At 44.4% G+C, this 115509-nt stretch overlaps 2 protein-coding genes across 5 annotated transcripts; both read left to right on the top strand.

Annotated features, from left to right (window-relative positions):
- Positions 1-3368: 3368 nt before the first annotated feature.
- Positions 3369-13893, top strand: LOC115148361 (transcription factor 4). The gene is made up of 5 exons (XM_029690271.1): positions 3369-3393; positions 3845-4007; positions 7970-8199; positions 9642-9777; positions 13716-13893. Exons 1-5 carry the CDS (start codon positions 3369-3371, stop codon positions 13762-13764), a joined length of 603 nt encoding a protein of 200 aa, XP_029546131.1. The 3' UTR covers positions 13765-13893.
- A 32850-nt stretch (positions 13894-46743) lies between these two features.
- Positions 46744-115296, top strand: LOC115149555 (cingulin-like protein 1). Of its 4 annotated transcripts, none has more exons than XM_029692512.1 (20): positions 46744-46939; positions 78253-78360; positions 78777-78888; positions 86881-87639; positions 88587-88874; positions 90495-90596; positions 91248-91397; positions 91523-91630; positions 92186-92308; positions 92535-92618; positions 94892-94996; positions 104060-104212; positions 104971-105138; positions 105773-105946; positions 107423-107512; positions 107833-107916; positions 113331-113449; positions 113527-113635; positions 114074-114237; positions 114907-115296. In XM_029692512.1, exons 3-20 carry the CDS (start codon positions 78847-78849, stop codon positions 115016-115018), a joined length of 2934 nt encoding a protein of 977 aa, XP_029548372.1. In that variant the 5' UTR covers positions 46744-46939; positions 78253-78360; positions 78777-78846; the 3' UTR covers positions 115019-115296. The 4 variants fall into 4 exon arrangements, with proteins under 4 accessions (XP_029548372.1, XP_029548370.1, XP_029548373.1 ...); XM_029692510.1 differs by having other exon boundaries at positions 46745-46939; positions 78673-78888; XM_029692511.1 differs by lacking the exon at positions 46744-46939 and adding an exon at positions 56877-56934 and having other exon boundaries at positions 78673-78888.
- Positions 115297-115509: the final 213 nt, after the last annotated feature.

Below are 115509 nucleotides of genomic sequence, written 5' to 3'. Positions count from 1 at the left end.
TTCTCAGTCACCACTGGTCTCCTTCCCTCTAGTTTCTCAGTCACCACTGGTCTCCTTCCCCTAGTTTCTCAGTCACCACTGGTCTCCTTCCCTCTAGTTTCTCAGTCACCACTGGTCTCCTTCCCTCTAGTTTCTCATCACCACTGGTCTCCTTCCTCTATTTCTCAGTCACCATGGTCTCTTCCCTCTAGTTTCTCTCAGTCACCACTGGTCTCCTTCCCTCTAGTTTCTCAGTCACCACTGGTCTCCTTCCCTCTAGTTTCTCAGTCACCACTGGTCTCCTTCCCTCTAGTTTCTCAGTCACCACTGGTCTCCTTCCTCTAGTTTCTCAGTCACCACTGGTCTCCTTCCCTCTAGTTTCTCAGTCACCACTGGTCTCCTTCCCTAGTTTCTCAGTCACCACTGGTCTCCTTCCCTCAGTTTCTCAGTCACCACTGGTCTCCTTCCCTCTAGTTTCTCAGTCACCACTGGTCTCCTTCCCTCTAGTTCTCAGTCCCACTGGTCTCCTTCCCTCTAGTTTCCCTCATCCCCTGGTCTCCTTCCCTCTATTTCTCAGTCACCACTGTCCCTTCCTCTAGTTTCTCAGTCACCACTGGTCTCCTTCCATCTAGTTTCTCAGTCACCACTGGTCTCCTTCCCTCTAGTTTCTCAGTCACCACTGGTCTCCTTCCCTCTAGTTTCTCAGTCACCACTGGCCTCCTTCCCTCTAGTTTCTCAGTCACCACTGGTCTCCTTCCCTCTAGTTTCTCAGTCACCACTGGTCTCCTTCCCTCTAGTTTCTCAGTCACCACTGGTCTCCTTCCCTCTAGTTTCTCAGTCACCACTGGTCTCCTTCCCTCTAGTGTCTCAGTCACCCTGGTCCTCCTTCCCTCTAGTTTCTCAGTCACCACTGGCTCCTTCCCTCTAGTTTTCTAGTCACCACTGGTCTCCTTCCCTCTAGTGTCTCAGTCACCACTGTCTCTGCCTCCTTCCCTCTAGTTTCTCAGTCACCACTGGTCTCCTTCCCTCTAGTTTCTCAGTCACCACTGGTCTCCTTCCCTCTAGTTTCTCAGTCACCACTGGTCTCCTTCCTCTAGTTTCTCAGTCACACACTGGTCTCCTTCCCTCTAGTTTTCTCAGTCACCACTGGTCTCCCTTCCCTCTAGTTTCTCAGTCACCACTGGTCTCCTTCCCTCTAGTTTCTCAGTCACCACTGGTCTCCTTCCCTCTAGTTTCTCAGTCACCACTGGTCTCCTTCCCTCTAGTTTCTCAGTCACCACTGGTCTCCTTCCCTCTAGTTTCTCAGTCACCACTGGTCACCTTCTCCGCCCTCTAGTTTCTCAGTCACCACTGGTCTCCTTCCCTCTAGTTTCTCAGTCACCACTGGTCTCCTTCCCTCTAGTTTCTCAGTCACCACTGGTCTCCTTCCCTCTAGTTTCTCAGTCACCACTGGTCTCCTTCCCTCTAGTTTCTCAGTCACCACTGGTCTCCTTCCCTCTAGTTTCTCAGTCACCACTGGTCGCCTTCACTCTAGTTTCTCAGTCACCACTGGTCTCCTTCCCTCTAGTTTCTCAGTCACCACTGGTCTCCTTCCCTCTAGTTTCTCAGTCACCACTGGTCTCCTTCCCTCTAGTTTCTCAGTCACCACTGGTCTCCTTCCCTCTAGTTTCTCAGTCACCACTGGTCTCCTTCCCTCTAGTTTCTCAGTCACCACTGGTCCTCCTTCCCTCTAGTTTTCTCAGTCACCACTGGTCTCCTTCCCTCTAGTTTCTCAGTCACCACTGGTCTCCTTCCCTCTAGTTTCTCAGTCACCCACTGGGTCTCCTTCCCTCTAGTTTCTCAGTCACCATGGGTCTCCTTCCCTCTAGTGTCTCAGTCACCATGGGTCTCCTTCCCTCTAGTTTCTCAGTCACCATGGGTCTCCTTCCCTCTGGTTCTCAAGCTCACCACTGGTCTCCTTCCCTCTAGTTTCTCAGTTCAACCACTGGTCTCCTTCCCTCTAGTTTCTCAGTCACCACTGGTCTCCTTCCCTCTAGTTTCTCAGTCACCACTGGTCTCCTTCCCTCTAGTTTCTCAGTCACACTGGTCTCCTTCCCCTCTAGTTTCTCAGTCACCACTGGTCTCCTTTCCCTCTAGTTTCTTCATCACCACTGGTCTCCTTCCCTCTAGTTTCTCAGTCACCATGGGTCTCCTTCCCTCTAGTTTCTCAGTCACCATGGGTCTCCTTCCCTCTAGTGTCTCAGTCACCATGGGTCTCCTTCCCTCTAGTTTCTCAGTCACCATGGGTCTCCTTCCTGCCCCAATAGAAGCTGGCAGCAGCCAGGTTTGAGATACAGCCCCACCAATAAAAGCTGGCAGCAGCCAGGTTTGAGATACAGCCCCACCAATAGAAGCTGGCAGCAGCCAGGTTTGAGATACAGCCCCACCAATAAAAGCTGGCAGCAGCCAGGCCACCATTTTGTTTTTCTTCTTCTCTGTGATCGAGACATTGAGGGCATTTTGAGGGAGGCTGTGTCTGTGCAAGAGAGAGAGAGAGAGAGAGAGAGAGAGAGTGTGTGTGTGTGTGTGTGTGTGTGTGTGTGTGTGTGTGTGTGTGTGTGTGTGTGTGTGTGTGTGTGTGTGTGTGTGTGTGTGTGTGTGTGTGTGTGAGACAGTGTGGGAACAGTGTTTTTATGTTGACAGGAATTTTGGCACCGGCCCACAGAATGACATCAAACAAAGAGACAGCTGTATTCTCCAGCTGGATAGTGAGAGGGGTTCAGACCCCTTTTGTATCCGCAGAGTAGACACTCCCTCTGTCTCCCCCATCTCCGCCTCCCTCCCTCTGTCTCCCCCATCTCCCTCTGTCTCCCCCATCTCCGCCTCCCTCCCTCTGTCTCCCCCCTCTCCCTCTGTCTCCCCCATCTCCGCCTCCCTCCCTCTGTCTCCCCCCTTCCTCCACCTCCCTCTGTCACCCCCTCTCCCTCTGTCTCCCCCCCTTCCTCCCCCCTCCCTCTGTCTCCCCCCTCTCCCTCTGTCTCCCCCCTTCCTCCACCTCCCTCTGTCTCCCCCCCTCTTCCTCTGTCTCCCCCCTTCCTCCCCCTCCCTCTGTCTCCCCCCTCTCCCTCTGTCTCCCCCCTTCCTCCACCTCCCTCTGTCTCCCCCCTCCTCCCCCTCCCCTCTGTCTCCCCACCTCCTTCTGTCTTTTCCCCCCTCACTCTGTCTTCTCCCCCTCCCTCTGTCTCCTCCCCCTCCCTCTGTCTCCTCACCTCCCTCTGTCTTCTCCCCCTCACTCTGTCTCCCCCCTCACTCTGTCTCCCCTCTCCCTCCCTCCCTCCCTCCCTCTGTCTCCTCCCCCCTCCCTTTGTTTCCCCCCTCCCTCTGTCTCCCCCTCCTCCCCCCTAATGCGGATGAAACAGAGGATGATTGTGCCTGGTAGACACTCTTTACACAGAGGCAGGCATGCCAAACACACACAGACACACACACAGACAAACTCACAGACACACACACATTTTGCACACACATTGTTTTTAATTTCCACTCAGGAAAGATAAAAGTAGTGTCTGTCTGTCTGTCTGTCTGTCTGTGTCTGTCTGTCTGGCACCACTAGTATAAACTGTCTGTCTGTCTGTCTGTCTGTCTGTCTGTCTGTCTGTCTGTCTGTCTGTCTGTCTGTCTGTCTGTCTGTCTGTCTGGCACCACTAGAATAAACATAATGTCTCAAATGTACAAAAGAACAAACTGAATGGCTGGTCTATTGTTTAGCTGAAAAATGGTTTGTGGCTTTAATATATATATTCCTCATCTCTCCTCCTTCCCTTCTCCTCCCCTCTCCCTTCCCCTCTCCTCCACCCCCCCTTCTCCTCCCCTCTCCCTTCCCCAGCTCTCTCCAGTGGTCTCCAGGGCCAGAGCGCCTCGTCCATCTCGTCAGAGATCAAGTCGGAGGATGAAGGGGACGAGAACCTACAGGATGCCAGATCTATGGAGGCCAAGAAGGAGGAGCCCGACAACAAGGACCTCAAGTCTATTGATAGGTCAAGATCTAGGTAACCGTGTCGGCAACGCTCGCTTCATTTAAATTCCACTAACAACGGATTTTGATGAAGTGAACAGGTGTGATTTGGGGGACAGCTAAATAAACAAATGAAAAACAACAGCAAAGAGACTGATAATCTACAGAGTGAAAAACACTGAAATATACTCACTTACATAGCAAACTATGACATTCTATGGCCTGTCTAGTCAGTAGGCTACATACATATTATGACAGTTATTTAAAGCCATACAATTACAGCTGTATGGCAGTTTGTCAAGAATCACATAAACCGGCATACTATACATTATACACACACACACAGTATATGTACACTACGTAGAAGGTTGGTAAGCGCCTTAATTGGGGAGGACGGGCTCGTGGTAAAGGCTGGAGCGGAATCCGTGGAATGGTATCGAATACGTCAAACACGTGGTTTTGCTCCGTTCCAGACATTATTACGAGCAGTCCTTACCCTCTACAGCCTCCACTGGTACACTAACACATTGATTGCTCCAAATGTAGTCCTCCTTTGAGTGTATCTGAAGCCAGGCGGTCCAGTCCCGTCCACGGTCTTGAGCCGTGTTTTAGCTGTTTCTCACACACCAGAGTAGAATCCCCACTTCCTCATTCCCAAAATGCACTTGGGGCTCCAGCCCATGCCAGGATAAACTCTGTGACATCACAACGTTTATAGACCTTCCACCTGGAATGATCTAATCAGACTAATTTGGACCCAACCCCAGATTATCGTGATGAAACGATTGAAAAAAAAATGTCTCCTCCCTCCTTCCTTCCCTCCTTCCCTCCTTCCCTCCTTCCCTCCTTCCCTCCCTCCCTCCCTCCCTCCCTCTCTCTCTCTCTCCCTCCCTCCCTCCCTCCCTCCCTCCCTCCCTCCTTCCCTCCCTCTGTCTAAATGCATTGAAACCAATTGAAAATATATGCTCTGAACGATTGAAAAGAGATAAATTAAACAATTGAAAATAGATGTATTGAACGACTGAAAATAGATGCATTGAACGATTTGAAAATAGATGCATTGAAAAATTGAACATTTCAACGATTGAAAATAGATGCATTAAACGATTTAGTATTTTAACGATAGAAAATAGATGCATTGAACAACTGAAATTAGATGCATTGAATAGAATGGAAATTAATTGTTTCAGGTTCCAACACCATCTACTATATATGCAGTGCCATCAGAAATGATTCAATTTTTTTAATTTTATTTTACATTTTGTTGTATTACAGCCTGATTTCTAAATGGTTTAAAGATATTTTTTTCTCACCCATCTACACATAATACTCCATCATGACGAAGTGAAATTGTGTTTTTAGAAATGTTTTCCACATTTATTGAAAATGAAATAGAGAAATATTTCATTTACAATAAGTATTCATACCCCTGAGTCAATACTTTACCTTTGACAGTGATTACAGCTGTGAGGCTTTCTGGGTAATTCTCAAAGAGTTTTCCACACCTGGATTGTGCAACATTTGCCCATTATTATTTTCAAAATTCTTCAAGCTTTGTCAAATTGGTTGTTGATCGTTGGTAGAAAACCATTTTCAGGTCTTGCCATAGATTTTCAAGTAGATTTAAGTCAAAGTTGTAACATTCAGGAACATTCACTGTTTTCTTGGTAAGCAACTCCAGTGTGGATTTGTCTTTGTGTTTTAGGTTATTTTCCTGCTGAAGGGTGAATTCATCTCCCAGTGTCTGGTGGAAAGCAGACTGAACCATGTTTTCCTCTGGGATTTTGCCTGTGCATTCCTTTTATTTTTTATCCTGAAAAACTCCCTAGTCCTTAACGATTACAAGCATACCCATAACATGATGCAATCACCACAATGCTTGAAAATATGGAGAGTGGTACTCAGTAATGTGTTGTATTGAATTTGCCCCAAACATAACACTTTGTATTCAGGGAAAAAAGTGAATTTCTTTGCCTCATCTTTTGCAGTATTACTTTAGTGCCTTGTTGCAAACAAGATGCATGTTTTTAGAATATTTGTATTCTGTACAGGCTTCCTTCTTTTCACTCTGTCAATTAGGTTAGTATTGTAGAGTAACCACACTGTTGTTGATCCATCCTCAGTTTTCTCCTATCACAGCCATTAACCTCTCTAGGGGGTGTGGGACGGTAGTGTCCCACCTGACCAACATCCGGTGAAATTGCAGAGCACCAAATTCAAATTAAATTACTATAAATATTTAACTTTCATGAAATCACAAGTGTAATACATCAAAATAAAGCTTAACTTGTTGTTAATCCAGCCGCCATGTCAGATTTCAAAAAGGCTTTACGGCGAAAGCAAACCATGCGATTATCTGAGCTCAGCACACAAAACATTACATTCAGTTACCAGCCAAGTAGACTAGTCACAAAAGTCAGAAATAGCAATAAAATTAATCACTTACCTTTGATGATCTTCGTATGGTTGCACTCACAATACTCCCAGTTACACAATAAATGTTCGTTTTGTTCGATAAAGTCCCTCTTTATATCCAAAAACCTCCATTTTGTTGGCGCGTTTTGTTCAGTAATCCAATGGCTCAATTGGCCGAAAATTCCAAATAGTATCCGTAAAGTTCGTAGAAACATGTCAAACGATGTTTATAATCAATCCTCAGGTTGTTTTTAGCCTAAATAATCGATAATATTTCAACCGGACAAAAGCTTCGTCAATATAAAAGAAAAACAAGAAAGGCACGCTCTCGGTCGCGCGCAGAAAACATCTCTGGGGACAACCCACTATCCACTCACTCAAAGTTGTCATTCTCCCTCATTTTTCAGAATAAAAGCCTGAAACAATGTCTAAAGACTGTTCACAACCAGTGGAAGCCATAGGGAACGGAATCTGGGTCCTATCCCTTTAAATGGTGGATAGGCTTTCATTGGAAAAACAGCCATTTCAAAATAATGGCACTTCCTGGATGGATTTTCCTCAGTTCTGTTATACTCACAGACATTATTTTAACAGTTTTAGAAACTTTGGAGTGTTTTCTATCCAAATGTACTAATTATCTGCATATCCTAGCTTCTGGGCCTGAGTAGCAGGCAGTTTACTTTGGGCACGCTTTTCATTCGGAGGTGAAAATAGTGCCCCCTACCCTAGTGAGGTTAAACTCTGTAACTGTTTTAAAGTCACCATCGGTCTCATGGTGAAATCACGGAGCGGTTTCCTTCCTCTCCGGCAACTGAGTTAGGAAGGACACCTGTATCTTTGTAGTGACTGAGTGTATTGATACACCATCCAACGTGTAATGAATAACTTCACCATGCTCAAAGGGATATTCAATGTCAGCTTTTTTTTTTTACCTATCTACCAATAGGTGCCCTTCTTTGCGAGGCATTGAAAAACCTCCCTGGTCTTTGTGAATGAATCTGTGTTTGAAATACACTGCTCGACTGAGGGACTGAGGGACTTTGTATGTGTGGTGTACAGAGATGAGGTAGTCATTCCAAAATCATGTTAAACACTATTATTGCACACAGAGTGAGTCCATGTAACTTATTTTGTGATTTGTTCAGCAAATGTTTACTCCTCAATGTATTTAGCCATCGCCATGACAAAGGGATTGAATGGTTATTGACTCAAGACATTTCAGCTTTTAATTTTCAATACATTTGTACAAAATTCAAAAAAACATAATTCCACTTTGAAATGATGAGGTATTGTGTGTAGACCAGTGACAAAGATTCTCAATTTAATACATTTTAAATTCAGGCTGTAACAACAACAAAATGTGGAAAAAAGTAATGAAGGGTGAATACTTTCTGAATGAACTGTGTCTACAGTGCAGTCAGTCGCACAGGTAAACGGATAGGCATCACACATCCTTTTAAACAGAGATTCAGACTGTACCCGGCTTCATCCAATGTGCTGGCATTTCAAAATGGCTAAGCGTGGGTAAGTGTTGGTTTAGCTGGTAGCTGGTGCTGATCAGTCCCCCTATCGGTCCCACAGCAACGCGGATGACGAGGACTTGTCTCCGGAGCAGAAGATCGAACGTGAGAAGGAACGCAGGATGGCCAACAACGCCCGAGAGCGTCTGCGTGTCCGAGACATCAACGAGGCTTTCAAGGAGCTGGGGCGCATGGTGCAGCTGCACCTGAAGAGTGACAAGCCACAGACCAAACTGCTCATACTGCATCAGGCCGTGGCCGTCATACTGAGTCTGGAGCAGCAAGTCAGAGGCAAGGGATCTGACACACATATATACATACATATAGGGACCTGACACACATATATACATACATATAGGTATCTGACACACATATATACATACATATAGGGATTTGACACACATATATATAGGGACCTGACACACACACATATATACATACATATAGGGATCTGACACACACATATACATACATATAGGGATCTGACACACATATATATATATATATATATACACATATAGGGACCTGACACACACACATATATACATATAGGGACCTGACACACACACACATATATACATATAGGGACCTGACACACATATATGCATACATATAGGGATCTGACACACACACATATATACATATATATATATATATATATATATATATATATATATATATATATATATATATATATATATATATATATACACACACCTATACTGTACGCATACATATATAGTCACACACAGACAAACACATAGACAGACACACACATAGACAGACAGACACAAGTCAGACAGACAGACATAGACAGACACACACGTCAGACAGACACACACACAGACAGACACACACACAAGTCAGACAGACACACACACACACACAGACAGACGCACACATAGACAGACATATAGACACTTACACAGTACATACAAGATTTCCCTTGCTGCTCCTGGCTCAGTATGTGGCTCAGTATGTGTGGGTGTGTGTGTGTGTGTGTAGTAGTAGTGGTAGTGGTAGTAGTAGTGGCATTAGTAGTAGTAGCAGTAGTAGTAGTAGTAGTAGTATTAGTAGTAGTAGCAGTAGCAGTAATAGTATAGTAGTAGTAGTGGCAGTAGTATTAGTAGTAGTAGCAGTAGTAGTAGTAGTATAGTAGTAGTAGTAGCAGTAGTAGTAGCAGTAGCAGTAGTAGAAGTAGCAGTAGTAGTAGTAGTAGTAGTAGTAGTAGTAGCAGTAGTAGTAGTAGTAGTAGTAACAGTAGTAGTACTTTATAAATCAATTTCTAGTACTAGTACTGTTACTACTTCTACTACACACACATACACACACACACACCTACTGAGCCTGGAGCAGCAAATCAGAGGTCAGAGATAATACAGACACACACACACACACATACACACACACACACAAGGGTGCATTATTCTTTAGGCCTGGCTGTGGCTGAATCTTAACTTCCCCTTTAAGTCGAATTTTCACTTAGTTTCCTATTGATGTCAATGCATTAATTAGTGTAAATCTGATTTAAGTGGAAGTTAGGATTGGCTCCATAATTTAACAGCAGATGTAGAGCAATATCTTCTCAGATCCACACGGTGGAGCTGCGTCAGTTCTTAAACACTTACTTGTGTCTATGTTTCTTGTGCGCGCGTGTGTGTGTTTGTGCGTGCACGTGCGTTTGTGTGTACGTGGGTCCGTGGGTGCGTGCCTGTCCATGTTCGTGTCTCTAGAGAGGAATCTGAACCCTAAGGCAGCGTGTCTGAAGAGACGTGAGGAGGAGAAAGGCTCGTCGGACGGCGGAGCGACCCTCTCCCTGGCCGGGCCGCACCATGCCATGGGGGATGCCTCCAACCCAATGGGACAAATGTAAAAACCCCCTAAATGGTCAGAAGATATATTCACTTTAAACTAATCTGCTGTGAAAACACATGTACCATAACTTACCATTAACCCCCAAAAACAACCTAAGAAAATTGAATTGGTGTTTATAATGTTTAACATTCTGGCTCCATTTGCTAAGAAATCAATACAAAATGCAATAATACAGGCTTTTAACACAGAACACATATTTGTTATCAGTCTTCCACAGTGACTTGGCCTACACGCTCTGCATTGTGTAAATGGATAGCATTGTTGTTTTGTCTACACTCGCATCCCATATAAATTATACACTTTATAGCAGAATTACAGTACAAATAGGGGGGGGGGGGAATTAGGACGATTTCTCCCTTGTACACTTGAGTCCAAATGGATTGAAATTGAACAAGCGGAGTTGTATGGTCTTCTGGGGGTGACATTGCTGGTAGTTAACAATGGGGCTGGCTGACATCACAAACCCTCAAATCTATTGATACAAAACGCTGGGTACATTTGAACAGCAGATTGGCAGTAAGTGTGCTTTTTAGTGTGTGTGTGTGTGTGCTCATTGTGTGTTCCGCTGTGTGTGTGTAGGTGACTTGCTTTAGCTTCATCAAGTGAAACTCAGTGAAAACCATCTTGTGGTTTTGATTGTGTGTGATGTGATGTATTGTGTTGATTGTTTCACTGTCTATAGTTGAATGTCGTGCAGAAACTATGAGACAGAATCAAGGTTTGACAGTAGTATAACGTACAGTACCAGTCAAAAGTGGTGCAGACATCAAAACTATGAAATAACACGTATGGAATCATGTAGTAACCAAAAAAGTGTTAAACAAATCAAAATATATTTTAGATTTTAGATTCTTCAAAGTAGCCACCCTTCAGGCTCCTGAGTGGCGCAGCGGTCTAAGGCACTGCATCACAGTGCTAGAGGCATCACTGCAAACCCTGGTTCAATCTGGGCTGTATCACAACCGGCTGTGATCGGGAGTCCCATAGGGCGGCGCACAATTGGCCCAGCGTCGTCCTGGTTAGGGTTTGGCCGGTGTAGGCCATCATTGTAAATAAGAAATTGGTCTTAACTGACTTGCCTAGTTAAATGAGAAGATGCTTGGCATTCTCTCAACCAGCTTCACCTAGAATGCTTTTCCAATAGTCTTGAAGGAATTCCCACATATGCTCAGCACTTGTTGGCTGCTTTTCCTTCACTCTGTGGTCCATCCCAAACCATCTCAATTGGGTTGAGGCCAGGTCATCTGATGCAGCACTCCATCAACTCTCCTTCTTGGTCAAATAGCCCTTACACAGCCTGGAGGTGTGTTTTGGGTCATTGTCCTGTTGAAAAACAAATGATAGTCCCACTAAGCTCAAAACAGATGGGATGGCGTATCACTGCAGAATGCTGTGGTAGCCATGCTGGTTAAGCTGTGGTAGCCATGCTGGTTAAGCTGTTGTAGCCATGCTGGTCCTCCTCCTCCTCCATGCTTCACGGTGGGAACCACACATGTGGAGATCATCCGTTCACCTACTCTGCGTCTCACAAAGACACGGCGGTTAGAACCAAAATTCTGAAATTTGGACTCATCAGACGAAAGGACAGATTTCCACCGTTCTAATGTCCACTGCTCGTGTTTCTTGGCCCAAGCAAGTCTCTTCTTATTATTGGTGTCCTTTAGTAGTGGTTTCTTTGCAGCAATTCAACCATGAAGGCCTGATTCACACAGTCTCCTCTGACCAGTTGATGTTGAGATGTGTCTGCTACTTGAACTCTGTGAAGCATTTATTTGGGCTGCAATTTCTGAGGCTGGCAACTCTAATGAACTTATCCTCTGCAGCAGAGGTAACTCTGGGTCTTCCTTTCCTGTGGCGGTCCTCATGAGAGCCAGTTTCATCATAGTGCTTGATGTTTTTTTGCGACTGCACTTGAAGAAACTTTCAAAGTTCTTGAAATGTTCGTGATTGACTGACCTTCATATCTTAAAGTAATAATAGATTGTTGTTTCTCTTTGCTTATTTGAGCTGTTCTTGCCATAATATGGACTTGGTCTTTTACTAAATAGGGCTATCTTCTGTATACCACCCATTACCTTATCACAACACAACTGATTGACTCAAATGCATTAAGAGGGAAAGGTTGGTGGTATGTCCTCCATTTGCAGAGTACGATCCTGCCTTACACAGGAAGCGACGCTGGTCCTAATCCAGGCACTTGTCATCTCCCGTCTGGATTACTGCGACTCGCTCTTGGCGGGGCTCCCTGCCTGTGCCATTAAACCCCTACAACTCATCCAGAACGCCGCAGCCCGTCTGGTGTTCAACCTTCCCAAGTTCTCTCACGTCACCCCGCTCCTCCACTCTCTCCACTGGCTTCCAGTTGAAGCTCGCATCTGCTACATGACCATGGTGCTTGCCTACGGAGCTGTGAGGGGAACGGCACCTCCGTACCTTCAGGCTCTGATCAGGCCCTACACCCAAACAAGGGCACTGCGTTCATCCACCTCTGGCCTGCTGGCCCCCCTACCTCTACGGAAGCACAGTTCCCGCTCAGCCCAGTCAAAACTGTTCGCTGCTCTGGCACCCCAATGGTGGAACAAGCTCCCTCACGACGCCAGGACAGCGGAGTCAATCACCACCTTCCGGGGAGACACCTGAAACCCCACCTCTTTAAGGAATACCTGGGATAGGATAAAGTAATCCTTCTAACCCCCCCACCCCAAAAAAAAGATATAGATGTACTATTGTAAAGTGGTTGTTCCACTGGATATCATAAGGTGAATGCACCAATTTGTAAGTCGCTCTGGATAAGAGCGTCTGCTAAATGACGTAAATGTAAATGTAAATGAAAGAAATTTCACAGATTTGAACAAGGCACACCTGTTAATTGAAATGCATTCCAGGTGACTACCTCATGAAGCTGGTTGAAAGAATGCAAAGAATGTGCAAAGCTGACTTCAAGGCAAAGGGTGGCTACGTTGAAGAATCTCAAATCTAAAATATATTTTCACTTGTTTAACACTTTTTTTGGTTACTACATGATTCCATATGTTATTTCATAGTTTTGATGTCTTCACTATTATTTATACGTTGTAGAAAATAGTAAAAATAAAGAAAAACCCTTGAAAGAGTGGGTAGAGACATGTGGCTTGTAGTGAAGAACCAAAGGTTGGTGGTATCTTCTCCATAAAGTTCAGGAGTGTAAAGAGAAGGATCTGAAATCCAGAACACAGGTACAGAAGCTAATCAGACAGTGGAACACAGGTACAGAAGCTAATCAGACAGTGGTACACAGGTACACAGGTACAGAAGCTAATCAGACAGTGGTACACAGGTACAGAAGCTAATCAGACAGTGGAACACAGGTGCAGAAGCTAATCAGACAGTGGTACACAGGTACACAGGTACACAGGTACAGAAGCTAATCAGATAGTGGAACACAGGTACACAGGTACAGAAGCTAATCAGACAGTGGAACACAGGTACAGAAGCTAATCAGACAGTGGAACACAGGTACAGAAGCTAATCAGATAGTGGAACACAGGTACACAGGTACAGAAGCTAATCAGACAGTGGAACACAGGTACAGAGGTACATTATCACAACAAAATCATTTCTACAGACCATAGAAATAGAATGACCCATGAGTGAACTGTCAATTTGCCATGTTCTGAAGCACTTTCCACTTCTAGTCATAACTGTTTCTAAAATCACGGAGGCCTTTCATACCTTGATCTTAATTTCCGGGTATGTAGAAAGATGATTAGGACCGAGAACGAGAGCGTCTGTCCTGAACTTTTCCTTTTTGTTTCTTCTCATTTGTTTATGTGTGTGTGTGTGTGTGTGTGTGTGTGTGTGTGTGTGTGTGTGTGTGTGTGTGTGTGTGTCGTGTCGTGTTTGTTGGTTTGTCCAGGTAACAGCTGTGTCTAACCCCTTCTGTCCTCCTATAGGTCCAAGCTCCCGGAATTCATCAAGATGATGAGTGACCACTTCCTTTGACAACATTCTTCTATTTCCTGAACCAATCAATCAACCGATCATGTCAATCAACGATCGATCGATCTGACCAATGTCTTGCCCTGACCACCTGTCTTTTGTCTTCTGTAGAAATAAATTAACCCAAATGTATATTGGCTATGGAACAACATAACAGATACTACAGTACTACAGATACTACAATACTACAGAAACTACAGTACTACAGATACTACAGTGCTATAGATACTACAATACTACAGAAACTACAGTACTGCAGATATTACAGTACTACAGATACTACAATACTTCAGAAACTACAGTACTACAGATATTACAGTACTACAGATACTACAGTACTACAAATACTACAGTACTATAGATACTACAGTACTATAGATACTATAGATAATACAGATACTACAGTACTATAGAGACTACAGATACTATAGATACTATAGATAATACAGATACTACAGTACTATAGATACTACAGATACTATAGATACTACAGTACTATAGATACTACAGATACTACAGTACTATAGATACTACAGATACTACAGTACTATAGATAATACAGATACTACAGTACTACAGATAATACAGATACTACAGTACTACAGATACCACAGTACTACATATACTACAGTACTACAGTACTACAGATTCTACAGTACTACAGTACTACAGATAATACATATACTACAGTACTACAGATAATACAGATAATAGATATACTACAGTACTACAGTACAATACATTTGTTCTTCTTTCTTTCTGTTATTATATATATCTTAAAGATTTTTTAAAAATGAACAAAAAAAATATATAATAATTGATGCAACTACTCGATGTTGGGGGACTATTTCAAACATATCATTATGTTTTTTAACAATGTTTAACAATGTTGCAGACTGAGCTGTTAGTGAACACAGCCCTCTCAACTGAATGGTAATCTTCTCAATCTTCTCCACACTGTGGAAACTCTTGCAGTAGTGCCTGAAATCCTCCTTGACATTTCAAGTTAGCTAGATATATATGAAAACTCAATCAGTCGGTCTAGACGGGAGAAGGTATTAATAGAATATGAAAAGTAGACATTATGTAGAATTTCAAGATATTGTAAAAACATGCAATAATGACAAAAAAAAGTGTACTTCTAATCTAAAACAGAACAGATTCATTTTAAAATAACACTTTTGTTTTTGGGCTCTAAGTTGGCTAGAATTGGCTGTATACTAGAGTGGATAGAGGCAAAAAATTGCTGCCCCTTATACTTCTAGCCACTCGAAACCAGCAAACATCCTGATTCAGATTTGAAATGTGTTTTCATTGGTCATTCCTTTGCGTGGGCGGAGCAGATGAGCAAATGGACCCTTGTGATTGGAGGGCAGGCCGTTGGTAGTGTTACTGTTCGTTAGTCCATGTTACTAGGCAGATGAAGGATGGGTGAAGGAGATTGTCTCCTTGCTGTGTCCGTCACACAGACAGATCCAGAACAAAGTCTCTCTCCCAGTGATGATGTCACTTCCCTGGTTGGTGATGTCACTTCCCTGGTTGGTGATGACGCTGCGTTGGAAAGGCACAGCCAGAGGGGGATGTATATCCCAGAGGCCGAGCAGTCCGTCATCTTGTATGATTTGTCTGATTTATAAACCCCGGTCTAGCACTTCACACCCCCCTCTGTCCCACTCCCCAGTTCTCCCTTCCTGCCCCCTTACCCTCAACCAAGCCCTAACCCCAGACCCTGCAAGGCCCCAGAGATGCAATTTTAACATTCACTTCTACCAATGTGCCTTTTAGAGTTCATATCATTCAAATGCGATGAGGAGGAGACGGACGTTATCTGAACTTTTTAGGATTCAAGCTTAGGGAACTGTTAGTTATTAGGTCTATGCAGTCAGGTTTTTTCCGACCTGGGAATTAAAAAAAAAAAAAAAAAGAGTCAAAAGAGAAAAAAAAAGTATTTTTGGGATAAACTGTATTTAATTGTACTGTATGCTTATATGTAATTAGAAGGCGTGTCCCTGAACAGACCTTGTTTTAGTCAGTTGAGCCCCCTGGCGGCCCCAGCACCCCGAGTTTCAGACCCCTTCCTGTATTATTACAAGTTTCAGCCTGTTTCCATAGTGAACTACACGTCTGTTATTGAGCGTTGTATTATAGCTATCAGCTTTTTATCAATATCGGCTTTTCCGTGAGCCACCGTAGTCTTCAGTACCAGTGTGTGGTTGTATGTGTAAAACAGAGTTTTTCCTCTTTTTTAAAATCTTTCTCTTATTCTTTGTCTGTTCTGGTTTCTCTGTTGATGAAAAAAGTACTAAACCACGACTTGCTGCCATATGGAGATTCGTCAGCAGCTGTTTTTAAATGTGGTTTTACGTTATCCAATCAACGCAAGGCACTGAAACTGGAAAATAATCTATTTGAAAATCACTATATATACATGTAAAAATATATACAATATATAAATAAGGATGGTGCCAGTTTTCAAAGGAGAGGTTGTTTTGTTGGTGATTAATTATTTTCTCAGAGATGGGTAGAAGGTTTGAAGAGGCATCTCAGTGTTACTTTAAAGAGACAAGACGCGTTCTTCTTCTCTGCCGTGCCGTGCCGTGCCGTGACATCACAATGACTGACTATGGTGTCCCTGACTGGACAAAAGGGACCGAAGTTACAACATGTTCCACTCACTGCTATTCAGCTGTCAAAAGGAAACGCAGACATTTGTCAATTGTATGCAACAAATGCAAACTGACCATTATTTTGAAATTGTGTATGTAAAAGTTATATTTTTACATGTAGGCTGTTGTTATTTTGTGTTTAGATAATACGTTGTATTAGTTTTTTTTTTGTTAAAAGATGAAAAAGTACAATTCGGTGTTAAAAACATGTCACATTGAAAATGTAGTGAGGTCAAAAGTTTCAATATCATTGTTTTGTTTTTTTCCTTCAGCATTTTGTTTGTTTATATCAAGAAGGTATATAATATTATTTTCATGCTCCATGCTCATTGCCATTTTTCATTGTATTTTTTTTGAAGAAAATGTGTAAATAAGTCATAATACACGGGGTTCATGACCTTTTGGTGGGGTGCTGGTGGTGAATAGCTGAAAGTGGGAGAGAATTGAGTTGATTTGATCAGTTGTATTCTGCTTGTAATTGTCTGGTTATTCTAGCCAGGTGCCAATATTAATTAAAAAAAATCAATGGCACGTAACTGAATGTGTGTCATGGCTTAGCTCTCTACTCACTGTTCTTTATGTGCTGTCTCAGTGTTGTACCACGATGACCCGTTGACAGACAGTACGACTCTCGTCTGCAGGGAAATGCTCTATATTCTGACTGTTTTCAAGTGGTGCTAAACAAGTACTGGTCAGAGTTACAGTTTCCCACATAGATTGATTCAGTCTAAATACCTTGGCAAGAAATCCTAATTTGTCAGGTTAAACGTTTGATTGTCTTAAAATGTGCCCCTAGCATCTGAAATTAACATTAATATATTATTAGTAAAGATTGAAAAATGTTGCAATCTTTTAGCTATTTCCCCCCAAAATATATTATTTGACTGTTTTTTCCAGCTAATCCCTGATTATTCCAGCTAATTCCTGATTATTCCACCTAATTCCTGATTATTCCAGCTAATTCCTGATTATTCCAGCTAATCCCTGATTATTCCAGCTAATTCCTGATTATTCCAGCTAATCCCTGATTATTCCAGCTAATCCCTGATTATTCCAGCTAATTCCTGATTATTCCAGCTAATTCCTGATTATTCCACCTAATTCCTGATTATTCCAGCTAATTCCTGATTATTCCAGCTAATCCCTGATTATTCTAGCTAATTCCTGATTATTCCAGCTAATCCCTGATTATTCCAGCTAATCCCTGATTATTCCAGCTAATTCCTGATTATTCCAGCTAATTCCTGATTATTCCAGCTAATCCCTGATTATTCCAGCTAATCCCTGATTATTCCACCTAATTCCTGATTATTCCAGCTAATCCCTCATTATTCCAGCTAATTCCTGATTATTCCAGCTAATTCCTGATTATTACAGCTAATCCCTGATTATTCCAGCTAATTCCTGATTATTCCAGCTAATCCCTGATTATTCCACCTAATTCCTGATTATTCCAGCTAATCCCTCATTATTCCAGCTAATCCCTGATTATTCCACCTAATTCCTGATTATTCCAGCTAATCCCTGATTATTCCAGCTAATTCCTGATTATTCCAGCTAATCCCTGATTATTCCACCTAATTCCTGATTATTCCAGCTAATCCCTGATTATTCCAGCTAATCCCTGATTATTCCACCTAATTCCTGATTATTCCAGCTAATCCCTCATTATTCCAGCTAATTCCTGATTATTCCAGCTAATTCCTGATTATTCCAGCTAATCCCTGATTATTCCAGCTAATTCCTGATTATTCCAGCTAATCCCTGATTATTCCACCTAATTCCTGATTATTCCAGCTAATCCCTCATTATTCCAGCTAATTCCTGATTATTCCACCTAATTCCTGATTATTCCAACTAATTCCTGATCATTCTTAATCATTCTAATTCCTGCTGTTTGAATCGGACCTAGTCTAAACAATTTTTTATTAGATTGATTCTAAGATTCTAAGTGCTAATATTTAGATTTTGCAAGATTTAATGTTGAGTGAAAATTCTCAAGGATTGCAATATCTCAGTCGTTGTGTTTATAGCAACAGGCAAAAAAGTAATTTTCTTTTCTTTTCCTGATTCTACGTGTCATCTCACCTCTCTCGTTTTCAGTGATTCAACCATGTGCTGTTATAGCTGTGCTTTATCTTCTACGGTGGTGTGTAGGGAGGAAAACACACACAGCGTTGAATACATAGGGGAATGTTCTAGAATCTTGTTTCGTTATGAAAAATGTTGCCCTTGAAAGCAAATTATTGAGCTACATTGTTCACCGAGAACAAAACAAACGAAAGTAAAGGGCCAATGCTCTTGGCAAACTTTATTTTTTTATTTTCTGGTGATCATTGTAATTCAATAAAGAAATAATGTAATTCAATACTTTTAGTCATTTAACCGTTTGTATTAGGCCTTTCCTCTATGGATTTGATGTTACATTCTCTGTTTGAGTTTTACACATCTGAAGCAGACACTGGTTAACGATAGACTGAAAACAAGGCTACGACAAACTGGATTTCATGTTGTACTTCAGACAATGAGCACCGGTGAACACAAGCAACACAAACAACACTGATATTTGGTCATTTATCAAGGTATTTTCCGTTGTGCAAAAGAATGAGAAAGAAACTGAATTTTATACAAATGGTTACCATGGGTGTTTATGTGACACTAATTTTGCAGGAAAACTTCCTAATGTTTTTTGTAAAATGTAAAAAATAATGAAAAAGAATAAAGTTAACAATAAAAGGAACCTCTTTGCTTGATAACGATGGCTGCCGTTAAAAAAACAAAACAAGGATCAATTATTTAACATCTATTGCGAGGAAAAAAAAAATGCCTATTGCCAAGTAATATCGATTTCATTTCTGATACAATACAAAAAGCACAAAGTTAAACAGATTTAAGTCTTGATCAAAAGTTTAACTTGACTAGATAATCATTATACTGAGAAAGAAAACTCCCTTTTAAGCAACGTTAATAAGATCACACTTTAAAAGGTATTGTACACTTGAAGTTTGAAAGGTTTGTTTATGAGTTTCCTTTTGTCTTCAGTCTAGCTTCTAGCCACCATGTACAGTGACACCTGTCAATCAAGTTATGTCTGCAATTTGTACATATCCAGTCTTCAATATGGTTTAATTACTCTCTTCTATTTTTGATCTCACATTGCATCACAGCAAAGTTAGACTACAGAGATACTAACTAGCACAGAAGTTAGACTACAGAGATACTAACTAGCACAGAAGTTAGACTACAGAGATACTAACACAGGAGTTAGACTACAGAGATACTAACACAGACGTTAGACTACAGAGATACTAACACAGAAGTTAGACTACAGAGATACTAACACAGGAGTTAGACTACAGAGATACTAACACAGACGTTAGACTACAGAGATACTAACACAGAAGTTAGACTACAGAGATACTAACACAGAAGTTAGACTACAGAGATACTAACACAGACGTTAGACTACAGAGATACTAACACAGAAGTTAGACTACAGAGATTCTAAGACAGAAGTTAGACAGCAGAGATACTAACACAGAAGTTAGACAGCAGAGATACTAACACAGAAGTTAGACAGCAGAGATACTAACACAGAAGTTAGACTACAGAGATACTAACTAACACAGATAAATATAAGACTATTATTTTGGCTACCATGGCTGTGCCACCATAGGATGACAATGCCCCCATCCACAGGGCACGAGTGGTCACTGAATGGTTTGATGAGCATGAAAACGATGTAAACCATATGCCATGGCCGTCTCAGTCGACAGATCTCAACTCAATTGAACACTTATGGGAGATTCTGGAGCGGCGCCTGAGACAGCGTTTTCCATCACCGTCAATAAAACACCAAATGATGGAGTTTCTCATGGAAGAATGGTATCACATCCCTCCAATAGAGTTCCAGACACCTGTAGAATCTATGCCGAGGTGCATTGAAGCTGTTATTTCGGCAGTTACCTGTATATGTAAGTATCACTGATTCTAATAAAGATACACCAGGTGGCACCATGGCTTCTTCTTTTATCTGGCTAGTCATTGTTTTACTTCTTCTTCTTCTGTATCATTTAAGTCGTCCTTGTGCCGTGGTTGGTTGGTTGGTTGGTTGGTTGGTTGGTTGGTTGGTTAAAACATATTCATTTCAGAGTATTATAGACTCCATATGTAATGGTGAAAACACATGAACTGTGACCTTTTTCGTTCTTCTTGTTACTTGTGATGCAATTAAAGTGACAAACAGTGAGAGGAGAATGACCATGGATCAGTGGCTGGCGTCTAGACCAGGGCACCCTATCATAGTAGAGAACTAGACCAGGGCACCCTATCATAGTAGAGAACTAGACCAGGGCACCCTATCATAGTAGAGAACTAGACCAGGGCACCCTATCATAGTAGAGAACTAGACCAGGGCACCCTATCATAGTAGAGAACTAGACCAGGGCACCCTATCATAGTAGAGAACTAGACCAGGGCACCATAGTAGAGAACTAGACCAGGGCACCATAGTAGAGAACTAGACCAGGGCACCCTATCATAGTAGAGAACTAGACCAGGGCACCCTATCATAGTAGAGAACTAGACCTGGGCACCCTATCATAGTAGAGAACTAGACCAGGGCACCCTATCATAGTAGAGAACTAGACTAGGGCACCATAGTAGAGAACTAGACCAGGGCACCCTATCATAGTAGAGAACTAGACCAGGGCACCCTATCATAGTAAAGAACTAGACCAGGGCACCCTATCATAGTAGAGAACTAGACCAGGGCACCCTATCATAGTAGAGAACCAGACCAGGGCACCCTATCATAGTAGAGAACTAGACTAGGGCACCCTATCATAGTAGAGAACTAGACCAGGGCACCATAGTAGAGAACTAGACCAGGGCACCCTATCATAGTAGAGAACTAGACCAGGGCACCCTATCATAGTAGAGAACTAGACCAGGGCACCCTATCATAGTAGAGAATTAGACTAGGGCACCCTATCATAGTAGAGAACTAGACCAGGGCACCCTATCATAGTAGAGAACTAGACCAGGGCATCATAGTAGAGAACTAGACCAGGGCACCCTATCATAGTAGAGAACTAGACCAGGGCACCCTATCATAGTAGAGAACTAGACCAGGGCACCCTATCATAGTAGAGAACTAGACCAGGGCACCCTATCATAGTAGAGAACTAGACCAGGGCACCCTATCATAGTAGAGAACTAGACCAGGGCACCCTATCATAGTAGAGAACTAGACCAGGGCACCCTATCATAGTAGAGAACTAGACCAGGGCACCCTATCATAGTAGAGAACTAGACCAGGGCATCATAGTAGAGAACTAGACCAGGGCACCCTATCATAGTAGAGAACTAGACCAGGGCACCCTATCATAGTAGAGAACTAGACCAGGGCACCCTATTATAGTAGAGAACTAGACCAGGGCACCATAGTAGAGAACTAGACCAGGGCACCCTATCATAGTAGAGAACTAGACCAGGGCATCATAGTAGAGAACTAGACCAGGGCACCCTATCATAGTAGAGAACTAGACTAGGGCACCATAGTAGAGAACTAGACCTGGGCACCCTATCATAGTAGAGCACTAGACCAGGACACCCTATCATAGTAGAGAACTAGACCAGGGCACCCTATCATAGTAGAGAACTAGACCAGGGCACCCTATCATAGTAGAGAACTAGACCAGGGCACCCTATCATAGTAGAGAACTAGACCAGGGCACCCTATCATAGTAGAGAACTAGACTAGGGCACCCTATCATAGTAGAGAACTAGACCAGGGCACCCTATCATAGTAGAGAACTAGACCAGGACACCCTATCATAGTAGAGAACTAGACCAGGGCACCCTATCATAGTAGAGAACTAGACCAGGGCACCCTATCATAGTAGAGAACTAGACCAGGACACCCTACCATAGTAGAGAACTAGACCAGGGCACCCTATCATAGTAGAGAACTAGACCAGGACACCCTATCATAGTAGAGAACTAGACCAGGGCACCCTATCATAGTAGAGAACTAGACCAGGGCACCCTATCATACTAGAGAACTAGACCAGGGCACCCTATCATAGTAGAGAACTAGACCAGGGCACCCTATCATAGTAGAGAACTAGACCAGGGCACCCTATCATAGTAGAGAACTAGACCAGGGCACCTTATCATAGTAGAGAACTAGACCAGGGCACCCTATCATAGTAGAGAACTAGACCAGGGCACCCTATCATAGTAGAGAACTAGACCAGGGCACCCTATCATAGTAGAGAACTAGACCAGGGCACCCTATCATAGTAGAGAACTAGACCAGGGCATCATAGTAGAGAACTAGACCAGGGCACCCTATCATAGTAGAGAACTAGACCAGGGCACCCTATCATAGTAGAGAACTAGACCAGGGCATCATAGTAGAGAACTAGACCAGGGCACCCTATCATAGTAGAGAACTAGACCAGGGCACCCTATCATAGTAGAGAACTAGACCAGGGCACCCTATCATAGTAGAGAACTAGACCAGGGCACCCTATCATAGTAGAGAACTAGACCAGGGCACCCTATCATAGTAGAGAACTAGACCAGGGCACCCTATCATAGTAGAGAACTAGACCAGGGCACCCTATCATAGTAGACAACTAGACCAGGGCACCCTATCATAGTAGAGATCTAGACCAGGGCACCCTATCATAGTAGAGAACTAGACCAGGGCACCCTATCATAGTAGAGAACTAGACCAGGGCACCCTATCATAGTAGAGAACTAGACCAGGGCACCCTATCATAGTAGAGAACTAGACCAGGGCACCCTATCATAGTAGAGAACTAGACCAGGGCACCCTATCATAGTAGAGAACTAGACCAGGGCACCCTATCATAGTAGAGAACTAGACCAGGGCACCCTATCATAGTAGAGAACTAGACCAGGGCACCCTATCATAGTAGAGAACTAGACCAGGGCATCATAGTAGAGAACTAGACCAGGGCACCCTATCATAGTAGAGAACTAGACCAGGGCACCCTATCATAGTAGAGAACTAGACCAGGGCACCCTATCATAGTAGAGAACTAGACCAGGGCACCCTATTATAGTAGAGAACTAGACCAGGGCACCATAGTAGAGAACTAGACCAGGGCACCCTATCATAGTAGAGAACTAGACCAGGGCATCATAGTAGAGAACTAGACCAGGGCACCCTATCATAGTAGAGAACTAGACTAGGGCACCATAGTAGAGAACTAGACCTGGGCACCCTATCATAGTAGAGCACTAGACCAGGACACCCTATCATAGTAGAGAACTAGACCAGGGCACCCTATCATAGTAGAGAACTAGACCAGGGCACCCTATCATAGTAGAGAACTAGACCAGGGCACCCTATCATAGTAGAGAACTAGACCAGGGCACCCTATCATAGTAGAGAACTAGACTAGGGCACCCTATCATAGTAGAGAACTAGACCAGGGCACCCTATCATAGTAGAGAACTAGACCAGGGACACCCTATCATAGTAGAGAACTAGACCAGGGCACCCTATCATAGTAGAGAACTAGACCAGGGCACCCTATCATAGTAGAGAACTAGACCAGGACACCCTACATAGTAGAGAACTAGACCAGGGCACCCTATCATAGTAGAGAACTAGACCAGGACACCCTATCATAGTAGAGAACTAGACCAGGGCACCCTATCATAGTAGAGAACTAGACCAGGGCACCCTATCATACTAGAGAACTAGACCAGGGCACCCTATCATAGTAGAGAACTAGACCAGGGCACCCTATCATAGTAGAGAACTAGACCAGGGCACCCTATCATAGTAGAGAACTAGACCAGGGCACCTTATCATAGTAGAGAACTAGACCAGGGCACCCTATCATAGTAGAGAACTAGACCAGGGCACCCTATCATAGTAGAGAACTAGACCAGGGCACCCTATCATAGTAGAGAACTAGACCAGGGCACCCTATCATAGTAGAGAACTAGACCAGGGCATCATAGTAGAGAACTAGACCAGGGCACCCTATCATAGTAGAGAACTAGACCAGGGCACCCTATCATAGTAGAGAACTAGACCAGGGCATCATAGTAGAGAACTAGACCAGGGCACCCTATCATAGTAGAGAACTAGACCAGGGCACCCTATCATAGTAGAGAACTAGACCAGGGCACCCTATCATAGTAGAGAACTAGACCAGGGCACCCTATCATAGTAGAGAACTAGACCAGGGCACCCTATCATAGTAGAGAACTAGACCAGGGCACCCTATCATAGTAGAGAACTAGACCAGGGCACCCTATCATAGTAGACAACTAGACCAGGGCACCCTATCATAGTAGAGATCTAGACCAGGGCACCCTATCATAGTAGAGAACTAGACCAGGGCACCCTATCATAGTAGAGAACTAGACCAGGGCACCCTATCATAGTAGAGAACTAGACCAGGGCACCCTATCATAGTAGAGAACTAGACCAGGGCACCCTATCATAGTAGAGAACTAGACCAGGGCACCCTATCATAGTAGAGAACTAGACCAGGGCACCCTATCATAGTAGAGAACTAGACCAGGGCACCCTATCATAGTAGAGAACTAGACTAGGGCACCCTATCATAGTAGAGAACTAGACTAGGGCACCCTATCATAGTAGAGAACTAGACCAGGGCACCCTATCATAGTAGAGAACTAGACCAGGGCACCCTATCATAGTAGAGAACTAGACCAGGGCATCATAGTAGAGAACTAGACCAGGGCACCCTATCATAGTAGAGAACTAGACCAGGGCACCATAGTAGAGAACTAGACCAGGGCACCCTATCATAGTAGAGAACTAGACTAGGGCACCATAGTAGAGAACTAGACTAGGGCACCCTATCATAGTAGAGAACTAGACTAGGGCACCCTATCATAGTAGAGAACTAGACCAGGGCACCCTATCATAGTAGAGAACTAGACTAGGGCACCCTATCATAGTAGAGAACTAGACCAGGGCATCATAGTAGAGAACTAGACCAGGGCACCCTATCATAGTAGAGAACTAGACCAGGGCACCCTATCATAGTAGAGAACTAGACCAGGGCATCATAGTAGAGAACTAGACCAGGGCACCTTATCATAGTAGAGAACTAGACCAGGGCACCCTATCATAGTAGAGAACTAGACCAGGGCACCCTATCATAGTAGAGAACTAGACCAGGGCACCCTATCATAGTAGAGAACTAGACCAGGGCACCCTATCATAGTAGAGAACTAGACCAGGGCACCCTATCATAGTAGAGAACTAGACCAGGGCACCCTATCATAGTAGAGAACTAGACCAGGGCACCCTATCATAGTAGAGAACTAGACCAGGGCATCATAGTATAGAACTAGACCAGGGCACCCTATCATAGTAGAGAACTAGACCAGGGCACCCTATCATAGTAGAGAACTAGACCAGGGCACCCTATCATAGTAGAGAACTAGACCAGGGCACCCTATTATAGTAGAGAACTAGACCAGGGCACCATAGTAGAGAACTAGACCAGGGCACCCTATCATAGTAGAGAACTAGACCAGGGCATCATAGTAGAGAACTAGACCAGGGCACCCTATCATAGTAGAGAACTAGACTAGGGCACCATAGTAGAGAACTAGACCTGGGCACCCTATCATAGTAGAGCACTAGACCAGGACACCCTATCATAGTAGAGAACTAGACCAGGGCACCCTATCATAGTAGAGAACTAGACCAGGGCACCCTATCATAGTAGAGAACTAGACCAGGGCACCCTATCATAGTAGAGAACTAGACCAGGGCACCGCACCCTATCATAGTAGAGAACTAGACCAGGGCACCCTATCATAGTAGAGAACTAGACCAGGGCACCCTATCATAGTAGAGAACTAGACCAGGGCACCCTATCATAGTAGAGAACTAGACCAGGGCACCCTATCATAGTAGAGAACTAGACCAGGGCACCCTATCATAGTAGAGAACTAGACCAGGGCACCCTATCATAGTAGAGAACTAGACCAGGGCACCCTATCATAGTAGAGAACTAGACCAGGGCACCCTATCATAGTAGAGAACTAGACCAGGGCACCCTATCATAGTAGAGAATCTAGACCAGGGCACCCTATCATAGTAGAGAACTAGACCAGGGCACCTATAGTAGAGAACTAGACCAGGGCACCCTATCATAGTAGAGAACTAGACCAGGGCACCCTATAGTAGACAACTAGACCAGGGCACCCTATCATAGTAGAGAACTAGACCAGGGCACCCTATCATAGTAGAGAACTAGACCAGGGCACCCTATCATAGTAGAGAACTAGACCAGGGCACCCTATCATAGTAGAGAACTAGACCAGGGCACCCTATCATAGTAGAGAACTAGACCAGGGCACCCTATCATAGTAGAGAACTAGACCAGGGCACCCTATCATAGTAGAGAACTAGACCAGGGCACCCTATCATAGTAGAGAACTAGACCAGGGCACCCTATCATAGTAGAGAACTAGACCAGGGCACCCTATCATAGTAGAGAACTAGACCAGGGCACCCTATCATAGTAGAGAACTAGACCAGGGCACCCTATCATAGTAGAGAACTAGACCAGGGCACCCTATCATAGTAGAGATCTAGACCAGGGCACCCTATCATAGTAGAGAACTAGACCAGGGCACCCTATCATAGTAGAGAACTAGACCAGGGCACCCTATCATAGTAGAGAACTAGACCAGGGCACCCTATCATAGTAGAGAACTAGACCAGGGCACCCTATCATAGTAGAGAACTAGACCAGGGCACCCTATCATAGTAGAGAACTAGACCAGGGCACCCTATCATAGTAGAGAACTAGACCAGGGCACCCTATCATAGTAGAGAACTAGACCAGGGCACCCTATCATAGTAGAGAACTAGACCAGGGCACCCTATCATAGTAGAGAACTAGACCAGGGCACCCTATCATAGTAGAGAACTAGACCAGGGCACCCTATCATAGTAGAGAACTAGACCAGGGCACCCTATCATAGTAGAGAACTAGACCAGGGCACCCTATCATAGTAGAGAACTAGACCAGGGCACCCTATCATAGTAGAGAACTAGACCAGGGCACCCTATCATAGTAGAGAACTAGACCAGGGCACCCTATCATAGTAGAGAACTAGACCAGGGCACCCTATCATAGTAGAGAACTAGACCAGGGCACCCTATCATAGTAGAGAACTAGACCAGGGCACCCTATCATAGTAGAGAACTAGACCAGGGCACCCTATCATAGTAGAGAACTAGACTAGGGCACCCTATCATAGTAGAGAACTAGACTAGGGCACCCTATCATAGTAGAGAACTAGACCAGGGCACCCTATCATAGTAGAGAACTAGACCAGGGCACCCTATCATAGTAGAGAACTAGACCAGGGCACCCTATCATAGTAGAGAACTAAACCAGGGCACCCTATCATAGTAGAGAACTAGACCAGGGCACCCTATCATAGTAGAGAACTAGACCAGGGCACCCTATCATAGTAGAGAAGAAGAAAAAGGAAAGAACTACATTTAAAACAAGACAATATATTTGACTTATTTCATTGCAGGGTCAATGAAAATGGAAGAAATACGATAATATACAGTATATATTGTAATTATTTCACTTTGTAGATTTTTTGGAATCATTGAAAGTGAAAGGTTGTTATTTGATTTGATTATTTAAGATGTTATTTTACTGTGTAACTGAGACAAAACTATATGTTGTTTTCTGTGATGGACTATATGTAACCGATGTGAAATGGCTAGTTAGTTAGCGGTGGTGCGCGCTAATAGCGTTTCAATCGGGTGACGTGAACTACTTGAAGTAGTTGTTCCCCTTTGCGTTGCAAGGGCCGCGGCTTTTGTGGCGCGATGGGTAACGATGCTTCGGTGGGTGTCAGTTGTTGATGCGTGCAAGGGTCCCTGGTTCGAGCCCGGGTTGGGGCGAAGAGAGGGACGGAACCTACACTGTTACATATAGTCAGACAGAGAGGGAGGGTCCCTTCTGAACCTGCAGTAGTGATTCTACAGGAAATTTAAGGAAGCAGCTGTACATTATTTCCAATGTGTGTGGCTGAGTACCTCAAGGCTTTTTATTTCAGGTATTTTGGTGTGTGTGTTACGTTTCTGTTACTTTTTATTTTTATTATGATGTTTTTGGTTTCTGTTGTATTTTTTAGTTGTATGTTATTATAATTATTCTTATTCTTGTTGTTTATTATTACTTTCATTAGTAGATGTGTCTGAACAGGTCTGAACAGGTCTGAACAGGTATGAACAGGTATGAGCAGATCTGCACAGGTCTGAACAGGTCTGAATAGGTCTGAACAGGTCTGAACAGGTCTGAATAGGTCTGAACAGTTCTGAACAGGTCTGAACAGATCTGAACAGGTCTGAACAGATCTGAACAGTTCTGAACAGGTCTGAACCGATCTGAACAGGTCTGAACAGGTCTGAACCAGGTCTGAACAGATCTGAACAAATCTGAACAGGTCTGAACCAGGTCTGAACGGGTCTGAACAGATCTGCACAGATCTGAACAGGTCTGAACGGGTCTGAACAGATCTGAACAGGTCTGAACAGATCTGAACAGTTCTGAACAGGTCTGAACAGATCTGAACAGGTCTGAACCAGGTCTGAACAGGTTTGAACAGATCTGAACAGGTCTGAACAGGTCTGAACCAGGTCTGAACAGATCTGAACAGGTTGTGTTGGAGTTGGCTCATTGCCTGCTGTTTTTTCCATCTTGTTCTTATTCGGTGAGGTCATGACTGTTCTGGAGCAATAAACCGTTTTTAGATCCTAGCGCTGTCATGGTCTTGCTTGTTATTCTTCACTAAATGTTATTAAGCAATCGACACATGTACTGTAGGACACTTCATAAGTTGTTATTCAAGTACTGTTTCGATTGTTGTAATATACTGCATGTTACACACACACACACACACACACACACACACACACACACACGCGCGCGCGCGCACGCGCACGCACACACACACACACGCGCTCTCATTTACTGCCTACAAAAGTTTAGATGGCCTAGATTGCACTTTACACTACAGATCAGCTCAGGCCAATTATATATATGCGTGTACCTTATATATTCCTTATCCCTTACTTATCACTTAACATTTTCATAGAAAATAGATGTTTATATGCCAGTAAAATACAATCTGTATGAAGTGAAGGTTCACCTCACACAGTTTAAAGTTACCAATACCTCCCCTATAAGAGTTAGCTATAGAGAATAATAAAAGTCAAAGCCAGGCACAGTGGGCACTTCAGTCTAAACCAATTAGCTAGAGATTATTTATTTTATTTTTATTTATTTCACCTTTATTTAACCAGGTAGGCAAGTTGAGAACAAGTTCTCATTAACAACTGCGACCTGGCCAAGATAAAGCAAAGCAGTTCGACACATACAACAACACAGAGTTACACATGTAGTAAAACAAACATACAGTCAATAATACAGTAGAAAAATAAGTCTATACGTAACAGTGCAGGTTCCGTCCCTCTCTTCGCCCCAACCCGGGCTCGAACCAGGGACCTTTGCACACATCAACAACTGACACCCACGAAGCATCATTACCCATCGCGCCACAAGAGCCACGGCCCTTGCAACGCAAGGGGAAACCCTACTTCAAGTCTCAGAGCGAGTGACGTCACCGACTGAAACGCTATTAGTGCGCACCACCACTAACTAACTAGCCATTTCACATCGGTTACATATATACAAATAGCTACGTCGACATCTAGAAAAGTTGTGTAGAAAATAGACTCGACGATTTGCCTGCTGCCGTGCCGTTCCATTGAGCTGTCTTGTGTCGATAAAAACCCCCCAAAAGTGTTTATTTTATCCATTTAGGTGACTTTTGCACATTAATAAATTGGCCACAGCCTTTTTGCCCTCCCACCTATCTGGTTCATGTCTCAGGTAGCCTGTAAATGCCAGTATGGATAGAATGCAAGCATTGACTAATATTTTCCGTATTCTAATAATTCTCATATGTTAACGTATTGCCGCAGTCCGTGCAGTGACCGTACATATGAACGGATAAAGCCATCATCACGTGATACCATTCATTCCTATAGGAAGACTCAATAGCGAAATCGAAGCCAAATGAAGTCGGTGAAGATGGCGTCTCATGTTGACAACAAAAGTGTTATCACGTGCTCCACTAAGGCAGTTATTTATCTCATAACTTGTCCTTGTGGTAAAAAATAAAATACAAAATAATAATGTGGGTAAAAACAGAAACGTGAATTAAAAGTAAGAATCTTTGAGCATCATAGCACGATTAGGTGTAAAAACTCGACGGACCCAGTTGCGGCCCTCTTTTGGGACGCGATCCACTCTATTCCGGCATCGAACACGTCACCCTCCCTAAGAGACGGAGGTGACCTGGACAGTTTATTGTTAAAACGAGAGACCGAATGGATCTTTCATTTCATTTCGGTCTCAACATTCGACTTTGATATGAAGACATTCTTGTGATTTTGCTATTTCATTGTAAATGTTTGTTGGCCTATGTAGCCACTTCGTATCTATGATCGTATGTTATCCATTCATACTTTTTATTTTTTTCTGTAAATCAACCAATGAAATCCAGCCACACCCGGCCATGATTACAGACACGCGTGTGACCGACGGTACTGCGGGCTCCCCGCTAGCAACTCGATTATTATGTGTTTGATTTTATAATAATCGGTTTCAAGGACATACTGTACATCTGGTGTATTAGAAGCAATTATTGGTACCATGATTGTCTTACAAAAAAAAATAGTTTTAATTACACGAAGAGATTGACCACGAAGAGTTCCATTTTTCCATTCACTATAATGGGGGGATCCTGTTTTCTGTTCACAATGTCTGCAGTACCGCGGTCGGTCTTAGACTACCGTGTCTTCAATGAGAAGGGGCAGTTGTTCTCGCCTTGGTCCGTGCCACGATCCGAGCCACTGTTCACATCATAAACAAATACAACGGCCACCGTGGGGGAAAACAACAATGTACTTCGCCACCTGCACCCTTTCAATTTAGCCTAGATTTACAGAGTTATTACTTCTAAAGAACAACAACAAAAACACTTTTAAGTGTTCTCATACCTTACGATATTGTTTTGATTATTGCTTGAACAGTCACTAAGATTATATTTGGTTGTGATCGTTGAAAAATACATATTTTACATCTCATTAATTTATCAGAGGACACTCTTATCCAGAGTGACTTATAGTAGTGAGCGCATACATTTTCCCCCATGGGAGTCAAACATTTTAGTCATTTAGCAGACACTCTTATCCACAGCGACTTACAGTAGTGAATGCATACATTTCATACATTTTTTTTTCACCGTGGGAAACGAACCCACAACCTTGGCATTGCAAACACCATTGCAAATGCCACACTCTACCAACTGAGCCATGCAGCAGTTGTTAGCTATAATGCTAACACTCATTGCCATAAACTGTAGCAAAGCTAGCCAAAGTTGAAGTCAAAGTGTTTTTTTAAAGTATTATGCGGTTTATTTGCGACAATGACACGTATTAAGATATTAAGCAGGACATTCGTATGAGCCTTACAATCCAAATATAATCCAAAAGCAGTGTGAAATGCACTACTAAGCAACAAGTAAATGTTTATTTTTTGGGGGGGGCTGGCAGTCTATGAAAACTCCCCTGTGTTTCCCCTAATGTGGGGAAATTGTGAATACCAGCCCATAGCATGTTGAAACTTGCATTCCTGTAGCCTAGATCTGAAATAAGTGGATGTTGAAACCTGCATCCAGCCAACCAGAAAAGGGAGGTGAAGCAATTCAGGCATTCTTGAAAGTCAAGACAATCCTTGCCCTGCAAAGAAACATTATTTTCATAGTTGAAAAATGGATTTAGCAAGTAGTAGGGATGTAATACTCCCGAGTGGTGCAGCGGTCTAAGGCACTGCATCTCAGTGCAAGAGGCGTCACTACAGTCCCTGGTTCAAATTTAGGCTATATCACATCTGGCCGTGATTTGGAGACCCATAGGGAGGCGCACAATTGGCTGGGGTAGGCCTTTATTGTAAAATAAGAATTTGTTCTCAAATCAAAGTTCATTTGTCACGTGCGCCGAATACAACAGGTGTAGACCTTACAGTGAAATGCTTACTTACAGACTCTAACCAATAGTGCAATAGTGTTAAGTGAACAATAGGTAAGAAATAAAACAACAGTAAAAAGACAGGCTATATACAGTAGAGAGGCTATATACAGTAGTGAGGCTACATACAGACACCGGTTAGTCAGGCTGATTGAGGTAGTATGTACATGTAGATATGGTTAAAGTGACTATGCATATATGATGAACAGAGAGTAGCAGCAGCATTGAAAGAGGGGTTGGGCGGGCACACAATGCAAATAGTCCGGGTAGCCATTTGATTACCTGTTTAGGAGTTATGGCTTGGGGGTAAAAACTGTTGAGAAGCCTTTTTGTCCTAGACTTGGCACTCCGGTACTGCTTGCCATGTGGTAGTAGAGAGAACAGTCTATGACTGGGGTGGCTGGGGTCTTTGACCATTTTTTGGGCCTTCCTCTGACACCGCCTGATGTAGAGGTCCTGGATGGCAGGCAGCTTTGCCCCAGTGATGTACTGGGCCGTGCGCACTACCCTCTGAAGTGCCTTGCGGTCGGAGGCCGAGCAATTGCCATACCAGGCAGTGATGCAACCAGTCAGGATGCTCTCGATGTTGCAGCTGTAGAACCTTTTGAGGATCTCAGGACCCATGCCAAATCTTTTTAGTTTCCTGAGGGGGAATAGGCTTTGCCGTGCCCTCTTCACAACTGTCTTGGTGTGTTTGGACTATTCTAGTTTGTTGTTGATGTGGACACCAAGGAATTTGAAGCTCTCAACCTGCTCCACTACAGCCCCGTTGATGAGAATGGGGATGTGATCGGTCCTCCTTTTCCTGTAGTCCACATTCATCTCCTTAGTCTTGGTTATGTTGAGAGAGAGGTTGTTATTCTAGCACCACCCGGCCAGGTCTCTGACCTCCTCCCTATAGGTTGTCTCGTCGTTGTCGGTGATCAGGCCTACCACTGTTGTGTCGTCTGCAAACTTAATGATGGTGTTGGACTCGTGCCTGGCCATGCAATCGTGGGTGAACAGGGAGTACAGGAGGGGACTGAGCAGGCACCCCTGGGGAGCTCCAGTGTTGAGGATCAGCGTGGCAGATGTGTTGCTACCTACCCTCACCACCTGGGGGCGGCCCATCAGGAAGTCCAGGATCCAGTTGCAGAGGGAGGTGTTTAGTCCCAGGTTCCTTAGCTTAGTGATGAGCTTTGAGGGTACTATGGTGTTGAACGCTGAGCTGTAGTCAATTAATAGCATTCTCACGTAGGTGTTCCTTTTGGTCAGATGGGAAAGGCCAGTGTGGAGTGCAATAGAGATTGCATCATCTGTGGATCTGTTTGGGCGGTATGCAAATTGGAGTGGGTCTAGGGTTTCTGGGATAATGGTGTTGATGTGAGCCATGACTAGCCTTTTGAAGCACTTCATGGCTACAGATGTGAGTGCAACGGGTCGGTAGTCATTTAGGCAGGTTACCTTAGTGTTCTTGGGCACAGGGACTATGGTGGTCTGCTTGAAACATGTTGGTATTACAGACTCAATCAGGGACATGTTGAAAATGTCAGTGAAGACACCTGCCAGTTGGTCAGCACATGCCCGGAGCACACGTCCTGGTTATCCGTCTGACCCCGCAGCCTTGTGAATGTTGACCTGTTTAAAGGTCTTACTGATGTCGGCTACGGAGAGCGTGATCACACAGTCGTCCGGAGCAGCTGATGCTCTCATGCATGCCTCAGTATTATTTGCCTCGAAGCGAGCATAGAAGTGATTTAGCTTGTCTGGTAGGCTCGTGTCACTAGGCAGCTCGCGGCTGTGCTTCCCTTTGTAGTTTGTAATAGTTTCCGGTGTAGTATGATTCAATCTTAGCCCTGTATTGACGCTTTGCCTGTTTGATGGTTCGTTGCAAGCCATAGCAGGATTTCTTGTAAGCTTCTGGGTTAGAGTCCCGCACCTTGAAAGCGGCAGCTCTACCCTTTAGCTCAGTGCAAATGTTGCCTGTAATCCATGGCTTCTGGTTGGGGTATGTACGTACAGTCACTGTGGGGACGACGTCCTCGATGCACTTATGGATAAAGCCAGTGACTGATGTGGTGTACTCCTCAATGCCATCGGAAGAATCCCGGAACATATTCCAGTCTGTGATAGCAAAACAGTCATGTAGTTTAGCATCTGCTTCATCTGACCACTTTTTTATAGACCGAGTCACTGGTGCTTCCTGCTTTCATTTTTGCTTGTAAGCAGGAATCTGGAGGATTGGGTTGTGGTCGGATTTACCAAATGGAGGGCGAGAGAGAGCTTTGTACGCGTCTCTGTGTGTGGAGTACAGGTGATCTAGAATTTGTTTCCCTCTGGTTGCACATTTAACATGTTGATAGAGATTTGGTAGAACTGATTTAAGTTTCCCTGCATTAAAGTCTCCGGCCACTAGGAGCGCCGCCTCTGGGTGAGTGGTTTCCTGTTTGCTTATTTCCTTATACAGCTGACTTACCTAGTTAAATAAAGGTAAAATAATTAAATCAAATAATTAAATGTGTCGTGGAACTTTATAGTTATTTGACGACGTCACGTGCCCAGCGTACCTTCAGAATTATTCGGCAATCGTCATTTATTCGAAAAACTGTTTCCATTATAATTTTTCGTAATAAAGAAAGTTTGACAGAAGAATCGAACAAATATTTTTTTTTCCAATCTTTGGAACATTTTCTCCTATAGCTGTTATTTCCGTTCCAATGTTTTTTTTTTTGTTGCGACATTACATTTGTAGAATAAACCTGAGTCAATGGAAACCTACCTACTTCCATTGTCTCATACATTTTTCAGCTAGTTCCCATGCAGGTACCCACATGACAAAATACTACAGTATACTATGGTATAAATACTGTAGTTTTCACTGTAGTTTTCACTGTAAAAATCCACAAAATAATGTAGTATTTACTGTAATATACTGTAGTATTTACAGTTAACTGTAGTATAAATACTGTACTTAAAGAAAACTGTAGTATAAACTATAGTAATTAATGTAGTATTTTTGCAGATTCTAGTATACTGTAGTATTTACTGTAGTGTTTTTGCGGACTGTAATATACTGTAGTTAATTTGCTGTAGTATTTACTGTAGTATTTTTGCGGACTGTAATATACTGTAGTTCATTTCTGTAGTATTTACTGTATTGTTTTGAGGACTGTAATATACTGTAGTTAATTTCCTGTAGTATTTTATTAACTTTGAAAGTGGAGGCTTTCTCCTTGAGTAAACCTACTGGAGAAATACTAACAGAACACATTCTCCATAAACTATAGGTAGATAGATAGATAGATAGATAGATAGATAGATAGGTAGGTAGGTAGGTAGGTAGGTAGTTAGATAGATAGATAGATAGATAGATAGATAGATAGATAGATAGATAGATAGGTAGGTAGGTAGGTAGGTAGGTAGGTAGGTAGGACAAGGATTCTGATAGTTTAGCGCTTCTGTTCTCTTCTATAACATGTATGGAACACGGTATGGTCTATACTTGGCGTGTAAGTTCCTCACTTATGGGTGGCACAAATTGCGGGAGGGGAATGGGCAGGGTATATGCAAATTAAATAGTGTAGTATTTACCGTGCTATAGTTTTAAAAAAGTGTTGTGTTTTTGCGAACTGTAGTGTTTTTACGGACATTACTGTAGTATGTACAATAGTATTCTACAGTATACTACAACATTTTATAGTAAATACTACACATGATTGGGGGATACTACAGTGTGTAGTACAGTATTTCACAATATACTACAGTTTTATACTACAGTTTAATCCAGAATTATATAGTAAGTACTCTAGTATTCTATACTAAACTGTAGTATTTATTAATGTGGGTACATAGGGGATGACATCATCTCTAGTTCCCATGCAGGTACATAGGGGATGACATCATCTCTAGTTACCATGCAGGTACATAGGGGTAACATCATCTCTAGTTCCCATGCAGGTACATAGGGGTAACATCCTCTCTATTTCCCATGCAGGTACATGGGGGATGACATCATCTCTAGTTCCCATGCAGGTACATGGGGGTAACATCCTCTCTAGTTCCCATGCAGGTACATTCGGGATGACATCATCTCTAGTTCCCATGCAGGTACATGGGGGTAACATCCTCTCTATTTCCCATGCAGGTACATGGGGGTAACATCATCTCTATTTCCCATGCAGGTACATGGGGGTGACATCCTCTCTAGTTCCCATGCAGGTACATTCGGGATGACATCATCTCTCTGGTTGGAGTTGAGTCATCTGTTGACTAGTACACTTTCACATGATCACTCTTGTCTGAACCATCTCTCTATTAACGGTCTGTACAATGGGGAATGAATGAGTCATCATAAGATGTTCTACCGCTAACATAACGATGCTAGTCTATCAGTCACTGAAGTGATTCCACAGGAAAAAAGTGAGTAAGTAATTTTTCATCTTACGTTGTCATCATCCTGAATGTACCATTTTATGATGGGGAGTGAATATGTCACGTCCTGACCAGTAGAGGGTGTAGTTGGGTCAGGACGTGGCAGAAGAGTCTGTGTGTTTGTTGTTTCATTTATTTTGGCCGTGTGACTTCCAATCAGGCACAGCTGTAGAGGGTTGTGGCTGATTGGGAGTCACACATAAGTGGCCTACTTTGCCTTTTGGGGTTGTGGGGAATTGTTGTGTGCACTGCGTTTGTTTGAGCCTGCCACACTGTTGCGGTTGTGAGTATTGTTTGTTGTTTTGTATGTTTCAAGTGGATGCTCTACTCCTTTTTTTTTAACATTAAAAATATGAGTATCCACACTTCCGCTGCGCCTTGGTCCTCCTTCCACGACAATCGTGAACAAAATATTTAATAAATAACTGACATGAAACAAAACAAGAACAGCGTCTGGACAGGGGGAACAAAACTACATTAATGCTGACATGGGGATCAAACTGAGGAACATACAGATATAGAGGAGGCAATCAATAAAGTGATGGAGTCCAGGTGATTCCAATGAAGCGCTGATGCGCGTAACGATGGTGACAGGTGTGCGTAATGATGGGCAGCCTGGCGCCATCGAGCACCAGAGAGGGGGAGCAGGCGTGACACTCCAATTTTAAATCAACTTTTAAATCAACTTTTAAATCATACTGTATAATAATTTATTTGAATATTGAACAAGGGTTGCCTATATGTTTCTGCCTATGTTGTTATATACCAGCTTTAAGAATTTGTGACCAAATATTTAACTTTTTTTGACAAGACAAATAGAGTGTAACTAGTCTAATGAGTTCAGAGTAGGAAGCTTTAGTTTCTGCTAAAATATTTCACAATCACCAGAGGTTTATGCCACTTCACTTCTGGTGGGTAGGAGCTTTGGCCCAGTAACCCGAAAGGTTGCTGGATCAAATCCTCGAGCTGACAATGTAAAAAATCTGTCGTTCTGCCCTTGAGCCAGGCACTTAACCCATTGTTCCCCGGGTGCCGGAGACCTGGATGTCGATTAAGGCAGCCATCCACACCTCTCTGATTCAGAAGGGTGTTGGGTTAAATGCGGAAGGTACCACTGACTAGGTTTCCCCCTTTCCCTTTCCCAACAGTAGGTTGACGAAAGGTTTAATCAGGTGGCACTCCTATCTCTGGCATGCTTTTATACATATACACACGCACATTCACACCTCCTCAGCGAGATGCCATAACAGTGTAATAATGCTGCTTGGCCACCCAGGCCCCTCCCTCTCCTCAACCTTAAGCCCGGAATAGGAACCTTAGTGTAGTGGATGATAAAGAGACAGCCCAGATCTCCTTGGCTACATGCTCCAGCCTGTCTTCTAGATTTATGTTTAGCCAGATGAGACATACCTTATCTGAATCATGTCTAGGTGGCTCAACCACTGAGTCATAGCTACAACACTGACTAGAATGACCAATAGCTGTTGTCTACAGGGAGATCTGTAGTAGAAGGACCAATAGCTGCTGTCTACAGGGAGTTCTGTAGTAGAAGGACCAATAGCTGCTGTCTACCGGGAGATCTGTAGTAGAAGGACCAATAGCTGCTGTCTACAGGGAGATCTGTAGTAGAAGGACCAATAGCTGCTGTCTACAGGGAGATCTGTAGTAGAAGGACCAATAGCTGCTGTCTACAGGGAGATCTGTAGTAGAAGTACCAATAGCTGTTGTCTACAGGGAGTTCTGTAGTAGAAGGACCAATAGCTGCTGTCTACAGGGAGATCTGTAGTAGAAGGACCAATAGCTGCTGTCTACAGGGAGATCTGTAGTAGAAGGACCAATAGCTGTTATCTACAGGGAGATCTGTAGTAGAAGGACAAATAGCTGCTGTCTACAGGGAGTTCTGTAGTAGAAGGACCAATAGCTGTTATCTACAGGGAGATCTGTAGTAGAAGGACCAATAGCTGCTGTCTACAGGGAGATCTGTAGTAGAAGGACCAATAGCTGTTGTCTACAGGGAGATCTGTAGTAGAAGGACCAATAGCTGCTGTCTACGGGGAGATCTGTAGTAGAAAGACCAATAGCTGCTGTCTACAGGGAGATCTGTAGTAGAAGGACCAATAGCTGCTGTCTACGGGGAGATCTGTAGTAGAAGGACCAATAGCTGCTGTCTACAGGGAGATCTGTAGTAGAAGGACCAATAGCTGCTGTCTACAGGGAGTTCTGTAGTAGAAGGACCAATAGCTGCTGTCTACAGGGAGATCTGTAGTAGAAAGACCAATAGCTGTTATCTACAGGGAGATCTGTAGTAGAAGGACAAATAGCTGCTGTCTACAGGGAGTTCTGTAGTAGAAGGACCAATAGCTGTTATCTACAGGGAGATCTGTAGTAGAAGGACCAATAGCTGCTGTCTACAGGGAGATCTGTAGTAGAAGGACCAATAGCTGCTGTCTACAGGGAGATCTGTAGTAGAAGGACCAATAGCTGTTGTCTACAGGGAGTTCTGTAGTAGAAGGACCAATAGCTGCTGTCTACAGGGAGATCTGTAGTAGAAGTACCAATAGCTGTTGTCTACAGGGAGTTCTGTAGTAGAAGGACCAATAGCTGCTGTCTACAGGGAGATCTGTAGTAGAAGGACCAATAGCTGCTGTCTACAGGGAGATCTGTAGTAGAAGGACCAATAGCTGTTATCTACAGGGAGATCTGTAGTAGAAGGACAAATAGCTGCTGTCTACAGGGAGTTCTGTAGTAGAAGGACAAATAGCTGTTATCTACAGGGAGATCTGTAGTAGAAGGACCAATAGCTGCTGTCTGCAGGGAGATCTGTAGTAGAAGGACCAATAGCTGTTGTCTACAGGGAGATCTGTAGTAGAAGGACCAATAGCTGCTGTCTACGGGGAGATCTGTAGTAGAAGGACCAATAGCTGCTGTCTACAGGGAGATCTGTAGTAGAAGGACCAATAGCTGCTGTCTACAGGGAGATCTGTAGTAGAAGGACCAATAGCTGCTGTCTACAGGGAGTTCTGTAGTAGAAGGACCAATAGCTGCTGTCTACCGGGAGATCTGTAGTAGAAGGACCAATAGCTGTTATCTACAGGGAGATCTGTAGTAGAAGGACAAATAGCTGCTGTCTACAGGGAGTTCTGTAGTAGAAGGACCAATAGCTGTTATCTACAGGGAGATCTGTAGTAGAAGGACCAATAGCTGCTGTCTACAGGGAGATCTGTAGTAGAAGGACCAATAGCTGCTGTCTACAGGGAGATCTGTAGTAGAAGGACCAATAGCTGTTGTCTACAGGGAGTTCTGTAGTAGAAGGACCAATAGCTGCTGTCTACAGGGAGATCTGTAGTAGAAGTACCAATAGCTGTTGTCTACAGGGAGTTCTGTAGTAGAAGGACCAATAGCTGCTGTCTACAGGGAGATCTGTAGTAGAAGGACCAATAGCTGCTGTCTACAGGGAGATCTGTAGTAGAAGGACCAATAGCTGTTATCTACAGGGAGATCTGTAGTAGAAGGACAAATAGCTGCTGTCTACAGGGAGTTCTGTAGTAGAAGGACCAATAGCTGTTATCTACAGGGAGATCTGTAGTAGAAGGACCAATAGCTGCTGTCTACAGGGAGATCTGTAGTAGAAGGACCAATAGCTGTTGTCTACAGGGAGATCTGTAGTAGAAGGACCAATAGCTGCTGTCTACGGGGAGATCTGTAGTAGAAGGACCAATAGCTGCTGTCTACAGGGAGATCTGTAGTAGAAGGACCAATAGCTGCTGTCTACGGGGAGATCTGTAGTAGAAGGACCAATAGCTGCTGTCTACAGGGAGATCTGTAGTAGAAGGACCAATAGCTGCTGTCTACAGGGAGTTCTGTAGTAGAAGGACCAATAGCTGTTATCTACAGGGAGATCTGTAGTAGAAGGACCAATAGCTGCTGTCTGCGGGGAGATCTGTAGTAGAAGGACCAATAGCTGTTGTCTACAGGGAGATCTGTAGTAGAAGTACCAATAGCTGTTGTCTACAGGGAGTTCTGTAGTAGAAGGACCAATAGCTGCTGTCTACAGGGAGATCTGTAGTAGAAGGACCAATAGCTGCTGTCTACAGGGAGATCTGTAGTAGAAGGACCAATAGCTGTTATCTACAGGGAGATCTGTAGTAGAAGGACAAATAGCTGCTGTCTACAGGGAGTTCTGTAGTAGAAGGACCAATAGCTGTTATCTACAGGGAGATCTGTAGTAGAAGGACCAATAGCTGCTGTCTACAGGGAGATCTGTAGTAGAAGGACCAATAGCTGTTGTCTACGGGGAGATCTGTAGTAGAAGGACCAATAGCTGCTGTCTACGGGGAGATCTGTAGTAGAAGGACCAATAGCTGCTGTCTACAGGGAGATCTGTAGTAGAAGGACCAATAGCTGCTGTCTACGGGGAGATCTGTAGTAGAAGGACCAATAGCTGCTGTCTACAGGGAGATCTGTAGTAGAAGGACCAATAGTTGCTGTCTACAGGGAGTTCTGTAGTAGAAGGACCAATAGCTGCTGTCTACAGGGAGATCTGTAGTAGAAGGACCAATAGCTGTTATCTACAGGGAGATCTGTAGTAGAAGGACCAATAGCTGCTGTCTACAGGGAGATCTGTAGTAGAAGGACCAATAGCTGCTGTCTACAGGGAGATCTGTAGTAGAAGGACCAATAGCTGTTGTCTACAGGGAGTTCTGTAGTAGAAGGACCAATAGCTGCTGTCTACAGGGAGATCTGTAGTAGAAGTACCAATAGCTGTTGTCTACAGGGAGTTCTGTAGTAGAAGGACCAATAGCTGCTGTCTACAGGGAGATCTGTAGTAGAAGGACCAATAGCTGCTGTCTACAGGGAGATCTGTAGTAGAAGGACCAATAGCTGTTATCTACAGGGAGATCTGTAGTAGAAGGACAAATAGCTGCTGTCTACAGGGAGTTCTGTAGTAGAAGGACCAATAGCTGTTATCTACAGGGAGATCTGTAGTAGAAGGACCAATAGCTACTGTCTGCGGGGAGATCTGTAGTAGAAGGACCAATAGCTGTTGTCTACAGGGAGATCTGTAGTAGAAGGACCAATAGCTGCTGTCTACGGGGAGATCTGTAGTAGAAGGACCAATAGCTGCTGTCTACAGGGAGATCTGTAGTAGAAGGACCAATAGCTGCTGTCTACGGGGAGATCTGTAGTAGAAGGACCAATAGCTGCTGTCTACAGGGAGATCTGTAGTAGAAGGACCAATAGCTGCTGTCTACAGGGAGTTCTGTAGTAGAAGGACCAATAGCTGCTGTCTACAGGGAGATCTGTAGTAGAAGGACCAATAGCTGTTATCTACAGGGAGATCTGTAGTAGAAGGACAAATAGCTGCTGTCTACAGGGAGTTCTGTAGTAGAAGGACCAATAGCTGTTATCTACAGGGAGATCTGTAGTAGAAGGACCAATAGCTGCTGTCTACAGGGAGATCTGTAGTAGAAGGACCAATAGCTGCTGTCTACAGGGAGATCTGTAGTAGAAGGACCAATAGCTGTTGTCTACAGGGAGTTCTGTAGTAGAAGGACCAATAGCTGCTGTCTACAGGGAGATCTGTAGTAGAAGTACCAATAGCTGTTGTCTACAGGGAGTTCTGTAGTAGAAGGACCAATAGCTGCTGTCTACAGGGAGATCTGTAGTAGAAGGACCAATAGCTGCTGTCTACAGGGAGATCTGTAGTAGAAGGACCAATAGCTGTTATCTACAGGGAGATCTGTAGTAGAAGCACAAATAGCTGCTGTCTACAGGGAGTTCTGTAGTAGAAGGACCAATAGCTGTTATCTACAGGGAGATCTGTAGTAGAAGGACCAATAGCTGCTGTCTACAGGGAGATCTGTAGTAGAAGGACCAATAGCTGTTGTCTACAGGGAGATCTGTAGTAGAAGGACCAATAGCTGCTGTCTACGGGGAGATCTGTAGTAGAAGGACCAATAGCTGCTGTCTACGGGGAGATCTGTAGTAGAAGGACCAATAGCTGCTGTCTACGGGGAGATCTGTAGTAGAAGGACCAATAGCTGCTGTCTACGGGGAGATCTGTAGTAGAAGGACCAATAGCTGCTGTCTACAGGGAGTTCTGTAGTAGAAGGACCAATAGCTGCTGTCTACAGGGAGATCTGTAGTAGAAGGACCAATAGCTGTTATCTACAGGGAGATCTGTAGTAGAAGGACAAATAGCTGCTGTCTACAGGGAGTTCTGTAGTAGAAGGACCAATAGCTGTTATCTACAGGGAGATCTGTAGTAGAAGGACCAATAGCTGCTGTCTACAGGGAGATCTGTAGTAGAAGGACCAATAGCTGTTTTCTACAGGGAGATCTGTAGTAGAAGGACCAATAGTTGCTGTCTACAGGGAGATCTGTAGTAGAAGGACCAATAGCTGCTGTCTACAGGGAGATCTGTAGTAGAAGGACAAATAGCTGTTGTCTACAGGGAGATCTGTAGTAGAAGGACCAATAACTGTTATCTACAGGGAGATCTGTAGTAGAAGGACCAATAGCTGTTATCTACAGGGAGATCTGTAGTAGAAAGACCAATAGCTGTTATCTACAGGGAGATCTGTAGTAGAAGGACCAATAGCTGCTGTCTACAGGGAGATCTGTAGTAGAAGGACCAATAGCTGCTGTCTACAGGGAGATCTGTAGTAGAAGGACCAATAGCTGCTGTCTACAGGGAGATCTGTAGTAGAAGGACCAATAGCTGCTGTCTACAGGGAGATCTGTAGTAGAAGGACCAATAGCTGTTATCTACAGGGAGATCTGTAGTAGAAGGACCAATAGCTGTTATCTACAGGGAGATCTGTAGTAGAAGGACCAATAGCTGTTATCTACAGGGAGATCTGTAGTAGAAGGACCAATAACTGTTATCTACAGGGAGATCTGTAGTAGAAGGACCAATAGCTGTTATCTACAGGGAGATCTGTAGTAGAAGGACCAATAGCTGTTATCTACAGGGAGATCTGTAGTAGAAGGACCAATAGCTGTTGTCTACAGGGAGATCTGTAGTAGAAGGACCAATAGCTGCTGTCTACAGGGAGATCTGTAGTAGAAGGACCAATAGCTGCTGTCTACAGGGAGATCTGTAGTAGAAGGACCAATAGCTGCTGTCTACAGGGAGATCTGTAGTAGAAGGACCAATAGCTGCTGTCTACAGGGAGATCTGTAGTAGAAGGACCAATAGCTGTTATCTACAGGGAGATCTGTAGTAGAAGGACCAATAGCTGTTATCTACAGGGAGATCTGTAGTAGAAGGACCAATAGCTGTTATCTACAGGGAGATCTGTAGTAGAAGGACCAATAGCTGTTATCTACAGGGAGATCTGTAGTAGAAGGACCAATAACTGTTATCTACAGGGAGATCTGTAGTAGAAGGACAAATAGCTGCTGTCTACAGGGAGATCTGTAGTAGAAGGACCAATAGCTGCTGTCTACAGGGAGATCTGTAGTAGAAGGACCAATAGCTGTTATCTACAGGGAGATCTGTAGTAGAAGGACCAATAGCTGCTGTCTACAGGGAGATCTGTAGTAGAAGGACCAATAGCTGTTATCTACAGGGAGATCTGTAGTAGAAGGACCAATAGCTGCTGTCTACAGGGAGATCTGTAGGCTTACCTAGTAAAGACTGGGTGTCACTGTTACATTGTCTATTGTAATCTAATTTGATGAATTAAGTGCCAGAGACAAATGGAAACCAGCAAGCACTGTAATGCAGAGAAAGAGGATGTTAAAATAACATATGTACAGTAGTGGAAAAAGTAGCCAGTTGTCATACTTGAGTAAAAGTAAAGATAAGTTTATCTAAAATGACTCAAGTAAAAGTGAAAGTCACCCTGTAAAATACTGGTAAAATAAGTCATAGTAAAAGTCTACAAGTATTTGGTTTGAAATATACTTAAGAATCAAAAGTAAATCTAATTGCTATAATATACTTAAATATGACAACTAAAAGTAAACGTATAAATGGTTTCAAATTCCTTATATTAAACTCATTAAACTTAATTTACGGATAGGCAGCGGCACACTCCAACACTCAGACATAATTTACAAACGAAGCATTTGTATTTCGTGAGTCCACCGGGTAGGGATGACCAGGGATGTTCTCTGTTTAGTGAGTCCACCAGATCAGAGGCAGTAGGGATGACCAGGGATGTTCTCTGTTTAGTGAGTCCTCCAGATCAGAGGCAGTAGGGATGACCAGGGATGTTCTCTGTTTAGTGAGTCCTCCAGATCAGAGGCAGTAGGGACGACCAGGGATGTTCTCTGTTTAGTGAGTCCACCAGATCAGAGACAGTAGAGATGACCAGGGATGTTCTCTGTTTAGTGAGTCCACCAGATCAGAGGCAGTAGGGATGACCAGGGATGTTCTCTGTTTAGTGAGTCCTCCAGATCAGAGGCAGTAGAGATGACCAGGGATGTTCTCTGTTTAGTGAGTCCTCCAGATCAGAGGCAGTAGGGATGACCAGGGATGTTCTCTGTTTAGTGAGTCCACCAGATCAGAGGCAGTAGGGATGACCAGGGATGTTCTCTGTTTAGTGAGTCCACCAGATCAGAGGCAGTAGGGATGACCAGGGATGTTCTCTGTTTAGTGAGTCCTCCAGATCAGAGGCAGTTGGGATGACCAGGGATGTTCTCTGTTTAGTGAGTCCACCAGATCAGAGGCAGTAGGGATGACCAGGGATGTTCTCTGTTTAGTGAGTCCTCCAGATCAGAGGCAGTAGGGATGACCAGGGATGTTCTCTGTTTAGTGAGTCCACCAGATCAGAGGCAGTAGGGATGACCAGGGATGTTCTCTGTTTAGTGAGTCCTCCAGATCAGAGGCAGTGGGGATGACCGGGGATGTTCTCTGTTTAGTGAGTCCTCCAGATCAGAGGCAGTGGGGATGACCGGGGATGTTCTCTGTTTAGTGAGTCCTCCAGATCAGAGGCAGTGGGGATGACCAGGGATGTTCTCTGTTTAGTGAGTCCTCCAGATCAGAGGCAGTAGAGATGACCAGGGATGTTCTCTGTTTAGTGAGTCCTCCAGATCAGAGGCAGTAGGGATGACCAGGGATGTTCTCTGTTTAGTGAGTCCACCAGATCAGAGGCAGTAGGGATGACCAGGGATGTTCTCTGTTTAGTGAGTCTTCCAGATCAGAGGCAGTAGGGATGACCAGGGATGTTCTCTGTTTAGTGAGTCCTCCAGATCAGAGGCAGTAGGGATGACCAGGGATGTTCTCTTGATATAAGTGCGTGAATTGGACAATTTTCCTGTCCTGCTAAGCATAAAACATTTTGTGTCAGGTAAAAGGTATGGAGTAAAAAGTACATACTTTTATTTAGTAATGTAGTGAAGTAAAAGTAAACTATAAATATAAATAGAAGAGATACCACTTAAGTAGTACTATAAAGTATTTTTACTTAATTACTTTACTCCGCTGCATATGTATTCCATATAATGTACTATTGGAGAATCCTGTGAATTTAAATCCCAAAAAAATAACTAAGATCCAAGTCAATCGGAACATCAGTAATACTTGCATTCCTGGAATAGCTCAAGTCCGTGAGACAAGCCAGATTTCCAAACATGGTTTTGAGAAACAACACTTTTTCTGTGGGAGGGAGGCCTTGAGAAGGGCACAGCAACTTCCCCAAATACCTCAAGGGGAATTAATTTGGATGATGAATTATTTTTTTTATGTCGACATGCTTGAGATTAACGTCACCTAGTCTAAACCTACTGTACACACCACATTATGACAAATTCCATATGAAGAATAACAAGTCTATTCTCTCCCGTGTGCGTCAGGTGTGTCAGAGAACGCCTTCGTCCTCTTGCCCCGGTTCTGCCGGTAACACCCACAAGTCAAACTGATCCCGAAGCACCGCGACGATTCCATTTACTTCTCAACTTGAGCGCGCACGCTGTCACCGTAAACGAAAAGGTATGTCACGAACCCATTCTTCTGACCGCAAAATGGTCTATTATTTAAACCGATAAAGAACTTTCCGCTTGTATCAAAAAGTATACTGTCGCACGCAACGTGGTGTTATTACAAATATCAATAAGATTTTACCAGCTTATAACAAGAACTGAAGTTTTGACATTCCAGACATGTGTAATGTATAACAACTTTTACCTTGGCGTCAGCCTCCGACAATAGCGCATTTGTTTAATAAGTATAGCCCTAAGCGTTACATGATGAACTTCAGCCTGTCATGTAGTGTAGTAGGTCTTTGGCTCCTGGGTATTAGTATTGTAGTGAAATAGGCAGGGAGCAGGTCTCGAACCCTCGACCTTCTAGCCCGAAGTCCAGCGCGCTATCGACTGTGCTCCAGAAGTATAAACGAGCTGCGGAGTCGATATCCGCTCTTATAAACCCAGTAGCGTTACCTTATGGTCATGTCATCATGTTTGTTCTTAGATAGCTTGTACTCTGCACTCAGTGATAACACAATGCCTTGACTAATAGACCAGCTAGAATAAAGATCATCTGATGAAAACACATTTAAAGGCACTGCTTAGTTAACACAGTGCTGCTTGGCTAACAGTGCAGCTTGGTTAACACAGTGCTGCTTGGTTAACACAGTGCTGTTTGGTTAACACAGTGCTGCTTGGTTAACACAGTGCTGCTTGGTTAACACAGTGCTGCTTGGCTAACACAGTGCTGCTTGGTTAACACAGTGCTGCTTGGCTAACACAGTGCTACTTGGTTAACACAGTGCTGCTTGGTTAACACAGTGCTGCTTGGCTAACACAGTGCTACTTGGTTAACACAGTGCTGCTTGGTTAACACAGTGCTACTTGGTTAACACAGTGCTGATTAGCTAACACAGTGCTGATTGGCTAACACAGTTCTGATTGGCTAACGCAGTACTGATTGGCTAACGCAGTGCTGATTGGCTAACGCAGTGCTAATTGGTTAACACAGTTCTGATTGGCTAACACAGTTCTGATTGGCTAACACAGTGCTGATTGGCTAACACAGTTCTGATTAGCTAACGCAGTGCTGATTGGCTAACGCAGTTCTGATTGGCTAACGCAGTTCTGATTGGCTAACGCAGTTCTGATTGGCTAACGCAGTTCTGATTGGCTAACACAGTTCTGATTGGCTAACACAGTGCTGATTGGCTAATGCAGTTCTGATTGGCTAACACAGTGCTGATTGGCTAACACAGTTCTGATTGGCTAACACAGTGCTGATTGGCTAACACAGTTCTGATTGGCTAACACAGTTCTGATTGGCTAACACAGTTCTGATTGGCTAACACAGTTCTGATTGGCTAACACAGTTCTGATTAGCTAACACAGTTCTGATTGGCTAACACAGTTCTGATTGGCTAACACAGTTCTGATTGGCTAACACAGTTCTGATTGGCTAACACAGGTAATTCTCTATGTGCAGTATAGCCAGATAGGTCACATGGATACAAAACATCCTTAAATTATTACACATTATATAACATCAAATGTTATTATTACATTTATTTAACTAGTCAAGTCAGTTAAGAACAACTTTTTAATTACAGTGACGGCCTACCAGGGAACAGTGGGTTAACTGCCTTGTTCAGGGGTAGAACGACAGGTTTTTACCTTGTCAGCTCAGAGATTCAATCCAAGCAACTTTTTGGTTACTGGCCCAACGCTCTGACCACTAGGCTACCTTCCTACATGTCATCACTACAGTGTTTCATACATAATACAGTAGTCCTGGAGATGTTACCCTTCAAAGAGAGGTACAGCTCAAAGAGAGACAGTTGTTCATATCGGATACTTCTCGGTATTGTAATAGACATGCAGTAGTGTCTTCTCGGTATTGTAACAGACAGCAGTAGTGTCTTCTCGGTATTGTAACAGACAGCAGTAGTGTCTTCTCGGTATTGTAACAGACAGCAGTAGTGTCTTCTCGGTATTGTAACAGACAGCAGTAGTGTCTTCTCGGTATTGTAACAGACAGTAGTAGTGTCTTCTCGGTATTGTAACAGACAGTAGTAGTGTCTTCTCGGTATTGTAACAGACAGTAGTAGTGTCTTCTCGGTATTGTAACAGACAGCAGTAGTGTCTTCTCGGTATTGTAACAGACAGCAGTAGTGTCTTCTCGGTATTGTAACAGACAGTAGTAGTGTCTTCTCGGTATTGTAACAGACAGCAGTAGTGTCTTCTCGGTATTGTAACAGACATGTAGTAGTGTCTTCTCGGTATTGTAACAGACAGTAGTAGTGTCTTCTCGGTATTGTAACAGACAGTAGTAGTGTCTTCTCGGTATTGTAACAGACAGCAGTAGTGTCTTCTGCCAGTCTACGGGAGGGACAACAGCCTTCTGTCTGTCTGTCTGTCTGTCTGTCTGTCTGTCTGTCTGCCTGCCTGCCTGTCTGTCCTAATGTTTTATTATTGTTGCATTGTTCTTTCGCCCAATGAAGGCAGGAAGTAGACGGACCAGTAGGACTTGAATAGGACTTGTTTCTCAGAGAGCTCCTACTGCTAAACTCGCTCCTCTACCAGTGTGGTGTCCCTCACTCATTTCCTTGAAATGTTGTTAGCATGTTGAAAGGGAGTGGCCCCCTCGGCCATTGTTATTTTAGTTGAGATGTTCATTAATAGTTGTACAATACATACTTTCAGACTGTGTCAGTAAAGGCATGTTGGAGTAGAACAGGCTCCAGACAAGGCTACCGTGGGTCTGTACAGGTCACACGGTAACACCTTGGAGAGGTAGTGGCTGTAACTGTATTTCAGGAGAACCGGTCCCCTGTGGCTCAGTTGGTAGAGCATGTTGTTTGCAACGCCAGGGTTGTGGGTTTGATTCCCACGGGGGACCAGTACGAAAAAAAAAAATGTATGAAATATATGCATTCACTACCGTAAGTTGCTCTGGATAAGAGCGTCTGCTAAATGACTAAAATGTAAATGTAAACCATATGGTAATCCAAAGCTCCGTGCCATTGTTTTCCAAGCTAATGCTGAGATACAGTGTATGGTGAGAATAATTTGTTAAGGCTGTGTTGATTCCTGAAGAAGTGAAGATACTAAACGATGACTCGTTTGTGGTTTTCATAAACCCTGTTAATGAGTAAAACAGATCAGTAGGACCATAATCCTGGTCCATCTATAAACCCTGTTAATGAGTAAAACAGATCAGTACGACCCCTAATCCTGGTCCATCTATAAACCCTGTTAATGAGTAAAACAGATCAGTAGGACCATAATCCTGGTCCATCTATAAACCCTGTTAATGAGTAAAACAGATCAGTAGGACCATAATCCTGGTCTATTCCATTCACACAGCAGCCCACCCTGCCATCTAAACCTGTGTGTTTAGTTTTCATATAGCTAACACTCCCCCCTCCTCCCCATACCTACCTACATTACCATAGATCAGATTTATGTGATCAGATTTATGTGATCAGATTTATGTGATCAGATTTATGTGATTATTCAAGGTTTAGATGATTCAACTCTTCGCACTATGCAAACACAAACAGTCCCACGAGAGAGAGAGAGAGAGAGAAAAGGGGGGAGGAGAAAGAGAGAGAAGGGAGGGAGAGAGAAACTTGCTCCATGATCACGTCATCACCTGTGAGGTAGTGTTGGGTTGACTCCCCAGCCAGGCCACCCGTGATGCAAGTCGGTATGTCCATCCATGTCTGAGGAAGTCAGGAAATGACGTGGAAACTGGCCACTAGGGGCAACATTGAGTGTTGTTACCTTCATGTAGGTTTGGGGTTTTGCTAGGGCGTTGTGGCGCTAGGGCGGTGTGGCTCTAGGGCGCTGTGGCGCTAGGGCGCTGTGGCGCTAGGGCGCTGTGGCTCTAGGGCGTTGAGGCGCTAGGGCGTTGTGGCGCTAGGGCACTGTGGCGCTAGGGCGGTGTGGCTCTAAAGCGTTGTGGCGCTAGGGCGTTGAGGCGCTAGGGCGGTGTGGCTCTAGGGCGGTGTGGCGCTAGGGCGTTGTGGCTCTAGGGCGGTGTGGCGCTAGGGCGTTGTGGCGCTAGGGCGGTGTGGCGCTAGGGCGGTGTGGCTCTAGGGCGTTGTGGCGTTGTGGCTCTTGGGCGTTGTGGCGCTGTGGCTGTAGGGCGTTGTGGCTCTAGGGCGGTGTGGCTCTAGGGCGTTGTGGTGCTAGGGCGTTGTGGCTCTAGGGCGGTGTGGCTCTAGGGCGGTGTGGCTCTAGGGCGTTGTGGACAGGGATAGTGGATGGGTATAAGCATCTGCTGCTGATTCCAAAGGTTGTCTGTTCAAATCCAGCAATAGAAAGTTGTTTCTGATATTTTTTGTTTTAAGCCAAATCCCAAACCTTAGCCCTTACCTTAACCATTCAGAGTTAATGTCTAACTAACCTTAAGAATTTGGATTTAATGCCTGAATTTGAACTTAAACGCTTCAACATTTGACGTTTGGAAAAACTCTGAAATTTGACGTTTGAGAAACATGGATAAACATCTAATTCTGACGTTAGACTGAGAGCTGGTAGGACTCCCGTATTTAACCTAAAAAACTTTGTGTTTGTCAAAACGGAACACCTGGGGAAACAAGGGCTGGTTCTCAAAGGATCCTTTTGTTCTCCAGTCAGTCAATGGTGTCTATTCTTTACATGAAGTGCACTGTTGTAAGCATTTGAGGAATAAAACCACAAACATAAATATCACCTTGTTCAGAGGAATTCCATGTTTCAGTCAGTGGAGGCTGCTGAGAAGGAGGACGGACCATAACGATGAAACCATGGAAACCAACCGTGTTTGATGTATTTGATACCATTCCACTGACTCCGCTCCGGCCATTACCACGAGCCCGTCCTCCCAAATGAAAGTGCCACCAACCTCCTGTGGTTTTAAGTGTACAATAACAGTGAAATAGACTTGGTGGAATTAGCGCAGGTGTGTTGTACCATGACAACTGATGTCGTTTTCTTCTATAAATTTAATTTGTTCTGCTCACCCTTCAAACCTCCTCCATTTCTTTGTCCAGAAATCCCAACAGCCATTGTGTGTTGGGTGACACAAAGGAACACACGGGTAACCGTTCATAATGCCAACTAACTATAGTGTGGCATCACTGGCATGTGCACAACACTACCATAGAATCCACCGTGTGCCAATCACCAACTCAGCGATGAATTGGTCCTTCCTGTGAACAGTCACAGTGCTGTGTATGTGTCCTACGTTCCAAATGCCACCCTATTCCCTATATGGTGCACTACTTTCACCCTTGTGCGGGTGGACACAATTCATTGAATAAAAACTATTTTTGGCAGTTTCTGTGTTTCTGTAGAGAATGAGGGTGTCTGCTGGTCTGTAGAGAAGGAGGGTGTCAGCTGGTCTGGTCTGTAGAGAAGGAGGGTGTCAGCTGGTCTGGTCTGTAGAGAAGGAGGGTGTCAGCTGGTCTGTAGAGAAGGAGGGTGTCAGCTGGTCTGGTCTGTAGAGGAGGGTGTCAGCTGGTCTGTAGAGAAGGAGGGTGTCAGCTGGTCTGGTCTGTAGAGAATGAGGGTGTCAGCTGGTCTGTAGAGAAGGAGGGTGTCAGCTGGTCTGTAGAGAATGAGGGTGTCAGCTGCATGGTTCCTGAAGGGACATAGGGCCCTTAATCGTCATGGTTCCTGAATGGACATAGGGCCCTTAATCGTCATGGTTCCTGGAGGGACATAGGGCCCTTAATTGTCATGGTTCCTGGAGGAACATAGAGCCCTTAATCGTCATGGTTCCTGAAGGGACATAGGGCCCTTAATCGTCATGGTTCCTGGAGGGTCATAGGGCCCTTTATCGTCATGGTTCCTGGAGGGACATAGGGCCCTTAATCGTCATGCTTCCTGGAGGGTCATAGGGCCCTTAATCGTCATGGTTCCTGGAGGAACATAGGGCCCTTAATCGTCATGGTTCCTGGAGGAACATAGGGCCCTTAATCGTCATGGTTCCTGGAGGGACATAGGGCCCTTAATAAAGATCTCTAACACTGCCTGTCTTAGGTTTCTTTCCTTGCTTCTGGCCATGACAAGTGGATGGGTTTGAGTTTCGCTGTTACACTTTTGAACGTACTGTATGTAGGTTTAACTCACTTCAGAACCGGTTTTGCTAATTTCACAGACTTCATTGCAATGCGATGGTAATGATAGGGGTGGTAATAACGGTATAGACAACTCATCAACCATCTCTCTGTCTGCTGGGCTGGTATGTAGAGAATGAGGGTGTCGGCTGGTATGTAGAGAATGAGTTTGAACCACACCTCCCTCAAATAGTTTCTTGTACACTTTGAACATACTTATTTTCTTATTTACTTAATCGTCATGGTTCCTGGAGGGACATAGGGCCCTTAATTGTCATGGTTCCTGGAGGAACATAGAGCCCTTAATCGTCATGGTTCCTGGAGGGTCATAGGGCCCTTAATCGTCATGGTTCCTGGAGGGACATAGGGCCCTTAATCGTCATGGTTCCTGGAGGGTCATAGGGCCCTTAATCGTCATGGTTCCTGAAGGGACATAGGGCCCTTAATCGTCATGGTTCCTGGAGGGACATAGGGCCCTTAATCGTCATGGTTCCTGGAGGGACATAGGGCCCTTAATCGTCATGGTTCCTGGAGGGACATAGGGCCCTTAATCGTCATGGTTCCTGAAGGAACATAGTGCCCTTAATCGTCATGGTTCCTGAATGGACATAGGGCCCTTAATCGTCATGGTTCCTGGAGGGACATAGGGTCCTTAATCGTCATGGTTCCTGAAGGAACATAGGGCCCTTAATCGTCATGGTTCCTGGAGGGACATAGGGCCCTTAATCGTCATGGTTCCTGGAGGAACATAGTGCCCTTAATCGTCATGGTTCCTGGAGGGACATAGGGCCCTTAATCGTCATGGTTCCTGGAGGGTCATAGGGCCCTTAATCGTCATGGTTCCTGGAGGGACATAGGGCCCTTAATCGTCATGGTTCCTGGAGGGACATAGGGCCCTTAATCGTCATGGTTCCTGGAGGGACATAGGGCCCTTAATCGTCATGGTTCCTGGAGGAATATAGGGCCCTTAATCGTCATGGTTCCTGGAGGGACATAGGGCCCTTAATCGTCATGGTTCCTGAAGGAACATAGGGCCCTTAATCGTCATGGTTCCTGGAGGGACATAGGGCCCTTAATCGTCATGGTTCCTGGAGGGACGTAGGGCCCTTAATCGTCATGGTTCCTGGAGGAACATAGGGCCCTTAATCGTCATGGTTCCTGGAGGAACATAGGGCCCTTAATAAAGATCTCTAACACTGCCTGTCTTAGGTTTCTTTCCTTGCTTCTGGCCATGACAAGTGGATGGGTTTGAGTTTCGCTGTTACACTTTTGAACGTACTGTATGTAGGTTTAACTCACTTCAGAACCGGTTTTGCTAATTTCGCAGACTTCATTGCAATGCGATGGTAATGATAGGGGTGGTAATAACGGTATAGACAACTCATCAACCATCTCTCTGTCTGCTGGGCTGGTATGTAGAGAATGAGGGTGTCGGCTGGTATGTAGAGAATGAGTTTGAACCACACCTCCCTCAAATTGTTTCTTGTACACTTTGAACATACTTATTTTGTTATTTACTTAATCGTCATGGTTCCTGGAGGGACATAGGGCCCTTAATTGTCATGGTTCCTGGAGGAACATAGAGCCCTTAATCGTCATGGTTCCTGGAGGGTCATAGGGCCCTTAATCGTCATGGTTCCTGGAGGGACATAGGGCCCTTAATAAAGATCTCTAACACTGCCTGTCTTAGGTTTCTTTCCTTGCTTCTGGCCATGACAAGTGGATGGGTTTGAGTTTCGCTGTTGAACGTTCTGTATGTAGGTTTAACTCACTTCAGAACAGGTTTTGCTCATTTCACAGACTTCATTGCAATGCGATGGTAATGATAGGTGTGGTAATAACGGTATAGACAACTCATCAAACGTCTCTCTAGTATTTCCAAGCCAAACACATGTGCTCTGTGTTTGTTTTATAGTTGTGAGAAATGTGTAGGCCGTATGCTTCTTCTATTTGGAGTCTATTTCTGTATTTCATCATCTTGACATTGCCTTCAGATGTTTTTTGTCATGTTCTTCAGTTCCTTGAGGGACCAATTTGGCATCTGAAAGAAGTTACCGTCCCTTCAAAATATGGTCATCAATTGCTTATTACGGATTAAGCTGGTTTGAGTAAGTGTTTGGTGGTAGTATTCTAGTTATACTAGTGTCCACGCTGAGAAACCGCAAGTTGGTGGGAAACTCTGACAGCTCTTCTGAGTTGAAGTTTGGGTAGAGGAGTGGAGGATGGGGGGGGGGGAGGAGAAAGAGGACAGGAAGAAGGTAATAGTGCCAAACCCTGCACAGACCTGAGACCTGGCATCATCTACACATACTAAAAGCACTAGATCTAAAAGCACTAGAGTCTAGATCTAGAGAGTCTAGACTCTGCCATGTGTCTCTCTGTGTAACTAGAGAGTGCTATCCAATGCCATCTTACTAGACAACGTCATCTTTCCTCAGGATCTACATCTTTAAAGACTTCAACAAAATAGCAACACCCCTGAACATGAAACTGTCCGTGGAGTTCTCAGCTTTGTAATCGTGTGTCTGCACTTGTTAGGGAATAGACTCTTGACTCTACTGATTTCTGCCCCATCTTTTGTTTGGTTGTTTGTTTGTTTGTTTGGCTTTTAATGAAGAGAAATAGTTGTCCTGTTATAGTGTCACTACAAAATGTCCCAAACTATTAGCAGCAGCTTTTCACTGGGAGTCAACAACCAATCCTTCATCTGATTTCATATAACAGACCAGATTTCCCATAAAAGGACGTTTGGATTGGATCCAGTGAAGAGGATTGGATTTCCCCTCTGATTGTTAAGATGTGAACTGTGTTTGACACTACGTCATTACTTATGTTTTTTTTTTGAGTCTCAAAGATACTATAAAAAAAAAAAAAACGATTACCTCTCTAGCTATCATACCGGCACATAGATAGCCATAGTCTTGAAGTGAGAGTGGCGTGCGCTGTCCATTGGTTGAAGTGTTTAATCTTATCAAGGGGCTGATGTCCACTGCTGTGTGTGAGGGAGTGGTTCCTTAGCAGCACCTGTTTAATGATAAACCTGAACGATGCCCCTCTCCGTGCTGTGATCTCCCCATGCCTTCATTGCTTCATTAAACTCTGTTACCATGGTTCCATATAGTTCATCCAGAGGAAAGCCATTTTGTTTTTCTCTCAGTAGAGCTAGTAGGGAGAGTTGGGCCAGTAAACAAAAAGTTGTTGGTTCAATTCTCAGAGACGACTAGGTGAAAAATCTGTCGACGTGACCTTGAGTATGGCACTAGTTTTTATTTATTTCACATTTATTTAACTAAGCAAGTCAGTTAAGAACAAATTCTTATTTTCAATGACGGCCTAGGAACAATGGGTTAACTGCCTTGTTCAGGGGCAGAACAACAGATTTGTACCTTGTCAGCTCAGGGATTTTAACTTGCAACCTTTTCGGTTACGAGTCCAACGCTCTAACCATTAGGCTACCCTGCCGCCCCATTAGGCTACCCCCCCCCCCCCCCCCCCAAAGGAGCCTCAGGGAGTAGGGTCAGAGTTCAGGAGCCTCAGGTCAGGGTTCAGGAGCCTCAGGTCAGGGTTCAGGAGCCTTTAGACCAGGGCCCATTAGCTCTGATCAAATGTAGTGCGCTACTTTAGACCAACGCCCATTAGATCTGATCAAATGTAGTGCACTATGTAGGGAAATAGGTTGCAGTTTCAGAATATCACAGAGATAAATATAAATACCACAGAGATGAGTCATAGTTAGAGCAGAACACCTCAGAGAGCACCAGTCCACTCCCCTACAGGGTGGAGGTGTGCCCTCCCCTAACCAACCCTAACCAACCTGACGTCACAGTGGCAGTGGTATATCTTAGGTATGTTCATAGTGACAGGTTAATACTGAAGAACTGACTGGCTGTATGTCTATGAAGCATTCTTAGAGGTGAGATGTTGTGTTGCTGCTGGTGTTTGTGTTGTTGTTGTTGGTGTTGGTGGTGTTGTTGTTTGTTGGTGTTGGTGGTGTTGTTGGTGTTGGTGGTGTTGTTGTTTGTTGGTGTTGGTGGTGTTGTTGTTTGTTGGTGTTGTTGTTTGTGGTGTTGTTGGTGTTGGTGGTGTTGTTGTTGTTTGTTGGTGTTTGTGGTGTTGGTGGTGTTGTTGGTGTTGTTGTTGTTTGTGGTGTTGGTGGTGTTGTTGTTTGTGGTGTTGGTGGTGTTGTTGTTTGTGGTGTTGGTGGTGTTGTTTTTTGTGGTGTTGGTGGTGTTGTTGTTTGTGGTGTTGGTGGTGTTGTTGTTGGTGGTGGTGTTTGTTGGTGTTGGTGGTGTTGGTGTTTGTGTTGTTGTTGTTTGTGGTGTTGTTGGTGTGGTTAGTGAAAAGCCTTAGGAGGAAACTCCGGACTTAGTTGAGGACTAATGTCATATCTTCTACACGGAATGGAATGTGTTGTTGATCACGCAATCCTGCCGTCACTGGAGTGTTGATACTACGCCCTTAGGGGGGAAAAAAGGTGTTATCTAGAACCTAAAAGAGTTCTTCGGCTGTCCCCATTGGATAACCCTTTGAAGTACCCTTTTTGGGTTCCATGTAGAACCTTTTTGGGTTCCACGTAGAACCCTTTAAGGGTGCTCCTACGGAGACAGCCGAAGAACCCTTTTTGAAGAGTGTACTTTCCTGTACTAGCAGGATCAATAGTTGTTCTTCGGACAATATCTTGTTCTAAACATCAATGTAAAATACTGGCATTGTCATTGAGTTATTGGTTAAATTACTGGGACTGGTACAGGATGGAAAAGAGTTATTACACAACAATGTCCTCTGTGATGTATTGGTTTTAAAGCTGTTGCAGCTAACTAGCTGATCTCTCTGCAGTGTTAGACTGGAGGTTATGCTGTGGCCTAGGGGTGGGATCTCTCTCTCTCTCTCTCTCTCTCTCTCTCTCTCTCTCTCTCTCTCCCTGTTCCACACCCATCCAGGTATTTACAGTGTGGGTTAAAGATGAACTAGAAGACAGGGTTAACCGGAGAGTCCTTTAAATGGCATATTAGTTAATAATCTCTTAAATGCTGGAGACTGAAAACTACCTGAGAGAATGGTAATAGAAAGAATGATTACCGTAATTTCCGGACTATAAGCCGCAACTTTTTTCCCAGGCTTTGAACCTCGCGGCTTAAACAATGACGCGGCTAATATATGGATTTTTCCCGCTTTCAATTTTTTTTGAAAGGAGATGACTTCAGTGGTTTCAGTGCACAGGAGGAGGAAGATAGTGACCAATGACTTTCTTGGTAGGCTACTGTTTACTGCTAATTTTTAATTTTTTGTTACAAGCCGTGTTTCGTTAAAGCCTGTGTAAAGTTCATTTGTTTCAATGTACCGGTAGGCACCTGCGGCTTATAGACATGTGCGGCTTATTTATGTTCAAAATATATATATTTTTTTAATTCAGTGGGTGCGGCTTATTTTCAGGTGCGCTCAATAGTCCGGAAATTACGGTAGTGATGAAAGGTTACTAAATAGAGACTAGCTTTACACTGACATAGAGACTGACATAGAGACACTTCACACTGACATAGAGACTAGCTTTACATTGAGCTTTACACTGACATAGAGACTAGCTTTACACTGACATAGAGACGCTTTACACTGACATAGAGACGCTTTACACTGACATAGAGACGCTTTACACTGACATAGAGACTAGCTTTACACTGAGCTTTACACTCACATAGAGACTAGCTTTACACTGACACAGAGACTAGCTTTACACTGACATAGAGACGCTTTACACTCACATAGAGACGCTTTACACTGACATAGAGACAAGCTTTACACTCACATAGAGACCAGCTTTACACTGACATAGAGACTAGCTTTACACTGACATAGAGACAAGCTTTACACTCACATAGAGACTGACATAGAGACACTTTACACTGACATAGAGACTGACATAGAGACTGACATAGAGACACTTTACGCTGACATAGAGACTGACATAGAGACACTTTACGCTGACATAGAGACTGACATAGAGACTGACATAGAGACGCTTTACGCTGACATAGAGACTGACATAGAGACGCTTTACACTGACATAGAGACGCTTTACACTGACATAGAGACTGACATAGAGACTGACATAGCGACACTTTACACTGACATAGAGACTGACATAGAGACTGACATAGAGACACTTTACACTGACATAGAGACTGACATAGAGGCTGACATAGAGGCTGACATAGAGACACTTTACACTGACATGTTTTTTTGCCCTAGCACTCCACAAGCTCAAGCTGTGATAATTTGAATCAGCTGTGTAGGACCGAGTTTGGTCTAGACTCTGTCTGTGTACCTACCGGGTGCTACCAGACGCCATCTTACTAGACAAGGTCATCTTTTCATCAGGCTCTATATCGTTAAAGAGACACTCCTGAGCAATGGGACTTTGGTGTACACATCTCGGGGTAGGTGTGAAGACCTTCCACATGGCAGCACGTTCCACGTGAACCATAATTGCTGGTTAAGTGTCTATGAGGGCCAAGCTAAAATACTCATGGACAGATAAGAGCTGGTGTATTGTATCGTTGTTACACAATCAGCTTTGGACAGCGATGTGGCAACAGGGCAAACAGCCTCTCTTTGCAAGAGCAATTTACTGTTCGAAGGTGTCGGTAATTGGATCCACCAGGAGCTGTTGGGAACTATTTCTGTGTGTATCCGACACTTGTATCGTGAGTGTGTTGGTGTTCTTCAGGGACAGGAACATTATCATCTTCAGTTTCTTTTTTAAAGTGAAGTGGGAAGTTCAGCTCTTTTTACAGACTCTGGTCTTTTCGACTCGTTCAGTCAAAAGAACAAATCTTTTGACTCATTTCATACATTTGAGTCATTAATGCCCAGAGTACACAGGACCCCCCTACCAGTGAACAATTTATTTTATTTAACTAGGCAAGTCAGTTAAGAACAAATTCTTATTTTCAATGACAGCCTATGAATAACTGCCTTGTTTAGGGGCAGAATGACAGATTTTTACCTTGTCAGCTCAGGGATTTCGATTTTGCAACCTTCAAGGTTACAAGTCCAACACTCTAACCACTAGGCTACCTGCCTCCCCTACACTCTAACCACTAGGCTACCTGCCGCCTCTACACTCTAACCACTAGGCTACCTGCCTCCTCTACACTCTAACCACTAGGCTACCTGCCTCCCCTACACTCTAACCACTAGGCTACCTGCCTCCCCTACACTCTAACCACTAGGCTACCTGCCTCCCCTACACTCTAACCACTAGGCTACCTGCCTCCTCTACACTCTAACCACTAGACTACCTGCCTCCCCGCTGAACTGAAGACTCAGAATTCATAATTCTACAAGCCTCTGGTCCACATATGGTTTCACCATACGGGGTTTATTCTCTCATTTCTGACTGAGACTTTCATAAGGGTGCTTTAAACAACGGACATGTATTACCTAGGTATAGAAATAATATTAGGTATTCTCAATGTTTGGCTTGTTCTTCAGTTTCTGTTGTTGGCAGTAGACAGTCCTGGGCTAGATACTTGTGTTGTAGACAGTTCTGGGTTAGATACTTGTGTTGTAGACAGTAGACAGTCCTGGGCTAGATACTTGTGTTGTAGACAGTTCTGGGTTAGATACTTGTGTTGTAGACAGTAGACAGTCCTGGGATAGATACTTGTGTTGTTGGCAGTAGACAGTCCTGGGTTAGATACTTGTGTTGTAGACAGTCCTGGGCTAGATACTTGTGTTGTAGGCAGTAGACAGTCCTGGGCTAGATACTTGTGTTGTAGACAGTCCTGGGCTAGATACTTGTGTTGTAGGCAGTAGACAGTCCTGGGCTAGATACTTGTGTTGTTGGCAGTAGACAGTCCTGGGCTAGATACTTGTGTTGTAGGCAGTAGACAGTCCTGGGCTAGATACTTGTGTTGTAGGCAGTTCTGGGCTAGATACTTGTGTTGTAGACAGTCCTGGGCTAGATACTTGTGTTGTAGGCAGTAGACAGTCCTGGGCTAGATACTTGTGTTGTAGACAGTCCTGGGCTAGATACTTGTGTTGTTGGCAGTAGACAGTCCTGGGCTAGATACTTGTGTTGTTGGCAGTAGACAGTCCTGGGCTAGATACTTGTGTTGTAGACAGTCCTGGGCTAGATACTTGTGTTGTAGGCAGTTCTGGGCTAGATACTTGTGTTGTTGGCAGTAGACAGTCCTGGGCTAGATACTTGTGTTGTTGGCAGTAGACAGTCCTGGGCTAGATACTTGTGTTGTAGACAGTCCTGGGCTAGATACTTGTGTTGTAGGCAGTAGACAGTCCTGGGCTAGATACTTGTGTTGTTGGCAGTAGACAGTCCTGGGCTAGATACTTGTGTTGTTGGCAGTAGACAGTCCTGGGCTAGATACTTGTGTTGTAGGCAGTAGACAGTCCTGGGCTAGATACTTGTGTTGTAGACAGTTCTGGGCTAGATACTTGTGTTGTAGACAGTAGACAGTCCTGGGCTAGATAGTTGTGTTGTAGACAGTCCTGGGCTAGATACTTGTGTTGTAGACAGTCCTGGGCTAGATACTTGTGTTGTTGGCAGTAGACAGTCCTGGGCTAGATACTTGTGTTGTTGGCAGTAGACAGTCCTGGGCTAGATACTTGTGTTGTAGACAGTCCTGGGCTAGATACTTGTGTTGTAGGCAGTTCTGGGCTAGATACTTGTGTTGTTGGCAGTAGACAGTCCTGGGCTAGATACTTGTGTTGTTGGCAGTAAACAGTCCTGGGCTAGATACTTGTGTTGTTGGCAGTAGACAGTCCTGGGCTAGATACTTGTGTTGTTGGCAGTAGACAGTCCTGGGCTAGATACTTGTGTTGTAGACAGTCCTGGGTTAGATACTTGTGTTGTTGGCAGTCCTGGGCTAGATACTTGTGTTGTAGGTAGTAGACAGTCCTGGGCTAGATACTTGTGTTGTAGACAGTAGACAGTCCTGGGCTAGATACTTGTGTTGTAGACAGTAGACAGTCATGGGCTAGATACTTGTGTTGTAGGCAGTAGACAGTCCTGGGCTAGATACTTGTGTTGTAGACAGTAGACAGTCCTGGGCTAGATACTTGTGTTGTAGACAGTAGACAGTCCTGGGCTAGATACTTGTGTTGTAGGCAGTAGACAGTCCTGGGCTAGATACTTGTGTTGTTGGCAGTAGACAGTTCTGGGCTAGATACTTGTGTTGTAGACAGTAGACAGTCCTGGGCAAGATGCTTGTGTTGTTGGCAGTAGACAGTCCTGGGTTAGATACTTGTGTTGTAGGCAGTAGACAGTCCTGGGCTAGATACTTGTGTTGTAGACAGTCCTGGGCTAGATACTTGTGTTGTAGACAGTAGACAGTCCTGGGTTAGATACTTGTGTTGTAGACAGTAGACAGTCCTGGGCTAGATACTTGTGTTGTAGGCAGTAGACAGTCCTGGGTTAGATACTTGTGTTGTAGACTGTAGACAGTCCTGGGCTAGATACTTGTGTTGTAGACAGTCCTGGGCTAGATACTTGTGTTGTAGACAGTAGACAGTCCTGGGCTAGATACTTGTGTTGTAGACAGTCCTGGGCTAGATACTTGTGTTGTAGACAGTAGACAGTCCTGGGCTAGATACTTGTGTTGTAGGCAGTAGACAGTCCTGGGCTAGATACTTGTGTTGTAGACAGTAGACAGTCCTGGGCTAGATACTTGTGTTGTAGGCAGTAGACAGTCCTGGGCTAGATACTTGTGTTGTAGACAGTAGACAGTCCTGGGATAGATACTTGTGTTGTAGACAGTAGACAGTCCTGGGCTAGATACTTGTGTTGTAGACAGTCCTGGGCTAGATACTTGTGTTGTAGACAGTAGACAGTCCTGGGCTAGATACTTGTGTTGTAGACAGTCCTGGGCTAGATACTTGTGTTGTAGACAGTCCTGGGCTAGATACTTGTGTTGTAGACAGTAGACAGTCCTGGGCTAGGTACTTGTGTTGTAGACAGTAGACAGTCCTGGGCTAGATACTTGTGTTGTAGACAGTAGACAGTCCTGGGCTAGATACTTGTGTTGTAGACAGTAGACAGTCCTGGGCTAGATACTTGTGTTGTAGACAGTCCTGGGCTAGATACTTGTGTTGTAGACAGTAGACAGTCCTGGGCTAGATACTTGTGTTGTAGACAGTCCTGGGCTAGATACTTGTGTTGTAGACAGTCCTGGGCTAGATACTTGTGTTGTAGACAGTAGACAGTCCTGGGCTAGATACTTGTGTTGTAGACAGTCCTGGGCTAGATACTTGTGTTGTAGACAGTCCTGGGCTAGATACTTGTGTTGTTGGCAGTAGACAGTCCTGGGCTAGATACTTGTGTTGTAGACAGTAGACAGTCCTGGGCTAGATACTTGTGTTGTAGGCAGTAGACAGTCCTGGGCTAGATACTTGTGTTGTAGACAGTAGACATTCCTGGGCTAGATACTTGTGTTGTAGGCAGTAGACAGTCCTGGGCTAGATACTTGTGTTGTAGACAGTAGACAGTCCTGGGCTAGATACTTGTGTTGTAGACAGTCCTGGGCTATATACTTGTGTTGTAGACAGTCCTGGGCTAGATACTTGTGTTGTAGACAGTAGACAGTCCTGGGCTAGATACTTGTGTTGTAGACAGTAGACAGTCCTGGGCTAGATACTTGTGTTGTAGACAGTCCTGGGCTAGATACTTGTGTTGTAGACAGTAGACAGTCCTGGGCTAGATACTTGTGTTGTAGACAATAGACAGTCCTGGGCTAGATACTTGTGTTGTAGACAGTAGACAGTCCTGGGCTAGATACTTGTGTTGTAGACAGTCCTGGGCTAGATACTTGTGTTGTAGACAGTAGACAGTCCTGGGCTAGATACTTGTGTTGTAGACAGTAGACAGTCCTGGGCTAGATACTTGTGTTGCAGACAGTAGACAGTCCTGGGCTAGATACTTGTGTTGTAGACAGTAGACAGTCCTGGGCTAGATACTTGTGTTGTTGAGAAATACCTGAAAAGACAAATAACTCTATAAACAACTAGAAGAGAACTGAGACATGAAGCAACATGCTGTTGTTGTTGTTTTTGTTGTGTTGTGTTGATGTGTTGTCATTTTGTGTTGTGTCATTTTGTGTTGTGTCATTTTGTGTTGTCATGTTGTGTTGTGATGCGTCATGTTGTGTCGCTTCGTCTTGTCATGTTGTGTTGTTGCGTCGTGTTGTTGTGTTGTGTTGCGTCGTGTTGTCATGTTGTGTCGCGTCGTGTTGTCGTGTTGTGTTGTTGTGTTGTGTTGTTGCGTCGTGTTGTGATGTTGTGTCGCGTCGTGTTGTGATGTTGTGTTGCGTTGTTGTGTTGTGTTGTGTCGTGTTGTTGTGTTGTCGCGTCGTGTTGTGTTGTTGTGTTGTGTTGTTGCATCGTGTTATTGTGTTGTGTTGTTGTGTTGTGTCGCATCGTGTTGTGTTGTTGTGTTGTGTTGTTGCATCGTGTTATTGTGTTGTGTTGTTGTGTTGTGTCGCGTCGTTTTGTTGTGTTGTCGCGTCGTGTTGTGATGTGTTGTGTTGCGTCGTGTTGTTGTGTTGTGTTGCGTCGTGTTGTTGTGTTGTGTTGTGTTGCGTTGTGTTGTCATGTTGTGTAAAAGCGTGTCTTTTTCATGCTTTTCTGAGACTTAGTAGCCAGTGTTATCAATTATCAGTCATTAGAGACGGTTAGGAACAGTCATTATCAGAATCTGTGAAGTACTTGTTTCTCCACAGAGAGAAAATCTATATTTTTCTTAACGTTACTTTTGAAAAGAAGAGGTAGGCGTCAGATTCACATACTGGGATGGTTTGTGACACAGATGGGACAAAGAGGCTGTTTGAAGCAAAATATTTATTTGGTATTTTGCAATCGAGAACGGCAGCTAGAAAGGCTTACCTCTGTCAGGCTGTGTGCTGCTCCACCCAGCATAACACACACACACACACACACACACACACACACACACACACACACACACACACACACACACACACACACACACACACACAGAGCCAGCCAGCACAGAGAACAGGGTAGGGCAGGCCTTGTTCCAGGGCCATCACATAAGACAGGGCTGGCTCTATAGCAGGGTGAAGCAGTTCAGGGCTTAAACAAAACTGAAAAACCTGGCAACCTATAGACTATAGAACCACTGACTGGCAACAGATAGACTATAGAACCACTGACTGGCAACAGATAGACTATAGAACCACTGACTGGCAACAGGACAGGGCTGGCTCTATAGTACTGACAACAGGACAGGGCTGGCTCTATAGTACTGGCAACAGGACAGGGCTGGCTCTATAGTACTGACAACAGGACAGGGCTGGCTCTATAGTACTGGCAACAGGACAGGGCTGGCTCTATAGTACTGACAACAGGACAGGGCTGGCTCTATAGTACTGACAACAGGACAGGGCTGGCTCTATAGTACTGACAACAGGACAGGGCTGGCTCTATAGTACTGACAACAGGACAGGGCTGGCTCTATAGTACTGGCAACAGGACAGGGCTGGCTCTATAGTACTGACAACAGGACAGGGCTGGCTCTATAGTACTGACAACAGGACAGGGCTGGCTCTATAGTACTGACTGACAACAGGACAGGGCTGGCTCTATAGTACTGACAACAGGACAGGGCTGGCTCTATAGTACTGACAACAGGACAGGGCTGGCTCTATAGTACTGACAACAGGACAGGACAGGGCTGGCTCTATAGTACTGACTGATAAGCATGCTGATTGGTTCTCTGCTCTGTGGCTCCTCAATCAATACTACCAGCCAAACCTGCTGTATCAGGACAACTTCTGATGGACTGTACCGGGCTGAAAGACCAGTTGGTGGATATCATTTATGTGCTGGGAGGGACTCTTTCTAAGTTCAGACATTACAATACTATGACTAACAGCCATAGCTGTGCAGACCCAGAGCGTTGGGCCAGTAACCGACAAGGTAAAAATCAGTTGTTCTGGATAATGCCTTCCCTGTGGCTCAGTTGGTAGAGGATGGTGTTTGCAACACCAGCATGGTGTGTGTGCAATGCCAGGGTTGTGGGTTCAATTCCCACAGGGGGGGCCAGTACAAAAACAAATGCATGAAATGTATGAATTCACTGCTGTAAGTTGCTCTGGATAAGAGCGTCTGCTAAATGACTGAAATGTAAGGCAGTTAACCCACTGTTCCCTGGATGCTGAAGACATGGATGTTGATTAAGGCAAGCCCCTCCCCCCCAGCACCACTCTGATTCAGAGGGGTGTTGGGTTAAATGACTCCTGCACCTCTCTGATTCAGAGGAGTGTTGGGTTAAATGACTCCAGCACCTCTCTGATTCAGAGGAGTGTTGGGTTAAATGACTCCAGCACCTCTCTGATTCAGAGGAGTGTTGGGTTAAATGACTCCTGCACCTCTCTGATTCAGAGGTGTTGGGTTAAATGACTCCAGCACCTCTCTGATTCAGAGGAGTTGGGTTAAATGACTCCTGCACCTCTCTGATTCAGAGGGGTGTTGGGTTAAATGCAGAATACACATTTCAGTTGAATGCATTCAGTTGTACCACTGACTAGGTATCTCCTTTTTTTCCTTACTCTTTCCATAGACACATACATTCAGCATGAACACTTAACCCTCCCGAGACCCAGGCACTGTAGGCGAGAGGGGGCTGGGTAAAGGGATTAATCAGGCAGACTAACCTTTCCCAGCCATGAACACACACATATTAGTCATTTAGCAGACTCTCTTATCCAGAGCAACTTACAGGTAGTACCTTTAAAAAAAAAACTTTATTTAACTAAGCAAGTCAGTTAAGAACAAATTCTTATTTACTATGACGGCCTACCAAAAGGCAAAAGGCCTCCTGCAGGGACGGGGGCTGGGATTAAAATTGTTAAATAAATAACAGAAATATAAGACAAAACACACATCACGACAAGAGAGACAACACAACACTACATAAAGAGAGACCTAAGACAACAACATAGCAAGGCAGCAACACATGACAACACAGCGTGGTAGCAACACCACATGACCACAACATAGTAGCAACACAAAACATGGTACAAACATTACTGGGCCACAGACAACAGCACAAAGGGCAAGAAGGTAGAGACAACAATACATCACGCAAAGCAGCCACAACTGTCAGTAAGACTATCTCCAGATAGCTAGGTGGGACAACCACATATCACAGTCCTAGTCAGCACATTTTTCCTCATTTAAAGCAGCTATCAGCAAAGTCAGTGATAGTAGCATGGGGGGGGGGGGGAGTAAAGTGTGAGTGTCTGGTCACGAAAGCCCCCCCCCCACCCCCTAAAAAAGATAACGGCACAGAAACACACTGAATGGCTCAGCCATGCAGGCCTATTTAGTAGTGGTATTTATTAAGAAGCCCAGTTAGCTGATGAAGCAGCAGCTACTCTTCCTGGGGTACAAACAGGAAACAACAAATAAAATACAAAAAAACGTAAATATACAGCACTACATTTATGTTACAGTCATTCAGGAAGCACCCATCCAGAGAGACTAGTGCATTCATCTGACCACCACATATCACAGTCGTATCCCAACCATAATACAATTAAGCAATAAGGTCCAAGGGGGCGTGGTATAAGGGACAATATTAGCCGTGGTATATTGGCCATATATCACAAACCCACGAGGTGTCTTATTGCTATGATAAACTGGTTACCAACCCACAGACACAGAGTAGTCACCTACAACCCACAGACACAGTGTTGTCATCTACAACCCACAGAGTAGTCAGCTACAACCCACAAACACCACAGCCAAGAGACTACAGCTCAGAGACTACAGCCCAGAGTGCTTAACCCTAACCGTAATTTAATACCAAAAAGCACATTTTTGTTTTCATACATTTTTACAATATAGCCAATTTTGACTTTGCAGCTGGTCTGTCTAAAGGCATCCGCATGCTTCCCATCCGAACCCATTTGTGTATATATTATGACGGCATTAATGATGTTTTGGTCTTCGTCAAGGCTTTTTTTTTTTGTTGTATGTCCCGTGCACACAAAAACATTTTTTCGAGGCAAGGCGAAGTCTACGCCCCATTGTCGGTCATTGGTCAACAGTAGGGATTTTTCAATTAAGTGTTTGTTGTCATTCAATGAGAGACGACTAGTTTTCAATGCACGTTTTTTCACTTGAGAAATACTGCTCCAAAACACCATAGATGTAAAATTGTGCGACTAAGATCTCCTCGGCAAAACATCAACTCAAGAAATCTGTCATAATTTTTTTTTTCATCTTAGATTAATTCAGACTATTTTTGAGGCAGTGTATGTATACTGGCTACGGCGTCTCAAGGTGGACAAACTATACTATTTCCGTCTTTTCTCATTTTTCAAGCGAAGGTCTTTTATGGTATTATGCGAGCACACTCGTTCGGTTCGACGAGCCGAACCCGAAGCATGTGGAAGCTTTAAGGGGAACTCGTTCAGTTCTGCCTCCAAGACAAGACTCATTACAATAAACAGCAACCTGAAAATATAACTGTTATTCTTTCTCTATTTGTTATTATTATCTTTTTTTTTAGGGGTTTTATTAAAACTGCATCGTTGGTTAACGGCTTGTAAGTAAGCATTTCACTGTGAGGTCTACTACACCTGTTGTATTCAGCATTTCACTGTAAGGTCTACTACACCTGTTGTATTCAGCATTTCACTGTGAGGTCTACTACACCTGTTGTATTCAGCATTTCACTGTAAGGTCTACTACACCTGTTGTATTCGGCATTTCACTGTAAGGTCTACTACACCTGTTGTATTCGGCATTTCACTGTAAGGTCTACTACACCTGTTGTATTCAGCATTTCACTGTAAGGTCTATTACACCTGTTGTATTCAGCATTTCACTGTAAGGTCTACTACACCTGTTGTATTCAGCATTTCACTGTGAGGTCTACTACACCTGTTGTATTCAGCATTTCACTGTGAGGTCTACTACACCTGTTGTATTCAGCATTTCACTGTGAGGTCTACTACACCTGTTGTATTCAGCATTTCACTGTGAGGTCTCCTACACCTGTTGTATTCAGCATTTACTGTGAGGTCTACTACACCTGTTGTATTCAGCATTTCACTGTGAGGTCTACTACACCTGTTGTATTCAGCATTTCACTGTAAGGTCTACTGCACCTGTTGTATTCAGCATTTCACTGTAAGGTCTACTACACCTGTTGTATTCAGCATTTCACTGTGAGGTCTACTACACCTGTTGTATTCAGCGTTTCACTGTGAGGTCTACTACACCTGTTGTATTCAGCATATCACTGTGAGGTCTACTACACCTGTTGTATTCAGCATTTCACTGTGAGGTCTACTACACCTGTTGTATTCAGCATTTCACTGTGAGGTCTACTACACCTGTTGTATTCAGCATTTCACTGTACGGTCTACTACACCTGTTGTATTCAGCATTTCACTGTGAGGTCTACTACACCTGTTGTATTCAGCATTTCACTGTGAGGTCTACTACACCTGTTGTATTCAGCATTTCACTGTGAGGTCTACTACACCTGTTGTATTCAGCGTTTCACTGTGAGGTCTACTACACCTGTTGTATTCAGCATTTCACTGTGAGGTCTACTACACCTGTTGTATTCAGCATTTCACTGTACGGTCTACTACACCTGTTGTATTCAGCATTTCACTGTGAGGTCTACTACACCTGTTGTATTCAGCATTTCACTGTGAGGTCTACTACACCTGTTGTATTCAGCATTTCACTGTAAGGTCTACTACACCTGTTGTATTCAGCATTTCACTGTGAGGTCTACTACACCTGTTGTATTCAGCATTTTACTGTGAGGTCTACTACACCTGTTGTATTCGGCATTTCACTGTAAGGTCTACACCTGTTGTATTCGGCATTTCACTGTAAGGTCTACTACACCTGTTGTATTCAGCATTTCACTGTAAGGTCTACTACACCTGTTGTATTCGGCATTTCACTGTAAGGTCTACTACACCTGTTGTATTCAGCATGTCACTGTAAGGTCTACACCTGTTGTATTCGGCATTTCACTGTAAGGTCTACTACACCTGTTGTATTCAGCATTTCACTGTAAGGTCTACTACACCTGTTGTATTCAGCATTTCACTGTGAGGTCTACTACACCTGTTGTATTCAGCATTTCACTGTAAGGTCTACTACACCTGTTGTATTCAGCATTTCACTGTGAGGTCTACTACACCTGTTGTATTCAGCATTTCACTGTGAGGTCTACTACACCTGTTGTATTCAGCATTTCACTGTAAGGTCTACACCTGTTGTATTCGGCATTTCACTGTAAGGTCTACTACACCTGTTGTATTCGGCATTTCACTGTAAGGTCTACTACACCGGTTGTATTCAGCATTTCACTGTAAGGTCTACACCTGTTGTATTCGGCATTTCACTGTAAGGTCTACTACACCTGTTGTATTCAGCATTTCACTGTAAGGTCTACTACACCTGTTGTATTCAGCATTTCACTGTGAGGTCTACTACACCTGTTGTATTCAGCATTTCACTGTGAGGTCTACTACACCTGTTGTATTCAGCATTTCACTGTAAGGTCTACACCTGTTGTATTCGGCATTTCACTGTAAGGTCTACTACACCTGTTGTATTCGGCATTTCACTGTAAGGTCTACTACACCGGTTGTATTCAGCATTTCACTGTAAGGTCTACACCTGTTGTATTCGGCATTTCACTGTAAGGTCTACTACACCTGTTGTATTCAGCATTTCACTGTAAGGTCTACTACACCTGTTGTATTCGGCATTTCACTGTAAGGTCTACTACACCTGTTGTATTCAGCATGTCACTGTAAGGTCTACACCTGTTGTATTCGGCATTTCACTGTAAGGTCTACTACACCTGTTGTATTCAGCATTTCACTGTAAGGTCTACTACACCTGTTGTATTCAGCATTTCACTGTGAGGTCTACTACACCTGTTGTATTCAGCATTTCACTGTAAGGTCTACTACACCTGTTGTATTCAGCATTTCACTGTGAGGTCTACTACACCTGTTGTATTCAGCATTTCACTGTGAGGTCTACTACACCTGTTGTATTCAGCATTTCACTGTGAGGTCTACACCTGTTGTATTCAGCATTTCACTGTGAGGTCTACTACACCTGTTGTATTCAGCATTTCACTGTACGGTCTACTACACCTGTTGTATTCAGCATTTCACTGTGAGGTCTACTACACCTGTTGTATTCAGCATTTCACTGTGAGGTCTACTACACCTGTTGTATTCAGCATTTCACTGTAAGGTCTACACCTGTTGTATTCGGCATTTCACTGTAAGGTCTACACCTGTTGTATTCGGCATTTCACTGTAAGGTCTACACCTGTTGTATTCGGGCGCACGTGACAAATAACATTTGATTTGATTTGGAAGGTGCTTGGTTCAAGATGATTTGTTTGCGGTCACGTAAGGTTATTACGCTAGCTGCTTGTGGTTAACCAGATAACATAAAACTATAGAAGTAAATTGTTTTTTGTCAAAGCTACAGCTGCTTGTGGAACTCGCCTGTTGTTGTTGATTTTGTAGATGATCCACGCTTTTATGACAGTGTGTTCTGGACAGGTGTAACCTGATTTCAGGTGATTACCTCGTATGGTCTCCCTGTTTCAGGTACGGTATCCTGATGGGGTGGTGACTAGATGAAATGCTATTCTGTCTCTACTTTACATTTTAGCAGTGTAATTACATAGATATGCAAATTGCCTGTATGTTATGACAGCAGCATATTCTGCCTCAGGGCAAAAGGTAAACACTATCCTGTTGGTACTTGTCTGTCAGTGTATATAGTATGACCACACACAGAAAAGACAACAGTATCTAAAAAAAAGAAAACGTTTGTAAAATAATAGTAGTGGTCACTTCGCTCTTAATTGTGTATATTTTGTAAGAAAGGTCTCTTAAAAAAACTTCCAGCCATGCTGGGTTAGAGGATTCTTTGCTTGCAGAACTATTTTTGAACTATTGAACTCCCCACAAAAAATTTCCACTGTGTAGATTGTTATGAACTTTGCTAGTCCCAGGATGTGGATGTGGTACTGGGTAGTGCTCAGGAATGCTAACAGTACAGAACCTGACTGACAGCTTTTAGGACACTTTGTGGTTTTCAAAACCCTTTCTACCCACTCTTATCTCACCCCCCAAATTATGTTTTTCTTTCATACATGTGACCACAACATCTTAGAGTAGATGTACTGTATTGATATAAAAATTAAAAAAAACAGACAAACTATAATCTTCACAATACTTGGTGTGGATGATGGGTGATGACGGGGCGGCAGCGTAGCCTAGTGGTTAGAGCGTCGGACTGGTAACCGAAAGGTTGCAAGGTTGAATCCCCAAGCTGGCAAGGTACAGCTCTGTCGTTCTGCCCCTGAACAAGGCAGTTAACCCACTGTTCCCTGGAAGGCCATCATTGAAAATAAGAATTTGTTCTTAACTGACTTGCCTAGTTAAATAAAGGTGGAATTGGTGCTTGGTGTGGCTCAAAGCTGCCAACAGAACACAAACTGACTGACAGCTTTCAGGGGGCTTGATAGCTTAGAATTAATGAGTTTCAAAGCATTTATCTGTAAATATAGGTTTGGGACATGTTCAGGCTATCTAAAAACATAAAATAATTGATAGTAGGAAGTCATGCAACCTTTTTTCTCCACTTTATTCATGCTGCCAATATATCTTAGGTAAAGTATAAACAATATATCTTAAGGACAGTATAAACAATATATCTTAAGGACAGTATAAACAATATATCTCAGGTACAGTATAAACAATATATCTTAGGTACAGTATAAACAATATATCTTAATTACAGTATAAACAATATATCTCAGGTACAGTATAAACAATATATCTTAAGGACAGTATAAACAATATATCTCAGGTACAGTATAAACAATATATCTTAAGGACAGTATAAACAATATATCTTAGGTAAAGTATAAACAATATATCTTAAGGACAGTATAAACAATATATCTCAGGTACAGTATAAACAATATATCTTAGGTACAGTATAAACAATATATCTTAGGTACAGTATAAACAATATATCTTAAGGACAGTATAAACAATATATCTCAGGTACAGTATAAACAATATATCTTAGGTACAGTATAAACAATATATCTTAAGGACAGTATAAACAATATATCTTAGGTACAGTATAAACAATATATCTTAAGGACAGTATAAACAATATATCTTAAGGACAGTATAAACAATATATCTTAAGGACAGTATAAACAATATATCTTAGGTACAGTATAAACAATATATCTTAGGTACAGTATAAACAATATATCTTAGGTACAGTATAAACAATATATCTTAAGGACAGTATAAACAATATATCTTAGGTACAGTATAAACAATATATCTTAGGTACAGTATAAACAATATATCTTAGGTAAAGTATAAACAATATATCTTAAGGAAAGTATAAACAATATATCTTAGGTACAGTATAAACAATATATCTTAAGGACAGTATAAACAATATATCTTAAGGACAGTATAAACAATATATCTTAGGACAGTATAAACAATATATCTTAGGTACAGTATAAACAATATATCTTAATTACAGTATAAACAATATATCTTAGGTACAGTATAAACAATATATATTAAGGACAGTATAAACAATATATCTCAGGTACAGTATAAACAATATATCTCAGGTACAGTATAAACAATATATCTTAAGGACAGTATAAACAATATATCTTAAGGACAGCATAAACAATATATCTTAAGGACAGTATAAACAATATATCTTAGGTACAGTATAAACAATATATCTCAGGTACAGTATAAACAATATATCTCAGGTACAGTATAAACAATATATCTTAGGTACAGTATAAACAATATATCTTAAGGACAGTATAAACAATATATCTTAAGGACAGTATAAACAATATATCTTAGGTACAGTATAAACAATATATCTTAAGGACAGTATAAACAATATATCTTAAGGACAGTATAAACAATATATCTTAAGGACAGTATAAACAATATATATTAAGGACAGTATAAACAATATATCTTAGGTACAGTATTAACAATATATCTTAAGGACAGTATAAACAATATATATTAAGGACAGTATAAACAATATATCTCAGGTACAGTATAAACAATATATCTCAGGTACAGTATAAACAATATATCTTAAGGACAGTATAAACAATATATCTTAAGGACAGTATAAACAATATATCTTAAGGACAGTATAAACAATATATCTTAAGGACAGTATAAACAATATATCTCAGGTACAGTATAAACAATATATCTTAAGGACAGTATAAACAATATATCTCAGGTACAGTATAAACAATATATCTTAGGTAAAGTATAAACAATATATCTTAAGGACAGTATAAACAATATATCTTAAGGACAGTATAAACAATATATCTTAAGGACAGTATAAACAATATATCTTAGGTACAGTATAAACAATATATCTTAGGTAAAGTATAAACAATATATCTTAAGGACAGTATAAACAATATATCTTAGGTACAGTATAAACAATATATCTTAGGTAAAGTATAAACAATATATCTTAAGGACAGTATAAACAATATATCTTAGGTACAGTATTAACAATATATCTTAATTACAGTATAAACAATATATCTTAATTACAGTATAAACAATATATCTTAGGTACAGTATAAACAATATATCTTAGGTACAGTATTAACAATATATCTTAAGGACAGTATAAACAATATATCTTAAGGACAGTATAAACAATATATCTCAGGTACAGTATAAACAATATATCTTAGGTACAGTATAAACAATATATCTTAGGTAAAGTATAAACAATATATCTTAATTACAGTATAAACATATCTCAGGTACAGTATAAACAATATATCTTAGGTACAGTATAAACAATATCCACCATGCTGAGAATTTGTATGTCCTTGTGATTAATTGACCATTCTTCTTGGTGATCACCTGATGTTTGTCTTCCCAGACAAGACAAGTCAAGGCACATCGGTTGACTCAGTTCAAGCCAAGAGTGTGTCAGCGTGTTCTGGGAAAGCATGCAGTTTCCATCAGTGCTCAGAGTGGTAACCAGGTAATGTCACAGTGCGTAATGAAATGCCTCACTGCATATCAATAGGCCTTATTGGATTAAGTACATGTACTTTCCAAATCCCAATTGGAAAAAAAAAATTTATTCGAAGGAAGACATACTTGAGAGCTGTGTGTGTACATCAGATATTTTCCCATAGACAGCCACCAAGTGCTTTCAGTTTTGTTATGTATCCGTTACAAATATGTATTCTGTTGCCAAGACAAACATCCTGAGAGTAGAGTCAGGGAGGCAGTGTTTGGAAGCTCCTTGGTGTTGTGGTGTGTGTTCTTCAGTTATACTTCAGTATGGTATTGTCCTCACTTATCGCTTTCCATTGTCACAGCCCACTGAAGAATAACCTCAGTTTTGATGTACATGTATCTCACTATCTCGACAACCATTTGGTGAGATATACCGTATCTCTCTCAACTCAAGCATCTTACTCCTTCAATATCAGTATCAGTGTTATCAGTATCGGTATCAGTGTAATCAGTATCTGTGTAATCAGTATCGGTATCTGTGTAATCAGTATCTGTGTAATCAGTATCGGTATCTGTGTAATCAGTATCTGTGTAATCAGTATCGGTATCTGTGTAATCAGTATCTGTGTAATCAGTATCGGTATCTGTGTAATCAGTATCTGTGTAATCAGTATCGGTATCTGTGTAATCGGTATCGGTATCTGTGTAATCAGTATCGGTATAAGTGTAATCGGTATTGGTATCAGAGTAATCAGTAGCTGTATCTGTATCAACTACTGGGGATCCATAATAAACCCCAGGAAGAGTAGCTGCTGCCTTGACAGGAACTAATGGGGATCCATAATAAACCCCAGGAAGAGTAGCTGCTGCCTTGGCAGGAACTAATGGGGATCCATAATAAACCCCAGGAAGAGTAGCTGCTGCCTTGACAGGAACTAATGGGGATCCATAATAAACCCCAGGAAGAGTAGCTGCTGCCTTGGCTAATGGGGATCCATAATAAACCCCAGGAAGAGTAGCTGCTGCCTTGGCAGGAACTAATGGGAATCCATAATAAACCCCAGGAAGAGTAGCTGCTGCCTTGGCAGGTTACTAAAGGGGATCCTTATTAAATACTAATAGATGTGATGTACATAACATGGATGCAAATAAAACATAGATATGCTCATTGGGAAAATATTTAAAACAATATTCACTCACAATGATGGAGTGAGCTGTAATTCTAAATACATCTACAATTAATATTTTCTCTAAGCATCTAATCGGAGTTGCTTGACAGCTGGCGATCAGCTCTGCGTGAGCCCGCCGTGTGTGTGTGTGTGTGTGTGTGTGTGTGGGTGTGTATCACTGCTGCATGCTGGGTAGACCTCGTTTCCAACGCCATATAAACAAAAGGTTAATGAGGCTTCGCTGCTTTTTGTTTATCCTTTCAGCAGATGCCAACAGATTTACACACACACACACGAACACACACACACACGAACACACACACAGAAACGCAGGCACACACACGGCGTGCTCACACAGAGTGGATCTGCATGAAACTCGGCCCTTAATCACTGGAAGACTGTGTGTTGTGTTTTAGCCAAGCAGCTACGAACACACACACACACACACACACGTACACACACACACGTACACACACACACACACACACACACACACACACACACACACACACACACACACATATCCACCGTGACTATTCTCCTGTGTAATTGCTGCAGTTCATGGATAGATATTGGCTACTTCCTGACGGAAAAAAATATCTTTATAGTCTCAATCCTGTTTTCCTGTTTTTGCCTAATTGTGGTTTGATTTATTCATTTGATTTTATACGCATCAATTTAGCCATTTTATTATTAATGATAAAGTAATCAAATCAAATGGAGAATGTATGTCTGTACCGAGGATGTTTTCATGTAACAGTTTAACCTGTATCGGCATCTGTATCAGTATCAGTTTAATCTGTATCAGTATCTGTATCAGTTTAATCTGTATCAGTATCAGTTTAATCTGTATCTGTATCAGTATCTGTATCAGTATCTGTATCAGTATCTGTATCTGTTTAATCTGTATCAGCATCTGTATCAGTATCAGTTTAATATGTATCAGTATCTGTATCAATTTAATCTGTATCAGCGGCTGTATCTGTATCAGTATCCGTATCTGTATCATTTTAATCTGTATCAGCGTCTGTATCTGTATCAGTTTAATCAGCATCTGTATCAATTTAATCTGTATCAGTATTTGTATCAATTTAATCTGTATCAGTATCAATTTAATCAGCATCAATATCTGTATGAGTATAATCTGTATCAGTATCTTTATCAGCTTTGTGGATGTTTTCACTGGATGTCCATGCTTTTTTCCTGATTGTCCTGTAGTTGTGGCCATCCATAGTGGCAGATACATATATCATTACATATTACAACTATTGAATGGATGTTGGGATCCTAGTAATATGCCTAAAAATCATTCATCTTGGTAAAGGAATGTAATAGGATCTCTGTGCGGGTTTGTATCATATGATCATTATGGGAGACTTTGTCAAAACAGCAGCAATGTTACTTTTTCTTTTGGATAAGATGTTTCTTCTCTACAAAGCCACCATGTCAGGTTCTGTCATTTCTGTGCCATTCATAAACTGTATGGAGATGATTAAATACTGCCCTCTGGTGGGGGAGATTGTGAAACAACACCCATCATGCATCACTGTATTGAGAGGGTTATAATCGTGAAATAATATTGCCTTCACATGAACTCATTCCTATTGGCTAGTACTGTGTTCTAGAAGTGTTCTGTTATGAAGGATTGGTCATTGACTTGACAAGTGCTTTTTTTTCTTCTTTTTTTATTTTTTTTTTTACAGTTTTTATGTCTATGACAATATTGTGGCTCAGGGACACACTGTCCACTGAGCACAGACGTCAGTTCAACGTCTAGTCCACGTTCGTACAATGTAATGTCATTGAAAAGTGGAAACAACGTTGATTCAACCAGTTTGTGCCCAGAGGGTAGTTCCTGTTCTTCATTTTAAGCCTTACCTGAGTGTTGGAGTCCTTATTAAAGCTAAAACATTAAAACCATCTCTTTTTTTCCTTGTGTTTCAGCCTAAAAGAGGTTCAACAAACCTGAGCTCCTGAACTGAGTTGCGTGACGGAGGGTCAGAGAACAGAGGTTGAGAGTACAGAGAGGCTCAAAACGAAGAGGCTTGTACTGTGAGTACTGTAAACTTCGGTTGGCCTTTTTTTTCTCTATAGGTCACCCTTTTGGATAGACCCTTCAATTCTGTTCCTATGTAACATTGGGCCCTGTGTGTGTGTGTGTGTGTAGTGGTTGCTGTACAGTGTATGCCAACATACTAACCCTGTGTGTGTGTGTGTGTGTAGTGGTCGCTGTACAGTGTATGCCAACATACTAACCCTGTGTGTGTGTGTTTAGGGGTTGTTGCTGTACAGTGTATGCCAACATACTAACCCTGTGTGTGTGTGTGTGTGTGTGTGTGTGTGTGTGTGTGTGTGTGTGTTTAGGGGTTGTTGGTAGCCCAACGGGAGCTGCAGGTGTGTATATCAGAGAAAGCAACCCAGGCAGACAGACTGAGGTAACTGGAGCAGGTCCTGCCACTCCCTTACAGGACATACCGAGAGAGACGCTCTGAGCTACCGACTTGCAGGACTTGTCCTACAGGGTTCACCCACCACAACATGCAGGGGAAGAGTGAACACGAACACCAAGACAATAACATGGTAAATAAACCCTTACCCTTGCCCTCTTTCTCTCCATCTCGCTTTACATCCATCTAACAGGATCTTTCACCCAAAATAAGCTTTCAAATGCTTAGTCGTTTGTCAATTGCATGTGCGTAAACATTTATTTTATAAATCATTACGCGGTACATTTCTTTATCCAATAATATATAATAAGCTGAGATATGCACAAATGGAACGTTAGCTACATGTAGAATATAACTGGTGTATCTGGACTGAACTGTTGTCAGTTTCATCCTAGATATATATATAGCGAGCTGTATGGAACGTTTGCCTGCTCATCTGTTCCTGGAACAGTTTCCTATCGTAGGTGTATACTCAGCCAGATGTATGGAAACATCTGGAATCTGTCTCTTTACACGACCTGTCCTTTTTTTCATGATGAAATTAGGATCATTCACAGAATCAGTCTGTCTCGTGTTCATACGGTTGGATATGAACTACGTAGAGAAACAACAGTCTATTCTGAACATCGGAATTATCGTATATATTTCTGTCACAGAACAGAGCAGGACAGAACAGAACAGAGTAGAACAGAACAGAGCAGAACAGAACAGAACAGAGCAGAACAGAGCAGGACAGAACATAACAGAGTAGAACAGAACAGAGCAGAACAGAGCAGAACAGAACAGAGCAGAACAGAACAGAACAGAACAGAGCAGAACAGAACAGAACAGAACAGAGCAGAACAGAACAGGACAGAGCAGAGCAGAACAGAACAGAGCAGAGCAGAACAGAACAGGACAGAGCAGAGCAGAACAGAACAGAACAGAGCAGAACAGAACAGGACAGAGCAGAGCAGAACAGAACAGAACAGAACAGAGCAGGACAGAGCAGAGCAGAACAGAGCAGAACAGAACAGAGCAGAACAGAGCAGAACAGAACAGAGCAGAGCAGAACAGAGTAGTCACTGGTGGCAGAGAAACAATGTTATTTACAAGGAGAAGGACAACACACCATATTGCCAACCAGATTGCCAGGGGCTGAATGCTCCTTACCGTGTCATCCTTTATAAAAAATATATGCATGTCAAACAGCCAGGCCACTATTTATCACTAATTGGTTCATTCCTATTATTTTTACAATAATGAAGAATTTGACTTCTTTTAGCTTGTTTGACATATATATGCGGATACACACACACACACACACGCACACACACACACACACATTTAACTGTGTATCGTGAGTCATTTTTCTGATGATATTGAAAGGCATTGGCCTCCATGACAAACCATCTGTAAACAATATCAATTAAAACAGGCTTTTGCGAGATGTTGTTATGTTTAGAGGCCAATAATCCCTAACCAGGGATGAAACTGTGGATCATAGAGAGGAGTCAGAATTAGTGAGAATATTATATTAGCGACGGTATTAGCGGCACCATCCTTAACACACATACGGTACATTCACAGGCAGACAGGATTTACAGTAGTACAGGATTGTATGAGATCTGTGACCCTAACTCTGCACCATATGGCTATGTGCTGGAGCCACTGAGGAATAGAGCTGAGAGCGAGGGTGGGGGTCTCTGGCTCCTCTATAGCCCTCCGTCTGAACATAGGGGTCTGTCTCCTCTATGGGGACAGCCCTCCGTCTGAACATAGGGGTCTGTCTCTATGGGGACAGCCCTCAGTCTGAACATAGGGGTCTGTCTACTCTATGGGGACAGCCCTCAGTCTGAACATAGGGGTCTGTCTCTATGGGGACAGCCCTCAGTCTGAACATAGGGGTCTGTCTCTATGGGGACAGCCCTCAGTCTGAACATAGGGGTCTGTCTACTCTATGGGGACAGCCCTCAGTCTGAACATAGGGGTCTGTCTCTATGGGGACAGCCCTCAGTCTGAACATAGGGGTCTGTCTCTATGGGGACAGCCCTCAGTCTGAACATAGGGGTCTGTCTCCTCTATGGGGACAGCCCTCAGTCTGAACATAGGGGTCTGTCTACTCTATGGGGACAGCCCTCAGTCTGAACATAGGGGTCTGTCTGCTCTATGGGGACAGCCCTCAGTCTGAACATAGGGGTCTGTCTGCTCTATGGGGACAGCCCTCAGTCTGAACATAAGGGTCTGTCTACTCTATGGGGACAGCCCTCAGTCTGAACATAGGGGTCTGTCTCTATGGGGACAGCCCTCAGTCTGAACATAGGGGTCTGTCTCTATGGGGACAGCCCTCAGTCTGAACATAGGGGTCTGTCTCCTCTATGGGGACAGCCCTCAGTCTGAACATAGGGGTCTGTCTCCTCTATGGGGACAGCCCTCAGTCTGAACATAGGGGTCTGTCTCTATGGGGACAGCCCTCAGTCTGAACATAGGGGTCTGTCTCCTCTATGGGGACAGCCCTCAGTCTGAACATAGGGGTCTGTCTCCTCTATAAAAATGAAGTCTAGTTTGTTGTAATGTTGTAAGGTAAGTCTACTGTACTTTAATATTCATAGGAGAGGGTTAATCGTAAATTATTTATAGGCTAACATTGAAGACATGCTGTTTGAAACCTACTGTTTATGGGTTGGCAGGTAGCCTAGTGGTTAGAGCATTGGACTAGTAACCCAAAGGTTGGTGGATCAAATCCCCGAGCTGACATTAACCCATTGTTCCTAGTCCGTCATTGTAAATAAGAATTTGTTCTTAACTGACTTGCCTAGTTAAATAAATAAAATATAACAACTCTGTGTTTTTTGTCTCGAACCTAAAATGTAATGTAATGAGTGTGAATTTGAATGCTGTGAGTTTTCATGAGAGTGTAATACAGTTTTATTTGTATTATTCAATGGTGTAAAATTAATATTTGAGAAGAAAAGTGCCTATTAAAAGTGAGTATTAACGTGGGGTATCTGGGATCTCGGGATCTCTGTCCCGGGAACACTCTTCACATTTTCCCACAAAATTAAATGACAAGAAATTACAACATTTTCCCCAATGTGGCACTAGCCTGAGGTTTCCCCTACATACAGATCTATGATCAGCTTCCCCTTCCCCAATCCTAAACTTAACCATTAGAAGGGGAAATGCAAAAACTGACTCAAGATCAGCATTTTAGGGGCAACTTCACCCTACTCCCATTAGTGGGAAAGAGGGTTGATCTTGGCATGTAACGAGGATGTCGTTCTGGAACATTTACTCTGGATTAAACTCTTGTTGTTTTCATTAGCTGTTACATACTTCTTCCTTTAAAGGTCAGTAGAGGAAAGGGCTCTTGTTTTCATTTCACCTTCAGTCTAATGTATTTACTTCAAACGAAGTCGCTAGTCTAGTGTATTCACTTCAAACGAAGTCGCTAGTCTAATGTATTTACTTCACACTAAGTCGCTAGTGTAGTGTATTTACTTCACACTAAGTCGCTAGTCTAGTGTATTTACTTCAAACTAAGTCGCTAGTCTAGTGTATTTACTTCAAACTAAGTCGCTAGTGTAGTGTATTTACTTCACACTAAGTTGCTAGTCTAGTGTATTCACTTCAAACTAAGTCGCTAGTGTAGTGTATTTACTTCACACTAAGTCGCTAGTGTAGTGTATTTACTTCACACTAAGTCGCTAGTGTAGTGTATTTACTTCAAACTAAGTCGCTAGTCTAGTGTATTTACTTCACACTAAGTCGCTAGTCTAGTGTATTCACTTCAAACTAAGTCGCTAGTCTAGTGTATTCACTTCAAACTAAGTCGCTAGTGTAGTGTATTTACTTCAAACTAAGTCGCTAGTGTAGTGTATTTACTTCAAACTAAGTTGCTAGTGTAGTGTATTTACTTCAAACTAAGTCGCCATGAATTCAAAGCACATGCATAATTGACACTGGCAGACTGCACACATGACCCGACTGCAGTTAATAAACTCTACAGGAAACCCCTACAGTATAACCTATAAAAGAACGTGTGCCTCTTTGAGCTGACATTGTGACTCAGACAGTCACACATTTGATAGGCCTGTGCACAATTCACTTGATAGACAACCTCCAACAAATTACAGAAAATCAACGACATTTGGCAACTACTAGTTGCTGATTATACAGATCGCAGATCAGCTCATGAATAACAGGGAGATGAAGAGAGGAAATAGTTTTAAATAAATGAAGGAAAAGCAGCCAACAAGTGCTCAGCATATGTGGGAACTCCAAGACTGTTGGAAAAGCATTCCAGGTGAAGCTGGTTGAGAAAATGCCAAGAGTGTGCAAAGCAGTCATTAAGGAAAAAGGGTGGCTACTTTAAAGAATCTCAAATATAAAATATATTTTGATTTGTTTAAATTTTTTTGGGTTACTACATGATTCCATATGTGTTATTTCATAGTTTTGATGTCTTCACTATTTTCTACAATGTAGAAAATAGTAAAATAAATCATGAAAAATCCTTGAATGGGTAGGTGTGTCCAAACTTTTGACTGGTACTGTATATATTTCACCCTCAGCACCCCTACTTCCTGCGGCTATGCATAGTGGCACAGCCAAGCCAATTTGGGGAAAACCCCAGCAATGTGTTTTGAAATACTTTAAATGGGCACTTCTGATTTGTTTTGCGGTATTTCCCAGGACTCTCTCGATAAATATGAATATTCCCGGTATTGAATCTTGGTATATTTTCGGGGGAAAATAATCCCTACTGGCTACTGAGATATCGGGTTGCCAGTCACAACAAAAGGAAAAGGCAAGAATGTAATGTGAATTTTAAAAGTCACCTAGCTCATCTGACTCTTCTTCCTGTCTCATAGTGGGAATAAGGGCCTAACTTTGAAACAAATCTATTTACTCATCAGCAGGGTTAGAATATATTCCATTTCCCGTCCAGTCAATTCAGGAAGTCAACTGAAAATACAATTTCCAATTTTCCTAATTTCAGTTTATTTCTTGAATTGCCTGAAATGAAATGAAATTGACCCCAACCGTGTCTACCATGTGTTACAATGTGTTACATATTTAACACATCACTTACTCAGCTCATGGTTTCAGCTAAAAATAATAACATTAAAAATGGGGGCTTAAATGCTTTATCCCTGCATGGCCTGTAAATATAGTAAATACCAAGGTGATTAGAAATGATCCTAACCCCCCCAGAGAGGCCCTCCAACCGGCCCTGTGGTCCCCAGCCGCCACTACCTCTCCCTGGGGGAGGATGCAAGGTGAGACCCAGGACCAGGATTAGAGTTTAGGCCTAATTTCCATAGCCATAGCAGCTGCTGGACGCTGCCCACTTCATTTCTATAAGTAGCATTAGCGCTAGCTTTAGCGTAATGTAATTGCAGCTATTTGATTATTAATTGAAGTAGCTAATTTGGCTAAATGGAAAATTATTTGTTTTTGGTCACTGCTATCGGTGTTGGAATGGAACACCATTTTGAGAAGTGGGTTTGTGTGTGTGTGTATGTGTATGTGTGTGTGTGTGTGTGTGTGTGTGTGTGTGTGTGTGTGTGCGTGCGTGCGTGCGTGCGTGTGCGTGTGTGTGTCCTCTGCTTTGCGTTGGGGCCCGTTTCATTTCATATGCCTGGGTTCACCTTGACACATCGACACCACAGCTATCTCTTTAATTCACACACACACACGCACGCACGCACACACACACACACGCACGCGCGCGCGCACACACACACAGAGATAGATAGAGCTTATATAATGTGAATTTGTAGCTTTTCGACTCTCTAATCCCCCTAAGCATGGAAAACATAATGTGATAATGTAATTAAATTAGACAAACTAACATGATCATTTTCAGCTCAGTATACTGGAGGTCTGAGGTCTCTGGTTCAGGATGAAGGGTGATGGAGAGAGAGACAGTATACTGGAGGTCTGAGGTCTCTGGTTCAGAATGAAGGGTGATGGAGAGAGAGACAGTATACTGGAGGTCTGAGGTCTCTGGTTCAGAATGAAGGGTGATGGAGAGAGAGAGACAGTATACTGGAGGTCTCAGGTCTCTGGTTCAGGATGAAGGGTGATGGAGAGAGAGACAGTATACTGGAGGTCTGAGGTCTCTGGTTCAGGATGAAGGGTGATGGAGAGAGAGACAGTATACTGGAGGTCTGAGGTCTCTGGTTCAGGATGAAGGGTGATGGAGAGAGAGACAGTATACTGGAGGTCTGAGGTCTCTGGTTCAGGATGAAGGGTGATGGAGAGAGAGACAGTATACTGGAGGTCTGAGGTCTCTGGTTCAGGATGAAGGGTGATGGAGAGAGAGACAGTATACTGGAGGTCTGAGGTCTCTGGTTCAGGATGAAGGGTGATGGAGAGAGAGACAGTATACTGGAGGTCTGAGGTCTCTGGTTCAGGATGAAGGGTGATGGAGAGAGAGACAGTATACTGGAGGTCTGAGGTCTCTGGATCAGAATGAAGGGTGATGGAGAGAGAGACAGTATACTGGAGGTCTGAGGTCTCTGGTTCAGGATGAAGGGTGATGGAGAGAGAGAGACAGTATACTGGAGGTCTGAGGTCTCTGGTTCAGAATGAAGGGTGATGGAGAGAGAGACAGTATACTGGAGGTCTGAGGTCTCTGGTTCAGGATGAAGGGTGATGGAGAGAGAGACAGTATACTGGAGGTCTGAGGTTTCTGGATCAGAATGAAGGGTGATGGAGAGAGAGACAGTATACTGGAGGTCTGAGGTCTCTGGTTCAGGATGAAGGGTGATGGAGAGAGAGACAGTATACTGGAGGTCTGAGGTCTCTGGTTCAGGATGAAGGGTGAAGGAGAGAGAGACAGTATACTGGAGGTCTGAGGTCTCTGGTTCAGGATGAAGGGTGATGGAGAGAGAGACAGTATACTGGAGGTCTGAGGTCTCTGGTTCAGGATGAAGGGTGAAGGAGAGAGAGACAGTATACTGGAGGTCTGAGGTCTCTGGTTCAGAATGAAGGGTGATGGAGAGAGAGACAGTCTTTAATGGACACACTATCACACCATCTTATGTCCTCTGTGGGTTACTGAGTAAGACTGTTATCCTCTAACTGGGAGCTGTAATGTAGCTGCGAGCTGTAATATAGCTGGGAGCTGTAATGTAGCTGGGAGCTGTAATGTAGCTGGGAGCTGTAATGTAGCTGGGAGCTGTAATGTAGCTGGGAGCTGTAATGTAGCTGGGAGCTGTAATGTAGCTGGGAGCTGTAATAGATAACCTGTTACATCTCTGTCACCTCTCAGAGTGTATTGAGGATTAACTCAAGACACACAGTTCTGGATCAGATACGAGCTAGTGGATGACTCTAGTGGATGACTAGTGGATGACTCTAATGGTTGACTCTAATGGATGACTAATGGATGACTAATGGATGACTAATGGATGACTCTAATGGATGACTAGTGGATGACTCTAATGGATGACTCTAATGGATGACTCTAGTGGATGACTCTAATGGTTAACTCTAATGGATGACTAATGGATGACTAATGGATGACTCTAATGGATGACTCTAATGGATGACTAATGGATGACTCTAGTGGATGACTCTAGTGGATGACTCTAGTGGATGACTCTAATGGATGACTCTAGTGGATGACTCTAATGGATGACTCTAATGGATGACTCTAATGGTTGACTCTAGTGGATGACTCTAGTGGATGACTCTAATGGTTGACTCCTTCCTCACCACAGCAGGGCGTTTTCTGCTGTATTGTTCTTCCGTGATATCAGTCATTGTTTCTCCTGTCCAGCCATGAGTGAATTGGGAAGAGGGATATTTCATACTATATGCAGGAATGGTTTTGCCCTTTCTGCTACTGACCTTTAAAGGAAGAAGTATGTAACAGCTAATGAAAACAACAAGAGTTTAATCCAGAGTAAATGTTCCAGAACGACATCCTCGTTACATGCCAAGATCAACCCACTTTCCCACTAATGGGAGTAGGGTGAAGTTGCCCCTAAAATGCTGATCTTGAGTCAGTTTTTGCATTTCCCCTTCTAATGGTTAAGTTTAGGATTGGGGAAGGGGAAGCTGATTCTAGATCTGTATGTAGGGGAAACCTCACCCACTGTGCCTGTGCTGAAACCATAGATTTCTCTCTTAGGAAGTCGATGCCGTTAAAGAGACAAGGAGAGGGTCCAGCCATAACAACCATAGCAACCGTAGCCACCGTAGCAACCCTAGCAACCGTAGCGCGACTGCAGAGCAAGGCAGAGATTCAGTCAACAGTAACGGCCCTACCAGAGGGACGTTGTCCCCCGCTGAGGTTCCGTCTCTACGGGGTCTCAGGAAGAGCCAGAGCAGCTCATTGGAGGAGGAAGAGAAGGTCTGGAGAACCAATAAGAGGACGGTGCTGTCCAGAGGATCTAGCCTAACCCGCTCTAGGAGTGTCAAGGACCTGATCCACAAGTTCTCAGGCTCAGAGAACGGCGAACCCTCGTCAGCCAATGAAAACGGCTCACCAGTTCTGTCAATAGGCGGATCCCTGCCTGAAGACTCTAACCGGCCAATCAGGATATCCACAGCCAGAACTGTGGAGGTACTGGCCTATCAGAACTCCCGGTCCAACCCAAACACAGCCACTCCCAGTAGTACCACAGTACAGACCCAGAGCCCAGTCAGGCTGTCCACAGCCAAGTCCACCTCCCAGTCCAACCCAGCCATTCACAGCAGCAGCAGCACCGTAGAGAGCCAGAAACCGGTACCTTCTATCAAACTAACCCCTCCATCCATGGAGTCTCAGCCCGACCTTGAGGGGGCAAAGACAGGCTCACCACAACCCAGCAGTCCTTCAGACAGTCATTCCCAGAAGGGTCAGGGCCAGAGCCAGGCTGGCTCCATGGCAGGCTCTGGAATGGGTTCGGTAAGTAGACCTCTAGATAGGCTTTATAAGGGCCAAGAACTGATTACACCAATCACTGATTGCTTGGCATCCGAGACCACGTCCACCCCGTGATCATGCTCCGTATGAAGATCCCACAGCATGGCCTGCCTGCCTGCCTGTCTGCCTGTCTGTCTGTCTGTCTGTCTGTCTGTCTGTCTGTCTGTCTGTCTGTCTGTCTGTCTGTCTGTCTGTCTGTCTGTCTGTCTGTCTGTCTGTCTGTCTGTCTGGTCTTGTCTTGTCTTGTCTTGTCTTGTCTTGTCTTGTCTTGTCTTGTCTTGTCTTGTCTTGTCTTGTCTTGTCTTGTCTTGTCTTGTCTGTCTGTCTGTTTGTCCACAACAACAGCAGTCAACACAATTGTGCATCCACCTGTCCATCAGCCTGTCCATCAGCCTGTCCATCAGCCTGTCCATCCGCCTGTGCATCCGCCTGTGCATGTGTGTCCAATAGCGGTCCATCTGCACCCTAACCTTTGCATCTAACATATCAAACTCCAACTAATGGCTTGTTCCTAACAGGAGATACTTAGGCATAATGAGCTGTAGCATGCTATGTCATGTGTGTGTTGATGATGTCACCACTCTGCTGTACTGTACATGCTGCTAATGTTCACATCACACCATTGCATGTCTGTTCAGTGGAATTCACTGGTTTGATTTGCACATGATACAATTTCAGATCTCTCTCCAGAACATACGGCACCTTCAAATACCATCAAATGCTCCCTGCGCTGCGCTGTGCTGCGCTGTGCTGCGCTATGCTGCGCTGTGCTGCGCTATGCTGCGCTGTGCTGCGCTGTGCCTGTCTGTCAACAGCTATACTATACTCTTTCTCTCTCTCTCTCTCCCCCCCCTCTCTCTCTCCCCCCTCTCTCTCCCCCCTCTCCATCCCTCCATCCATAGATTTAATATATTCTCCTCCTCCTCCAGGAATCAGACTTTAATCCCAACAAGAGGCCTGAAAGCCCCCCATCTGAAGACGAGCGATCCAATTCCGTCAAAGTCCACCAGAACCCTAAATACCAACTGTACCTGAGTGGAGACGTGACGGCGAACGGATCCAGGGATACAAATGGAACGTTTGGTGGAGAGAACGGGAACGGTATGGAACCCAAGAACAGTTCCCGTTGGGACAACGCTAGTTCCAGATTCGGGACAAACTATCACGGGTCCCTGGAATCTCTGGCCTCACGGGACTGGGACACCATGTCGGACAGGGTGAGGAACAGAGGCCTGGGGCCACTTGGGGCTGGTACTGGGGCCAAGGGGAATAAGACAAGGTTGAGGCTTGGGCCTCCAGGAGCCAAGGATTTCATTCAGGGGTGATGGTGGGGCCAGCACTGCTAGGGGCCAGGAGTAATAGGGCTTCCAGGGGCCAAGGGAACCAGACATGGCTGAGGGCCGGTAATAGGGCTTCCAGGGGCCAGGGGAATCAGACATGGCTGAGGGCCAGTAATAGGGCTTCCAGGGGCCAGGGCAATCAGACATGGCTGAGGGCCAGTAATAGGGCTACCAGGGGCCAGGGGAATCAGACATGGCTGAGGGACAGTAATAGGGCTGCCAGGGGACAGGGGGAACAGACATGGCTGAGGGACAGTAGTTGGGCTTCCAGTGGCCAGGGGAATCAGACATGGCTGAGGGACAGTAGTTGGGCTTTCAGTGGCCAGGGGAATCAGACATGGCTGAGGGCCAGTAATAGGGCTTCCAGGGGCCAGGGGAATCAGACATGGCTGAGGGCCAGTAATAGGGCTTCCAGGGGCCAGGAATATCAGACATGGCTGAGGGCCAGTAATAGGGCTTCCAGTGGCCAGGGAAATCAGACATGGCTGAGGGCCAGTAATAGGGCTTCCAGGGACCAGGGGATTCAGACATGGCTGAGGGCCAGTAATAGGGCTTCCAGTGGCCAGGAGAATCAGACATGGCTGAGGGACAATAGTTGGGCTTCCAGGGGCCAGGAGAATCAGACATGGCTGAGGGACAGTAGTTGGGCTTCCAGTGGCCAGGGGAATCAGACATGGCTGAGGGACAGTAGTTGGGCTTCCAGGGGCCAGGGGAATCAGACATGGCTGAGGGCCAGTAATAGGGCTTCCAGGGGCCAGGGGAATCAGACATGGCTGAGGGACAGTAATAGGGCTTCGAGTGGCCAGGGGAATCAGACATGGCTGAGGGCCAGTAATAGGGCTTCCAGGGGCCAGGGGAATCAGACATGGCTGAGGGCCAGTAATAGGGCTTCCAGGGGCCAGGGGAATCAGACATGGCTGAGAGACAGTAATATGGCTTCCAGGGGCCAGGGGAATCAGACATGGCTGAGGGACAGTAATAGGGCTTCCAGGGGCCAGGGGAATCAGACATGGCTGAGGGACAGTAATAGGGCTTCCAGGGGCCAGGGCTGCCAGGGATCACCAGGGGCTGAGATGGGGAATAGGGGCCAAGGGGACGACAGGTTGTCACCTCCATCTAATTACACTGAGATAAAGCTCAGACAGGTAGTGTGATCAGCACCTGTCTGTCTGCTCCACCTGTCTGTCTGCTCCACCTGTCTGTCTGCTCCACCTGTCTGTCTGCTCCACCTGTCTGTCTGCTCCAAAATGTACTGTAGGAGCATAGCGTGAGCCACCTTAGACCTGGCCTTTATGATTGAGCGCCATCTGCTGGTGTACAACAGGCTTTACAGTAATATCAATATTAAAATCCATATTGAATTAACCATGGATAATATGCCCATTTCGCTAGTGGTGAATCCTTGGCATAGCATTGTCAAAGACATCGTTTTAAGAATATTCATGTTTTTATTGATTTCTTTTATCAATGGAATGTTTCTGTGTGTGTGTTGTCTAGCTGGGAGGTTTTGAGAGTCCACCCAGGGTGTTCAACAGTCCCTACGCTACAGCGGCTTCCACGGATTACAACTCTGGCATGTACCGGATGTCAGAGTATAAGGTAAAACACTCAGCAAAATGGGATTATGTGGTATAGAAACAACAATTTTACTAATATCTTGTTTGTCTTAGAGAGCATAGAATCATGATATTATGTACAGCCCATTTACCTGTTTGTCTTCCTTTCTCTATCTGCTTCCTCTCCTCCTCTCCTCTCCTCTCCTCTCCTCTCCTCTCCTCTCCTCTCCTCTCCTCTCCTCTCCTCTCTTCTCTTCTCCTCTCCTCCCCTCCCCTCCTTTCTCCTCTCCTCTCCTCTCCTCTCCTCTCCTCTCCTCTCCTCTCCTCTCCTCTCCTCTCCTCTCCTCTCCTCTCCTCTCCTTTCTCCTCTCCTCTCCTCTCCTCTCCTCTCCTCTCCTCTCCTCTCCCCTCTCCTCTCCTCTCCTCTCCTCTCCTCTCCTCCTTTGTACTCTACTCCCTCTCCTCTCCTCTCCTCTCCTCTCCTCTCCTCTCCTCTCCTCTCTCTCCTCTCTCCTCTCCTCTCCTCTCCTCTCCTCTCCTCTCCTCTCCTCTCCTCTCCTCTCCTCTCCTCTCCTCTCCTCTCCTCTCCTCCTCTCCTTTCTCCTCTCCTCTCCTCTCCTCCCCTCTCCTCTCCTCTCCTCTCCTCTCCTCTCCTCCCCTCTCCTCCCCTCTTCTCCCACTCGATTACATGCAGGAGGTGATGTCTCCAGCCACATCAGAGCTGAACCTGTTCAACAGCTACAATAGCAGGAGTACCAGCCCTGTGCTCTCCTTCACCCGGACTGTGACCGCCCCACGGGCACCCTTCTCAACCTACGACACAATCAGGAGGAGGGACCAGCAGGTGTGTGGTCAGAGCAGTAATACAGGGTTAAAGAAAACGATCAGTATTGTAGACTGACCCCTTCTCAGCTGTTGACTATAGTGTAAGGTGTATCAGTATTGTAGACTGACCTCTGGTTCTTCCAGGTGATGTCAAGCCAACTCCCCATGCGGCCCCCTGTGTCGTCTGTCGCTATGCCCAACAGGAGAGACTTCATCGAGGACTTGACCAGGCAGCTGGATGCCTGTCAGAAGGTGCAGTATGAAGACACACTCTCTCTCTTTCTCCCTCTCCCTCTCTCTCTCTCTCTCTCTCCTCTCTCTCTCTCTCTCTCTCTCCCCTTCCTCTCTCTCTCCCCTTCCTCCCTCTCTCCCTCCCTCTCCCCCCTCCTTCCTTCCTCCCTCCCCCCTCTCCCTCTCTCCCCCCTCCTTCCTCCCTCCCTCTCCCTCTCTCCCTCCCCCCTCTCCCTCTCTCCCCCCTCCTTCCTCTCTCTCCCTCACTCTCTCCCTCCCTCCCTCTCCTCCCTCCCCGTCCCTCTCTCCCCCCTCCTTCCTCCCTCTCTCTCTCCCTCCTTCCCTCCCCCCCCCCTCCTTCCTCCCTCCCTCTCCCTCTCCCTCTCTCCCTCCCCCCTCCCCCCCTCCTTCCTCCCTCCCTCTCCCTCACTCTCTCCCTCCCTCCCTCCTTCCCTCTCCTCCCTCCCCGTCCCTCTCTCCCCCCTCCTTCCTTCCTCCCTCTCTCCCTCCCTCCCTCTCCCCCCTCCCCGCCCCTCTTTCCCTCCCTCCTTCATATCCTCCGTGTCCTTTCCACAGAGGAACCAGTTCCTGGAGGCGGAGAGCATAGAGATGGACAAGGAGAGGAACCAGATCAGGTTGGAGATGAGAAGCCTGTTGGTGAACAATGAGGACCTTCTCAGAACCAACAGTACCCTGCAGGTGTGTAGCATGATGGACTATACTACCCAGAATGCTCTGTGTCAGATATCTGATTTGATCTCAGTGAAGATGTTGCCTGGGTACCAGTCTGTTTGTGACGTCATGCCACTCCAAACCAGGTTTTGCATGACAAGGAGTGGTATCACGACATAAACAGACTGGTACCCAGGCTAGTAAAAGAGGTTCCTGAAGCTAACGTAATGTCCTGTCTCCTTATCAATCCAAGATGGAGATGAGCAGGATGAGGATGAGGATGGTAGAGCTGGAGAGAGACAACACGGCCATGACGGAACGCTTCAGAGTTATGGAGGTAGGCTACTGGACTACACAGAAACTACACTGGGTTCATCTGGACTACACAGAAACAACACGGTGTATAACTGGACTACACAGAAACTACACTGTGTACCACTGGACTACACATAAACTACACAGTGTATAACTGGACTACACATAAACTACACTGTGTATAACTGGACTACACATAAACTACACGGTGTATAACTGGACTACACATAAACTACACTGTGTATAACTGGACTACACAGAAACTACACGGTGTATAACTGGACTACACATAAACTACACTGTGTATAACTGGACTACACAGAAACTACACTGTGTATAACTGGACTACACATAAACTACACTGTGTATAACTGGACTACACATAAACTACACTGTGTATAACTGGACTACACATAAACTACACTGTGTATAACTGGACTACACTGAAACTATAGTGTGTATAACTGGACTACACTGAAACTATACTGTGTATAACTGGACTACACTGAAACTATACTGTGTATAACTGGACTACACAGAAACTACATGGTGTATAACTGGACTACACTGAAACTATACTGTGTATAACTGGACTACACAGAAACTACATGGTGTACCACTGGACTACACTGAAACTATACTGTGTACCACTGGACTACACAGTAACTACACGGTGTACCACTGGACTACACAGAAACTACATGGTGTATAACTGGACTACACTGAAACTATACTGTGTATAACTGAACTACACATAAACTACACGGTGTACAACCAGACTACACATAAACTACACTGTACCACTGGACTACACAGAAACTACACTGTGTATAACTGGACTACACATAAACTACACTGTGTATAACTGGACTACACATAAACTACACTGTGTATAACTGGACTACACAGAACCTATACTGTACCACTGGACTACACAGAAACTACACTGTGTACAACCGGACTACACATAAACTACACTGTGTATAACTGGACTACACATAAACTACACTGTGTACCACTGGACTACACAGAAACTATACTGTACCACTGGACTACACATAAACTACACGGTGTATAACTGGACTACACAGAAACTACACTGTGTATAACTGGACTACACAGAAACTATACTGTACAACCGGACTACACATAAACTACACTGTGTACAACCAGACTACACATTAACTACACTGTGTACAACCAGACTACACTGAAACTATAGTGTGTATAACTGGACTACACTGAAACTATACTGTGTATAACTGGACTACACTGAAACTATACTGTGTATAACTGGACTACACAGAAACTACACGGTGTACAACCAGACTACACATAAACTACACTGTACCACTGGACTACACAGAAACTACACTGTGTATAACTGGACTACACATAAACTACACTGTGTATAACTGGACTACACATAAACTACACTGTGTATAACTGGACTACACAGAACCTATACTGTACCACTGGACTACACAGAAACTACACTGTGTACAACCGGACTACACATAAACTACACTGTGTATAACTGGACTACACATAAACTACACTGTGTACCACTGGACTACACAGAAACTATACTGTACCACTGGACTACACATAAACTACACGGTGTATAACTGGACTACACAGAAACTACACTGTGTATAACTGGACTACACAGAAACTATACTGTACAACCGGACTACACATAAACTACACTGTGTACAACCAGACTACACATTAACTACACTGTGTACAACCAGACTACACAGAAACTACACTGTGTACCACTGGACTACACAGAAACTACACTGTGTATAACTGGACTACACATAAACTACACTGTGTATAACTGGACTACACATAAACTACACTGTGTATAACTGGACTACACATAAACTACACTGTGTATATTCCTCTGAGACTCTTTAATGGAGCTGGATAGAAGCTCCTCCTTTTCACTGACACTCAAATAGTTCAGGTTCAGAGCATCGGGCCAGTAGCTGAACGGTTGCTGGTTTGAATCCCTCAGCTGACTAGGTGAAACATCTATTGATGTGCCCTTGAGCAAGGCACTTAACCCTAATTTCCCCTGTAAGTCACTCTGGATAAAAGTACTAAAATTTGAATGTACCAGCGCCTCAAATCTCCTACTGCTTCAGCTCCTGTTATAGAATGTTAGCTCCTACACCTACATATAAACCGTACCTATTTCAGTTCAAGTCAAGCACTGATGGATGTTTCCTAAATGTTGAAACATGGACGATGTCTCTAGAGAGCTGATCCTATCTGTGTTTCTACCAGATGGAGCTGACCGAGGCCAGAGAGCTGATGGTGGAGGCCAACACTCAGGAATATGCCTTCAACTTCCTGCAGCAGTCTCTGAAGAATAAGATACAGGACGCTGAGGTACAGTACAGGCTTCTCCATAATCAGATTCTACCACAGACCTGTCAGTCAGTTAGCTGGGCCTATTCTACCACAGACCTGTCAGTCAGTTAGCTGGGCCTATTCCACCACAGACCTGTCAGTCAGTTAGCTGGGTCTATTCCACCACAGACCTGTCAGTCAGTTAGCTGGGTCTATTCCACCACAGACCTGTCAGTCAGTTAGCTGGGCCTATTCTACCACAGACCTCAGTCAGTTAGCTGGGTCTATTCTACCACAGACCTGTCAGTCAGTTAGCTGGGCCTATTCCACCACAGACCTGTCAGTCAGTTAGCTGGGTCTATTCTACCACAGACCTGTCAGTCAGTTAGCTGGGCCTATTCTACCACAGACCTGTCAGTCAGTTAGCTGGGCCTATTCTACCACAGACCTGTCAGTCAGTTAGCTGGGCCTATTCTACCACAGACCTCAGTCAGTTAGCTGGGTCTATTCTACCACAGACCTGTCAGTCAGTTAGCTGGGCCTATTCCACCACAGACCTGTCAGTCAGTCAGTTAGCTGGGCCTATTCCACCACAGACCCCAGTCAGTCAGTTAGCTGGGCCTATTCCACCACAGACCAGTCAGTCAGTTAGCTGTGTCTATTCCACCACAGACCTGTCAGTCAGTTAGCTGGGTCTATTCCACCACAGACCTGTCAGTCAGTTAGCTGGGCCTATTCTACCACAGACCTGTCAGTCAGTTAGCTGGGCCTATTCTACCACAGACCTCAGTCAGTTAGCTGGGCCTATTCCACCACAGACCTGTTGGTCAGTTAGCTGGGCCTATTCTACCACAGACCTCAGTCAGTCAGTTAGCTGGGCCTATTCCACCACAGACCTGTCAGTCAGTTAGCTGGGCCTATTCTACCACAGACCTGTCAGTCAGTTAGCTGGGCCTATTCTACCACAGACCTGTCAGTCAGTTAGCTGGGCCTATTCTACCACAGACCTGTCAGTCAGTTAGCTGGGTCTATTCCACCACAGACCTCAGTCAGTCAGTTAGCTGGGTCTATTCTACCACAGACCTCAGTCAGTCAGTTAGCTGGGTCTATTCTACCACAGACCTGTCACTCAGTTAACTGGGCCTATTCCACCACAGACCTCAGTCAGTTAGCTGGGTCTATTCTACCACAGACCTGTCAGTCAGTTAGCTGGGCCTATTCTACCACAGACCTGTCAGTTAGTTAGCTGGGTCTATTCCACCACAGACCTGTCAGTCAGTTAGCTGGGTCTATTCCACCACAGACCTGTCAGTCAGTTAGCTGGGCCTATTCCACCACAGACCCCAGTCAGTCAGTTAGCTGGGCCTATTCCACCACAGACCTGCCAGTCAGTCAGTTAGCTGGGCCTATTCTACCACAGACCTGCCAGTCAGTCAGTTAGCTGGGCCTATTCTACCACAGACCTGTCAGTCAGTTAGCTGGGCCTATTCTACCACAGACCTCAGTCAGTTAGCTGGGCCTATTCCACCACAGACCTGTTGGTCAGTTAGCTGGGCCTATTCTACCACAGACCTCAGTCAGTCAGTTAGCTGGGCCTATTCCACCACAGACCTGTCAGTCAGTTAGCTGGGCCTATTCTACCACAGACCTGTCAGTCAGTTAGCTGGGCCTATTCTACCACAGACCTGTCAGTTAGTTAGCTGGGCCTATTCCACCACAGACCTGTCAGTCAGTTAGCTGGGCCTATTCTACCACAGACCTGTCAGTCAGTTAGCTGGGCCTATTCTACCACAGACCTGTCAGTCAGTTAGCTGGGCCTATTCCACCACAGACCTGTCAGTCAGTTAGCTGGGCCTATTCCACCACAGACCTGTCAGTCAGTTAGCTGGGCCTATTCTACCACAGACCTGTCAGTCAGTTAGCTGGGCCTATTCTACCACAGACCTGTCAGTCAGTTAGCTGGGCCTATTCCACCACAGACCTGTCAGTCAGTTAGCTGGGTCTATTCCACCACAGACCTCAGTCAGTCAGTTAGCTGGGTCTATTCTACCACAGACCTCAGTCAGTCAGTTAGCTGGGTCTATTCCACCACAGACCTGTCAGTCAGTTAGCTGGGCCTATTCCACCACAGACCTCAGTCAGTTAGCTGGGTCTATTCTACCACAGACCTGTCAGTCAGTTAGCTGGGCCTATTCTACCACAGACCTGTCAGTCAGTTAGCTGGGTCTATTCTACCACAGACCTCAGTCAGTTGGCTGGGTCTATTCTACCACAGACCTCAGTCAGTTAGCTGGGCCTATTCTACCACAGACCTCAGTCAGTTAGCTGGGCCTATTCTACCACAGACCTGTCAGTCAGTTAGCTGGGCCTATTCTACCACAGACCTGTCAGTCAGTTAGCTGGGCCTATTCCACCACAGACCTGTCAGTCAGTTAGCTGGGTCTATTCCACCATAGACCTGTCAGTCAGTTAGCTGGGTCTATTCCACCACAGACCTGTCAGTCAGTTAGCTGGGCCTATTCTACCACAGACCTGTCAGTCAGTTAGCTGGGTCTATTCCACCACAGACCTGTCAGTCAGTTAGCTGGGCCTATTCTACCACAGACCTGTCAGTCAGTTAGGTGGGCCTATTCCATCACAGACCTGTCAGTCAGTTAGCTGGGTCTATTCCACCACAGACCTGTCAGTCAGTTAGCTGGGTCTATTCTACCACAGACCTCAGTCAGTCAGTTAGCTGGGTCTATTCCACCACAGACCTGTCAGTCAGTTAGCTGGGTCTATTCCACCACAGACCTCAGTCAGTTAGCTGGGCCTATTCCACCACAGACCTGTCGGTCAGTTAGCTGGGCCTATTCTACCACAGACCTGTCAGTCAGTTAGCTGGGTCTATTCCACCACAGACCTGTCAGTCAGTTAGCTGGGCCTATTCCACCACAGACCTGTCAGTCAGTTAGCTGGGTCTATTCCACCACAGACCTGTCAGTCAGTCAGCTGGGCCTATTCCACCACATACCTGTCAGTCAGTTAGCTAGGCCTATTCTACCACAGACCTGTCAGTCAGTTAGCTGGGTCTATTCTACCACAGACCTGTCTGTCAGTTAGCTGGGCCTATTCTACCACAGACCTCAGTCAGTTAGCTGGGCCTATTCCACCACAGACCTGTCAGTCAGTTAGCTGGGCCTATTCTACCACAGACCTCAGTCAGTTAGCTGGGCCTATTCTACCACAGACCTGTCAGTTAGTTAGCTGGGTCTATTCCACCACAGACCTGTCAGTTAGTTAGCTGGGCCTATTCCACCACAGACCTGTCAGTCAGTTAGCTGGGCCTATTCTACCACAGACCTGTCAGTCAGTTAGCTGGGCCTATTCCACCACAGACCTGTCAGTCAGTTAGCTGGGCCTATTCTACCACAGACCTCAGTCAGTTAGCTGGGCCTATTCTACCACAGACCTCAGTCAGTTAGCTGGGCCTATTCTACCACAGACCTGTCAGTCAGTTAGCTGGGCCTATTCTACCACAGACCTGTCAGTCAGTTAGCTGGGCCTATTCCACCACAGACCTGTCAGTCAGTTGGCTGGGTCTATTCCACCACAGACCTGTCAGTCAGTTAGCTGGGTCTATTCCACCACAGACCTGTCAGTCAGTTAGCTGGGCCTATTCTACCACAGACCTGTCAGTCAGTTAGCTGGGTCTATTCTACCACAGACCTGTCAGTCAGTTAGCTGGGTCTATTCCACCACAGACCTGTCAGTCAGTTAGCTGGGCCTATTCTACCACAGACCTGTCAGTCAGTTAGGTGGGCCTATTCCATCACAGACCTGTCAGTCAGTTAGCTGGGTCTATTCCACCACAGACCTGTCAGTCAGTTAGCTGGGTCTATTCTACCACAGACCTCAGTCAGACAGTTAGCTGGGTCTATTCCACCACAGACCTGTCAGTCAGTTAGCTGGGTCTATTCCACCACAGACCTCAGTCAGTTAGCTGGGCCTATTCCACCACAGACCTGTCAGTCAGTTAGCTGGGCCTATTCTACCACAGACCTGTCAGTCAGTTAGCTGGGTCTATTCTACCACAGACCTGTCAGTCAGTTAGCTGGGTCTATTCCACCACAGACCTGTCAGTTAGTTAGCTGGGTCTATTCCACCACAGACCTGTCAGTCAGTTAGCTGGGTCTATTCCACCACAGACCTCAGTTAGTTAGCTGGGTCTATTCTACCACAGACCTGTCAGTCAGTTAGCTGGGTCTATTCTACCACAGACCTCAGTTAGTTAGCTGGGTCTATTCTAACACAGACCTGTCAGTCAGTTAGCTGGGTCTATTCTACCACAGACCTGTCAGTCAGTTAGCTGGGTCTATTCCACCACAGACCTGTCAGTCAGTTAGCTGGGCCTATTCTACCACAGACCTGTCAGTCAGTTAGCTGGGTCTATTCCACCACAGACCTGTCAGTTAGTTAGCTGGGTCTATTCTACCACAGACCTGTCAGTCAGTTAGCTGGGTCTATTCTACCACAGACCTCAGTTAGTTAGCTGGGTCTATTCTACCACAGACCTGTCAGTCAGTTAGCTGGGTCTATTCTACCACAGACCTGTCAGTCAGTTAGCTGGGCCTATTCTACCACAGACCTCAGTCAGTTAGCTGGGCCTATTCTACCACAGACCTGTCAGTCAGTTAGCTGGGCCTATTCTACCACAGACCTGTCAGTCAGTTAGCTGGGCCTATTCCACCACAGACCTGTCAGTCAGTTGGCTGGGTCTATTCCACCACAGACCTGTCAGTCAGTTAGCTGGGTCTATTCCACCACAGACCTGTCAGTCAGTTAGCTGGGCCTATTCTACCACAGACCTGTCAGTCAGTTAGCTGGGTCTATTCTACCACAGACCTGTCAGTCAGTTAGCTGGGTCTATTCCACCACAGACCTGTCAGTCAGTTAGCTGGGCCTATTCTACCACAGACCTGTCAGTCAGTTAGGTGGGCCTATTCCATCACAGACCTGTCAGTCAGTTAGCTGGGTCTATTCCACCACAGACCTGTCAGTCAGTTAGCTGGGTCTATTCTACCACAGACCTCAGTCAGACAGTTAGATGGGTCTATTCCACCACAGACCTGTCAGTCAGTTAGCTGGGTCTATTCCACCACAGACCTCAGTCAGTTAGCTGGGCCTATTCCACCACAGACCTGTCAGTCAGTTAGCTGGGCCTATTCTACCACAGACCTGTCAGTCAGTTAGCTGGGTCTATTCTACCACAGACCTGTCAGTCAGTTAGCTGGGTCTATTCCACCACAGACCTGTCAGTTAGTTAGCTGGGTCTATTCCACCACAGACCTGTCAGTCAGTTAGCTGGGTCTATTCCACCACAGACCTCAGTTAGTTAGCTGGGTCTATTCTACCACAGACCTGTCAGTCAGTTAGCTGGGTCTATTCTACCACAGACCTCAGTTAGTTAGCTGGGTCTATTCTACCACAGACCTGTCAGTCAGTTAGCTGGGCCTATTCTACCACAGACCTGTCAGTCAGTTAGCTGGGCCTATTCCACCACAGACCTGTCAGTCAGTTAGCTGGGTCTATTCCACCATAGACCTGTCAGTCAGTTAGCTGGGTCTATTCCACCACAGACCTGTCAGTCAGTTAGCTGGGCCTATTCTACCACAGACCTGTCAGTCAGTTAGCTGGGTCTATTCCACCACAGACCTGTCAGTCAGTTAGCTGGGCCTATTCTACCACAGACCTGTCAGTCAGTTAGGTGGGCCTATTCCATCACAGACCTGTCAGTCAGTTAGCTGGGTCTATTCCACCACAGACCTCAGTCAGTTAGCTGGGCCTATTCCACCACAGACCTGTCGGTCAGTTAGCTGGGCCTATTCTACCACAGACCTGTCAGTCAGTTAGCTGGGTCTATTCCACCACAGACCTGTCAGTCAGTTAGCTGGGCCTATTCCACCACAGACCTGTCAGTCAGTTAGCTGGGTCTATTCCACCACAGACCTGTCAGTCAGTCAGCTGGGCCTATTCCACCACATACCTGTCAGTCAGTTAGCTAGGCCTATTCTACCACAGACCTGTCAGTCAGTTAGCTGGGTCTATTCCAACACAGACCTGTCTGTCAGTTAGCTGGGCCTATTCTACCACAGACCTCAGTCAGTTAGCTGAGCCTATTCCACCACAGACCTGTCAGTCAGTTAGCTGGGCCTATTCTACCACAGACCTCAGTCAGTTAGCTGGGCCTATTCTACCACAGACCTGTCAGTTAGTTAGCTGGGTCTATTCCACCACAGACCTGTCAGTTAGTTAGCTGGGCCTATTCCACCACAGACCTGTCAGTCAGTTAGCTGGGCCTATTCTACCACAGACCTGTCAGTCAGTTAGCTGGGCCTATTCCACCACAGACCTGTCAGTCAGTTAGCTGGGCCTATTCTACCACAGACCTCAGTCAGTTAGCTGGGCCTATTCTACCACAGACCTCAGTCAGTTAGCTGGGCCTATTCTACCACAGACCTGTCAGTCAGTTAGCTGGGCCTATTCTACCACAGACCTGTCAGTCAGTTAGCTGGGCCTATTCCACCACAGACCTGTCAGTCAGTTGGCTGGGTCTATTCCACCACAGACCTGTCAGTCAGTTAGCTGGGTCTATTCCACCACAGACCTGTCAGTCAGTTAGCTGGGCCTATTCTACCACAGACCTGTCAGTCAGTTAGCTGGGTCTATTCTACCACAGACCTGTCAGTCAGTTAGCTGGGTCTATTCCACCACAGACCTGTCAGTCAGTTAGCTGGGCCTATTCTACCACAGACCTGTCAGTCAGTTAGGTGGGCCTATTCCATCACAGACCTGTCAGTCAGTTAGCTGGGTCTATTCCACCACAGACCTGTCAGTCAGTTAGCTGGGTCTATTCTACCACAGACCTCAGTCAGACAGTTAGCTGGGTCTATTCCACCACAGACCTGTCAGTCAGTTAGCTGGGTCTATTCCACCACAGACCTCAGTCAGTTAGCTGGGCCTATTCCACCACAGACCTGTCAGTCAGTTAGCTGGGCCTATTCTACCACAGACCTGTCAGTCAGTTAGCTGGGTCTATTCTACCACAGACCTGTCAGTCAGTTAGCTGGGTCTATTCCACCACAGACCTGTCAGTTAGTTAGCTGGGTCTATTCCACCACAGACCTGTCAGTCAGTTAGCTGGGTCTATTCCACCACAGACCTCAGTTAGTTAGCTGGGTCTATTCTACCACAGACCTGTCAGTCAGTTAGCTGGGTCTATTCTACCACAGACCTCAGTTAGTTAGCTGGGTCTATTCTACCACAGACCTGTCAGTCAGTTAGCTGGGTCTATTCTACCACAGACCTGTCAGTCAGTTAGCTGGGTCTATTCCACCACAGACCTGTCAGTCAGTTAGCTGGGCCTATTCTACCACAGACCTGTCAGTCAGTTAGCTGGGTCTATTCCACCACAGACCTGTCAGTTAGTTAGCTGGGTCTATTCTACCACAGACCTGTCAGTCAGTTAGCTGGGTCTATTCTACCACAGACCTCAGTTAGTTAGCTGGGTCTATTCTACCACAGACCTGTCAGTCAGTTAGCTGGGTCTATTCTACCACAGACCTGTCAGTCAGTTAGCTGGGCCTATTCTACCACAGACCTCAGTCAGTTAGCTGGGCCTATTCTACCACAGACCTGTCAGTCAGTTAGCTGGGCCTATTCTACCACAGACCTGTCAGTCAGTTAGCTGGGCCTATTCCACCACAGACCTGTCAGTCAGTTGGCTGGGTCTATTCCACCACAGACCTGTCAGTCAGTTAGCTGGGTCTATTCCACCACAGACCTGTCAGTCAGTTAGCTGGGCCTATTCTACCACAGACCTGTCAGTCAGTTAGCTGGGTCTATTCTACCACAGACCTGTCAGTCAGTTAGCTGGGTCTATTCCACCACAGACCTGTCAGTCAGTTAGCTGGGCCTATTCTACCACAGACCTGTCAGTCAGTTAGGTGGGCCTATTCCATCACAGACCTGTCAGTCAGTTAGCTGGGTCTATTCCACCACAGACCTGTCAGTCAGTTAGCTGGGTCTATTCTACCACAGACCTCAGTCAGACAGTTAGCTGGGTCTATTCCACCACAGACCTGTCAGTCAGTTAGCTGGGTCTATTCCACCACAGACCTCAGTCAGTTAGCTGGGCCTATTCCACCACAGACCTGTCAGTCAGTTAGCTGGGCCTATTCTACCACAGACCTGTCAGTCAGTTAGCTGGGTCTATTCTACCACAGACCTGTCAGTCAGTTAGCTGGGTCTATTCCACCACAGACCTGTCAGTTAGTTAGCTGGGTCTATTCCACCACAGACCTGTCAGTCAGTTAGCTGGGTCTATTCCACCACAGACCTCAGTTAGTTAGCTGGGTCTATTCTACCACAGACCTGTCAGTCAGTTAGCTGGGTCTATTCTACCACAGACCTCAGTTAGTTAGCTGGGTCTATTCTACCACAGACCTGTCAGTCAGTTAGCTGGGTCTATTCTACCACAGACCTGTCAGTCAGTTAGCTGGGTCTATTCCACCACAGACCTGTCAGTCAGTTAGCTGGGCCTATTCTACCACAGACCTGTCAGTCAGTTAGCTGGGTCTATTCCACCACAGACCTGTCAGTTAGTTAGCTGGGTCTATTCTACCACAGACCTGTCAGTCAGTTAGCTGGGTCTATTCTACCACAAGACCTCAGTTAGTTAGCTGGGTCTATTCTACCACAGACCTGTCAGTCAGTTAGCTGGGTCTATTCTACCACAGACCTGTCAGTCAGTTAGCTGGGTCTATTCCACCACAGACCTGTCAGTCAGTTAGCTGGGCCTATTCTACCACAGACCTGTCAGTCAGTTAGCTGGGTCTATTCCACCACAGACCTGTCAGTTAGTTAGCTGGGTCTATTCCACCACAGACCTGTCAGTTAGTTAGCTGGGCCTATGTGTCTGCTTTGCGTGAGCCCCTGTGTGCATCCAGAAATTGCACCTTATTCCCTACCATGACCCTGCTCAAAATTAGTGCACTTGTGTAACGAGTAGCGTTCCATTTCAGCCCCAGCCTCTGTGTCTCTCCTACACCATGTCCCCTATAGGAGGCGCTGGAGAAGCAGACGCTCCATGCCGAGGGTCTGTCCGATAAGCTGTGGCTGTCTGAGAGACAGTTGGAGGAGCTAGCAGGGGACAAGGAGACACGGGGCAAGAGGACATCGGAGCTCAGTGACACTATCTTCAGACTGGAGACTGAGGTACAGTTGCATTATTATCATCATTATGTTTCCCAGCATGCTCTATTGCAGGTCGATTTTATTTGTTTGTTTCAATATCTGTGTTTTTTTGATACTTAAATATATAAATATTTAATAACATACTTTTTTTTTTTTAACTAATCCAATCTGTTAGTTGGACTTGTTCCCATTACTGTAGTGGTTGTTACAGTGTAGATGTTTGAGGTAGCGTCTTAGCTTAGTCATCCCAACCCTGTCAGTCATTCTAAATGCAGGTTGCGGGTGAATATCATTTTTAAATGTTGGAATGCCCCAACTCTGGCTGGAATCCAATAGGAATTACAACTCACTTTGCAAGCCAGCATAATGTGACTTGCAGGCCTGACGTGGCCTGTAAACCAGGAGTTTCAAGCCACTGTATTATGGTAAAACTGGACCCTCAAAAATATGTGTTGTATTGTGTTGATAACAGGATGTCACTTGGCGAAGGCAACAGGACTGAAAATGGATGAAAGCAACAACCATGTCTCTGTCACTAACAAATACAGTCACGGGGGGGGGGGGGGGGGGGTGTAACTCTACAATTCACTCGAAAGTCAAGGCACGCTGGGAAATATACCAATAAGGCTTGGCACTAAGCATTGTGGTCATTTAACACTGAAATGGGCAGACCTGTATAGACACTGGACCAGTGTTAAATGTAACACCCTCAGTGTTGATTTAACCCTAGATCATTTGCTTTGTATATTTGCGTGACATTATTCTATCTCCCTCCACAGCTAGGGGAGGCCCAACAGAGAGCCACCCAAGCTATAGCAGAGCTCAGTCTGCACCAGAAGCTACGAGATGGTGACCAGCTGAGGGTAAAGGAGCTGGAAGAGACTATACTGGAGAAGAGTCTGGAGCTGCAGAGAGCCCAGCAGTCTGTCAGAAGCCTCCAGGGACAGGTAGATGAGGACATAGGTCTTACAGGTCTTACTATAGTCAAATGCAGATCATTTGTGCTTAATAAGATTGACTTTTGAAAGTAATTTTTGCTTAAGCAGAAACGTGTTTACAGCCATCGTGATTATGACCCATACTGTAAAATGTGTGTCCATATGTGATTTTTCTGATTTGCGTATGGGTGTAGTATCCTTTATTACACTCTGTGTATTGTATATTTCTTACACTCTGTTATACTCTGTCAGGACTCAGGTAAACTGATAGATAACTGTATGTGTTGTCAGGCAGGTTGATAGATAACTGTATGTGTTGTCAGGCAGGCTGATAGATAACTGTATGTGTTGTCAGGCAGGCTGATAGATAACTGTATGTGTTGTCAGGCAGGCTGATAGATAACTGTATGTGTTGTCAGGCAGGCTGATAGATAACTGTATGTGTTGTCAGGCAGGCTGATAGATAACTGTATGTGTTGTCAGGCAGGCTGATAGATAACTGTATGTGTTGTCAGGCAGGCTGATAGATAACTGTGTGTGTTGTCAGGCAGGCTGATAGATAACTGTATGTGTTGTCAGGCAGGCTGATAGATAACTGTATGTGTTGTCAGGCAGGCTGATAGATAACTGTATGTGTTGACAGGTGTCAGGTAAGCTGATAGATAAGGAGCGTTCCCTGGAGGAGGAGATCCAGCTGAGAGAGAAAGTCCAGCTGCAGTTGAAGCAGGCAGAGAGGAGCGTAGAGGACCTGACGATGGCGCTACAGACTGCTGCACAGACCAAGGAGGACCTGGACAAGCAACTCAGACAGGCTCAGGTAGGTACAGACAGAGAGCACCATAAACCCTAAACCCACTCTGAAGAGGACCTGGACGAGCAAGATACACTGTAGATATAGAGAGAGTAGACTGTATGAACCTTGGGAGATATACTGTAGAAATAGAGAGAGTAGACTGTATGAACCTTGGGAGATATACTGTAGATATAGAGAGAGTAGACTGTATGATACTGTAGATATAGAGAGAGTAGACTGTATGATACTGTAGATATAGAGAGAGTAGACTGTATGATACTGTAGATATAGAGAGAGTAGACTGTATGAACCTTGGGAGATATACTGTAGATGAACAGGTAACTGCCAAAATAATGGAAACCCAACATAGTGTCTTAAATAGGGTATTGGGCCACCATGTGACTCCAGAACATTTTCAATGCACCTCGGCATAGATTCTACAGGTGTCTGGAACTCTATTGGAGGGATGTGACAACATTCTTCCATGAGAAACTCCATCGTTTGGTGTTTTGTTGACGGTGGTGGCAAACGCTGTATCAGGCGCCGCTCCAGAATCTCCCAAAAGCGCTCAATTAAGTTGAGATCTGGTGACTGAGATACGCATACACACACACACACACACACACACGTTCACACACACACACACACACACACACACACACACACACACACACACACACACACACACACACGTTCACACACACACACACACACACACACGTTCACACACACACACACACACACACACACACACACACACACACACACACACACACTCACACACACACACACACACACACACTCACACACACACACGTTCACACACACACACACACACACACACACACACACACACACACACACACACGTTCACACACACACACGTTCTCACACACACACACACACACACACACACACACACACACACACACACACACACACACACACACACACACACACACACACACACACACACACACAACACCTCTTTTAAAGTCACTGAGATCTCTTCTGGCCATGGTAGCCAAAATAATGGACAATTGGGACTTGCTATACATGACCCTAAGCATGATGGGATGTTAATTGCTTAATTAACTCAGGAAACCACCTGCTTTCCATATACTTTGGGTCCTTCGTTTACTCAAGTGTTTCCTTTATTTTGTCAGTTACGTGTAGCTCTAGAATACAGATAAGTGGACAGAGTTCTGCTTCAGCTTTGTCTTTGAGGTCAATGCAGGGTTACTGTCAAAGCATCGTGACAACAGCTGGAAAAAGCTTTCTAAGTACATGTGATTGATAAGTGTGTTTTTTTTTCTCCCTAGCCTGGAATCAATGGGAGGCACAATGTTTTAGTATTCAGTCTGGTTCATCCAGGCTACGTTGGATTCTAGGCCAGGCTAATGTCAAAGTACTTTAAGACAACTGCTGATGTAGAAAAAGGGGTTAAATAGAGATCGATTGGATTGGATTGGATTGGTTGATGTGTTTCTTCTTTCGCAGGAGAAAGTGCTAGATCTTGAGAGCGACCTAGAGGAGATACAGGACAGTGAACAGAGTTGGGCCAGGAAGCACAAGAGAGCCATCGAGCAGGTACGTCTGTCTGCCTACAGCTGACCTCTCACCTCTGACCCTGACCACTATGCCACACTGAACTAATGTTTTTCTGTTCTCTGTTCACTTCAAATAATACAGTCGAAAAACATTCTCATAAATCACTTAAATATGAAATTGAATCTCCTGGGACTTTAACTGAATCCAGGATTCCGTGACTGATGCCTGGCCAATGAGAGCTAATTATATTCTGATGTTGATGTGATTCTACAGCGGCGAATGGGGACAGGGGTTGTTTTGAGGATGTACCCCAGTGGATATGTAGTACCATCTAAAACAGACTGTTGTGTTCTTCACAGACAGAACAGCTCCAGCTGAAGTTGATCCAGGAGAAATATACGAACGAGCAGCTGGACAGTGATAAGATCAACCTGATGAGACAGGTACTGTACAGTACTCTAACTACTGCTGTGTTTTCACCGGGAACTGTTCTAGCCTGTGGTGGAGCTACGTGATCCATCTATACATCGGTGTTGGATGTAGGGCCTAGGGTTGAATTTGTTGTGATTCGTGTTTAGCTGTAAGCTTTAGAAACCCCGGCAGCAATGGAAGGCAGAACTAAACGACCTGTGTTGTCTGTAACATTCCTTCCTGTGTTGTACTGTAACATTCCTTCCTGTGTTGTCTGTAACATTCCTTCCTGTGTTGTCTGTAACATTCCTTCCTGTGTTGTCTGTAACATTCCTTCCTGGGGTGTACTGTAACATTCCTTCCTGTGTTGTCTGTAACATTCCTTCCTGTGGAGTACTGTAACATTCCTTCCTGTGGTGTCTGTAACATTCCTTCCTGTGGTGTCTGTAACATTCCTTCCTGTGTTGTCTGTAACATTCCTTCCTGTGTTGTTTGTAACATTCCTTCCTGTGTTGTCTGTAACATTCCTTCCTGTGTTGTCTGTAACATTCTTTCCTGTGTTGTCTGTAACATTCCTTCCTGTGTTGTCTGTAACATTCCTTCCTGTGTTGTCTGTAACATTCCTTCCTGTGTTGTCTGTAACACTCCTTCCTGTGGTGTACTGTAACATTCCTTCCTGTGTTGTCTGTAACATTCCTTCCTGTGTTGTCTGTAACATTCCTTCCTGTGGTGTACTGTAACATTCCTTCCTGTGGTGTACTGTAACATTCCTTCCTGTGTTGTTTGTAACATTCCTTCCTGGGGTGTACTGTAACATTCCTTCCTGTGTTGTCTGTAACATTCCTTCCTGTGTTGTCTGTAACATTCCTTCCTGGGGTGTACTGTAACATTCCTTCCTGTGTTGTCTGTAACATTCCTTCCTGTGTTGTCTGTAACATTCCTTCCTGTGTTGTCTGTAACATTCCTTCCTGTGTTGTTTGTAACATTCATTCCTGTGTTGTCTGTAACATTCCTTCCTGTGTTGTCTGTAACACTCCTTCCTGTGGTGTACTGTAACATTCCTTCCTGTGGTGTACTGTAACATTCCTTCCTGTGGTGTACTGTAACATTCCTTCCTGTGTTGTCTGTAACATTCCTTCCTGTGTTGTTTGTAACATTCCTTCCTGTGTTGTTTGTAACATTCTTTCCTGTGTTGTCTGTAACATTCCTTCCTGTGTTGTCTGTAACATTCCTTCCTGTGGTGTACTGTAACATTCGTTCCTGTGTTGTCTGTAACATTCCTTCCTGTGTTGTCTGTAACATTCCTTCCTGTGGTGTACTGTAACATTCCTTCCTGTGTTGTCTGTAACATTCCTTCCTGTGGAGTACTGTAACATTCCTTCCTGTGGTGTCTGTAACATTCCTTCCTGTGGTGTCTGTAACATTCCTTCCTGTGTTGTCTGTAACATTCCTTCCTGTGTTGTTTGTAACATTCCTTCCTGTGTTGTCTGTAACATTCCTTCCTGTGTTGTCTGTAACATTCTTTCCTGTGTTGTCTGTAACATTCCTTCCTGTGTTGTCTGTAACATTCCTTCCTGTGTTGTCTGTAACATTCCTTCCTGTGGTGTACTTTAACATTCCTTCCTGTGTTGTCTGTAACATTCCTTCCTGTGGAGTACTGTAACATTCCTTCCTGTGGTGTCTGTAACATTCCTTCCTGTGTTGTCTGTAACATTCCTTCCTGTGTTGTTTGTAACATTCCTTCCTGTGTTGTCTGTAACATTCCTTCCTGTGTTGTCTGTAACATTCTTTCCTGTGTTGTCTGTAACATTTCTTCCTGTGTTGTCTGTAACATTCCTTCCTGTGTTGTCTGTAACATTCCTTCCAGTGTTGTCTGTAACATTCCTTCCTGTGGTATCTGTAACATTCTTTCCTGTGTTGTCTGTAACATTCCTTCCTGTGTTGTCTGTAACATTCCTTCCTGTGTTGTTTGTAACATTCCTTCCTGGGGTGTACTGTAACATTCCTTCCTGTGTTGTCTGTAACATTCCTTCCTGTGTTGTTTGTAACATTCATTCCTGTGTTGTCTGTAACATTCCTTCCTGTGTTGTCTGTAACATTCCTTCCTGTGGTGTACTGTAACATTCCTTCCTGTGTTGTCTGTAACATTCCTTCCTGTGTTGTCTGTAACATTCCTTCCTGGGGTGTACTGTAACATTCCTTCCTGTGTTGTCTGTAACATTCCTTCCTGTGTTGTCTGTAACATTCCTTCCTGTGTTGTTTGTAACATTCATTCCTGTGTTGTCTGTAACATTCCTTCCTGTGTTGTCTGTAACACTCCTTCCTGTGGTGTCCTGTAACATTCCTTCCTGTGGTGTACTGTAACATTCCTTCCTGTGGTGTACTGTAACATTCCTTCCTGTGTTGTCTGTAACATTCCTTCCTGTGTTGTCTGTAACACTCCTTCCTGTGGTGTACTGTAACATTCCTTCCTGTGTTGTCTGTAACATTCCTTCCTGTGTTGTCTGTAACATTCCTTCCTGGGGTGTACTGTAACATTCCTTCCTGTGTTGTCTGTAACATTCCTTCCTGTGGAGTACTGTAACATTCCTTCCTGTGGTGTCTGTAACATTCCTTCCTGTGGTGTCTGTAACATTCCTTCCTGTGTTGTCTGTAACATTCCTTCCTGTGTTGTTTGTAACATTCCTTCCTGTGTTGTCTGTAACATTCCTTCCTGTGTTGTCTGTAACATTCTTTCCTGTGTTGTCTGTAACATTCCTTCCTGTGTTGTCTGTAACATTCCTTCCTGTGTTGTCTGTAACATTCCTTCCTGTGTTGTCTGTAACATTCCTTCCTGTGGTGTACTGTAACATTCCTTCCTGTGTTGTCTGTAACATTCCTTCCTGTGTTGTCTGTAACATTCCTTCCTGTGGTGTACTGTAACATTCCTTCCTGTGGTGTACTGTAACATTCCTTCCTGTGTTGTTTGTAACATTCCTTCCTGGGGTGTACTGTAACATTCCTTCCTGTGTTGTCTGTAACATTCCTTCCTGTGTTGTCTGTAACATTCCTTCCTGGGGTGTACTGTAACATTCCTTCCTGTGTTGTCTGTAACATTCCTTCCTGTGTTGTCTGTAACATTCCTTCCTGTGTTGTCTGTAACATTCCTTCCTGTGTTGTTTGTAACATTCATTCCTGTGTTGTCTGTAACATTCCTTCCTGTGTTGTCTGTAACACTCCTTCCTGTGGTGTACTGTAACATTCCTTCCTGTGGTGTACTGTAACATTCCTTCCTGTGGTGTACTGTAACATTCCTTCCTGTGTTGTCTGTAACATTCCTTCCTGTGTTGTTTGTAACATTCCTTCCTGTGTTGTTTGTAACATTCTTTCCTGTGTTGTCTGTAACATTCCTTCCTGTGTTGTCTGTAACATTCCTTCCTGTGGTGTACTGTAACATTCGTTCCTGTGTTGTCTGTAACATTCCTTCCTGTGTTGTCTGTAACATTCCTTCCTGTGGTGTACTGTAACATTCCTTCCTGTGTTGTCTGTAACATTCCTTCCTGTGGAGTACTGTAACATTCCTTCCTGTGGTGTCTGTAACATTCCTTCCTGTGGTGTCTGTAACATTCCTTCCTGTGTTGTCTGTAACATTCCTTCCTGTGTTGTTTGTAACATTCCTTCCTGTGTTGTCTGTAACATTCCTTCCTGTGTTGTCTGTAACATTCTTTCCTGTGTTGTCTGTAACATTCCTTCCTGTGTTGTCTGTAACATTCCTTCCTGTGTTGTCTGTAACATTCCTTCCTGTGGTGTACTTTAACATTCCTTCCTGTGTTGTCTGTAACATTCCTTCCTGTGGAGTACTGTAACATTCCTTCCTGTGGTGTCTGTAACATTCCTTCCTGTGTTGTCTGTAACATTCCTTCCTGTGTTGTTTGTAACATTCCTTCCTGTGTTGTCTGTAACATTCCTTCCTGTGTTGTCTGTAACATTCTTTCCTGTGTTGTCTGTAACATTTCTTCCTGTGTTGTCTGTAACATTCCTTCCTGTGTTGTCTGTAACATTCCTTCCAGTGTTGTCTGTAACATTCCTTCCTGTGGTATCTGTAACATTCTTTCCTGTGTTGTCTGTAACATTCCTTCCTGTGTTGTCTGTAACATTCCTTCCTGTGTTGTTTGTAACATTCCTTCCTGGGGTGTACTGTAACATTCCTTCCTGTGTTGTCTGTAACATTCCTTCCTGTGTTGTTTGTAACATTCATTCCTGTGTTGTCTGTAACATTCCTTCCTGTGTTGTCTGTAACATTCCTTCCTGTGGTGTACTGTAACATTCCTTCCTGTGTTGTCTGTAACATTCCTTCCTGTGTTGTCTGTAACATTCCTTCCTGGGGTGTACTGTAACATTCCTTCCTGTGTTGTCTGTAACATTCCTTCCTGTGTTGTCTGTAACATTCCTTCCTGTGTTGTTTGTAACATTCATTCCTGTGTTGTCTGTAACATTCCTTCCTGTGTTGTCTGTAACACTCCTTCCTGTGGTGTCCTGTAACATTCCTTCCTGTGGTGTACTGTAACATTCCTTCCTGTGGTGTACTGTAACATTCCTTCCTGTGTTGTCTGTAACATTCCTTCCTGTGTTGTCTGTAACACTCCTTCCTGTGGTGTACTGTAACATTCCTTCCTGTGTTGTCTGTAACATTCCTTCCTGTGTTGTCTGTAACATTCCTTCCTGGGGTGTACTGTAACATTCCTTCCTGTGTTGTCTGTAACATTCCTTCCTGTGTTGTCTGTAACATTCCTTCCTGTGGTGTACTGTAACATTCCTTCCTGTGGTGTACTGTAACATTCCTTCCTGTGTTGTCTGTAACATTCCTTCCTGGGGTGTACTGTAACATTCCTTCCTGTGTTGTCTGTAACATTCCTTCCTGTGTTGTCTGTAACATTCCTTCCTGTGGTGTACTGTAACATTCCTTCCTGTGTTGTCTGTAACATTCCTTCCTGTCTTGTCTGTAACATTCCTTCCTGTGTTGTCTGTAACATTCCTTCCTGTGGTGTACTGTAACATTCCTTCCTGTGTTGTTTGTAACATTCCTTCCTGTGTTGTCTGTAACATTCCTTCCTGTGTTGTCTGTAACATTCCTTCCTGTGTTGTCTGTAACATTCCTTCCTGGGGTGTACTGTAACATTCCTTCCTGTGTTGTCTGTAACACTCATTCCTGTGGTGTACTGTAACATTCCTTCCTGTGTTGTCTGTAACATTCCTTCCTGTGTTGTCTGTAACATTCCTTCCTGGGGTGTACTGTAACATTCCTTCCTGTGTTGTCTGTAACATTCCTTCCTGTGTTGTCTGTAACATTCCTTCCTGTGGTGTACTGTAACATTCCTTCCTGTGTTGTCTGTAACATTCCTTCCTGTGTTGTCTGTAACATTCCTTCCTGTGTTGTCTGTAACATTCCTTCCTGTGTTGTCTGTAGCTGCGTGACCTGCGTGTGGAGATGGAGGAACTCCAGAACTCCAGAGTCCAGGTGGATGCCATCACTAAGACAGAGAGCCGGGCCAGGGAGCTGGAGAACGCTCTCAGAGTGGAGGAGCGGTACGTCTCCTTTTGTATCTACAGGACCTCACAGTGTTTGTTGACTGGTTATTCATGGATGTTGTTCTCCTGTGCAGGAACAAGGTGGTGATGAGCAACACCATCAGTAAACTGGAGAGGAAGAACAACGAACTGTCAGACCAGCTGGAGGAGGAACATAAGATCGCTACAGAGCAGAAGGACCTGGTAAGATACTGTGTGTGTGTGTGTGTCTGTGTGTGTGTGTGTGTGTGTGTGTGTCTATGTGTGTGTGTGTGTGTGTGTGTGTGTGTGGTACGAAGCAGAAGGACCTGGTAGGATACTGTGGTGTGTGTGTGTGTGTGTGTGTGTGTGTGTGTGTCTGCTAGGATACTGTATAGTTACTAACACTGGAGAGCCATGTCAGATGGTAGGATACTGTTTACATTCATTTTGTCTATAAACAAAAGTTACTTATACTGTGAGCATAATATCATTTCCAGGATCTCTTGTTAAATAATCATGTTTAATGAGATAACTTTGTATAAGTGGATGTTATCTGCGTGAACGTCTGTTATACCTCGGGAGTGTTGTGATGCGTAACGTGTACTTTGATACGGTAGCCCTCTGAAGTTGACCCATTGACCTATGACCTCTCTCCGTCAGATGACCCAGAGGATGCGTTCCCTGAAGCGTCAGCTGAACGAGGCAGAGGAGGAGTCCAGTCGTAGAGACGCTCAGTACCGACACACCCAGAGAGAGCTGACAGAGGAGAGAGAGGCCTCTACCAGACTACAGAGACAGCTGCTGGACCAGCACCTTCAACTCAAGTACCTGGCTTAGAAATAAAGATTAAATGAAAGAGAGAGACAGAGATCTGAGAGGGAGGGAGGGATACTAGAAAGAGTGACAGATCAGAGAGGTAGGGAGGGAGGGATACTAGAAAGAGAGACAGATCAGAGAGGTAGGGAGGGAGGGATACTAGAAAGAGAGACAGATCAGAGAGGTAGGGAGGGAGGGATACTAGAAAGAGAGACAGATCAGAAAGGGAGGGAGGGAGGGAGGGAGGGAGGGAGGGAGGGAGGGAGGGAGGGAGGAGGGAGAGAGAGAGGGAGGGAGGGAGGGAGAGAAAGAGAGACAGATCAGAGAGGGAGGGATACTAGAAAGAGAGACAGATCAGAGGGAGAGCAGCGAGCAGAGGGAGAGCAGAGGGAGAGCAGCGAGCAGAGGGAGAGCAGCGAGCAGAGGGAGAGCAGAGGGAGATCAGAGGGAGAGCAGCGAGCAGAGGGAGAGCAGAGGGAGAGCAGCGGGAGAGCAGAGGGAGAGCAGCGAGCAGAGGGAGAGCAGAGGGAGAGCAGAGGGAGAGCAGAGGGAGATCAGAGGGAGAGCAGAGTGAGAGCAGAGTGAGAGCAGAGGGAGAGCAGAGGGAGAGCAGAGAGAGAGAGAGAGTGATACTGTTTGAACTGCAGGACACAAACACACCCTCATTTGCTTTGCAGGCGTAAGGAGTCCACCGTGCAAATGAGACAGACTCTGGAGAACCTGCGTCTGGATCTCAGTGTAGATGAAGAGGACCAGGCTGAGCCGGTACCAACATCCTCCAAGGCCTGAAGAAAGACAACAGCACCTTCTCCTACTAGCCTTTTTCCAATACACCTTTATTGATAAAGGTTAGAGTGACACCCGAAATACCATCACGAATAGACTTGACAAGAAACAACACGTTCTACACCAGCACCAATACTGTCATTTATCGTAGAATACAGTGCCTACAAGTTAAGTGTTCAAACCTTCTTTAGCTTCTTTCTCTGTACTATTGAAATGTAAAGCATTGTGTCTTTAGTTTTTGTTTTCCATAAAGCGGTTATGGTTATTTACTAAAGGTCCAATGCGGCTGTTATTATCTCAATATTACCTCATTTCTGGGTAACAATTATCTTTACTGTGATTGTTTTCAATCAAAATGGTCACAAAAAGAAACAAAAATGGCTTCTTAGCAAAGAGGATTTTTTATTTATTTTTAAACACGTTTTTGCTAGGACTGTCTAGGAGTGGGGAGGGGAAAACTGAAAACTATCTTTTAATTGGTAGACAGGTTTGGA

Source organism: Salmo trutta, chromosome 15 (genome assembly GCF_901001165.1).
Source record: "Salmo trutta chromosome 15, fSalTru1.1, whole genome shotgun sequence".
NCBI classification, from domain to species: domain Eukaryota; kingdom Metazoa; phylum Chordata; class Actinopteri; order Salmoniformes; family Salmonidae; genus Salmo; species Salmo trutta.
Note: the sequence above shows the minus strand (reverse complement) of the source record. Positions and strands in the feature narration are given on the sequence as shown.

Coding starts and splice junctions, on each gene's coding strand:
- LOC115149555 (XM_029692512.1), top strand. CDS start 78,847: ATGCAGGGGAAGAGTGAACACGAACACCAAGACAATAACATG. Junction 107,513..107,832: donor ACAAGAGAGCCATCGAGCAG/GTACGTCTGTCT, acceptor TGTTCTTCACAG/ACAGAACAGCTCCAGCTGAA. Junction 113,636..114,073: donor CTACAGAGCAGAAGGACCTG/GTAAGATACTGT, acceptor TCTCTCCGTCAG/ATGACCCAGAGGATGCGTTC.
- LOC115148361 (XM_029690271.1), top strand. CDS start 3,369: ATGAAACAGAGGATGATTGTGCCTG. Junction 4,008..7,969: donor ATTGATAGGTCAAGATCTAG/GTAACCGTGTCG, acceptor TCGGTCCCACAG/CAACGCGGATGACGAGGACT. Junction 8,200..9,641: donor TCTGGAGCAGCAAGTCAGAG/GCAAGGGATCTG, acceptor TCGTGTCTCTAG/AGAGGAATCTGAACCCTAAG.